The sequence below is a fragment of the Schistocerca cancellata genome, chromosome 8, assembly GCF_023864275.1.
Source record: "Schistocerca cancellata isolate TAMUIC-IGC-003103 chromosome 8, iqSchCanc2.1, whole genome shotgun sequence".
Lineage (NCBI taxonomy): Eukaryota > Metazoa > Arthropoda > Insecta > Orthoptera > Acrididae > Schistocerca > Schistocerca cancellata.
Window position 1 is genome coordinate 496,055,005 of NC_064633.1, and position 144,179 is coordinate 496,199,183.

Sequence of the window (144,179 nt, forward strand, 5' to 3'; positions counted from 1 at the left end):
GCCCAATCTACCTGGTACATCGAAAGATACCATACCCACTATGTCAACCATAGACATACCGGAGGGGAATCTTAGTACTGATACCGTAATTGCACCGCAACGAAGAAGAAAACGGGTCCGGAATGCACACCTGTTGGCATGGAATATTTGAAAAGAAAAGGGTTCAAAAGGGAAAGAATACATTAATGTGAAGGGAAATGTAGTGCTAAAGAAATGTCCCACCCTCAGAGCATGCTTGTGTCGGAAGGAATGTGGTCAATATTTTTCACCTGAACACCAGCAACATCTATTTGACTCGTTCTACGCATTACGTAGTTTCAACTTGCAGTTGTCATACATTTTTGCTATGGTGAAGGTAGTCCCTATGACAAGCGTGTATTCCTCTGGTACAACAGAGTCGCGACGAGTAACAACACGCCTATACCATTTCCAAAATGAAAAGAGAGTGGACATGAAGGTGCGTAAAATGTTCTTTAAGAACATTTTGCAGATTTTAATACAAAGTGCAGCACCCATCAATAAGCGAGGCACACCAATAGCAAAGACGGTTGCGACAGAGAACTTCATTAAATGGTTTCCAGCATATAGGAGCCATTATGCACGAATGAATGAAGTATTTGTCACCAGACCTGAGCATGGGGATGTTATACCATTTGTATAAAGCTGAGCATGATGATCTAGTCTCGTACTACATGTTTGTTCAAATATTTAATACAAGATTTAACCTGTCCTTTCACCCCCCCTGCAAGTGATTCCTGCCATAAATGTGACCTCTATAACATCAAACATGCTGTAACTGACACCGCAGAAGAGAAGGGTAAATGAGAACGTGAAAGAGAGTTACATCAATGAAAGGCCGATAGCGTGCGGATGGGAATGCATCGTGATGCAGCAGAAGATAGGCATCAGGATGATACGTCCGTGATTGCCTTTGATTTGATGAGGACTTTACCGACACTGATACTTACGACAGGTATCTGTTGCTACAAGCAGCAATTGTGGACATACTGCATTGGAATACACGACCTATGTACCAAGAAAGCTACCATGTATGTATGGAGTGAGAGCGAAGCATCCTGAGGACTGCAAGAAATAGGATCATGTCTCGTGCATTACAGTAAGCATAATGTCCAAACAAAGCAACTGATTATGTACTTGGATCAATGCGGCAGGCAAAATCGGAATATAAAAATGGCCTTACTGTGTCAATTCATGGTTCTGTATCCAGACTTCACACCGGCAGTAATCCACCATAAATTCCTAGTCAGTGAGATTTCATACCTACCATGTGGCCAGGACTTCAGTATAATCGTGAAGAATAGGAAATTTCACCTGAACATATACACATCCTCTGACTGGATGAATGTCATCATCACTGCACAAAAAAACAACCCTTCACTTTTATACAGATGACAAGGAATGATTTCACGTCCACAGTACGTTTAGAGAGAAACATACGTAACCATAAAGTGTCGACACAAAATACCAGGGTGCAATGGTTCCATATTCAGTGGCTTCAGTATAAAGCATCCTCCCCTCATATCATGTTTTATAAGAACTCCAATGAGCGAGATGTCCCGTTTGCCGATGTCAGTTTTGCTAAACGAGGGTCGAAAGTAACTGAGACTCTGGACACACTATATCCCAATGAACACACTATTAGCGCACTGAAAAAGAATGATTTAAAGACCTTGCTGCGATTTGTATCCCCAGTGTGCCATGTTTACACTGTAGCTTGAAGACATCTGCACAGCCATGTGGCGACACCATCCCTGTAAATGATGATACAGATGATGAACATTAACGCCTAGTATGTACCTTGTCCAATGTTTAACTACAGTGTGTAAAGCAAAAACAGGCTATCCCACATTTCGTGTATTACGGCCAAGTGCATCGAAACAATAATGGCCTAGCCCATACAAAAAAAAATCGTCTAAAAACACTATTATGGTTAACTCCACATATAGCTAATTACCGGACACCATACTACATTATGTATACCACAATCATTGCTATATGCTGCAATCACTACCTTACACATCAATTCTGCAAACGTCAATATCTTCCGGTGCCCATTCCCACAAACCAGTGTGCTGTGGGTTAGGCCACAATTGCGCCGACAGCCTCATAATAAAGCATGTCACTTCTAAGAAAACTGCTGCACTGTGGTCTTTGCCACCAGTTGAGTGTGTGTATAAAATAAATGTAAGTGACCACTGAACACAGCTTTTGTACTTTTAGTATCTTATTATGGACCTGCAGGATGGCTACTGAGATGTCTGCCTTACGTATGCAACAGCTCGAGAGAAAAAACTGCATTGTAAATTAAGTAGAATTTACTGTAAGGTATATTCTCAGGAAACAGCTGACAGATTGCCATGAAAGATGGAAGTAATGTTTGTGTCTTGATAGGCAAAATTTTACTCTTTCAGGATAGTCCTCGTTGGTCATCATGCTTTTCCAAATTGAATTACTTTTACCTTCACTATTGCTCTAAATGAATGTGTAGCACTACAACAGTTAAGTTTTACAAAGAGTTTTACATGTGCCAGCTGCTGCAATTCCTATTCTGTTGCAAAATGTTCCACAATCCTACATTTCTTGTTGCATATTTGTTATCTTTGGCTTTCTTATCTTCGTGCACAAACATGCTTAAGGATGGCTTTACAAAGGAAATACTGGAATAAGGACGAAGATTAGGGTTCAGTTCCACTTCCATGCTGGTGTCACTATAGACAAAGCACAATATCACATTCGGAGAGGACGGAAAGCGGCTCTTGTCCTTTCAAAGAAACCATCCTGGCATTCACAACTTTCTGGCAGATTAAAACTGTTTGCTTGATGCAGCTTTAAGCTAACGAAGTTTCAAATCAGCACACACTCCACTGTAGAGTCTGAATTCATTCTGGAATCATCCCAGCATTTGTCTTCATAACTTAACGAAACTATGGAAATCTAAATCATGACTGTCAAATAGGGATTTTTCACCATCAACATACTGAATGCAAGACCTGTGCCTTTTAACACCAGCACCACCGCACTTAGTACAAGAGAGAGAAGTAATTCGATAAGCTGCTAACAAAACTATTTTCGGCATCCCATAGTTACAGCACAATTTAATGGGGTTAATGAGCCAATATTAAAACTTCAGAATGCTACTACTATTAGCACTCTGCAGCTGCTTGCCACTTCATTTACGAATGTCCTCCTTTATTTCAAACAAGGCTTTATTTGAAAATGATCTAATCACTCCAGAAAAGACTCTACAATCTACTCCCCCCCCCCACCACCACCACCACCCCTTCCCCTTCCCTGCCATGTTAGGCCAATGAAGACAGGTGAAGGAGCCATCCGGATTGGTATGACACAGCTGAAGAACTTCTGCTACTGCCAGAAATGAATTACTGCAAGATACTCTACTTTATCAACGGGATGTCATTTAATTTTAGTTCCTCCAGTGGAGTGCTATAGTGCTGTGGAGTGGGGATTTCAACATGTGCCAGAAATATAAACAACAAATTAATTACATCACTATTTTTTCAAGGTGGCAATAATTACCTTTATGGCTACCCCTCATATATTTAAATGAACAAAACTTGACAACACATTATTATTATTATTTTGAGAATATATAAAAAGCTCAAGAGTACATTATACTAACTGAGTTTGGTCGAATGCGAATTTACAAATGTGTCAAAAAAGTCTATTCTCTGCTGCACAATGTGGCAATCTGCAATGTTTGATGTCTGCATTTTGGGTTTGCATAACACAAAAACAATGTAATTATTTGTGGATCTGTTATACAGTCAGTATTCACTCATGATGCTGCTCTGCACCTCTTATGGCTTCTCCTGTTTAAGCACTGCATTCTATCAAAATTTAGTGAATAATTCAAATAAAACATACATTGCTGAAGACACTATTTTCAGTGTGACATCTTTTCTTTTCACTAATGATCTAACACCTATGACCCAACATGCCCATGACAGCAGCAAGCTGCAACAGAAATGATTGTGCAGATTGGTGAGAACTATGGGGGGAAATGCCACATATGTAACATATAGCAAGTATCCTTCTTAATGTAGAAGGTTCTAGAATGTACCAATAACATAAAATTTTGTCCCACTAAAGGCCCTCACAACAGCTGTGTACCTCTCATCTTTAAGACTGAGTGACCTGACTTTCCCTTCTAATCTTCCTCGACCTATTCCTCTCTCTCCTTCTCTTCCCCAAGGAAGGAACTACTACTTCCAAACGCTAAGAGTATTTGCACTTTTATACATTTGAAGTACTGGCCAGCAATTACATCTCAAAGTTTTCTCTAAAACATACATCTGCAGACTGTAAACAAAACTTTCGAAACGTAATTAAAAGAAAATGCTAGCTGTGGATGAATTGTGTTAAATTTCAACAATGAAAATTAAGAATTGTAACATCCCTATGAAATACTGAGAACCTTCCGAGTAAAACTGCTGCACCACTGCTTGAAAAAAAAGAGGTAAAGGAATTTATTAAAACTTGACACTAGACTCAATCCACTAATTATCTTTACCAAAGTAAACTATGATCAAATGTGTGGCCTAACGGCTACTGTTACCGACACTCAGGGGAAGGGGAAAACGCAGAAACAGATACACAACCTGCTTAAAGGCTTGCACTAGGCTGTGAGCCACATGCCTTTTTATTTTTTTTAAAAAGAATTGTGGTAGTACACAGATGTTTGATATATCAATAATGTTGTAGTTATAAAACAAAGACAAGAAAAGGGCTCATGAAACCTTATTCATTCAAACTGTCAACTGAAATGGCAGAATGTTTCTGGTATTTAGTGATTCTTAAAGCTCAGCATATGACCTGGTCAAAATTAAAGAATGATCTGTGAAGGAACTCTGCATTCCATGTACATAAGCCTATATTGGAAACAGTAGTAACACCAAACTTCTACACAGAACAGAATACAAAGAAAAACAGAAAAATTACATAAATCAAATTCATACTGGCATAAATATGGAAGTGTAGGTGTTACTACAATAAATAAAATTACATTTTACAAATTGTGATAGCTGTAAAACAGAAAAAAATTAAATATGTCAAACACAAATAGATTCTGTTCCACCTTAAATGTCTCTTCAAAATGTCTGTTTTTCACAGATTTAATATCATGACACAGAAATCCATTATAAACACGACCAAAATAAATCAATAATTCTACATAATGTGACACTAAAAACTAAGAAATTACAATCAATGGTAACATTCTTTACTTTTGACAAAAAAGAAAGAAAAACTAAAAAGAGCCAATACAAGTTTGAAACAGAATGCATTTTGTACATATTTGTGAAAAGATTAACATCATGATACAGTTAATTGTCTCATGGATACTGTACACTAGTACTTTGAAGAATGAATGTTTGATAGCTAAGCCACAATAAAAAGCATTCTTTAAGGAAAAGTCATTTACTTTAAAAATAAAAATGAAGGGTGGGATGTTGAAATGATTGCTTGAATCCCCTTCTTGTTTCAAATTTTGTTTTCTGCAAAAATATGCTTGCATACTCCTTTCTATTACAGTGACAAAATAAATTACTCATTGTAAATACTGGAATCAAAGAAACATATAAAAAACACTGTTGTTAGAAGACTGGCAAATATAACACCTGTAAAAACAACAGAGGGATCAATCTGAGATGAGTAAAATTAACACTGCGCACTTAGAAATCAATATGAGAAAAAAAGAACGACATAATAAAATAATGCGCAATTATCAAACTGTCACACAACAAAGTACTACTGTACATCTCCTTTCACGACTTATCCATACATTAATCATTACAGTTCACAAAAATTGTTCAAAAAAAGAATATCAAAACTGAAGAGATTGATAGTTTTATAACTTTTTCATTTTTTTTACAGTTGTCAATTATTTTTAATTGTACAGAGTATATCATCTGGCTCGCCTTCCATAAGAAAAGAAAACTATAAAAAGAGAGTAATATTAAGATGGTGAAGAAAAACACACAGCCTTTTTTAAAATCCATTACTGGATATTCAAAACATTTAATTATTAAAGCAACATCACATTCATGGCAGTGATGGAATATTTGGCACAATTCATATACTGAAATTACAAAATAAATAAATGCATTTTATCAAACTTATGTTTGCATATTACATAGGTAATATATTCTCTTAAGAGATAAGATAACTTCACATATAACACATACTAAGTTATTTTCATGTTTTTAAAGAACTCTGTGACTGACAGTTCGGAGTCACTGTGATTGGTGAGGCTACTGTCATTCTAAAAAGAAACACGTAAGATCTGAAAGAATGCAGTAAGAAATTGCATGTGATTAAGTTAACAACAGTTTGTGTGTTCCAGTCTTACCATGTACACTGAACAATGCTGTCATCTGACTATGTACCTGTATGTATTTGTATTTGTCGAAATTTGCCTGATCTACTGACACAGTGTCAGCAGACACATCTGTCAATCACACTGACTCCAACGCCACTGTGTAAATACATAATCAGCAATGCAATGTAAACACTGCAAAGAATTTTAGACAGGTAACATTAAAAACTCAGAAGATTTCACTAATTGTTAACTAATTACAAGCAAAACAGTTACACTGGTGGTGTGGAATGTCTCATCCGAAATTGTCTGACCAACTAACACTCTCAATATTTAGTACATCCTTTAGGATGAAAAAACAGTTGAAAACTCAATATTCTGTTTGCAAGCACAGTCATCGCATATACTTTTAGAACTTAAAAAGTAATGCTGAAATCCGGCGCACGCGCGCCCACACACACACACACACACACACACACACACACACACACACACACACCAAAATATGCAAAATCAAAGAAAACCTGAGTAACGTACAAATGTTCAACAAACAACAGCTGGAAGGGAGAGGATACCACACAGATAGAGAATATGTCTCCTGAAAATAGAGGAAACTCAACAGATACAGAAAAACTTAATGTACAGGATAAGATCATCATCAACCCAGAACAATGATCTATGAACAGTAGAGCTACACACATTGCAGCACAGATGGTGAGACAGGACAAATACAAAAAACTCAGGGATAAATGTGGATTTGACAGTAAAGTGGGTTACATTGTTAATGACAAAACTACAAGCAAACATGCATGTAACTAATAAAAATTCATTACACGAATTTTGAACAGGATGTCTACATAGGAACAAGAGGGGACACTAAATAATTGCTTTACATAAATATTCAACATGAAAAAAGAAATAAAGATCTAACAAAGCAAGACTGACATAATTCCATAACAAGTTTCTGAAAGAGACAAAAAAAGGGGAGGGGGGGGGGGGGTGGGAGCAGTGCACAAGTTTAGAAAGCAGTGAGATGAAGCAAAAAAACTTCTGCTAAGATGAGGAAATAATGAAAGAAATGGGACAGCAAAAGTAAAGAAGAAGTATTTTTAATCTAAATAAAAAGTAAGTTATATGCAATGGAACAAAACATGTTGAGGCAAGCTACAACTTTTTTTTTACACACCTTTGAAACCTATAAAACCAATACATTCTAGGGTTGAGAAGAAGGTACAAACTGCCAATAACGATTTCACTCAACACAGATGTGTCAAGGATGCTATTTTTTTATACAAAGAGACTGGACAGAAAATTCAGGAAGAAACAAAAAAAAAAATTCAGGTGTGGAAGAATAAAGTATTCAAAAAGTACACAATATTTATAAAAGAGATGTACAGGAAAACAAGAAACTCTACATAAATGTCCTACAACCATATTTGTTTCACATATTACTGTTGAGGCACCTGAATAGGTCAGACTACAGGTAGCAGAATAATTGCCCTATTCAGTTCAGACTGTTCATTCGAAGTATAGAACAAAATAAAATGAGGAGTGGAAAAATGTTAAGTGTTATGCTACAGAAAGATAAATATGTACATAACCAGAACTGAATGGCTGCATGTGAACAGTGTTTACATGGTGATGTCTACCTGCATATCTACTGAGATATTACCATGTAAGTTAACCATTTCAAATATACCTGGTTTTTAAGAAAGATGCACAGGAGAAGCAGCTGAATAACCTACATTTAACACTGAAAGAGAAATTGCAGAAATGACATGAGTGAAAAGTGAATATTTGTACAGAGCAAGAAAGGAACAACCAAAGTAATAATGAAGGAAGTTCATACTGTCACAGTAATACTCATGCCTGGCCAACAATTGGATGTGAAAGGCTTAAGGTCTGGTATAACTAATTAAACACAAATGTTGTGAAAAGAAAGTGGATGCATAGGTGGAAAAAATAACTGTACAATGAAATCATGAAAGAAGGAAACAGATCCCCTTCTCTTTTTTAATTTTCTATACATGTGTAATGTTTTCTTATCAACTTTGTCACATTCTTCATCGTCACCCAAAATGACAAACTTGGGTTGCAAAACTTTTACTGGTACATACATATTTTTAGTCTATTTGTTTCGGCAATCTTCTCTCGCTTGTGAAACATCAAAACTATTCAAGAAGCTAAAATCAGACACACAGCAAACAGTCAAATCAAAATATGAAATTTAATTAAGCATTCGAAAAGATGGAAGACTGATTTAATAATGTACATCAAGACACAGAAGACAAATAGTACTAGAAGGAACTTTTTTGGCACAGGTTCCATATAAATTTTATGAATATATATGAAACAGTTATGATGTAACATGATAGGGTACAACAACATGGAATATTTCTAATATGAAACACAGGATCATGTACAAATTTTATGATTATATGAATACAGATCATAAAAAGTATGACGTAACATGAATAGGGCACAACGATACGGAATATTTCTAATGTGAAACCCATGTCACAAGGCCTTGAGAGGGGCACGGAGAGGGAAGTTGGAGGGGTGGGGTGGGGTGTGGTATGGTGGGGTGGTGTGGGGTGGGGAGGGGATGGGATGAGAGGGAAAGGGAAAGGGAAAGGGGAGGGGGAGGGGAGGGGAGGGGAGGGGAATTAAAGTAAAAAATTATTATTCATCTTGAGGTTGAAGCTCTTCTACCTGTGTTTGCTTACAAGTAAATTTGTTTTTTGATGGGATCTGCCTTGAGCAAACACATTTTGTCTTCTTTTATAAAATTGTGTTTGCTCAAGATGGATCCCATCCAAAAACAAATTCAAAAATTCTTATTTTCAGTCTGGCAGAAAATAAGGGAAAAAATAACAACTTTCTTGTAACATTCACAACATTCCCAGCAAAATGTTCCTTCTTAAGATATGTCAGTCATCATACTAAAATACTGATTACTAGTAAGCATAAACCAATGCACTGTGGCAATTTCAAGAGCTTGCCCATGATAATACATACAATCCTCTCTGGATTAACTCCTACGGACCAAGATGACAGTCATTTTCACATCCTAAGTCAATTCTGGAACGGCCTACCAGTTACTCATGATAACAAAAGAACAGCTCTTGACAACACTTGCATGTATTTTCTTTAAAATTAGTAGGACACGTACTCTGTTTAATCTTAGTTCTTCCTTTTATTGCTGAGCCCTGATTCTGTCTTCATGAACAAGGAGCGAGATAACCACATTAGCTTAAAGTAATTTCAATAATGTGAGGATGCCACTCTAGATCATACTATAGGGGAAGTGTAGGTATGTAGTGAGCAACAGAGGGTCAGACAGGAAGTGTGGGATGAAGGGAATGTTAGGAAAAGAACATGCCAAATAGAGATTCACTGGAAGACTCTTAAGGAAATATAATTCAACCGCAAAATGAAGTGACTTACAAAACAACTGCTTGACCCATTCTTGAGTACTGCTTGTCAGTTTGGGATCGCTACCAGGTTGGATTAATGGAAGAGATACCGAAAATCCAACAAAGTTTGACTAGTTTTGTTACAAGTTCATTTACCAAGTATAAGTGTGTTCAGGAGATCTCATTAAACTCCATCACTGGATGTTAGAAGAGAGACATTGTAAATCACAGACAGGTTTTTCTTAAAATTCTGAGAGCAGCCAGAAGAGTTGAACAATATACTACCTCCTCTCACATACAGTTCACAAAATGACCATGATGAGAAGTATGGGATATCAGAGGTCACACAAAGAATTGCCAAAAGTCATTCTTCCCTCGCAACATTTGCGAAGGGGTAAAGGAAGGAAGACTAGTGCTTAATGTCTCGTCAACAACTGGGTCATTAGAGATGGAGCACAAACTCAGATTAGGTAAGAATGGGAAAGGAAATCAGCAGTGACCTTTCAAAGGAAGTACTTAGAAAAATAACCGAAAACCTAAGTCTGGATAGCCAGACAGAGATTTGGACTGTCATTCTCCCGAAAGCAAATCCAGCATGGTAGCCACTGTGTTCCCTTCCTCAAAGTGAATGGAAAAGATAAAGGTGGAAATGAGATTGGCATCAGAAGTACCTTTCACTGAAGACCATTAGTAGGCTTCTAGACTACAGATGTAGTAGATTGATGGATGCAGAAAGAAATGGAGAGAGGGAGGGAGGAGGCACAAGAGAGAAGAGAGAAGAATTTAGAAATGGATAGTAGGTAGCTCTTCAAAGAATAGAGGGAGGGACAAAAGCAAGTATTGCAGGAAATAAAGCTTGGCTCTAACAGGCTATACAAGTTTCTCTAAGTGTCTTCATATCTGTTTGCTCATCAACTGGAGATAACTGCCCATGTTACTTTGTTTTTACATTCCAGAATTTTACAAAACATGTGTCATGAATTACTTGTCCTATTAAGTGGGCAGGCAGTGCTTGCAGTGGTGAAACAGACTGGCAAATTAAACACACATCTACCAGAATAAATTTCATATTGTTGAGATTTAACAGTAACTGATGCTGGAAGTTTTAACCCAGGAATGGATCCTTTTCTCTCTTCAAAATCTGTGAATTTATAAAGTAAGGATCATAGACTATTTCAGTTTGCCACAATGTGAGTGATAAGATTAGCTCTTGAAGACTGACACTCACTCCCACATTTGAAATATCAGAAATCAGTCACACAAGATAACTGCTAGCAAATCACAGAAACTGAGAATGCTGTGATGTACGAAAATGACACCTCCAGACAGAGGCTTTCCAGCAACTATGTGTAAATCACTATAACTTACACATTAACGATAAGCTTTCACAAAAAGTAATTCACAAATATATCAATATAAAATTGAACATTGAAGTCTTCACATCTTTCTTCTGTTCTAAGGGGAATGAAACATTAGCTCAACATTGTACCAGAGCAATAGAAGTAATACTGAAGATTTAATAACAGAAATTACCTTTCTTCTGAATTTTCAACAACATGCAGTTATACATTAAAAATATAAAGTTCATATAAAAGCAGCTGTTCTATATTTAAAATACCAGTGTGATGGGCAAAAAATTCCTGGAATGTGAAAGGAATCAAGATACAATGAACTGAGGGGGCACAGCAAATGACACAAATGTGTCACACATATATCATACGTGATATTAAATTATTTCACATACAATCATTACTGTCTGCAAGAGATAAAACACCAAATACTGTGTAACAGTGTAGCACAAATGTGCTCTCCCTATACAGAGATATATTAGTTAAACTCTTCAAATGTTTGTACAGAATACATATCACACACATTCATTCATTAAATGCACTGTAAAATCTTCACAGTTAAGTTTTCACATAGTAACAAAGAAAAGATAGCACCACAAATAATGCTGTGCTGACACAACCATATGTTTGAGTCATACAAGTAAAGATTCTCAAAACAATTTTGAAATGTAAAAAAAGGGTATGGACGTATAACAAGAAAATGCAGCAATAAGTCTATTCCAATACATACACATAAAGACTCTCGATAAAGAAATAATAGTAACTAATTTTTACTTTGAAAAATAAAAGTATCAAAAAGCAATAAAATGAGGTTGGTATATGTGAGGGCACAAAGAATCATGTGTAAATTTAAATGGTCCTCCAAAGTGACAGAACAATTTTGTAGCTTTTGTACATAGGGTAATGGACAAATAGACCGTTTTGATGAGCTATAAGGTAGAAATCATCCGCTCTTATAATAGGCAGTACACTGTCACAGGTGTTGTCAGAGTACAAAGTTCCAAATGAATGCAGACCAGCATTCTTATTCAGTAGATTATACTTTGGGTGGGGGGGGAGGATTTATCCTTTTCATATAAATAAACTCATTTACTCCATGATTACTATTGGAACTTCTGCATTTATTTTTTAAAAATGCATGAAGACTGGTGACCTGCTTTACATATTAATAAAAACATCTATTCTGACAACACTAGACAAACTGTCACTTTTTAAACTATCCTGGATGTAGAAATTTTCCTATGTTTCTTTATGAAATGTTAAAAATGCATTAGAAGTTGCAGACAGCTTTGCGTCATACATAAATGAGAGCAACTGTTACCAAAACGTCCATGCTACAAAGACGTACATTAATTTTCTGGATGATTAACAGCAACGATCGCTACTGCCATCACTGCAATGTAACAAACAACCAATGATACCAGTATCCTGGCACCAATGTTGAGTGACAAGCTGTTCAAGAACCATCAATGCTTTATTTTAGGAACCTCGTCATCAGGTTCCAATTACAAAGTAGTTCCTGAAATCGAAGTTTTTATTTGCAGGTCAGATAATGCAACAATTTAGTCTGTCATACATCAACAACTGGCATTTGACTGCAAATTACGAATGGACCACAGTAAAACACTGAGCAAGGTGAGCCTCAAATTTGAAGAAAATTCTGTTGATGAACTGTGCCCATACCTTAAAAATCATTTCATTTTTTCTTTAGAGGGTCACATTCAAATCTAAAACTCTGAGTTAAGTGAAGTTTCTGCCAAATTCATCATTATTGGGTATTGAGCATGTCTATCACTATTATCCGTTTCCAATTAACAGCTCTTTTAGCTGTCTTTAAATACACTTCACAATGTTTACAATTGTTTCTGTCAGTCTGGATGACCCAAATCATTCAAGTAGATAAAAGAATAGTAAAAAACTCTTCTTTTGAGCAATGTTCAGTATCAGAAAATACCTGTCTAAAATGCATTAAAACAGCTGTCTGCTCTGAGCAATAACTAAATTTCTTTAAAGAAAGGAAAAAATCACATATAGACAGAGGAAAACTTCATTCTTCCTCTGATGAAGTAGATGATGTAGATGAAGCTGGCATGCTGCTGAACCAATTCTCCCTTGTGCCATGGAGAGGTGCACCACTGGATCCAGTTCTGTGAAAGAAGTTCAATATTACTGGCACATACAATTATCTCATGGTCATTACCTCTGAATTATGAATACAACATTCTCTCTTGTTTCAAACATTTTTCTGACCACTGTTATAACTACGAGTTAATACACTAACAAAACAAAAAAAAGTTTTTCATCACCCAAGTTCCCAGAACTCCTGAAGATAGACGTTTACTGTGGATATTGTATCACAGACACAGTCGCTCTGACTGTCCAGGGACGTCACTAAACCCACCCAAAGATGTAAGCAACCATGCATGAACAGCACCTATTAGACAGAGAGGGTCTGACAGCTGATCCATTCCAGTCATTCCACCATGAAGGAGGTACGCGGCTCATGTTGTCTGTAGTTCAACCATGCCTAGACACTCAATACCACAGTTCGATCGTGTCCACATTGTTACTTTGTGCCAGGAAGGGCTCTCAACAAGGGAAGTGTACAGACATCTCGGAGCGAACAAAATCGATTTTGTTCGGACACGGAGGAGATACAGAGAGACATCTTTGGATCATGACATGTCTCGCTCAGGCTGCCCAAGGGCTACTACTGCAGTGGATGACCACTACCTACGAATTATGGCTTGGAGGAACCCTGACAGCAACACCACCACGTTGATAATGTGTTACGGCTCAAACTGTGTGCCACAAATAGGCTGCATTATGCGCAACTTCACTCCCGACATCCAGGGTGAGGTCCGTCTTTGGATCATGACAACATGCAGCACGGTACAGATGGGCCCAACAACATGCCGAACAGACCATTCAGAATTGGCATCACATTCTCTTCACAGTCGCGTGTCGCATAAGCCTTCAACCAGACAATCATCGGAGACGTGTTTGGAGGCAACCGGTCAGGCTGAATGTCTTAGACACACTGTCCAGCGAGTGCAGCAAGGTGGAGGTTCCCTGGTCTTTTGGGGTGGCATTATGTACGCCGACCGACGGTGGTCATAGAAGGTGCCATAATGGCTGTACAATACGTAAATGCCATTCTCCGACCGATAGTGCAGCCATATCAGCAGCATATTGCTGAGGCATTCGTCTTCACGGACGATAATTCACACCTCTATCGTGCACATCTTGTGAATGACTTCCTTCAGGATAATGACATCGCTTGACTAGAGTGGCCAGCATGTTCTCCAGACCTGAACCCTATAGAACATGCCTGGGATGGATTGAAAAGGGCTGTTTATGGACGATGTGACCCACCAACCACTCTGAGGGATCTACACCAAATCATCGTGGATAGTATGCCACGACAAATACAGGAATGCATCAATGCAAGAGGACATGCTACTGGGTATTAGAAGTACCAGTGTGTACAGCAATATGGACCCCTACCTCTGAAGGTATGATGGTACAACATGCAATGTGTGGTTTTCATGAGCAATTAAAAGGGCGGAAATGATGTTTACTTTGATCTCTATTCCAATTTTCTGTGCAGGTTCCAGAACTCTCAGAACCGAGGTAATGCAAAACTTTTTTTGATGTGTGTAATATGCTTGTTTTTCTTGAGCACAAGTTACCGATGGGTAATACCTTATCTACAGAGGACTACTTTTTTGTATCTTTTATTTCAAACAGGAGCTGGGAGTTAGTTCTTTTTGCTGAAGTATATAAATAATGTAATCAATGGGACAAGTATGAATGGCTGGAAAAAAAAATGGAAATGAAGTCCCATGCTTCTTTACAGAGCGTAGGGGAACGATGCGGGAGACCCGCACCGCCTTACTAGGCAAGGTCCTAATGGAGGTGGTTTGCCGTTGCCTTCCTCCGACCGTAATGGGGATGAATGATGATGATGAAGACGACACAACAACACCCAGTCATCTCGAGGCAGGAAAAATCCCTGACCCCGCCGGGAATCGAACCCGGGAACCCGTGCTCGGGAAGCGAGAACGCTACCGCGAGACCACGAGGGCTGCTGTTTTTCCGCAAATCAGCTAACTGCAATTTAAAAAATATATAAAATAGAATGGAAAATCCAGGATGAAACAGCAACAATAATATTACAAAAAGGACACATTACTACTCACCACACAGAGGTGAGAGAAAATGTCACACACACACACACACACACACACACACACACACACACACACACACACACCTACTATCTCTGGCTGCTGGGACACAACTGCAGATCATGCTGGCATCTGATGTGCATCAATCTGGGATGGTTGGTGGAAGTAAGGAGGCATGGAGCATGGAGAGGGGCGATGTTGTGCTGCTTGTGGGAGCTTGCAGGGGCATGGTGAGGATAGGCTGGGCTGCTACGTGCAGAATTGGGAGGCTGAGCTACCCTGCTATCAATCCCGCCTCCCCTATCCCCCACTACACCCCACGCCACCTTACCTCCACTATCCATCCCAGATTGCTGCAAATGTAAGATGCAGACATGGTCTGCAGAAGGGCCCCAGCAGCCACAGACAGCAGCCATGTGTACATGTGTGGGTATTGAGGGGGGGGGGGGGGGGCACAAGCACAATATTTCGGATGAAGGACTTTTGTTTGAAAGCTTACATATTTAGGAGTCCTTTCACAGTGCTTGTCTGCAACTGAATGCCTCCTGTTTAGTGATTAGCAATCTACCCTTTTCATAATATTACTAAACATAAATTACTGTTAAAAATTACATTATAATTACACCAACTGCAATATATCTTGATGCTCCCTCACATTACAAACATGTATACACGTAAGCAACGACATCTTACAAACAAGACAAAAAACAACAAAAAATTATTGTGGGTCAAGCCTGTAAACGGTAATGAGATTTTACATGAAGTGACTTACCCATACACAAGAGGTCATGAATAAAATGGAAAATGCAGTGGACTTTACCAATTAATTATGCCAACAATATGCTACAGGATCTTTCCTGAATCTTGTGGTGAACACCCTGTTCTCTCCAGAGCAGTGGGCATCACAAAAGGAGACTGTAAATGCTGTTGCAGTATTATGCGGGTCATTCATTGTGCCAGTAAGAGTAAAAGATGCACACTGTTTGATAAAGTAAACAGTTGTATGCAGCTGCCAGTAGACAGTTTGCTACGGAATACATTACCTTGAAGCTCCTGCTGACATATATGTCAGTTACTTGGCACTTCTCCATAGATTATATCATATATTTATGACAGATAATGGGTCATCGACCATTGGTCAACCTATTTTATTGGTAAAAGTCTGATGTCTCCTCAAATTCTAGGCACTGCCACAGCCAATAGTGGTCACTTTGTGGGAGGTGCTGCATGTGCTGCAACTAGGTAACTTCTGTGTACTACAAACTTTTAAGTTCTCCAGTTACCCACACTCTGTTTTGGAGTCCAAACTACATTCTCTTGACATTCCCAGTAACAGCACTCCTCAACATCAAGTATAAAACCTTCTTTCTAATGCATACAAGATGACAAATTATACGCAGTATGCTGCTTCAGGTTGCAAGCAAAATGGAAAATGATATGCAGTGTGCTTCTTCAGGTTCTTGTACATCATTTGAAGATATAAAGTTTGTTAAGAACATATGGCTGTATCAAAGCTGTTATATATCACATGGTTACAATGACAGCAGTTGCCACAATTTTCATGCCACTTAATATTGTCTTGTTTTCCTCATTATGTTGCATTTTTGGACACTAACGTGGTACACAAGTAGCAATATTAAACAGAACCGGACAGGGCAGAATGTTCCAATCTTCAAAATGCATATTGATCAACATAAAGAGAAAACTCATTGTGGGTATCCTTATTAAGAAAAAAACTGTAGTGTATTTACACTCATTGATGTCATCAAGAGTACTATGTGTTAAGCTGTTGTTTCATATAGTATATACATGAGAAACATATTGCGAACTGTTTCCTAGGAATACACAAATAATTAATTTCTTTTACAGACAAAAGCCTTGAACAAGAATTTTATAAAAATTCTAGAAACATGTAGCTGGTTGCTCCTATTTAGTAGTTTTACATCATAGACACATCCCCATTCATGGTTTCACTTTTTGCCAATTCAATTACTTCACAAAACTGACCAATATTTGGTATCCATGAGAGTCTCATCTATTCACAAATGAGAGAAAATACCTGTCGTAAAAGGGTATGGTGTCACAATGCTTACTAACTAACCAAGAGAAGTGTGGCACATGTCGAGGACAGCAACAGCTCTCTTTCCTCAAGAGAGACATAATGTTCAGTTCACATGAAGGAGAAAGACACAGCATCAAACAATGAAATATTGTTACCTGTGCCTGACATGAAGTAGATTCTTAATCAATTAAGAGAAACATAGGCAATGATGATGGTGATGCTGTTTGTTGGTTTTGGGAAACATAAAGAAAGATATACAGCAGGAGGGGGTGAAGTGGGGTGGGGGGTGGGAGGAGGGGGGGACCTCTACTAGGAAAGAAGTGAGAGAACCCTGATTGTTACATGGAATGCTATTGCACTACTTCACTCTGAATATCCCCCTCTACATTTAATATGTATCTGTAGCACTTTTACCGCAATTGCAACAATCCTTGGAAGGAGGTTTTGCTTACATGTATCTGCAAGATGATGAACGAAATACGAAAACATTATGTTCAAACATCTAGAAACATCTGTGACATAAAAGAGGAGACAAAAGACACCAGCAAGGGGAGACAGACGATAAAAATCTTTTCCAAGACTTTCATAATGATAGGTAAATAACTACTCAGACACAGGTACATCATTTCAAGACTAAGAACGAACTAACTTCCACGAAGTCTTACAATATTTACTTCAAGAAAAATGAAAAGAAGTCACATAGTCTAAAACTTCCTATTTCTTCAGTAAAACAAATTTTAATTAGACACTTCTTACCTTAATAACAACATTGTACACCTGATGTTTAAATATGAATTTGAGTTTTAAATGATTTATTTCCTATTAGTCTGGAACTGAACCTCCCTCGATTTCTATGCTACTACAGGGTGTTTCAAAAATGACCGGTATATTTGAAACGGCAATAAAAACTAAACGAGCAGCGATAGAAATACACCGTTTGTTGCAATATGCTTGGAACAACAGTACATTTTCAGGCGGACAAACTTTCGAAATTACAGTAGTTACAATTTTCAACAACAGATGGTGCTGCAAGTGATGTGAAAGATATAGAAGAGAACGCAGTCTGTGGGTGTGCCATTCTGTACGTCGTCTTTCTGCTGTAAGCGTGTGCTGTTCACAACGTGCAAGTGTGCTGTAGACAACATGGTTTATTCCTTAGAACAGAGGATTTTTCTGGTGTTGGAATTCCACCGCCTAGAACACAGTGTTGTTGCAACAAGACAAGTTTTCAACAGAGGTTTAATGTAACCAAAGGACCGAAAAGCGATACAATAAAGGATCTGTTTGAAAAATTTCAACGGACTGGGAACGTGATGGATGAACGTGCTGGAAAGGTAGGGCGACCGCGTACGGCAACCACAGAGGGCAACGCGCAGCTAGTAAGCAGGTGATCCAACAGCGGCCTCGGGTTTCCGTTCGCCGTGTTGCAGCTGCGGTCCAAATGACGCCAACGTCCACGTATCGCCAGAGTTTACACCTCTATCCATACAAAAATCAAACGTGGCAACCCCTCAGCGCCGCTACCATTGCTGCATGAGAGACATTCGCTAACGATATAGTGCACAGGATTGATGATGGCGATATGCATGTGGGCAGCATTTGGTTTACTGACAAAGCTTATTTTTACCTGGACGGCTTCGTCAATAAAGAGAACTGGCGCATATGGGGAACCGAAAAGCCCCATGTTGCAGTCCCATCGTCCCTGCATCCTCAAAAAGTACTGGTCTGGGCCGCCATTTCTTCCAAAGGAATCATTGGCCCATTTTTCAGATCCGAAACGATTACTGCATCATGCTATCTGGACATTCTTCGTGAATTTGTGGCGGTACAAACTGCCTTAGACGACACTGCGAACACCTCGTGGTTTATGCAAGATGGTGCCCGGCCACATCGCACGGCCGACGTCTTTAATTTCCTGAATGAATATTTCGATGATCGTGTGATTGCTTTGGGCTATCCGAAACACACAGGAGGCGGCGTGGATTGGCCTCCCTATTCGCCAGACATGAAGCCCTGTGACTTCTTTCTGTGGGGACACTTGAAAGACCAGGTGTACCGCCAGAATCCAGAAACAATTGAACAGCTGAAGCAGTACATCTCATCTGCATGTGAAGCCATTCCGCCAGACACGTTGTCAAAGGTTTCGGGTAATTTCATTCAGAGACTACGCCATATTATTGCTACGCATGGTGGATATGTGGAAAATATCGTACTATAGAGTTTCCCAGACCGCAGCGCCATCTGTTGTTGAAAATTGTAACTACTGTAATTTCGAAAGTTTGTCTGCCTGAAAATGTACTGTTGTCCCAAGCATATTGCAACAAACTGTGTATTTCTATCGCTGCTCGTTTAGTTTTTATTGCCGTTTCAAATATACCGGTCATTTTTGAAACACCCTGTAGATGCCCAGTTTTCAAAAATCCCACACTCCCAACAGATAGCTGAATCATACTTCATGAATATCAGTATACTTGTAACTCTCTCATTCTCATATTCAACATCAAAAAGATGTACTGAAAACTAAGTTTTTATGTTTTCTATTTGAGAGTGTCTCATACTGTGATGACTACCAGAAATAAACGTTAGCTTGTTATACATGTTTTACACACATCAGTGTTGCCATCTACTGCACAGGCACAGAATGACAAACAGAATCATCAGAAATTTGTTGGAAATAAGTTAAAACTTAAGCAATTCTCCATTAGAAAATCTTTTTGTAAAAAGATCAAACCTCTTGCTCAATAAATTCTTGCTATGGAAATGCAACTGCAAAAAGGTGGGAATTTAAGTAGATGGGACCTGGATAAACTGACTAAACCCGAGGTTGTACAGAGTTTCAGGGGGAGCATAAGGGAACAATTGACAGGAATGGGCGAAAGAAATACAGTAGAAGAAGAATGGGTAGCTGTGAGGGATGAAGTAGTGAAGGCAGCAGAGGATCAAGTAGGTAAAAAGACGAGGGCTACTAGAAATCCTTGGGTAACAGAAGAAATATTGAATTTAATTGATGAAAGGAGAAAATATAAAAATGCAGTAAATGAAGCAGGCAAAAAGGAATACAAACGTCTCAAAAACGAGATCAACAGGAAGTGCAAAATGGCTAAGCAGGGATGGCTAGAGGACAAATGTAAGGATGGAGAGGGGTAAGATAGATACTGCCTGCAGGAAAATTAAAGAGACCTCATGAGAAAAGAGAACCACTTGCATGAATGTTAAAAGCTCAGATGGAAACCCATTTCTACGCAAAGACGGGAAAGCAGAAAGGTGGAAGGAGTATATAGAGTGTCTATACAAGGGTGTTGTACTTGAGGACAATATTATGGAAACGGAAGAGGATGTAGATGAAGATCAAATGGGAGATATGATACTGTGTGAAGAGTTTGACAGAGCACTGAAAGACCTAAGTCCAATCAAGGCCCCAGGAGTAGACAACATTCCATTAGAACTACTGGCAGCCTTGGGAGAGCCAGTCTTGACAAAACTCTACCATGTGGTGAGCAAGATGTACGAGACAGGCAAAATACCCTAAGACTTCAAGAAGAATATAGTAAATCCAATCCCAAAGAAAGCAGGTGTTGATAGATGTGAAAATTACTGAACTACCAGTTTAATAAGCCATGGCTGCAAAATACTAATATGAATTCTTTACAGGCGAATGGAAAAACTCGTAGAAGCCAGCCTCAGGGAAGATCAGTTTGATTCCGTAGAAATATCGGGACACGTGAGGCGATACTGACCCTACGACTTATCTTAGAAAACAGATTAAGGAAAGGCAAACCAACGTTTCTAGCATTTGTAGACTTAGAGAAAGCTTTTAACAATGTTGACTGGAATACTCTTTTTCAAATTCTAAAGGTGGCAGGGGTAAAATACAGAGAGCAAAAGGCTATTTACAATTTGTACGGAAACCGGATGGCAGTTATTAGAGTCTAGGGGCATCAATGGGAAGCAGTGGTTGGGAAGGGAGTGAGACAGGGTTGTAGCCTCTCCCCGATGTTATTCAATCTGTATATTGACAAAGAAGTAAAGGAAACAAAAGAAAAATTCGGAGAAGGTATTAAAATCCACGGAGAAGAAGTAAAAACTTTGAGGTTTGCTGATGACATTGTAATTCTGTCAGAGACAGCAAAGGACTTGGAAGAGCAGCTGAATGGAAAGGACAGAGTCTTGAAAGGAGGATATAAGATGAACATCAACAAAAGCAAAACGAGAATAATGGACTGTAGTAGAGTTAAATCGGGTGATGCTGCGGGAATTAGATTAGGAAATGAGACACTTAAAGTAGTAAATGAGTTTCGCTATTTGGGGAGCAAAATAACTGATGATGGTCGAAGTAGAGAGGATATAAAATGTAGACTGGCAATGGCTAGGAAAGCGTTTCTGAAGAAGATAAATTTTTTTACATCGAGTAAAGATTTAAGCGTCAGGAAGTCGTTTCTGAAAGTATTTGTATGGAGTGTAGCCATGTATGGAAGTGAAACATGGACGATAAATATTTTGGACAAGAAGAGAACTGAATCTTTCGAAATGTGGTGCTACAGAAGAATACTGAAGACTAGATGGGTAGGGGAGGTGTTGAATAGAATTGGGGAGAAGAGGAGTTTGTGGCACAACTTGACCAGAAGAAGGGATCGGTTGGTAGAACATGTTCTGAGGCATCAATGGATTACCAATTTAGTATTGGAGGGCAGTGTGGAGGGTATAAATCGTAGAGGGAGACCAAGAGATGAATACACTAAGCAGATTCAGAAGGATGTAGGTTGCAGTAGGTACTGGGAGATGAAGAAGCTTGCATAGGATAGAGTAGCATGGAGAGCTGCATCAAACCAGTCTCAGGACTGAAGACCACAACAACAACATGGAAATACAGCAGTTCCATTTCTTTTCCTCTCAACAAAGAACACAAAATTCAATAAAAAATTCAAACATCCTACAATATTTGGGCTCTTTACAGAATAAGCTTAAGCATTTACAAAAATGACTGTTATAATAGAAAGTCTACTATTTCTATTTTTACAAAAAGCAGAATATTACGCTCATTACAACTTTTATTTGATCAAAGTACAATACATTTTTGAAAATTATTTCCATCTTGCTCGTTTTCAAATGTGTGTATCTATGTGGCTTGTTTTTATAACTGAAAGTCATAACCATCCAAATCTAACATTAGTGACTTCTCTTGGGTCACATTATAGTCCATCCAGAAGTAGCACGTAACTGACATTAGTGTGCCAAAAGCAAATGCTTCTGTTAAACAGTTCAGCTCGTTGCTTGAAAACAGGCTCTCTCTCTCTCTCTCTCTCTCTCTCTCTCTCTCTCTCTCTCTCTCTCTCTCTCGCTCCCCGCACCCCTCCGCCCTCTCCCCCATAGAACACTAGTAAACTCTTTGGATTTAGTATTGCAACAGCAACATTGAAAATATGATCTTTAATTTTGCATTTGTTGAACATACTGGTATCTACCTGTCCTCTATTAACTAGGAGGGGCATTCAGTAAGTAATGAAACACTTTTTTTTTTTCCTCAGACAATTTTGGTTGAAAAAAAAATGACAACTTTATTGTGGGACATTATGGATTATCCTGCTTCTATCCTTATAGCTTCCAATAGGTGGTGCCACTATACATACTATTCAAAATGGCATCTGTAACAGAGGTGCATTCCAAGCAAAGAGCTGTCATGGAGTTTCTTTTGGTGGAAAAGCAGAGCACTGCAGACATTTGTAAGTGCTTGCAGAATATCTACGGAGACCTGGCAGTGAACATAAGCATGGTGAGTCATTGGGTGAGGTCGCACAAGGTCACACAAATCTGTCTGATCTCCTGTGTGCCGGCCAGCTGCACACAGCTGTCTCTCTTGCAATGTTGGAACATGCAGACACTCGTTCAAGGTGATCAACAAATCACAATCGAGCATCTAACTGCACAACTGGATATCGCTGTTGGTACTGCTGACACACTCGTCCACCAGTTGGGGTACTCAAAGGTGTGTGACACCAAATGGGTTCGTCACTGCCTAACAGAAGATCATAAAGAGCAACGAAAAACCATCAGTGTGAAATTGCTTGTGTGTTATGAGGCCTATCATGAAAATTTTTTGTCAAACATCATCACAGGTGATGAAACATGGGTACATCACTTCGAACCTGAAACTAAAACTGCATCTATCTCTCCTCTTAAGAAAAAGTTCAGAGCCACACCTTCAGGCAGTAAAGGCAAGGCTGTCAATCTTCTGAAGGGGTTATTCTGTTCGATGTCCTCCCTCGGCATTCAATTGTCAACTCTGAAGTATATTGTGTTACCCTCAATAAATTGAAAAAACAACTTCAGCATGTGCACTGCCACAAAAATGCAAACAAACTTCTCCTTCTCCACAACAATGCAAGCCCTCACACAAGTCTGCGCATAAAACTTCACTAGATTATTCTTACTCATCCACCATAAAGCCCGGATTTTGCACCTTCCAAATTCCATCTGTTTGGCCTTTTGATGAATGCACTATGTGGGAAGAAGTACACGGACGATGGGGAGGTTATCGATGTGGCAAAATGTTGGCTTTGACAACACCCAGTAGAGAGGTACCACGCGAGCATAGACAAAAGAGTGGGGAATAACATGGTGCTCTGAAATCCTGAATAAAACCAACCTGCTTTCACAAAAACAAAAAACAAAAAAGTGTTGCATTACTTAATGAATGCCACTCATACATTGACATAATTCAACACCCTAATTGTAGCCTATTTCCTGTTTACTTATTAATACATACATATTCTTACCTTGTCCTGCGGGTATTTGTGGGGAGTGTGAGTGATGTACGGTAATAACCTCTTTGCTCAGCTGTTTCATCATGTTCCGGCCGCCGATGAAGTGTCATAGTCTCTTGCTGTGGAGCATCACCTTCCCCTTCCTCATCCAGGTAATAACTGGACCCGTGGGGAGTACTCTTACAGTTCTCACACTCACTGCGATAATCGTCATTATCGTCTGTTGGTAGTACTGGAGGGGGTGGCAGGCACTGTAATGTCAATTAATGTCCAATTATACCTGATCTATTATATTCCCACTGGATAACTGAAGTTAACTATTGTATATTTGGTAATACTTCATAATGTTTACAACCCACATCACAAGAGTAAAGTCCACAAATCCACATGAAAATGTCATATATAATTCAACAAAAAATAAAAATTAAAAAAAAAGATTATACTGTACATTCTGACAAAGTCCAACAGCAGCACATCAAATTGCCCACAAATTGCTACGAAGGGCTTTTAAGTTAACAGATCTATTGTTGAGTAAATTGAATAAAATGTGGAAATATTTGTCCTATGCTATGCTACACTTACAAAACTGACCCTGGAAAGATATTGGTATAATGGAAACCCTGGTTTATTGCTATAGCTTTGAAACTGAACTAAACATTCAGTTCAAAGAATACGAAAAATGTGTATGAAGGTGGGTGGCCAGTAAGGCTGGAGGATTCGAGAAAGACAGAGGGAAGGAGATAGCCATCACAAAAGAACATAGGTAGCGACAAAGGTGGTATATAGTAAATACAGGTCACACAGGAAGGCATTTAGAGGGCGTAAGAATGAGGCATGGAACAGGAAAATGATGAGGGGACACTGGGTGGCAGAGACTTAGGAAAACACTCGGCAGAGCAGCAAGTTGGGAGAGGATGTCAAGTAGTTTCTTCTAACTTTTGATGAAGGTTGAGGCATTGGTGTGCATGTCGCCACCAATAGCACATGTAGTCATTAAAGAATGTCTTGGTTTCAAACCTTTACCCTGCAACATTTTTTTTCCATGAGATATTACATATTACCAATACAGACATCTCTTTGTAGACACCCACCTTTTTCTAATGGCTGTATGACCACCACACTGGAACTTGGTTACAGTCTTTGCCAACTTTAAGAAACACAGATTCTCTGGGCAAACAAAGAATATCAAACATTTTGTAAGAACATTTTATCATAGTGAGGGATGAGAACAAACAAAAACAAGGAAAGGCAATCATTCACTTATTTCTTTTTTCCTTTCTCTTCCCTAGCATTTATCCTGTATAGTATGGGGGTCTGCTTTGATACACACTAGACAGACAGATGGACAAGAAAGTGATCCTACAAGGGTTCTGTTTTTACCAACTGAGGTTCAGAACCCTAAAAACTACCACAAATCAAATTCCAGACACCATCACAATACCTACGGATGACAAGTACAGAAACCTACAAAGATAGAGTTACCCTACGCTAATGCTGAAAAGTAGTAACAAGGAAAATAATTTTATTGAACTATGAGGAACCCAGGCAACTTTTAAAAACTAACACAAACAACCCCAACATTACCAACAATGAATACACAAATACCCCAGCAGCTCAAGAGATGGCAGCAGCTCTCAAAGAATTCAGAAACTTCAACGCATTTTGCAGAAATTTGCAAATATGCTAATGACCCTCTGCACAAGGCATTATCAAATATTTGCAAAAAATTTGATGGATATAATCCACCCACTCTGCAAAATGGAGATAAGATCAATCTTGATAAGTCTCTTTGACTGTACATATAACATTTTCTCCAGTGTTTAATATGGTAGGATTAAACAACAAATAGAGCATGAAGTAGGTGAATACCAGTAGTTCTTGACACACTTTATTCTGTGCTAAGCAGCAAAAGGATTGTGATCTTATGGTCTAAGATTTGGGCAGAGACAGTAACAATGTAAAGAGGCTACCTATAACCTACCTCACTACTCCGAGTCAATTCTCACGATTAAACCTTTCTGGTTCACAGCACAACTGATAGTAAAGAGAAATATTTACAATAAAGTCAACAATGCCTGCTAGTTTATCACAATGATAACATATAGAAGCTACATGGTGAGATTTTGGACAACTGCTGTGAATATCAAAATCTCTCCAAGACAGAAGTGCTGATTATTAATAGATACATGAAATGTGACGGTACAACAAAACTAATTGTCTAGCGACCATTTTGTTGTTTCAAGAGCTCTCTGTAGTCTTATACATTTCAGTAAATACTTGTGAAGGAGAATATTTCAGTATTACATGTTCACTTTATAGTCCTCCACATTAAGAAGGGGTTCTCTTCATAGTGTCAAATATAAGAAAGTTATCCAACTCCAAAAACTGAAAATGAATAAGAAAGTTTTCATGTTGCACTGCCTTTGTTCGATCAGTGAATCTGTGATAGTCCATTCAAGTTTTCAAACTGGTTCACCTGTGGATGTGTGGTCAGAAACAGTCTGAAACAATGTGGGACTTTTGCACTGCTTGAATGCTGTGTTTACTTCTTGTATTGGGAAAAGTGTCGTGAAATATCTGAGCTCTTCATTTGTTCTTCATACACAGCAGCTGTCACAGAAAATATCATTCAGTGTTTCAAGCAGTTTTCCATTAGAATTGATGAAGGGAATAAAGATTGGTGGCTTTTGGGGGAGGAGACCAAACAGCGAAGTCATCGTTCCCATCCGATTAGGGAAAGATGGGGAAGAAAGTCAGCTGTGCCCTTTCAAAGGAACTATCTCGGCATTTGCCTGAAGCGATTTAGGGAAATCACGGAAAACCTAAATTAGAATGGCTGGACACGGGTTTTGAACCGTCATCCTCTCGAATGCGAGTCAAGTGTGCTAACCATTGCGATGAATAACGAAAGATAGATCCAATTTATTATATCCTTAATTAGACCATGGTGGTGGTGGTGGTTAGTGGTTAACGTCCCGTCGACAACGAGGTCATTAGAGACGGAGCGCAAGCTCGGGTTAGGGAAGGATTGGGAAGGAAATCGGCCGTGCCCTTTCAAAGGAACCATCCCGGCATTTGCCTGAAACGATTTAGGGAAATCACGGAAAACCTAAATCAGGATGGCCGGAGACGGGATTGAACCGTCGTCCTCCCGAATGCGAGTCCAGTGTGCTAACCACTGCGCCACCTCGCTCGGTTAATTAGACCATGTAACAAAACAAATTCACATCAATAATTAGTCATAAATGATTTTACTAGCACTGTACAATGTGATTCAAAGTTTGTATAGGTTTACATTTGACCTACTGTATTTTTCAAGTCTGTAATCTTTGATAAGTTAACTCTCAAGTTAACTTCATGAAATTAAGAAAGCTTCAAATTTTTCTTCTTGCTGGCTAACAAATATTAACTGTGGTACACTGTTATACCTGAGGGTGATTTTCAGTTTACTTTTTGAGATATTGTGCTTTCACAAATATAAAATTTACACATGAAATACAAAGGTTACAGGAACTCTGGGAAAACCTATCCTGTACAACAATTTCAACTATTATTTGTGTGGAGGTAGAAAATAAAATACAATAAAAGTTATACTTGTTCTGGAGTGAGATTAATTATATCATTTGTGGCATGTAAGCAGAGTCTAAGTCACCAGAATTGATGTCTCATATTTCTTGGAGTTTTGTTCCTGTCAAATCAGTTGGGCATGCAGGATAATGTACTCAATATTTATATTTTACTTAATTGTCAAGACATTTTTGCTTTTAATTATCAGCAATAATATTCATTTTTACACCCCAGTACAGAAACGTAATACATATTTGAATAAAATACATACGAATAAAGAAAGGGCATTCATTCATAAGCATATATTTACAGTTTTAATACTTTTGTTTTTCATTAATTATTATTACTACTGCCCAGATGCCACTTGTGTGCCATTTACATAATGTATCTGTTGTCATTGAGACTGATTTGAATAAAATCTGCAAACATTGTGCACACAAACTAAAAGAAGTCAGTACTTTAACATGTGAGATAATAATAAGTACATTTGCACAGAGTAGTACGTGCGATGCACTACACCCACAGTGAAGCTCATTGCACGACATGCATATAAAGTGTTCAAGTTAATATTACCTCAGTCTCTTACAACTAAGACAAAGCCATAGAAAGCAGCAAACAGTTACTCTAAGAGAAAAAAGGAAATGATGCAGCCCAAAGGAATTGTCTAAATGGGACAGAAATCAATAGATGTGATGTACATCTACAGAGAAACAAATTATTACAATTTCAGAGAAACTGGATGATTTATTCAATAGAAAGAGCTTCACAAATCGAGCATGTCAATAACACGTTGCTCTACCTCTGACTCTGATGCAAGCAGTTATTCAGCTTGGAAATGATTGACCTTGTTGGATAACCTCCTGAGGATCACTGTCCCAAATTCTATCCAACTTGCACATTAGATCCTCAAAATCCCGAGCTGGTTGGAGGGTCCTCCCCATATCACTCCTAATGTTTTCAGTTGGGGAGAGATCCAGCAAGGTAGAGTTTGGCAAGCATGAAGATAAGCATTAGAAACTCTCACTATGTGCAGACAGGCATTATCTTGCTGAAATGTAAGCCCAGGATGGCTTGCATGAAGGGCAACAAAATGGGGCATGGAATATCATCGACTTACTGCTATGCTGTAAGTGTGCCATGGATGCCAACCAAAAGAGGACTGTTATGAAAAGAAATGACGCCCCAGACCACCACTCCTGGTTGTTGGGCAGTATGGTGGCCAACAGTCAAATTGGCTGTCCAGAGCATCTTCGGACACATCATCAACCTAGAATCTCATTGACTGGTGTAGCTTTCTCTCCAATGATGCATACCCTTCAAATGAGCTCTGATGATCAGCAATGACATGTCTGGAGACATCCCAGACATTGATAGACTACTAACCTGGCTTTCACCGGTCACACAGCCTGACAAACAGGAGTGGTGGTCTGGGGTGGCGTTTCTTTTCATAGAAAGACCCCTCTGGTTGTCAACCGAGGCACCATTACAGCACAGCAGTACATAAACGATATTCTATGCCCCATTTTGTTACTCTTCATCAAAAGCCATACTAGGCTTACACTTGCTCGCACATGACAAATTACTACTGCTTATCTTCATGCTTGCCAGACCCCACCTTGGCCGGCAAAATCACCAGATCTCTCCCAAACTGAGCTTTTATGAAGCATTATGGGCAGCGTCCTTCAAACAGCTTGAGATTTTGGCAATGTAACATGCCACTTAGACAGAATTTGGCATGATATGCCTTAGGAGGACATCTAACAAATCTACCAATCAATCCCAAGCCAAGTAACACTTGCGTAGAGGCCAGAGATGGACCAACTTGTTATTGACTTGCTCAATTTGTGAAGCCCTTTCTCTTCAATAAATAATGAAAATTTTTTTTCAAAAGTTGTACTCATTTGTTTGCCTGTAAATGTATATCACATCTACTGATTTCCATCCCATTCGGATCATTCCTTTGTGACGCATCATTTTATATGTCTTAGAGTGTAATATGTTAAGATTCAATGACTGCTATATCAGAAATAAAAAATCGAATAAACTGTTTATAAGGACTTCTTAAAAGCAAAAGCAACTAAAAAATCAAACACATGGGTTTACGACAGTGTATTTGGGTACACTGTGTGCATACCGGAAGGAGTCATACCATATGTGGAACGAGTGCTTCCAGATGCCATGAAGAGCACAGGGCATTAAGAACTGCAGCTGGTGGCTGATGTCAGCACTAATGATGTGTGTCACTTTGCATCAGAAGTGATTCTCTCCGGTTTTGGGTGGCTAGCTGAAGTGGGAAAGACTGCCAGTCCTGGCAAGATGAAGGCAGAGCTCACCATTTGTAGCATCAATGACAAGACTGATTGCATACCTTCAGTACAGAGCCAATTGGCTGGCCTGAATCAGAGGCTCAGACAGTTCTGTGACAATGTAGGTTGCAGATTTCTCTACCTGCACCACAGGGTGATGGGATTTCAGATTCTGCTTAATAGGTCAGGTGTCCACTACACTCAAGAAGTGGTTATACAGGTAGAGGGGGATATGTGGAATGAACTGGGTGTTTTTTTGAATTAGAGTGTCTAGGGAAAGTACAAAAAGGGTTTCACATTCAAAGGGTGCAGAAAAAATACAGAAAACAAGTAGACATAACAATAATCAATATTGTAGTTTTAAGCTGTTTTAGCTGTGTTAAGGAAGAGTCAGAGCTCCAAGCACTAACAGAAAGCACTGAACCTCAAACTGTTATAAGGTCAGAGATAAGTTCAGCCACAATTTTCACAAAGAGCCAAACAGAGTTTAGAAATGGATGGATTAAATACAGTTCGTGGTAGCATCTTTGTTGCTGTTAGATACAGTTTATCTTGTAAGCAACATTAAAGTAGATAACTCCTGTGAGTTAGTATGGGTAGAGGTTACACTTGACAACAGGAATAAATTAATAATTGGATCCTTTTATCAACCCCCTACTCATATATTACAGTTGCTGAAAAGTTAAGAAAACTTGGTTCTCGTCACAAATAGGTACCTATACAATTATAGCTGGTGGTGACTGCAATCTACTTTCAATTTGTTGGCAAAAATATGTATTCAAAGCAGTGGTAGGAATAAAACATCATCAATAATTGTATTAAATGGTTTTCCCAAAAATCATTTTGAGCAATTACTTCAGGAGCCCACTTGATATGTAAATGGTTGTGGAAACATGCTTGATGTCTTGTTGTTGTTGTTACTGTGGTCTTCAGTCCTGAGACTGGTTTGATGCAGCTCTCCATGTTACTCTATACTGTGCAAGCTTCTTCATTTCCCAATACCTAATGCAACCTACATCTTTCTGAATCTGTTTGGAGTATTCATATCTTGGTCTCCCTCTATGATTTATACCCTCCACACTGCCCTCCAACACTAAATTAGTGATTCCTTGATGCCTCAGAATATGTCCAACCAACCGATCCCTTCCTCTGGTCAAGTTGTGCCACAAATTTCTCTTCTCCCCAATTCTATTCAATACCTTGACATTAGCTAACCTTCAGCATTCTTCTGTAGCACCACATTTCGAAAGCTTCTATTCTCTTCTTGTCCAAACTATTTATCGTCCATGTTTCACTTCCACACATGGCTACACTCCATACAAATACTTTCAGAAACAACTTAGAGACACTTAAATCTATACTCGATATTAACAAATTTCTCTTCTTCAGAAGCGCTTTCCTTGCCATTGCCAGTCTACATTTTATATTCTCTCCACTTCGACCATCATTAGTTATTCTGCTCTCCCCAAATAGCAAAACTCCTTTACTACTTTAAGTGTCTCTTTTCCTAATCTAATTCCCTCAGCATCACCCAATTTAATTCGACTACATTCCATTACCCTCGTTTTGCTTTTGTTGATTTTCATCTTATATCCTCCTTTCAAGACTTTGTCTATTCCGTTCAGGTGCTCTTCCAGGTCCTTTGCTGTTTCTGACAGAATTACAATGTCATCGGAGAATCTCAAAGATTTTATTTCTTCTTCATGGATTTTAATACCTACTCTGAATTTTTCTTTCGTTTCCTTTACTGCTTGCTCAATATACAGATTGAATAACATCGGGGAGAGGCTACAACCCTGTCTCACTCCCTTCCCAACCACTGCTTCCCTTTCATGTCCCTCGACTCTAATAATTGCCATCTGGTTTTGGTACAAATTGTAAATAGCCTTTCGCTCCCTGTATTTTACCCCTGCCAACTTAAAAATTTGAAAAAGAGTATTCCAGTCAACATTGTCAATAGCTTTCTCTAAGTCTACAAATGCTAGAAACGTAGGTTTGCCTTTCCTTAATCTATTTTCTAAGATAAGTAGTAGGCTCAGTATTGCCTCCCGTGTTCCAATATTTCTACGGAATCCAAACTGATCTTCCCCGAGGTAGGCTTCTACCAGTTTTTCCATTCATCTGTAAAGAATTCATATTAGTATTTTGCAGCCATGGCTTATTAAACTGGTAGTTCAGTAATTGTCACATCTATCAACACCTGCTTTCTTTGGGATTGGATTTACTATATTCTTCTTTAAGTCTAAAGGTATTTCGCCTGTCTCATATATCTTGCTCACCAGATGGTAGAGTTTTGTCAGGGCTGGCTCTCCCAAGGCGATCAGTAGTTCTAATGGAATGTTGTCTACTCCTGGGGCCTTGTTTGGATTTAGGTCTTTCAGTGCTCTATCAAACTCTTCACGCTGTATTATATCTCCCATTTCATCTTCTACATCCTCTTCCATTTCCATAATATTGTCCTCAAGTACATCACCCTTGTATAGACCCTCTATATACACTCCTTCCACCTTTCTGCTTTCCCTTCTTTGCTTAGAACTGGGTTTCCATCTGAGCTCTTGATATTCATACAAGTGGTTCTCTTTTCTCCAAAGGTCTCTTTAATTTTCCTGTAGGCAGTATCTATCTTACCCCTAGTGATCTATGCCTCTACATCCTTACATTTGTCCTCTAGCCATCCCTGCTTAGCCATTTTGCACTTCCTGTCGATCTCATTTTTGAGACGTCTGTATTCCCTTTTGCCTGCTTCATTTACTGCGTTTTTGTATTTTATCCTTTCATCAATTAAATTCAATATCTCTTCTGTTATCCAAGGATTTCTACTAGCCCTCGTCTTTTTACCTACTTGATCCTCTGCTGCCTTCACTATTTCATCTCTCAAAGCCACCCATTCTTCTTCTACTGTATTTCTTTCCCCCATTCTTGTCAATCTTTCCCTAATGCTCTCCCTGAAACTCTCTACAACCTCTGGTTCTGCCAGTTTATCTAGGTTCCATCTCCTTAAATTCCCACCACTTTGCAGTTTCTTCAGTTTTAATCTACAGTTCATAACCAACAGATTGTGGTCAGAGTCCACATCTGCCCCTGGAAATGTCTTACAATTTAAAACCTGGTTCGTAAATCTCTGTCTTGTGATTATATAATCTATCTGAAACTTTCCAGTATCTCCAAGCTTCTTCCATGTATATAACCTTCTTTCGTGATTCTTGAACCAAGTATTAGCCATGATCAAGTTGTGCTCTGTGCAAAATTCTACCAGGCGTCTTCGTCTTTCATTTCTTACCCCCATTCCTTATTCACCTACTACGTTTCCTTCTATTCCTTTTCTTACTGTCGAATTCCAGTCACGCATGACTATTAAATTTTCATCTCCCTTCACCACCACCATCATCATCATTTAAGACTGATTATGCCTTTCAGCGTTCAGTCTGGAGCATAGCCCTCCTTATACAGTTCCTCCATGATCCCCTATTCAGTGCTAATATTGGTGCCTCTTCTGATGTTAAACCTATTACTTCAAAATCATTCTTAACTGAATCCAGGTACCTTCTCCTCAGTCTGCCCTGACTCCTCCTACCCTCTACTGCTGAATCTATGAGTCTCTTGGGTAACCTTGCTTCTCCCATGTATGTAACATGACCCCACCATCTAAGCCTGTTCGCCCTGACTGCTACATCTATAGAGTTCATTCCCAGTATTTCTTTGATTTCCTCATTGTGGACACCCTCCTGCCATTGTTCCCATCTACTAATATCTGCAATCATCCTAGCTACTTTCATATTCGTAACCTCAACCTTGTTGATAAGGTAACCTGAATCCACCCAGCTTTCGCTCCCATACAACAACGTTGGTCGAAAGATTGAACGGTGCACAGATAACTTAGTCTTGGTACTGACTTCCTTCTTGCAGAAGAGAGCAGATCGTAGCTGAGCGCTCACGGCATTAGCTTTGCTACACCTCGCTTCCAGTTCTTTCACTATGTTGCCATCCTGTGAGAATATGCATCCTAAGTACTTGAAACCGTCCACCTGTTCTAACTTTGTTCCTCCTATTTGGCACTCAATCCATTTATATTTCTTTCTCACTGACATTACTTTCGTTTTGGAGATGCTAATCTTCATACTATAGTCCTTACATTTCTGATCTAGCTCTGAAATATTACTTTGCAAACTTTCAATCGAATCTGCCATCACAACTAAGTCATCCGCATATGCAAGACTGCTTATTTTGTGCTCACTTATCTTAATCTCACCCAGCCAGTCTATTGTTTTCCACATATGATCCATAAATAATATGAACAACAGTGGAGACAGGTTGCAGCCTTGTCTTACCCCTGAAACTACTCTGAACCATGAACTCAATTTACCGTCAACTCTAACTGCTGCCTGACTATCCATGTAAAGACCTTTAATTGCTTGCAAAAGTTTGCCTCCTATTCCATAATCTTGTAGAACAGACAATAACTTCCTCCTAGGAACCCAGTCATATGCCTTTTCTAGATCTATAAAGCATAGATACAATTCCCTGTTCCACTCATAACACTTCTCCATTATTTGCCGTAAGCTAAAGATCTGGTCCTGACAACCTCTAAGAGGCCTAAACCCACACTGATTTTCATCCAATTGGTCCTCAACTAATACTTGCACTTTCCTTTCAACAATACCTGAGAAGATTTTACCCACAACGCTGATTAAAGACATACCTCTGTAGTTGTTACAATCTTTTCTGTTTCCATGTTTAAAGATTGGTGTGATTACTGTTTTTGTCCAGTCTGGTGGAACCTGTCCCAACTCCCAGGCCATTTCAATTATCCTGTGTAGCCATTTAAGACCTGACATTCCACTGTATTTGATGAGTTCCGACTTAATTTCATCCACCCCAGCCGCTTTATTGCAGTGCAGTCTATTGACCATTTTTTCCACTTCCTCAAATGTGATCCTATTTCCATCATCATTCCAATCCCATTCTACCTCGAAATCTGAAACATTACTGATCGCATTTTCACCTACATTGAGCAACTCTTCAAAATATTCCCTCCTTCTGCCCAAGGCATCCACAGAATTCACCAGCAGTTTTCCTGACCTGTCCAAAATACTTGTCATTTCCTTCTTACCTCCCTTTCGAAGACTGCTAATTACACTCCAGAATGGTTTTCCAGCAGCTTGACCCATAGTCTCCAACCTGTTGCCAAAGTCTTCCCTCGATTTCTTCTTGGATTCTGCAATTATCTGTTTGGCTTTGTTTCTTTCTTCAACATAACTTTCTCTGTCTACCTGGGTTCTGGTATGTAGCCATTTTTGATACGCCTCCTTTTTCCTTTTACAGGCTGCCTTGACTGTATCATTCCACCAAGCTGTTTGCTTCATCCTACTTTTACACACTACTGTTCCAAGACATTCTTTAGCCACTTCTAGTACTGTGTCCCTGTACCTTGTTCATTCCTTTTCCAATGACTGTAATTGACTACATTCAACTAACTGGTACCTTTCTGAGATCGCTGTTATGTACTTGTGCCTGATTTCCTTATCCTGAAGTTTCTCCACTCTTATCCTCCTACATATGGACCTGACCTCCTGCATTTTCGGCCTCACAATCCCAATTTCACTGCAGATTAAATAATGATCAGTGTCATCAAAGAATCCCCTGAATACACGTGTGTCCCTCACAACCTTCCTGAATTCCTGATCTGTTGTTATATAGTCAATGACAGATCTGGTTCTCCTGCCTTCCCAAGTATACCGGTGAATGTTCTTATGTTTAAAAAAGGAGTTTGTGATTACTAAGCCCATACTGGCACAGAAATCCAAGAGTTGTTTCCCGTTCCTGTTGGCCTCCATATCCTCTCCAAATTTACCCATAACCTTTTCATACCCTTCTGTTCGATTTCCAATCCTGGCGTTAAAATCACCCATGAGCAGAACACAGTCCTTGTACTTTACTCTAACAACTACATCACTGAGTGCCTCATAAAAACTATCCACCTTATCTTGATCTGTCCCTTCACAATGCGACTATACTGACACAATCCTAATTTTCTTGCTAGACACTGTCAAATCTATCCACATCAGTCGTTCGTTTACATACCTTATTGCAACTACGTCTGACATCTCCCTTCACTATCTGAATAATTTCTTTTATCTCATCATACATTTCATCAATCTCTTCATCATCTGCAGAGCTAGTCAGCATATAAACTTGTACTACTGTAGTAGGCGTGGGCTTTGTATCTATCTTGGCCACAATAATGTGTTCACTATGCTGTTTGTAGTAGCTTACCCGCATTCACATTTTTTTATTCATTATTAAACCTACACCTGCATTATCCCTATTTAATTTTGTATTGATAACCCTGTATTCACCTGACCAGAAGTCTTGCTCCTCCTGCCACCGAACTTCGCTAATTCCCACTATATCTAACTGTAACCTATCCATTTCCCTTTTTATATTTTCTAACCTACCTGGCCGATTAAGGGATCTGACATTCCACGCTCCAACCCGTAGGACGCCAGTTTTCTTTCTCCTGATAACAACGTCGTCCTGACTAGTCCCCGCCCGGAGGTCCGAATGGGGGACTATTTTACCTCTGGAATATTTTACCCAAGAGGACGCCATCATCATATAACCATACAGTAAAGCTGCATGCCCTCAGGAAAAATTACAGCCGTAGTTTCCCCTTGCTTTGAGCCATTTGCAGTACCAGCACAGCAAGGCTGTTTTGGTTAGTGTTACAAGGCCAGATCAGTCAATCATCCAGACTGTTGCCACTGCAACTACTGAAAAGGCTGCTGCCACTCTTCAGGAACCACACGTTTGTCTGGCCACTCAACAAATACCCCTCCGTAGTGGTTGCACCAACGGTACGGCTATCTGTATCGCTGAGGCACGCAAGCCTCCCCACCAACGGCAAGGTCCATGGTTCAAATTTTATTGATTATGAAATACAAGTTCTTGAAGTCTATTGAGAATTGGAAATGTTGATGTCTCAGCAGCAACTAATCCTGAGCAGGAAGGGAGCATCATGACAGATACAGGGATTAATGACCACTAGATCATTGTAATGAGACTGACCACTGCACAATCCAAATCCATCAAAGTAAGTGTAAAAGACATCTATTTTAAAAACAGCACATAAAAATTCTCATGGTGCCTTCCTAGGAGACAGCCTCCACTCCTTTCCAACTAACTATTTAAGCGTCAACGAGATGTGGCTTAAATTCAAAGAAATAGTATACTAGGCAATTGAGAGATTTAACCAAATAAATACTGGATGGTGCTGATCCTCCATGGTACACAAAACATGCCAGAACACTGTTGCAAAAGCAACGAGCAAAGCATATCAAATTTAAAAAGAACAAAAAATCTCCAAGAGTGGCGATGTTTTAATGAAGCTTGAAACTTAGCATGAACTTCAACGTGAGATGCTTTTAGTAGCTTCCACAGTGAAACTGTGTCACAAAATTTGGAGAAGAAAAAAAAACCGAAAAGATTCTGGTCTTATGTAAAGGGCACAAGTGGCAAGACCAATCAATACCCTCACTGTACAATACAAATGGTAATATAACCAATGACAGTGGCACTAAAGTGGAGTTATTAAACAAAGTTTTCTAAAATTCCTTCACCACAGAAGACAAATGGAGAACAACTGCCAACATGACTAACTCACAAGGTTCATTCAATAATTAAAAGAGATAAATTGGTCTGGGCGAAAAAAGTGTTAGTAGAGCAAGTTTGGTACTTTTATGGCATTAAGTTGGCATCATTGGGATGAGGCCTAGTTAGCTGATGTATCAACATTGTTTTGTTTATAACCTCAAAAATACCTTTCAAGAGGGTGAGTCCACTTGAAACGTCCACATTAGTTGAACAACGTTCTGTTATTGGTTTTTTACTTTCTGAAGGCGAGAAACCAGTTGATTTATACTGTAGAATGTCTAAAGTTTATGATGAAGGTCGTATGACTCATGCAAATTTTTGCAAGTGGGTAGAGCAGTTCAAAAATGGTTGCAATTCAGTGACTGACAAACACCGTTCTGGCCAATCAGTTGCAGTTTCAACTACCTCACTTGGAAGTCGAATTGATGACATTATTCGTGCCGACCACCTTGTAACTGTGGAAATGATGGTTGATAAGGTTCAAGTTAGTACTGGTACAGTTCATAACATTATCTGTAACAAGCTGAAGTACCACAAAACATGTGCAAGATGGGTTCCAAAGGAGTTGATGCAGCTACACACGGAAACAAGGTTGAGAGTGTGCACAGAGCTAAAGGAACATTATGAAAGAGAAGAAGAAAATTTTAGTTTGTAAGGAAACTTGGATTCACTATTATGAGCCAGAATCAAAATAACAAAGCATTGAGTGGAAACACACCAACTCACCTGTCAAGAAAAAATTCAAAACGCAAGCATCAGCAAGAAAAGTCGTGTTGACAATGTTTTGGGATGCTTAAGGTACAGTTTTTTTTGTGATTATTTCAAAGAGCAGTGTACAATGAACAGCCAATACTACTCGGATTTGCTTTTAAACACGATAAAGCCAACCATGAGGGAGAGACGACATGGATCTCAGAGGAGAGGTCTGATTCTCCAGCAAGACAATGCATGTCCTCATACTGCTCAACTGGTGAAACCATCGACAAAATGGACTGTGAAGTACTGTCTCATCCCCTTACAGTCCTGATTTAGTACCTAGTGATTTCCATTTGTTTGGTGCACTGAAGAAGGCATTCATTCATGGGAAGTGGTTCCAGGACGAGGACATGAAAAAGTTTGTGAAAAAATTGGTTCAAACATCAAGATAAAGAGTTCTTTGCAGCCGGAATAAAAAAGCTTGTAGCCTGTTGGAACAAGTGCATAAATGTTCAAGGGAATTATGTTGAAATGTAGAAAAAGTATTGTTTTGTAAAAATAAACACTTTTTCCTCCAGACCAATTTGTCTCTTTAATTGATGAATGACCCTCGTAGAAGTAGATACCCTCGGTTTGGCAAAGCAGCTTGAATTAAATAATAAAGGCAAGTCTTACAGCCCAGATAGCATACCAATAAGGTTCCTGTCAGAGTATGCTGATACAATGGCTCCAAAATTAGCAACCACCCCATGTTTAGCAATCTTATACAACCGCTCGCTTGACGAAATATACATACAAAAAGACTGGAAAATTCCACAGGTCACACCAATACTCAAGTAAGGAAATAGGAGTAATCTGCTGAATTGGAGACCAACATCTCGAACATCTGTCTGCAACAGAATTTTGAAACATGTACTGTGTTTGAACATTATGAATTACCTCAAAGGTTATGGCCTACTGACACATTTAGCATGGATTCAGAAAATATTGTTTTTGTGAAGCATAACTAGCTCTTTATTTACATGAAGTAATAAATGCTATCAAGAGGAGATGTTTAATTGATTACATATTTCTAGATTTCCAAAAGGCTTTGGACGCCATTTCTCACATGCAACTTCTGATCAAATCATGTGCCTACGGAATATCGCTTCAGTTGTGTGACTGGATCCAAGATTTCCTCTCAGAAAAATCACAGTACACAGTAATCAAAGGAAAAATAACTGAGTAAAACAGAAGTGATAACCAGCATTCCCCAATGAAGTGTTATAGGCCCTCTGCTGTTCCTAATCTACATAAACAATTTAGGAGACAATCTGAGCTGCACTCTTACATTATTTGCAGATGAATCTGTCATTTACCATCTATTAAAGTCATCTGAAGATCAAAACCGATTGCAAAATGACTTAGATATGATATCTGAATGCGGTGAGAAATGGAAATTGTCTCTCAATTTAAAAAAGTGTGATGTAATCCATTTTAGCACAAAAATAAATCTGCTAAATTTCAGTTACACAATAAATCGCACAAATTTAAAGGCTATCAGTTTGACTAAATGTCTAGGAAATATAATTACAAATAAGTTAATTTGGAATAACCATACAGATCATGTTTTGGGGAAGCCAATTATTGGAACAACACTTAGAAGAAGCCACAGATCTATTAAAGAGAGACTATGCTTGTCCATCCTCTGCTACAGCAGATGCTGCGCTGTATAGGATCCTCACCAGATAGGATTGATGGTGGACATCGAAGAAATTCAAAGAACGGCAGCTCATTTTGTCTTATCGTAAAACGGGGGAGAAAAAGCCACGGATATGATGAATAAGTTGGGATGGGGAGCAAGTTGGGATGGCAATCATTAAAACAAAGGCATTTTTCGTTGCGGCGAGATCCTTTCACTCACCAACTTTCTCCTCTGTGTGTGAAAATATTTTATTATCACCAATCTCTACAGAAGAAATGATTATCATAATGAAATGAGAGAAATCAGAGTTCATACAGAAAGATTTAAGTGTTCATTTTTCCCACACACTGTTATGAAGGTAGCTCGAAGAACACCCTGCCAGCCAGACATTTAAGTGTGTACTGCAGACTGCAGAAATATTCCAGAATGAGATTTTCACTCTGCAGTGGAGTGTGCCCTGATATGGCTGGGCACACAGTTTTAACCTGCCAGGAAGTTGCAGAAATATTGATTATATGAGGGTCTGTCAAATGAAAACCAAATATGCACCACAACGGGACCATGGAATGGTTCCATTCAAAAGTTATCACCACATACATTAAGACATTTTTCCCACTGGGAGAAAAGACAATCACTTCCTGTTACGTGAACACAGTCAGCCACTGACAGATCCACAACTGTGCCCTCTCTTGCACTTACTTATCTGACTGAAACCAGAGTCCCTTCTTCCAGGGTAACAAATATGTGAAAACATGTGGTGGAAGATCCAGGCTATGTGGAAGATGTTGCAATTTCCCAATCAAATCACTGAAGAGTAGACTGACTGATTGGCAGTGAGAGGGCAGGCATTATTGTGCGACAGGACGATTCCATCCGACAGAATTCCGACAACCAAGGGCAAACAGCCCACATCTCCCCTGCCAAATAAATCCAACGCTGTTCACATAAGTTCCAGTAAGTTCATGTTGACCTCCTCCTTCAACTACAAGGGCCCTCTGCTCATCAAATTCCCTGAGTGTGGAAACACAATCGACACACAGCACTATGAAGACACTTTGCAGAAACTATGATGCACTGGAAAGTCAAAACACCCAGGAATGCTGTCGGACAGATCATCCTATTGCAAACAATGCCTGCCCCCCACACTGCCAATCGGACAAAGGCTACGCTTCAGCAATTTGGTTGGGAAACACTGCAACACCCTCCATACAGCCCAAATCAGTCACCATGTGTTTTCATGTGGTGTGGATCTGTCAGGAGTCGACTGCTTTCTACAAAACAGGACCTGATCATCTCTTCTCCCACTGGGACAAATGTCTTCAAGCATTTTTAATGGAACCATTCCATTCCTGCTGTGACAGGTGTTTGGTTTTCATTTGACTACCCCTTGCGGGTTCAGCAGAAATATATACAGGATGACAATTATTGAACTATAAGAAATAAAATCGGCACAACTACTGAACAGTTTGCATTACAACGTTCAAACTGCATGGCTGCCCATGAGGCATGAAAGGAATTATTATGTGCATGCACATGCGCCTTGTTGTTGTCGGTCATTTGCATGTGAAAATATCTTGAAACAGCGTGCCTGAGTGTATAGCGCTTGTGAAAGCCTACCGTGTGAGCATTAACAGCCCAACTGCAGCTCAGAGGACATTTGCAACTGAGTTCAAACTGAAGACAACTGGGCCAAGTGTGCTATCAATTAATAAGTAAGTTTAAGAGAATGGATAGTGTTCGTGATGACAGTGTTGGCAATGTCAGTAATCCAAAAGGGTGAAAACTCCTGAAAGCATTGAGAAGACATATGCTGTGTTTCAAAGCAGCCCCAAGAAAATGATCAGATGAGCTGCATAACAGATGGGAATCAACCGAGAGACATTGCGATAAACTTTTATTGAAGACCTGCATCTCTTCCCATACAAAATTCAAACTCATAGCTCCAGGGCTATCAAACTGCAGTTGTGTTTTGCCAACTCTATTGTCCACAGAACTGAAAAACATGACTTTGACAGGAATACAGTTGGGTTTCACAAAGAGGCCCACTTTCATTTGGATGGGTTCAACAATAACCAAAATTAACGCATTTGGGGGACTGATAATCCACATTTCGCGATCGAGAAGTCTCTTCACCTTCAATGGGTGACTGGGTGGTGTGCAATGTCCAGTCACAGAATAATCAGTGCGATATTCCTTGACGGCACGGTGACTACTGAATGGTATGTGAATGTCATGGAAGAAGACTTCATCCCCATTATCCAAAGTGACCCTGATTTCGACACAATGCGGTTCATGTAAGATGGGACTCAATCCCATTGAAGCAAGAGAATGTTTGATGTCCTAAACGAGGACTTTGGGGACCCCATTCTGGTTCTGACACATGCACAAGCCACTAGCATGGGCCTCGATTGGCCACCATATTTTCCGCATCTGAACACACACAACTTCTTTTTGTGGGCCTATATTAAAGAAATGGTGTACAGCAATAGCCCCAAAATCATTGCTGACCTGAAAACAGCCATTCAGGAGGTCACTGATAGCATTGATTTTCCGACACTTCAGCAGGTCACGCAGAATTTCGGTATTCTTCTGTGCCACATCACAACCAATGATGGCAGGCATATCGAACATGTCATAATCTAAATCCAAATATCTGTAGTGATGTCTACATGTTGAATAAATAAGTAGTTTGTAACTAATTTATGTTTTTTTTTATATAGTTCAATAATTGTCACCCTGTAGGAGGTGTGATAAAAAATAATGGGAATTTTTGTTTTCCTCAAAGAATCTTTATTAATTCATTAACATCAAATTCAAAGTAATCCCCCTCTGATGGAATACACTTGGACCAGCACTTTTTCCAAACTTGAAAGCCCTTCTCAAACTCGTTTTTCATTATGGTTTTCAGCTCCTTCAGTGATTCTGTTTTGTTAATCTCATCAACAGTGGCAAAACAATGTTCTTTTGTGATTTTCTTCAGCCTCTGGAATAAAAACAAGTCACAAGGGGACCATGTCTGTCTGTCAAATATGATGGCTGAGCAGCATAATGCTTTTTCCCAAAAAATCATGAACAAGCATCGAGGTGTGTGCAAGGGCATTATCATGATGCAATTTCCACAACTGGTTTCACCAGAATTTGGTCATTTTCTTTGGACTGATACATGCAAATGTTGCATAACTTCCAAGTAGTGTTGCTTATTGACCATATGACCAGGCAGGAACTCACAATGCACTACCCCAGTGTAATCGAAGAAAACAGTGAGAAGAACATTCACATGTGATCAAACTTGTCAAATTTTTTTAGGTCTTGGTGCTTCAGGCAGTTTCTATTGGGAAGAATGGGCCCGGGTTTCAACGTCATACCTGTATGCCCATGTTTCGTCACCTGTTATAACCTCCTTTACTTCTGGATTGTTGTTGACTTCATTCAGAAATTCCTGTGTGATGTCTATGTGATGTCAGTTTTGGTTGAAATTAAATAATTACGGAATGAACTTTGCTGCCACACATTTCATGCTCAAAACATCCAAAAAATTTCTTGGTATGAGCCAAAGGATATGATGACATCTTTGACAACCTCCCTGATTGTGATTTGGCAATTTTGCAGAACCATTTTCTATACTTCTTCCACACTTTGTCAGTCATTGATGTGCTACGACATCCAGGGCAGATGTCTCCAAGATCACCTTGGCCTTCTTTGAAACATTCATACCACTCATAAAATCTTGTCTTGCTCATAGCAGATTTGCCAAAAGCTAGTCAAAATTTCGAATGTGATGCTGCACTTTATTCCACGTCTCAAGCAAAATTTAATATAAAATCTTTGATCCACCTTTTCCAAAAGTATAAATTCCCCGACCATTCAAAAATATGTATCACCTTCTTGACTGTCAATAACAACAAAAAAATTTGGAACAGCTGAAATGCAAAGATACATCATCAGCATGTGTACCAATAAGATAAAAAAACTTTCAAAATTGAATGAATAAAGCCTGTGAAATTAAAAAATTCCCATTACTTCTTGATCACACCTCGTATCATCAGTTTAAAAAGAACAATATTTTTTAGCTTTCTGATGAGGATCTTTACCTTGCAACAAAAGTAAATTATCCCACCAACTGTTCTTCACTTTACTACTGTGATCCTTTGCAAGCTACTTCCCTGTCTAGTGAGTGTCGCTTCCTCACCGTGCAAGCCGTTATCTGTTTCAGACTGCTGCTCAAATGGACCCATTGTCTTTTCAGTTTCAGCTATATCACTACCCGGAAACTAAAGTCAATTAGGTGCATCATGTTAGCCTAATTACTCTCAGAATTTGGTAGGATCATCAGCTTTGGCTCAATATCCCATTGTGGATATAGTTAACAGTGTAATAAAATGGTCTTCTACCAAACATCTGAATATTCTTACTCAACTTTGTACTATATTCTGACACTTTATCGCCACAAATAAGTGGCATTCATGAGAGAGTGCTGAAACAGCAGTTCAAGACCCCCCATCCAAACTACTAAGTGTGGCATATAACAATGAGCAACAAAAACTATGACAACTGCTAAACAATGCGTGGACTGAAAGTTTGAATGCAATTCAGAAGACAACATGCTCATCCAGTAAAATCAATCTGCCACAAAATAACAAAGATATGCACAATAACAAATACCCTAAGAAGTGTGTGTGTGTGTGTGTGTGTGTGTGTGTTTGTTTTGAGGAGGGGGTATGGGGGGGGCGGCACGAGCACACTTGCATTAGTGCCCAACTCCAGTAGTTCCTACCTGAGAAGCCATTAACTTGAAACACGACACGCACATGCTCACGCGCACGTACCCCCCCCCCCCCCCCCCACACACACACACACACACACACACACACACACACACATATCTACATCTACATCTATACTCTGCAAACCACCATGAAGTACATAGCAGAGTGTATTTTCCATTGTACCTGTTATTAGGGTTTCTTACTGTTCCATTTACATATGGAGCGTGGGAAGAATGATTGCTTGAATGCCTCTGAGGTTGCAATAATTATTCCTATCTTAATGTAACAATTCCTACGTGGGTGATACATAGGGTGCTGTATTTAGTATATTCCTAGACCCATCATTTAAAGCCAGTTCCTGAAGTTTTGTTAACAGACTTTCTCGACATAGTTTACACCTATCTTCAAGAGTTCAGTACCTTCAGTACCTCTGTGACACTCTCCCATAAATTAAACAAATCTGTGACAATCTGTGCTGCCCTTCTCAGTCTATGTTCAATATGCCTTGTTAGTCCCATTTGGTACAGGTCCAACACACATGAGCAATATTCTAGATCTGGTCACATGAGTGATTTGTGAGCAGTCTCCTTTGTAGACTGATTGCACTTCCCCAGTATTCTGCCAATAAACTGAAGTCTACCATTGGCTTTACCCATGACAGCCTATGTGATCATTCCATTCCATTCCATTCCATATCCCTACAAAGTGTTACACCTAGGTATTTGTATGAGCTGGGTGATTCCAACAGTGATTCACTGATATAGTCATACAATACTTTTTTTGTTTTGTTTTGTGAAGTAAACAATTTTATATTTCTGAACATTTAGCCAAGCTGCCAATCTTTGCACCACTGTGAAATCTTATAAAATTATGACTGAATATTTATGCATCATCTTTCAGACAGTACTTTATTATAGATAACTGCATCAGCAGCAAAAAAATTTGAGGTTACTATTAATATTGTCTGGTCATAAGCAAACAACATGAACAGCAAGGGTCTGAGGCACACCTACAATTACTTCTACATCTGATGATGACTTTCCATCCAAGATAATATGCTGCACTCTCCCTACTTTTCATCCTTACCAAAAAGTCCTCAATCCAGTCACAAATTTCACTCTTGGCCCATACGATCATACTTTTGACAATAAGAGTAGCTGTGTGACTGAGTCTAATGCTATTCAGAAATCAAGAAATATTAAATCTACCTGACTGTCTTGATCCAAAGCTTTCATTATGTCATGTGAGAAAAGTGCAAGTTGGGTTTCACTTGATCGATGTTTTCGAAATCCATGCTGGTTGTCATTGAGGAGGTCATTCTGTTCAAAATAACTCATTATGCTTGAGCTCAGAAAATGTTCTAAGATTCTACAACAAATTGATGTCAAGGATACTGGACAGTAGTTTTGTGGATCACTTCTACTCCTCTTCTTGTAGATGGCTGTAGCCTGTGCTCTTTTTACGAATTGGGCATGGGCTTTTCTTCAACAGATCTACGACAGATTGTAGTTAGAAGAGGGGCTAATTCAACAGCAAATTCAGTAAAGAATCTGACAGGGATTCCATTGGGCCCTTGAGCCTTGTTCAACTTTAACCATTTCAGCTGTTTCTCATCAGCCGTGACACTAGTATTTATTTCATTCATCTTTTCAGTTGTACACGGATTAAATTGGGGAAATTCGCCTGGTGTTCCCTTTGTAAAGGAACATTTGAAAATGGATTTCAGCATTTCCGTTTTTGCTTTGCTACCCACAATTTCAGTTATATCTCATTCGCTAGGAATTGGATGCACAAACTTTGGTGCCCCTAACAGTCTTTGCGTACAACCACAATTTCTTCGGATTTTTGACAATATTTTGCTATGGTAGTCATGGAAGGCATCATGCATTGCTCTCTTGAATTTCGCTCAGCATCTCTCTATCTATAGCCTATGCTTTGTTTCATGCCTTTTCTGCTGTAGTCTATGTTCCCTTGGGGTTCCCCCCCCCCCCCCCCCCGCTCCCCCTCTCCCCCCAGTGACTGTATACAATGAGGTTCCTTCCCATTAGGAACTGCTCTACTGGGTACATATCTATCCAGTTCATGGTCAACTATTCTTTTAAACTCGATCCAAAGTTATTCTACATGCTCCAGACTTGTGCCAAAAGTTTCAAGTTCCTCACTGAGATACAACAATACTGATTTTTTATCTACTTTACTGAATATATACAACTTCCTGTTTGTTTTACTTGTCCTTTGTACTTTTGTAATCATTGTTGTCATAACTGCTTCTTAGTCACTGATACTAGTTTCAATGTGGACATCCTCAAAGGGGTCAGGCCTATTACCATCTGTTCTAGGTAGTTTTCAGAGAACGCATTTAGTAATGTTTCACAGGATGTCTTATCACACCCACCATTAAAAAAACTGTAATTTTCCCAATTAACTGTTAAATGATTAAAGTCTCCACTGATGATTACAGTATCTTGGGGAAATCATATACAAGCGAACTGAGGTTTTCTCTAAAGTCTTCAGTTGTACTGGTTTAGTCTGGTGGGTGATAGCAGGATCTAATTATCATTTTATGCCCACCCCTGATACTGAGTCTTGCCCAAACAATCTCACATGAAGCTTCAATTTCTACCTCAATGGATTTGAGTTTCTTGTCTATTGCAACAAATGCATCACCTCCATTTCCCCATTTGCCTTTCCTTTAAATACACACTTAAATTTTCCTCAAAAATGTCATTGCCATCAATTTTAGATTACAACCAGCTTCCTGTACCTAGTATTATGTGAGCTTCACTCGTAAACACACTCATCAAAACCTGTAAGATATTTCCCACACACCCAGAATCATTAAATTTAGCATGACACAAGGTTTCACAGTACAAGCAAAGGAAAATAATCGGTAAATTGTTAATTTGTAATTATATCACATGACAAAAATTATTTATTTTTTTCATTTGTTATCGGACTGACTGACTGTCCATCTTTTAAGACCCCTTTTTCTTAGGAGCAAGGAGATTTATACCCTGCCAGTATTGAAATAAGTAAGACACAAAAATCGAGAGGATGAGCTATTTACATACATAATTAAGTTGATACAGAACCCTCGGTGTGCGAGTCTTACTTGGATTTATCCAGATTTTTCTATCTATTTTCACTTTCTGTGACCTCTGAAACTGTATTTATTATGTCCTTTCTTTTTCTATCCTGTGCACCCTCCCTCCTCCCCTCCCCCCCCCCTCCCCTCCCCCAAGCTACATATCTGACTTCTTGATTAGTTGCAGCTTGCAGCTAAATGGCAGCATGTCAAAATTTTTAACCTTACCAGTTACAATGGATTATTACCTCACATACTTTACTTGCTTTGCTATAACAATAGCAACATTTTTGGCCTTGACTGCTGCTCATCATTTGGGGGAGGTGTTTAAAATGGTTCCTGTCGCCTCCGGGAACTGCGACCCCACTGGGGCGAGTAGCGATCCTGTTTGGTTGGTTGGTCGGTCAGGGATAACAGACTAACAGCAAGTTCACCAGCCCTTGGTCAAGGTGGTGTTCATCCGCAAGTACAGACATCCACCGGGAATCTGCTCAGATGGGGAAGTACACAGGAGTGGTAAAAGTGAGGCACCAATATCAAGACTTGTGCCAGAGCAGGAAAACAATTGATGGAGAATTAAAAATATATGGACTGGATTGGTATGAGTGTTAGATGAGACAAATAGTCTTCCAGATCTTCCTGTACCGCGAGAAACCCCACTCGCATCCAACCTCCGCCAACCCAATGAAGGGCAAAGATAGCTACAGAGGAAAGAATGCCTTCTAGTCAAGATATGCAGAACAGTAGAAGGGAACAGGCTAAAAATGTAATGGACATCAGTTGGACAGTAAATAATACAGCAAGATTATAGATATATTTAAGACCGCACATGGGATGTCCCGGGGTTCTGCATGCAAAGGGGAAAGCCCTCCCACAGAAGCCCCACCCCCAATTCGTCATAGGCAAAGCATTACAGAAGAGGACAGCACCCACTCATCGGCAAAGCGTTGCTCCTAAAATGAGAAACAGAATGTGGAAATAAAAGAGACAAACAGCCTAAGAGCAATACAAACAGAGGAAAGGAGGGATGGCAGAGGTAGCAGGCAGAAGAGGCACAGTCAAGGGTCCTCATAAACCCAGTTTGGGGCAGGAGATATTTCCAAGTCAAGCTGCCCCATCCCAAAGATAGTTTAAATAATTATATCTCAGAATAAAAACCAGTGTCATCGAGAAAACAGAGAACCAGTTCAGTAGTCCATAAGCTGTCCACAAACATGAGAGGCAAAGAATTCAAAATACCATGCTCAGCATGAAGAACCAGAAGGAGGGGGAATTCCACCAGGATACGAGCAACAGTCAGTCAGGCTCTACAACCAGAATGTGGGGGGCTGGCTCGTTACGTAAAATAAAACTGTCAGTCAGTCTGGTATGACAAGATGTATATGTGAACAAGAAAAAAAATTGCTGAATTTTTCCCAAAATTCCCAATTAAAAATACAGTATATTTTCCCTTAGGGCTGTAAAACTTTTCAATCCTTTGAATGGTAAAGATTTTATACACTTGCAATGCACTCCATAGTTTATGTCACATGACATCACGAGCCATGACAGCAGATATTCAGAGCACAGGACACAAGATGTAGTCAGCCAATAGCAACATCACTGTTAAGTAGCTTGAACACACAAATAGGAAAAGTTCATTGTTTATATTAATACACATATAGTATAGATACAAGAAAAGCTAAGCTTTCATGTATAATATTGGTCTTCTTTTGTACATGTTACCCTTTAACATACATCAAACGTAAATGAGTCAGTAAAGCTTTAAATAATGACATGGCTGGTCTTCTGTGCCCAAAATTTTCTCACGTGGCTGGTCCTCAAATTACTAAATTTTGAATGACAGTCAAATGCTCTGCATTTAAGCAATTCATCACACATTCTCACATTTATCATAATTAACCTTTTGTAAAAGGAAATTTACTTTGAAAGTAACACTTCCCAAACCACCATTAGCAACACTTTCCCGTGACCTGTTACATATAGGTTCAGTTGAGCAGCTGCCTGAGAGCAGCAAAAAACAGGCATTACTGAATATGCATAGCTACAAGCTGCTCTTAATGCTTTTCGTTCCGTTTCGGTTTGGAATTTCAGGCATATAGGGGCATCACGTAACCATGTGCAGCATTGTGGCATGTTGTTCGGAGTGGACATCCGCAGTTATTGTACTTAGGGCAATTATATTATCACACCCTATTCAGATAAGAAATGCAAAATAAGAAAGCAGTCCTTGGCATAATATAAATCTCAAAACTAGGCTAATATTTTGCTGTGTGGTGGACCTTTATATATGATTTTTCTTTCGAACTGTATACAAAATTAACAAGGTTATCAGTGAAGCCAAGAATCTGTATAACTGGCAGTTTTTATTCAACTCGAGGAGTAAATATAAAGCCTTGTGGAAAGTTACAATGATAAAATATGGTGTGTTGCCAGCTTACAATTTACCAAAGAAAGGTGTTCCGTAAATTTAACCCCCTGTCCTCAAGGTGGACTTGAAGAATGTTAACAAGGTTGGATGTAATCCCACCCGAGTAGTACGTACGGCTGGTTTTCCACCCCACCTTGTGGTCACAGGCTTAAGGAGTAAACAACAGAAATTAAAAAATAACATCAAACCTACAAGGGGTACCAGAGAAGTGGTGAAACATGTCTTGTGGTTAAAAAACATTGTATTTCACAGAAGGCAGATTTGTAAAACTCAAAATATTTTATTCAATACTACTGACAAAATTTGTCTATATAGCATTAAGAGATCTTACATTATGACATAAAAGAAATGGGACATTCCAAGAGCATCAGAATTTCATAAACCATACTGAAATGGCACAATCCAGCTTCAAGCACACATTCATATGTCCGAATTCACACTGAAGTACAACCTACTTGGTATTAAGCTTTTCAGCATAGTTTTCAGGATGCCAATTTTCTTGGAGTATCAGTACTGTATTACCTCACGCCTCGTTCTTTATTATGGCATAATGCCAAATGTGCTAGAAGATGAAAACATGCATTGGAAATTCAGCGAACAGCTGAACCTAGCCAATAGTGTGGATTGAAACAATTTGTTTCAAATAAACTGACTGCCTCAGCAGAAAAGATTAATAAAAGCCAAATTTCTTCAGTGAACTGACAAAAATAACTTCATTGTCCTGCAAGATGATTAAAATTTGATTGCCAATAACATGGAAATAAAACAAAAACAGGAAACTGAAACTAGTACCATGATTTAGCCTTCTGTAAGTATGTGAATGTATTTTAATCCACTTGATAGCTCCCAGCCCCAGAAATCAGTTTTGTTTTCATTTGACGAGACAGCTGTAAACAAAGAGGAAACAGCAAAATCATGAACCGTTAACACGGGTCACTTGGAGACTCCCACCCACTACAATTCCGACTGCTCTGCTCATTTGTGAACATAGCAGCTTCGGTATGTTAGAAAAATTTTTTCAGGTGGCATTTGCCTGCTTGCTGCTACAACTTGTACAGCTAACAGCCACACATCAAGTAGCTAAAGGCAAGAGAAGGCACCGCTCGTAGGTAACTTCAGCTCTCTGCGCGTGCGTGAGCCCACTGGCAACCACTCCAATGAACCTAATGTAAACAGTTGCGACATCAAGCTCACCGAAAGTAGTTCATAGTTACAAAGTATTACATAGTCTTTGTCTTAAAGTCTTTGACACATTTTGCTGTCAGCAGACACTTCCATGCGCACTGTGTTTTGTTGTTGTAAATGGCGCATTTTCTTGTCACTTAAATTTTTATTTTATTATTATTCTCTCATTTACGTCTTATTGCTGCAGTATTATTCTTCAGTAGTGGATTAGTAAAATTATTTGTTAGTGTATCAGTCCTTACCAGACAAAATTACAAAAATTTAATTGAAAACTTAAAAAATGAAAACTTTCTGGAATTCGAAAAAATTACAGGGTTTTTCCTGATGTTCTCCCAGATGAAAATAATGTTGGGTTTTTCCCAGATTTCTCAGTCATTCTGGAATGTATACACTCTGTACGATCAATGAGGAGGTGACATACTAACGGATTCTTTCCAGGAGGAATGGATGAAGGAGTGTCATATAGCAGTAGTCTCCTTGATAGTTTAAGAGTGAGCAGATATCTTATTTGCAACCATAAATCCGCATCTGGGATCAGGAAAGGAAATGGGGGTGAATAATCGTTCCTCTAACAAACGGTCAGCCAGTTCATTCTCTTATATACAAACATGACTTGGGATCCAAAAGCAAGCGAGGAGGCAGTATTATGTAAGTACAGAGAGGTCATGAATAGCAGTTATATCAAAGAATGACAAAAGAAACATCAGTCAGTGGTCTGGTGACTGATCATTGAGACGCTACACATCAAAATGTGCTCGAGAGTGGCTCATTTAATAAAATGGATGGAGCTGTTAATGGCCACCAGCTCCACCATAAGACAGCAGCATGCTGAAACTCCTGAAGGCCTGAATGTAACCGATGCTGAAAGTTTATGGGGACGAAAGACTTTACGTCCTGGGAACTGATTGGTCTTAATTTGTGACCTGTGTAACACATGGAGCACATTCTAAGGAAGATGGGTGAGGTCCTGGCAGAGGGCTGCGAGGTGAATCCCAACTGGTAATCCCACCCAAGGGCAAGTGTCAGGGGTCGAAGTCCCTCGTATGCAAAAAGAATAGTGTACGTTGGATGATCAGGAAATTGTTGAATGGTGATTACATAGCCAGATTTGCTACCATCAGGACTATAGAGTGATGGTTTCCACTTTGGCAAGAAGACTGGCTACAGTTGTGTGTGCAAGGCACCAGTGGCCAGTCGAACTCCACGGTGAACAGCTGGGTCAAACAGTTTCAATGCCAAAGGCACCACCAAGCCACAAACCTGGTAACCACAGTCCAAGCAGGACTGGACCAGAGCCCGATAGATACGACAGTAAGCAGTGCAGTCCACACCCTACGAGGCATGGGTAAGGAAGCAGAGAGCATTAAGGTTTTGCACGCAGCTGGTCTTTAGTTGGCAAATACAGGGCAGCCAAGTCAGGTTCTCGTCAAGGAAGAGTCCCAAAAATTGGGGCTGTGCCCCAACGTTCTAGCACTGGATATCCAAGTAAAGTTCTGGCTCAGGATTTACTGTGGTAGGACGACAAAAATACATGACCCCCACGATTACAGGAGAGAAATGGAAACCAGGGGAAAGGGTCCAAGCAAAGGCCCGCCAGACAGCGCCTTGGAGGTGATGTTCAGCCAAGGCTACAGAGTGGGAGCTGTACCAAATGCAGAAGTCGTCGACACACATCGCAGGTGTGACCAGTGGCCCAACTGAGGTCCTTGCCCATTAATGATGACAAAACAAGAGCACAACATTCCACAAACAATCCGGCAAAATGCCATTCTCTTGGACTCGTGTGGAGCTGAGTTAATCATCAACTTTAACCCAGAACAACCAACACAAAAAAACTGAAACATTGTTATGGAGCTCCACAAGACCCAATCATAGACATAAGTAGAAATGAACTGAGCCAGGCAGTGTCATATGCTTTATGGAGGTCAAAAATGACTGTAATGGTGTGTTGCTGTTTTAGACAAGGCCTGCTGCATTGGTGTTTCCAACCTATCCACATGGTTGGTTGTGTATTCTCTCTCCTGGAAACCACACTGATAGGGGGTAAAGGCCCAAAGATTCAAGAACCCAGCAAAATTGGCAGGTAACTATCTTCCTATATCTACATATGCAATCTGCAAACCAGACTGTAGCGTCTAGAACCGCAGAGGGTACATCCCAATGTACCAGTTATTAGGGTTTCTTTCCGTTCCATTCGTGCAAGGAGTGCAGGAAGAATGTTTAAACTCTGTGCATGCTGTAATTATTCTTAGCTTGTCCTCACAATCACTATGTGAGTAATATGAAGGGGATTGTAATATATTCGTAGAATCATCACTTAAAGCTGGTTCTTGAAACTTTGTTAATGGACTTTCTTAGGATAGTTTACATCTATTTCAAGAGTCTGCCAGTTGAATTTCTTCAGCGTCTCTGTAATGCTTTCCCATGGTTCAAACAAACCTGTGACCATTTGTGCTGCCCTTCTCTGTCTGTGCAGTCAAAGCTGCTGCCTTTCACTGAACATATGCAGTATCCCCCATTAGTCCTATTTGATATGGGTCCCACACACTTTATTCTAGAAATGGTCACCTGAGTGATTTGTTAGCAGTCTCCTTTGTAGTCTGATTGCACTTTCCTAGTATTTTGCCAAAACTGAAGTCTACTGCCTGCTTTACCTACAACTGAGACAGTATCCCCCATTAGTCCTATTTGATATGGGCCCCACACACTTTATTCTAGAAATGGTCACCTGAGTGATTTGTTAGCAGTCTCCTTTGTAGTCTGATTGCACTTTCCTAGTATTCTGCCAAAACTGAAGTCTACTGCCTGCTTTACTTACAACTGAGACTATGTGATCATTCCATTTTTTATCCCTACTAAGTGGACACCCAAGTACTTGTACGGGTTGGTCGATTCGAACTGTGATTCGGTGTTGTTACAGTCACTGGATACTAAAACTTTTTTTAAATTTTTTTATTTTTTATTTTGTGAAGTGCACAATTTTAGATTTCTGAAAATTTAATGCAAGTTGGCAATCTTTGCATCACTTTGAAATCTTATCAAAATCTGACTGAATATTTATGCAGCTTCTTTCAGAGAGTCTTCACAACAGATATCTGTATCCTCTGCAAAAAGTCTAACGTGACTGTTAGTACTGTCCACAAGGTTATTAATATACAACATGAACAGCAGGGGTCCCAACACACTTCCCTGGGGCACAGCCTTAGTTATTTCTCTATCTGACAATGATTTTCCATCCGAGATAAGATGTTGCACCCTTCCTATCAAGAAATTCTCAATCCAGTCACATATCTCAACTGATACCCCCATATGATTGTACTTTTGATAATAAGCATAGGTGTGGTACTGAGTCAAATACTGAATGCTTTAATCCAAAGCTTTCAGTATGTCATGTGAGAAAAGTTCAAGTTGAGTTTCATATGATCGATGTTTTCTGAATCCAAGCTGGTCCACGTGGAGAAGATCATTGTGTTCAAGATACTTCAATTATAATTGAGCTCATAATATGTTCTACAATTCTACAAAAAAACTTTGTCAAGGATACTGGATGGTACTTTTGTGGATCACTTCACTCTTCTTTTGAGCTAATCAGATGCTTCCTGTCAATGGATACTGGGATTTGGCCTGCCTTAAGGACTGGAATGATGATACTATCTCACTATTGTGAAGGGAAGACACTGTCAAGCCAAATATACCTGAAGACACTGAGGAGATTGAGCCACTGAGTAATGCTCAGATATCGTATCATCTGATTGTGAATGTAATCAGGGCCCGGGGCCATATCATGAGACAAGACAAGAGTCTGAAGCAATTCCCAGCCAGTGGAAAGTTCATACATAATTCAGCAGGCCGAGGGATGAAGGAGAGGTAGTCATCTTCAATCTGTTTCTTATGCATTCAGAAGGTGGCTATGAAAGAAGAGAACGTCAATGCCATTGCAAAGTTTCATAAAAGGCTTCATACTAAATTTAACATGGCTATTACATTTGTATCACAAAGCGAAGACAAATGACCCTCAGACAGTGGTTCCTTCAGCCACTGATCTGTGGATTTCCAGAGGGAGTGGTCCCAAACGGCAGACCTGTCATTGGCAGTCATATGAGCAGGAAGTTGCCACTCTGGCTGGGTGCAGGAATGGTTCCTGAAGATGATGACACTGGAACCACAAGAGAGTAGCGCAGTGTGAGAACTAGTAACGAAAAACTGTGGTAGTGGGACTGGTAGCTATAACTTCTGCATGACTTATCATATCAACAGGACACAGGCACATTCCACGCTTTTTGTTTGGTAGTTACAGCATCTTTGTCTTTATATATACATGCAGTTAATAGATTTATATAACTGTATTTTCTTTTCTTCTTTTGAAGCCTTGAAAAATTGGTGAATGTGAGGGATGGTGTTCCATGCAACTATTGACACACCAGGTGGTTTTCACAAGGACTACCTTCGTGGAGTGATTGTCCGCAGTTGCTGCATTTTCGGTAAGCCGTGCAGCAGGATGACACGACTTTCATGCCACACCTGCACATACCATGACTTAACTTTTTCCAGGAGGACATTCCCTTCAAAGGCTATGATAAAAGCTCCTACATATCATCAGTTCTGCGTGGAAGGTGATTTCTTGGACCATATTCAAAGTGTTATGTGAGTAATGGTCACTGGTATGTAACTAAGACATTCAAATGCCTGAGGGACTGTAGGTTGTGCATTGGAGGAGGCTGTAATCAACAGTGATTGACTGCACATTTTTCCCAATGACTCAACTTCTCCAAATTCATCTTCAATATGTTCTGCAAAAAGGAATGGTTTTATCACACTAAGCATCCCCATCAGTTCAGTTCAAGTACACGCTTAGAATTGAATAAATTGTTTTTCTTCTGGAAATCTGGCTTGTCCCTCTTCCCATTGTGCATCCACTGTAGGGAAAGCAGTAGAATTCTAACTGTCTGCAATCAAATTTCTATACCTGTCTGATGAGACAGTCTGATCAGACCAACCATTGTTTTGATGTAATATGATATGTTTCATGTGTGAAATGTCTGCCCTGAAACCACCTACTCCTATCATGGAGTCACCCCACGAGTCGCACCCAGCCACAGCAAAGGCTATCTTTCTAGCAGCACAGGAATCAGCAGTGGGATCCCTGTGTTGTCAAAGGTCTCAACCAAAAGGTTTCATAATGCCATATGATAGATTGAACGTAAGAGCCTACGCAAGTATCATGCACAGATGATCTGTAACACTGCATGTAGTAGAAGCTATTTAATATGTTCTTTCCCAGCTGGTCCACACTACTGCAAAATATGGAAAACTAAGGTCAAGCCCAGAAAGGGATCAAAAATTACTTCGGCCAAAAGGTGACGTAAATGAATGAATATCCCAGGAAAGGACAGTGAAACATATGTAACAGCTGGGTCATCATCCAAGACCGCCATCATGAGAAAGAAGGTAAAAGAAATAAGTGTATTCAGAAATGAGAAATTACAGCACAGGAAACTAAGTAGGTGCTGCAATACCTTGGGGCCCTGTGCTCAAGTTGTACATACTCTCAAAAGAGTCACAAACCCCGAGGGGTAGCAATCTTGCTTGAAGTAAGGAGAGCTATCCTGTGAAGACGAGAGTGGAGGAGAGGTGAGGGAGAGAAGTTGAGAGCAGAGAAAGGGAAAGGACTAAGGAAAGATTCAGGAAATTTTTTTTCTCTTTATTTCGAGTCTCATTTTTCAGGTGCGGCTTAGATTCGAGTGCGGCTTAGATTCGAGTAAATACGGTACCGCAGGGAGACTTTCCACCTATACAGTTCAGAAAGGCTGGTGTTGATGGGATGGATCCAGATGCCTGACCCCTCTCCTATTAAATGCACTGTCTCCTGTTCTACACCTTCTCTATAATGAGTAGCTATCTGTCCTAATATTCATATTGTTGTTTCACCCTGGACTTTCCATTAGATGCATTTATTGTGTTTCCTGAAAATTTATAACATCCATTGTCATTCATTACCACCTTTATTCATTTCTTGTAATTTCTTCTGAAATGAAGCAAATCAGTAATCTTGGAACATTTAGACAGAAAAAAAGAGCAGCCAAGGATCTAACCAACTTCCAGTTACATGCCTGTTATATTACTGCAACACAGATTGCTACTCTTCTGTACTGCTACAGAGGTGTGCTGAGGTGACAACTACCACATTATAATTAACTTACCTGGAAAGAGCAGCTACAAGCCGTGTTACTGCTGTCTAGTGACGGACCCTTGCCAACATCATCAAGTCGTGGACGTGTTTCAGGAGAAGTGGGTCTCTCCTCGGGAGGTGGAGGGAGGACTTGTAATGATGAGACCGGAACTGCTGCAGCAACACTGTTCCTCGGATTGAAACTCTCAACTGACGCAAGAGCTGATGGTGGTCCCACTAACACATCCTCATAGAAGACATCTGAGCGTATTATGTCTTCTGAGCGGCTGGATGGCATCGGCTGGCTAGAACCTTGTTCGACCAAACGTGCATGAACAGACTGGGCACCAGTCATTTCTGTATTTCCCGCTACAGAGGATGAAGGACGCTGACGCCGTGGTGCTGCTGTTGGAGCAGCAGGTGGTGCCTCAGCTGCAGGTCTGGATATACCAGCCTCAGTCACAGGAACTGCCGGCACAGGTGCTGTTTCGATGCGGAAGCTGCCACTGGTGGCCAAGTTGATGGGTATTGTTCGATGGCCTGTACCGAGTCCACTCGTAACAGCTCCTGAATTTGCAAAGAATATTTTGTAAGAAAGTTTTATAATTATGACCCAAAAAGGAAATAAACAGTTAATACGAACACAATTACAGCAAGAGCAAATGATCCACTTTGCTGTATATAAAATTCCTGCAGAGAAACTGCTGGGAAAAAAGAATGCAATAGCTGTGCTAAAGTTAGTATGAACGCTTTTATCATCACATCAAAATTTCTATACATTCTCCCCATTACATGGCAATGCCAACAATATTTAATCACGTGTTTGGTGATCACACAATTTGATACTCCCAATACGATCTTTGATTAATTTTTACATTCACCATTTCAAACTGCAGTAATTACTATTCTTGTAAATGTCTAAAAAAGTGGTGAACCTTGACTTTCAAAAACTCTGTTCAGTTCTTGTTTCTACTAACATCTCTTTTCAAAGCAGAGACTTTCCAACTATTTTACCCATGTCTATTCCAGCCCATCTAATCAAAACTAAATACATTTATTGCACAACACTAATTCCCAAAGGAAAGATGCTTCTGTGCTTGGAAAAAATGCAGCTGAATCAACCCCTCAGGTTCTCTCAGTTACAATGTCACACAATTTTGTTTTTTAGTATGAAAGAGTACAAAATCTGTTTCTGACAGCAACTTCTCTATGTTAACGAATAACTTCATTCATTCCACATCACAGATGTGGAATCCTTCAACCTGTAATCTAAATTAAAACTCTCTTCAACACAAAGGTTGCTTTGAACACAACAATGTGCCGTAAAACATTCTCAGTTTTCTTGCCATGTCAATTTGGGATAAAATCTCAAGCTGACTGTCCTCACTGCTGCTGTGGTGCCATTTTATAGCCCGTGGGCAGCTTCTGATTGGTCGGCTTGTGACTGGTCAGCGATTACGTTCTGCTGTCGCAGACAGCGTCAATGTGTGCACTGGTGGTGCCACTGCTTCTGCTGGAATCTAAACCTTTGAAGGAATGTCTCTACCGCTTCTCTGCATTGAGCGCTTGTTTCCATGCACTACTCAGATAGTATCCGCTATCACAGTCTGCCCCAATAGCTGACTGGTCAGCGTGACAGACTGCCCTCCTAAGGGGCCCAGGTTCAATTCCCGGCTGGGTCGGGGATTTTCTCTGCTCGGGGACTGGGTGTTGTGTTGTCTTCATCATCATTTCATTCCCATCCGGTGCACAGGTCACACAATGTGGCGTCAAATGTAATGAGACCAGCACCAAGGCGGCCGGACCTGCCCCGTAAGGGGCCTCCCGGCCAATGACGCCAAACGTTCATTTCACTTCCATCCGCTACCACAGTTGAAGTTGTTCTCGCTCATTCTTATTTCCACAGCCTCCTTCATAACAGAGTCCCAGTATGTGGAGGCATGGGACAGAATTTTTGTTTCATCGAACAGTATTTTATGTTTATATTTGAGGCTGTGCTCCATAATTGCCGATTTCTCCAGTTCTCTATTTTTAGTATGGCATTGGTGTTGCATACAGCAGTCGGAAATGGTACAAATGGTCTGACCTATATAATTGCTTCCACACTCACAGGGGATATTATAAATTCCAAGGACCCCAAGGCCGAGACGGTCCTTAACAGAGCTCATCATCTCCTTAATTTTCTTAGAAGGACAAAAAATCGGCCTTTACCCCATCTACCCAGGACTCTTCCTATTTTGATGGATATAGTGCCACAAAAAGGAAGAACCGCAATGGTGTGAGAGTGCAGTATTTTCACTTTTCCTTTTTGAGAATGCTGCCCTTATATTCTGTGCACCATAGCCATTCTTTTGGTAGACATACGTCAGATGGTTAATTTCGGACTTCAAGCAGTCCTCATCAGGAACAGTTTTTGCTCTATATACCAACATGTTCAAAATGGATCTCTTCTGAGCAGGATGATGGAAACTCTGTGCATTAAGGTATAAATCAGTATGCGTCAGCTTACAATATACAAAGTGGCTGAGACGCCCGTCTGCCTGTCGTTGTACTAAAACGTCTAAGAATGGCAGCCTTTCTTCCTTCCCCATGTAGACAGTGAACCAGATGTTTGGATGCATGATGTTCCATGAATTGTTTGAGAGCTTCTGCACCATGTGGCCAGACCATAAATGTATTGTCAAAAAAACGATAAAATAAGGATGGATGGAGGGGAGCCAAATTTAATGCATGTTCCTCAAAATTCTCCATAAAGAAGTTAGCCAGTGATGGAGACAACGGAAAGCCTATCGCCATACCGTCAGACATTTAATAAAATTTATTACAATACAAGAGACAGGTGGTCATCATCACATGCCGGAACAACTTTATAGTTTCAGGAGGAAAAAGATCCGCCAGCATTTTCAAAGTGTCCTCCACAGGAACTTTTGTGAACAGTGATACCATGTCCAGGCTGACTAAAATGTCATTTGGACCATCTCTTATCTGTTTGATTTTCTCAATGAACACCTGGGAGTTTTTGATGTGATGTTCACAACCAGCCGACTATAGGAGTCATCAACTTTGTAAGGTATCTGGCCAGCTTGTAGGTAGAAGAATCAACTGCACTGACAATAGGTCTCAAGGGAACATTATCCTTGTTGATCTTCGGTAGTCCGTACAACCTGGGAGGTCTAGGAGCTCGGACTCAGAGATTTTTCGTAACATCATCTGGCAGACCGGAATTCTTCAGTAGCTCCATGGTTTTTCTGCTGTATGTCGAAGTTTGGTCCCTTTTAAGACATTTGTACGTACTGTCCTCCAACAGTAATGTCATTTTTCTATGATATTAGGTAGTATTAAGAACATCAGGGAGGCAATTCTTTTGTCAGCTGGTAATACGACAAGAGCTTCATCTTTCCAAAGTAAGCAGAGCTGCTACCTCTCCTCTCTACTGATATCAGATCTGGGAGGCTTAGCAGAGGCCAAAGAGTGACTGGTAATAAGACTCACTTCATCGGGATCGTCCTAGGCAAGGTGCCGCACCACTTGTTCTACTCCACTGATAAGATCCAAGATGGGTACAGAATGCGTTGTACGAGCAAAATTCAAACCTTTATGAAGGGCCAAGATGGCTCCTTTGTCCAGGTTCTTGTCCAATAGGTTGACGACAGTGCATGCTGTTTCATATGATGACTTCGATCTCTGCAGAGCTTCAAGACACTCAAATTTCTTTGCTTGTTTAGCCGATGATGATGTGATAATGATTAAGGAGATGACGCACTCTGTTAAGGACAGTCTTGGCCTCAGGGTCCCTGGTGTTTATAATATCCCCTGTGAGTGTGCAAGCAATTACATAGGTCAGACAATTTGTACCATTTCCGACCGCTGTGCAGAACACTAACGCCATATTAAAAATTGGCACAAAAACCGAGAAAGTTTTACACATAAGTGCCGTTGTGAAAGACTTCCTTCTCACAACAATGTTCTACTAGGTATGGCACTGTTAGAGGTGGTATGCCCTTCCCTTCCTCTGACCTTTAAACTGCCTTATTCATCCAGTTATAATGGAATTAACAGTCTAATTTGAACTCAGTATTTTTTGCTTATACAAAATATAGGTAAGTATTACAGAAGCAGTAAGTGACAGGAAAAATCCTCTGACCAACTGAGAATTTATCGCCAAAGCCTTTGGGTTCACAGTGTGATACTCACCCACTCTGTCAAGCCACAGTGACAGAATTTATGAAAGATAAAGAATGAGTGGCTTTTAGAAACGTGGTTACAGCAACTGACTAAAGACAGAAAAATAGTGGAGGCATAAAATGAGATTTTTTGAGAATTGGGTAAGAAAAAGTAAAGAAGATTAGAGTACACTGTTCTATTAGGCTCCAAGACAATAGAGAGGAAGGCACAAAGTTCAGTGAAAATAATAACAGGAACTGGTGAAACTCTCTCCAAGGGAACAGTCATCAGATTTCCTTTAAAATGGGTTTGGGAAACCAGGAACCAGGTTAGTCTAAATCAAAAGTTCTGGACGAGAGTTTGAATCCAATTCCTTTGAATGAACATATTTATATATTTTAAATGTTTTAACATGTCATCTGACAACCAAGCACACAAGTTATCCAGAACTTTTGACTGTTTCCATTCTTGTCCAGCCCTACTTCATGTACAACTCTCTAACTAAACACAAAATTTCACACATGAAATAAAAACAGTTCTGTCTAAAATAAAAAGGGACATGGGCGGAGGAGGGGTTACTGAAGAACTTCCAACCAAGCCATAATAACTGTTAGCTGCAATACACTAGAATATTTCCAACATTCCTTAATGCTGCATACTACACAGAGTTGTTATAATTAAAGTGCGGCTATTCACAGAAGTCCAGTGTGGGCTGTAATTATCGTATGGCAGCAAAACTTAGTAGACATGCTGGTGTGTTAATGTGGAACTAATTTACAGTGGAACAAATTATCTCCAGTTTTGGCCACCAGATGCCACGCTGATGTCTCCAGTGCTCATACTGAACAAATTGTGTACGCATCTGTTAATAATAAAATCAACTTTATGCCTTTCTCACTTGTTTGACCTTTTCTGCCCATATCACACTCCTAATCCATTACATATAAAAACATTTCTATACATCTTTCTTACATTCACACTACCAGATATGCACCTGGAGCCCACAATTTGAACTAATTTTTTTCCAGCGCTAATTGGTTCCGCATTAATGCTTTGGAATATCTATCACGTTTCGCTGCCATATGATAATTACAGCCCGAACTACACCTCTGTGAGTAGTGCACTTTAATAATAATCACCCAGTACTTGCTATCTGAGTACTGACATTTGTGAATAACAATCAGATAGTATACCAGTCTCTGAAATACTATAACAGGAATACTGTGATTGAAATGAGAAATCAAAGCAATGGCAGCTCTTCCTCTTTTCATAAATACATGCTTTGCTCTGAGTAAACAGTAAGTACGAAACATTTCAGAAATTGCTGAAAAGTTAGTGGTCAATAAACAAGACAGTAATTCTTAATTAAAAAAAACTAATTACAGAAAGTTCTATATACATAAAAAACCTAATGTCACAAGAATTAAAGTACATATTGGGACAACAGAAAGTATGTAAGGCACAAAATTTTGAGGTATTAGGCGGATCAGCAATTAAGTCTCCCCCGCACGCGCATACATGTGACTCGCGTGCAATTCACACCTGCGCCCCCCTCCCCCCTCCCTGGGGTGAAAATGCGCAGAATATGAAAAACATATTCAAATTTCGAAAAAAAAAAGGTCATCAGAATAATGACCAAAAGTGGCAAACAAGCCAAATGCATTGAACTTTTTAAGAAGTGAGGTATTTTGACAGTTCTAAGTGAATACATGTTCCAAACTACAATTTTTATAAAGAAAACCAGATACAATGGTTGATTATACCTGGCTAGAAAGAATAAAATTAAACCACTAACTGTTGTATTTTACTAAAGAATCAATCTCTATGATAAACTGCGAAGAAAATAAAAGATGCAAAGAACAGCGCAGATGTAAAGGAAGTCTTAAAATACATCTTAACAAAGCAGCCAAAGAGGATGGTGAAAACATGTAAGCAAACAAATATGCCTTGTTTGCTAATACCACCTTGTAACACAAAACCCAAGGTACATTACTAAAGCAATTTTGTATTTCATTTGTGTTGTGTTAATCAGGTTAATTCTGTTTCTTTTACCTTAGATTTGTAATTCAAAATTTATAAAAAGTATTCCACCTGGTGTACAAGATATATGAGACAGGCTTCATGGTGACCCTGCAATTTATCTTAGATGAGAGGTTAAAGAAAGGCAAATCTATGTTTATAGCATTTGTAAGTTTACAGAAAGATTTGGACAATGTTGACAAGAACACACTGAAATTCTGAGGGTAGGAGGGATACAATACATGGAGCAAAATTATATTTACAGTTTGTACAGAAAGCAGACTGTAAAGGGAGACCAAGAAATGAATACTGTGAGCAGGTTCAAATGGATGTAAGCTGTAGCATTATTCGGAGCTGAAGAGGCTTGCACAGGATGGAGTAGCATGAAGAGGTGCATCAAACTAATCTTCGCACTGAAAACTACAGCACAAACAGTGTATATGTCTGTATAATGAAGGTCTTATGTTTAGCCTGTTTCTCTTTTTCTCCCCAATACTGTAATGTACCTCAGCTACGAATAGTGAAGTTATGTATGTATAATGATAACAGTCATACAAGGAAATTTGTCTAGAAATGAATGAATGAGATAAGTCTTAGAAAGAACAAGGGCAGGTCAAAATACATAGCAAATCGGCTACACAAGAGTGAATGTTCAGTACCGGCTCCGACAGTAGTGGTCCCCAAGCTTCCAGCTGCAACAGCAACTGCAAGGGCAGCCTCTGCCCTAGCTGCAGCAACTGCCTCTTCATAAGGTGGCGGTGCTTCACCACGAGGAAAATAACCAGCACCATTACTTGAGGAAGACCCAGGTGGTTTCCACAGTGGATAATGAGCACCATTTTCTTCATTTCCATATCGAAATTCCAAATGGTGGTGGTGGTGATGATGGGGATCTGCTGCTGCCGCTGATCCAAGGTAACTGCCTACACTGCCTGGCAAATAAGCAAGGCTTCCTGCAATATATCCAATACTGCCTAAGCTGCGTTCATCTTCACTCAGCTGTCTATTCTGTCGTCCTGAAACAGCAAAAATCCCTGAATCAAATCAGTGCAAATACAAAAAATAAATACCGTAATTAAGTAAACTGTAAAGTGGTAACAAGGGCAAATGTTTCATATATTTTAACAATTAACATTTCACTTCATGGAAAGTTATTCATTTCTGGAAAGTGTACTGTTAAATCCTGAATCAGAGAGAAACATGTAGCTTTCCTTTTCCACTGTGCAGACCACATGCACTTCTTATTAAATTGACAGTTAACTGCCACATGTAACTCTAAAATTAATGTATAAAGTAAACAATCAAATAGTCAACTATCACAAAATTATGTAAATGTGAGGAAATAACTCTGCAGGGCAAGACTGGAATGAAAGCGAAGGAACTAGAGCAACATTTACCGTGATGCACATCTACAAAAGACAAGGAGTGTTTATGCATGGATTCAAATAAATGAAACACACACACACACACACACACACACACACACACAAACGCGCGCGCGCGCGCGCGTCGGTGAACGTGAAAGCAGAATCCAAAGCTGATTTCCTGTGACATAAATGGAGGACAGTTGAGAAACTCATAACCGGCTTATCTTGTAGGTCCACCCATTAATATATGAATGAAAGAATGAAGAAAGATTAGTGTTTAACGTCCTGTTGACAACAAGGTCATTAGAAATGGAGCAAAAGCTCGGAATGCTTTTTAAGAATGGAGAAAGATACCATCTATGCCCTATCAAAGAAGCCATCCCAGGATTTGCATGGAGTGATTTAGAGAAATTAAGAAAAACCTAAATCTGGATGGCTGGAGACAAATTTGAACTGTCCTCCTCCCAAACATGAGTCCAATGTGCTAATCAGTGTGACACCTCACTCGGTTACATATACAAAAGGTTATTAAATTTTTGGTGGATAACATGACCTCTTATAAAAGCATTAGTATCCCACAAATATTGAAGGCTGTCAGTGGGAAACTGAACTGCAGGCTCTCAAAGCCAAGTTGTACAATTTTCTCATTTCAGTCTACTACTCCCTACAGGAGTGCTTCATAACCTTCTAATTAGTTCTGGAAATGCTATTCTCTGAAACAAATGGATAAGCATACACTACTGCTTTGCATGAAATGAATTTCTGTGTGTGTTATGGTAATTACGCCACTGAAATAATTGAAAATTATTCACGTGAAGAGAAGACAAGGTTTTTTACCTAATCCAACAACCCTCATTTTGGGTCCTCCATGGTTTTCCCACATTATTCCAGGTGAAAGCTTGGAAGGATCCTACTTATAGGCCATGGCAATATCTGCCACTTTCCTTAGCCTTTATTAATCTATCTATCTTCTTCTACACATATATAAATTAAAGTCCCATCCCCCATGACAATTTTTGTATGTTCGGGCCAATCTCAGACACTACAGTAGTGATTTTGATTTGATTTTCTTATATAGATAGACTGATTCACACAAAAAAAAAAAAAAAAATGTACACAGCCTGACAGCACTGCCAGGTCAGCCCAAGCCACTGCTTCTGGGAGCCCAGTGTGAGCTTCCACATTGACCCCCTAAATGACCTGCAATGCAGGATGTATCAGAGATTAAGCTGCTATGAGCAGAACTTTTGGTATAGAGTTAACATTTGATGGGTGTGAAGGGAAATGCAGAAATAGTACGAAGTACACAGGTAACGCAGTGCATGCCAGCCGTCGCCTGAGTCAGGCAGTGAGCAAGTGATCAGCTTGCACCAAACTCTGTTGTGGTCAAAGAGACCATGCCTTACTGGCGTGTAGTCAGGCAGCCAGCAAGCAGCCATCGCTTGTGCCAAAATGGTGTTGCAGTCAGGCAGACTGAGTGGCATGGTAGTTTGCAGCTCCTGTCATTGTCACAAGATGTGTCTCCAAACACCAATCAAATAAGGAACAGATAGCATTTGTACCCACTGAGAACTTTGCTAGACTACACTGCATAAATTGTTTAAGTTGAAAGAGTTACCCAACATCATTCTCTGAACTTTAATCGTAACACTATCACTACGCAGGGACCCGTAAACAAAATTACCGCTATGCCAGACAAGTAGGCTGGCCGTACTTAGTGCTAACCACGCAAAGTGGGAACAGGTCACTAATATTTACTAAATGGACTACATTCTTACACTACATGTTTATTATGCTGTTATCATCATCATCATCATCATCATCATCATCATCATCAATTTCTCTGTTAATACGTTCTGGACATATTAATAAGTATTCTATGACCTCTCAGCTGATAACTGTGCAACTGAATTAGAATGAAATAGATATCACACAAAGCAGTTGTTTGTTCTCTACTGGGTGCCAAACATCTAGAAGCAATGGAAATGTAGCTGTGGTAGACGAGAGGTAGAAAAACTGGAAGTAAAGAAAGACCACTGAAAGAGTACAAACGGATACAAAATTGTTGAGGCTTTCGTGGCCACTTGTTGACAAACTGCCTATTGGCTTCTGTCTCGGGTTCTTCGGCCGACGTTCATCTAATGATTTTTCTGACGTTTCGCCAGCACGAGTGGCTGGCATTGTCAAAGCTTCACCCTCCATTGCCGATGGTGAACTGGAGCCGAGCTCGCGGGCGCAGACTATATGTACCTGGCGCGCCAATGTCCAAGGGCTTCTCAGAGGTCATTTCCGGTGCGGTTCTCCTCTTGCTACCTGCGACGGTCGTTCGCTGCAGTAAAGGAAGCCAGGATCCGTTTACCTTAAGGCTTCCCTCTTTCTTGTTCAAACTGTTCGCGTGTTTTTGGATTTCTACAGCTTCTCTGAACAAGCGCGTGTTATAGAACTTCCGTGTCGGCGAATTTTATTACGTGGTCGGTCTCATTCAGTGCGTGCTTTGCCACGGCCGATTTCTCCACCTGCCCTAACCTGCAAAGTCACTGATGCTCTTTGATCCTGGTGTTAATGGATCGTCCAGTCATTCCAACATAAACTTCTCCGCATGTGCATGGTATGCGGTATATTCCCGACATTGCAAGTGGGTCTCTTTTCTCCTTCGCCGATCTAAGACACTCTTTGATCCTCCTTGTCGGTTTGAAAATAGTCTTTACGCCATGTTTGCGCAATATACGGCCAATTCTGTCCGTCACTCTGGGAATGTATGGCAGAAAGGCCGTACCCGATATTTCTTTTTCTGGTTCCTTACTTCGCCGAGTGTTTGGCTCTGTTACACTTCTAATGTAATTTGTGGAGTACCCCAATGCTCCTCAGAACAGTTTCCAGGTGTTTCATTTCTCATTTGAGGTGTTGTGGCTCACATATTCGTCCTGCTCTCGTTACGAGCGTACTACTCATGCCTCTTTTCTGGCTCGGGTGGTGGTTTGACAGTTTGTGCAGATATCGGTCCGTGTGAGTCGGTTTTTGATACACGCTGTGTCCCAGGTTTTCGCCGTCCCTTGTGACCAGCACATCTAGAAATGGCAGTTTCTTGTCCTTTTCTACTTCCATGGTAAATGTTATGTTGGCATGGAGGCTGTTCAAGTGTCTTAGGAAGTCACCGATCTGTTCTTCACCGTGGCTCCACACCACGAAAGTATCATCGACGTACCTGTACCACACCTTAGGTTTGCAAGTCGCCGAGTCCAGTGCCTGTGCTTCGAATTGTTCCATGAAGAAGTTGGCCACCACTGGACTGAGAGGACTACCCATGGCAACACCTTCCAGCTCACGGAACAATTCGAAGCACAGGCGCTGGACTCGGCGACTTGCAAACCTAAGGTGTGGTACAGGTACGTCGATGATACTTTCGTGGTGTGGAGTCATGGTGAAGAACAGATCGGTGACTTCCTAAGACACTTGAACAACCTCCATGCCAAGCTAACATTTACCATGGAAGTAGAAAAGGACAAGAAACTGCCATTTCTGGATGTGCTGGTCACAAGGGACGGCGAAAACCTGGGACACAGCGTGTATCAAAAACCGACTCACACGGACCGATATCTGCACAAACTGTCAAACCACCACCCGAGCCAGAAAAGAGGCACGATTAGTACGGTCGTAACGAGAGCAGGACGAATATATGAGCCGCAACACCTCAAACGAGAAATGCAACACCTGAAAACTGTCCTGAGGAGCAATGCGTACTCCACAAATTATATTAGAAGTGTAACAGAGCCAAACACTCGGCAAAGTAAGGAACCAGAAAAAGAAATGTCGGATACGGCCTTTCTGCCATACATTCCCAGAGTGACAGACAGAATCGGCCGTATATTGCACAAACATGGCGTAAAGACGATTTTCAAACCGACAAGGAAGATCAAAGAGTGTCTTAGATTGGCGAAGGAAAAAAGAGACCCACTTGCAATGTCAGGAATATACCACATACCATGCACATGCGGAAAAGTTTATGTCGGAATGACTGGACGATCCATTAACACCAAATATTGTAGAACAAAAGCAAACTGGTGCTTTTCATTTATCATTAACACCAGGATCAAAGAGCATCAGCGACATTGCAGGTTGGGGCAGGTGGAGAAATCGGCCGTGGCAAAGCACGCACTGAATGAGACCGACCACGTAATAAAATTCGCCGACACGGAAGTTCTGGCTGTAGAGAACCACTATCACACGCGCTTGTTCAGAGAAGCTGTAGAAATACAAAAACACGCGAACAGTTTGAACAAGAAAGAGGGAAGCCTTAAGGTAAACAGATCCTGGCTTCCCGTACTGCAGCGAATGACCGTCGCAGGTAGAAAGAGGAAAACCGCACCGGAAATGACCGCGGAGAAGCCCTCGGACGTTGGCGTGCCAGGTACATATAGTCTGCGCCCGCGAGCTCGGCTCCAGTTCACCGCCGGCAATGGAGGGTAAGCTTTGACAATGCCAGCCACTCGTGCTGGCGAAACGTCAGAAAAATCATTAGATGAACGTCGGCCGAAGAACCCGAGACAGAAGCCAATAGGCAGTTTGTCAGTACAAACGGAATAGGTACACAAATTTCCATCAAACGATCTAATTTGAAAAATCATCTACCTTCCTGGTTTGTAATACTTTTGTTTAAAAAATTTTTTAAGAAGCAAAATACTCTTGATATGAATGGAAAAAAGAACCAAGAACGAATACTAGGGTAAGTGCTGATGTAGTACTCAGATTACTGTAACTTTGAGGAAACAAGGTGCACAAAACAAGACTCAATTGTTGCAGTAAAGAGACTCTGCCACGATCCTGGTATCATCAAACACAAATATACGAAAACTCTTCACATTCTACACAAGGAAGTACAGCAAGGAACAGAGAGATGAATAAATACTGTAATACTATATCTTTAACCACATCACATAACCTATGTTCACTGTGGTGTTTAAGCATAGTAAGATTATAGATTGTCTTTCAGTGCAATCTTTAGGGTCACTACAAATTATATTATTAAGATTATACAGATGGTAGACAATCCTAAATTCATTATTTTGAGATATGGAATGAACAGCCAGATACTAAATTTCATGTGGTATGAGATCTTTAACGAGCAATGCAACACTGGTTATGTTAGATAATGAACAACTTCTTCCAGACATCAATGTCTACTACCTTGAAAGGCACTACCTTGAAAAATGATAGAAAACTGACTGTCACTTTTCTTCAGAAATTACCACTGTTTACAGTTCATGCTGGTTGTCAAAGATGGAGTATTTAGCCATATTATATGAATTTAAAAACATGTTTCCAGTCACAACATTGTTTCCACCCATGTCTGCAGCATTTTTTCCAATCACATAACACTGCTTCTGACCAAAGTTGCAACACATTTCATGTTCATTGTTTGTATCCCCGGCCACACTAGCAACACACATCCCTGCATGTTATCCCATCCTTCGCAACAATGACATAGGCAGCAAAATTTTATGTTGGGTTGTTTGGGGGGGGGGGGGGGGGGGAGGAGGAGGAGACTAAACAGCAAGGTCATCAGTCTCATCGGATTAAGGAAGGACGGGGAAGGAAGTTGGCCATGCCCTTTCAAAGGAACCATCCCGGCACTGCCTGGAGCGATTTAGGGAAATCACGGAAAACCTAACTCAGGATGGCCGGATGCGGGATTGAACCGCCGGCCTGCCGAATGCAAGTCCAGTGTGCTAACCGCTGCGCCACCTCACTTGGTAAAATTTTATGTTGTCCATTCACATTAACTACTATGTTGTGTCCAGTGAAGAGGATGAATTAATGATATGTGGTGCTGCATTACTAATACTTGACAACACAAGCAGATGATTACAACCGCACAGTCGTCATGCTCAGCATAAACATACTGCAGCAAACTTGGTGTGAATGGTGTGCTGCACACGTTGAATGTGGAAGAAGTGATGCTTTTTGTAGCTGCACTTGGATGTCACCATCCAATTTTAAAATTGTAATGAATTGGTTAGAGAAATTTATTTCAAAGAAAGATAAGTTTCAGAAAATAATATTCTGTGAAGCATGGATTTGCTGTTAGTCTTAAGTTTTCACAATAAGAGATTTATTTCAGAGCTTACATATTTATTCCACATTTCAAAGCCGGCTATATATCAAACAGTTCCAGCAATTTGTGAAGCTCTGGTTTAAGAATTACACATCAGCAATTCAACTGTGTGAATAACATGGAATTATATGTTTCACTATATAAGTATATGTATTATAAGTGTAATACATCAATAAATTCAATCAAATCCTCTTAATTATCAATGCCTACCACCTCTTCTACAGTAATGCCACAACTGGTGTTAAGATACGACAGGAGAACCTGTAGTAGTAGTTGATTCCCCTGCCATGTCCACACTCATTGATGATTATTTCATTCTCTTATATTAATTCAGTTCTGCATCAAAGAGTATCTGATACAGTTAATCTGTATTGGGTTGGCAGCAGCACAAATTTCTTTCCTACATCTGAACTTATCACTCTCTAAGAGGCAACACAATACCACATTGTACTACAAGAATTCATAAAGTCTTAATATAAACAAACACTTAGGTCATACAGTGGCATTTAGTAGTAGGAGGCTAGAAACAATGTTTCCTTCGATCTGTATGGACATGGCCACAGACGGCTATTTTCATGTTCGCAACATGCTGCAAACACTGAGAGGCCCGCAGTAGCTGCAAACACCATTGCAAAACATTTTTCAAACTCAGTGCAAACATCGCATTACTCATTACAGGAACTTCCAGGATGTAGTTACCCATAAGATTTAATTGCCAGCATCTCTCAATTTGACCATGAATTATACACTTCAGTTGTTTCACAGCAGTTTTTCCACACACACACACACACACACACACACACACACACACACACAAAACCTATTATAAAAATTATGCACACAGTTAAGGACGCATAATTCTGAATGCAGAGTTCAGTTCTGTCAAGCAGCCAACACTGCCATCACTTTCCACAGTTGCGCGCTCTCTCTCTCTCTCTCTATCTCTTTCTGTGTGTGTGTGTGTGTGTGTGTGTGTGTGTGTGTGTGTGTGTGTGTGTGTGTCCGACACACTTACCTCTGAGTTTGCGCTGCCTAAATCGGTGCACAAGGAAGAAAAAAAGGGACAAGAACAGCACCACAGTGATGGCATATGCTATCAGCCGGAGGCCCAAGTCAGTCGTGCTCTCATGGTTTGAATCTCCTGAAGGCTTCTGGAGTGTTTCAAGTGTATCAAGGCAGATAAACTCGCAGCACGAATTGCCCAGCCGAAAGGATTTGCAATCCTGAAATGAAATATTGCATGACAAATTTTAAAACTTGATTATGGCAGCAAGCATTTTTTTTCTTGATGTTGACCTGAGTCTTCAGTGAGTAGTTAATTTGTACTGTTCAGATCAACAGATTCTGCATCCTGGTCGTTGCCCAAGTTATGGGGAAAGATCCAATTACCCAGGTAGCTTTTCCAAGCACTTAAGTTAAGAAGTGTAAACAGACTTGTCAACAAAACATAATTTTCAGTCTTTATTGCTCATAAATCTACCATCTTTTCTTCTCATATACTTTTCATTACAATCTCTACCTTTGCAGCGACTACAATTTCTGACACATGCTATTTTGAATGGCAGGACACAAATTGTTGGAACAATGTTGAGAACTTATTTCTGCATATGAGGCTTTCAATGTTTGTGCGGGTTATAGCAAATAAGCAATCATTACAATTGAAGGGCAGGGGAGGGGGAAGGGAATGAAAATTTAATACTGTAACATGCAAATAGTACTTTACAACCAGAAACTGATTCTTAAATGTATTATTTCTTATTTTAACTGACAACAAATGGTCTTGTACTGAAATCAGTATGACTATTATTTAACAATCAGATAAATTATAAGGTATAGCACAAAAACCAGGGAGATAAATTTCACTGTTCAAAAAACTTTTTTTCTATTTCTGAAAAAATAGATTGTGATCCTAGTTGTACTTTAAGTGCTGAATTCAAAACTGTTTTCAGTTTTTTTTTGTCAGGGATCGTTCATGAGTAATCACAATTTTATTTCTCTTTCCTGTATCTGATATAGTGCAGCAAACATGAGGTGAAATTCGATAAACAAATTCACATTTCTATGATGTCATAAGTTCATCACATTAATGGAGGGTGAGATCTAACATACATAACACAGTAATCTTTGTGTATACGCTTTGTAGCATTTATTTGACACAAGAAATTACAGAAAATTGACAATAAAATGAGCCCCTGTATTGTAATGTACATTACTTTTTTTTTCTTGTATTGTGAATCTCTCTTCTCTCAAATGATATTCCAGCAATAATCTGCTAACATAGGAAGTACCCACTTCCCTTCATAATGCCTTTCTATGGCAGAAATGTCTTTATGGAATCTTTTGCCATGTTCATCCAATACGTCACTAAAAGTCTCTGTGAAGTAGCCCACATGAGAGTCCATCATATGTACCTTCAGAGACATATTGTACCCCAGATCTTGATATGCTTTGATCATGTCATTCACCATTGCTTTGTAGTTAGCAGCTCTTCTTCTTCCGAGGAAGTTTTCCGACACCATCCTGAAACAGTCCCACGCTGTCTTTTCTTAGTCAGTTAAACGTGCTACAAAATTTGCATCTTTCTTCAGCTCCTTGATTTGTGGGCCCATAAATACACCTTATTTATTTTTTCAGCTGAAAGACTGGGGAATCCGGTAGCCAGATATGCAAACCCACTGCCTATTGGATTCATGGCCTTTACGAATTGTTTCATTAGGCCAAGTTAGATGTGAAGCAGTGGAAGTAGTATATCTTCAGGAGCTACCAGACTTTCGAATTGTATATTCTTTTTGCCCACTTTCCATCTCCGCCTAGGCCATTTCTTTCTCAAGTAGTGAGAATTTCTGTCTCGACTATCCCACTTGCAAAGAAAACAGGCACACTTCTTGTAGCTTTGTTGCATTCCCAGTACCAGAGCAATTACTTTGAAATCTACACATATTTTCAATCTGTATTCATTGTATTGTAATAAATTTAGAATCCTTTGTACGAATTTGTAATTCTCTTTGGTCAAGCTGGCATAAGCTACAGGAACACAGGGTATTTTATTTCCGTTGTGGAGCAAAACACCCTTGAGACTTGTTTTCAACGGATCTATGAAAAGTCTCCCCACTCCTTTGAAATATTGGTGAAGTTTAGCACCTCCATTAGGCCAGCAACGTCACTGCAAAATGTCAGAGCTCCATCAATTGCAAAATAGGAAATAAAGGCATGATTTATGTGCCTGCACACAGTGAATTTAGTACTTTGGTGGAGTAGATTATACTCTTGTAATCTTGAACCAAGTAGCTAGGCGTTTTGTTTACTTAGTCCTAGGTCACATACTAAATCATTTAAATCTGCTTGTGTTAATAAATGTGGCAATGACTCACTTGTGCAGTGATATAAAGGATCATCATCTGTGACTTCTTCAGTACTACTTACTTCACTGTCACTTCACATTTGACCTGGAGCTCTTGAAGGTACTGGAAGGCTGTCAGAATGCTGCGCTGGCATTCTCGCTGAAAGGAGAGCTGGCTAAACAATCTGCCTCTTCGATTTTTTGTTTGTAAAACACTGAATTTTTGTAAGACAGAAATAGAAATCAGTAACGTGGTCCTTGTAGTCTCTCCACACCATCGGCATGGTGATCAACGCCACATTCTCTTTACTTTTTCCACCACTGTATTAGTTTGCACTAACATGTAGCACAACAGAAATGTGGTGTCCATTCTTTATCTTTGTCTCCTACCTCTACTCTAAAGTAATGTTTATATGCTTTCTTTATTACTGTTAAAATTTTCTTCCTATTTCTGACAAAGGTGAACTTCCCACAGATATAGCAGAGGTTGTTTGACTTATATTGACATCCACAATGATGTGGCATTTCCGAAAATTTAAAAATTCCTCTCCAGTAATACACCTGTACTACATTAATACTAGAGAAACGCAGATATGTAAAAACAAGCAGTCAGTTTACCTTCAGCACCAGGCTACATCCATTTAAATACACGAACTTACAAGTTCAACTGTGCTCGGAAATATGACAGAGACTGTTACTTGTCAGCCAAAACACCCACTCGTTAAGACTGACACAATTTAAGGTTAACACCACTGTTGTAAACTCAATGCACCTGCCTCTGGGAAGAGTGAAGGTTTACTGCCGAGGCAGCGACCAGCTGAAACCGTTTGAGTTAATGAACTATTGTAGGTGGTATTAATGACATAGGTATGGTGGGGGATAACCCAATGACAATGTCCCTGTGTTTGCCATGAATTGTGGATATACATGTATGTATGTATACATATTACATAGCAAGTATCCCTGACAATGATATTTTGTTTACATATTTGAATTTCCCATGGTAAACTGGTTTAGAAGCACACACTTTAACATCATAAATAGAACCCTTGTCGAACAGTGTTTTTCATGCCTGAAAGATAAACTATCATGCAGAATCTCTTGGCATAACAACTGGTGGTGGACAATAGAAAAAGACCTCACATTGGCCATTTGCTCCTTAGCCTTAGTACATTATGGAGCATTTGGGCACTACGCAGCTGCAAGTTTTGTGCCATGTTTCAAATAAGATGAGTTGTCAACTAGCGATATCCAATAAAATTTTGTGTTATGCTAAAAAAAAAATAAAAAAAAAAAAAAAAAAAAAAAAATGCAGCCAATAGGCCTACACTTCCTATAGAATACAAAGCCTAATAGATAGTACTTTACTGAATGTTGAATGATTAAGACAGCACAATGTAATCAAAGAAGCAAGAACAGTCGTCATGGAAGAAGGACACGAGTTATTCTCTATCTTTAGTCCAGAAGTCACCAAACTGGTACAAGGAATATACGATGATTACACAATGGGTGACTATATATCAAAACTTATTTGTGAATCTAGCAACTCATACTCTTAAAAATTATAGTTTTTAGCTTTCTCTGCAGAGTTTTTGTTGAAACAAACCAATATTTTGGTTTGAATAAAAACTCTTTTGGTCTTCCTACGAACTTAAAAATAAATGCTCTTATGATAAAACTTATTTTGCTTGTTGCCTACAAAATATTTGTATCGATGCCATAAAGCCACCATTTTCTCCTCCCAGAAGCTGAATGTTTGATGTTTGCTGAAGAAACCGGAATCAGCTTTCCCAATGCACTAGTTGGGTGGCAAGCACCAACCAGGAGTAAGCGAAACTAGAGTAGTAAGTTACTAAGGGAGAAGGAAATCGGCTACTTCCAGTCAATAGTACTGAACTAAAGGAGTAAATTACTCCTGAAGTAAATTTTTCATTTACTTGTGCACTAAAGTTATTTACTCCATTACCGGTGGAGAGCACCACTGAAGAGTACACTACTACATTAGTAACTTAAGGAGGAAATAAAGGCCAAAATTTATGCCTAGGCAGTAGTAGGAGTAAAGTAAGAGAGTACGAAGTGATCTTTGAGTTCTATGTTTTAAGTGTCGAATTATATAGATTACCTGGACTATGAAGAATATATGGAAATGGAGGAAGAGGTGAACATCCTAAGAATGAGGGGTGTAATGGAGAGAAGACACACATTTGTGATGTACAGCGACAATGATTTCAAAGAGCGGTTTGGGTTTTGTAAGGAATCTTTTGAGTTGCTGCTTGGTATGCTGGAGCACTACAGCATAATTCTGACACGAACTGTGCTTTGTCTCCTAAGCTGCAACTTCTTTGTGGACTGCAAATCTTTCGCGCAGGTACTTATCAAATCGTAGCAGGGGATCTCATTAATATTCATTGTATTACTGCTGAAAGAGCTTTTAACAGTGTGACAAACAATTTAACTGCCTTAAAACCACTGTTTGTGTCCATGCCACAGAGCCAAGAAAATACATCAAAAAACAAAAGGGAATTCTAGCGAACTGGCGGATTCCCTAATGTCATGGGGACCATAGACTGTGTACATATTCCCATGCTTTGTCCTTCTGGAGCACAAGCAAAACTATACAGAAATCGCAAAAATTTCTTTTCCGTCGATACACAAATCATCTGTGATGCCAATATGAAGATTTTGAATGTGGTAACCAGTTGGCCGGGTTCCACGCATGGTGCACACATTTGGGACAATAATAGAGTTGCTGCAGAATTTGAAAATGGACAATATGATGGGTTGCTTGTTGGAAATGGTGGATATGCTCTCTACGAACATCCTATGACGCCTGTGTTCCAAGCCTACACGGAAGCCTAACAATGCTACAACAGAGTCCATATTGCTACCAGAAGTGTAGTAGAGTGAGATTTCAGTGTTTGGAGGAAACATTTCCAAATTCTCACTAAAACAATGTGATTTAAACCAAACAAGTGTGAGAATGTTATTGTGGCTGCTGCAGTTCTGCACAACTTTGGAATAGAAGTTAGTGATGTATTTCACCCTGATGCTGTGGAGGTGAATGACGTCGAACAATATGCATTTCAGACAAAAGCAGATGCTGCAGACCAAACTGTCAGAAGACCCATTATACTTAATTACTTTAATTAAAATTACACAACCACATGTTCTCTCCCTCTTTTGCTGGGAGCATCTTCTGATTAGCTCCCACCAGAGAACGCATGCCAAGGTTCATGACTATGGGATAAAGTTTCACCTTCACCAGTTTCATTGCTACATTCAGAGCAGTTATCATCAAATTTACTTCAAAGTATCACATAATCTTCAGCTATCCCCTTGAAAATCTGTGGGATCATATGAATAACCATTTGGCTTATATCATCGATCTTCGTCTCATCTACTCCATCGCCACTTTGAAATTATACTCTATTTACATTTAGCTTTCATTTTCAATTGCTTTCACTTCCTTGTCCTTCCAAATCACTTTAAGCTGCTATTGTGATCTTTGTGTTAGAGCTCCTATGTTATATTCAACGAGTGTTTTTTTCCCAAGCATTCTTTTTCTTTTTTAGTATGTTGACATCGTGCATTTTAGATTCAATAGTAGTTATGTACTTTTTCATTATTGAAGCAAACTGCTCTTTTTCATTTTACGGTATGTTTTATGAACGTTTGTTGGTTACCTCCATGTTGCTGCTAGGTTGTATTTCAAACTGGAGCTTAAATTAATATGTATCACCAACCAACAATGGACACTGCTAGCTGTAGATGGCAGGGTTAACAATCGATTCATCCACTAATAGCATATTTCTTCTTCATAATACACATATCTTATCATTAATTAGTACATACTGTCTAGCTTCTAAAATTATAGCAATGACCATATATTACGCAAAAGGTGTTGCAATAATGTCTTCCGACAATCAACATTTTCCATGAGGGAACATAATGCACGTGCCAGCAGTGTGCAGAAATGGTTTACTTATTTAGCAATAATGCATTACTACTTAAGCTATAACTACTGAAGTAAATAGAAATTGAGCTCTCCAGTAGTTACTAAAATGGTATATTACAACCGAAGTAATTTACTGAAGTAGTCCAGGTGACAGACGAAAGAGTTACTATAAGAGTAATTAAGAGTAATTTATACTAGTTTGGTGCTCACCACCCGTTATGTAGAAATACCTTCATTTTTTCTTAAGATCATGCAGGCTTCAGAACAGCTGCAGCAGCTGATTCCTGTATCTAACAGTACAATTTTCTCTCTCTCTCACTCACTCACTCACTCACACACACACACACACACACACACACACACACGTATGAGTAAATTGTGCCAGCTGAATTCAAGGCTGCAGTTCTGCAGCTTGGTTGGGACGAGAGGATGTGTCAGGTGGGATGGTGATGGGAGAGAGAAGGCGGGGAGTGGGGGAGAGGGTTGGGAAAGGGCAGTTGATGGCAGGGAGGGAGGCAACTGTTGCATAGGATACAAATATCGTACAGAGAGGCATCAAATTTAAAAGCTCCTTAACTTGAAGTGGCTCAAGTTAGCAAATCAATTATGATATTAATGGTCGGTCTCTCTCTTTCGTTTTTAGGCAGCATCCCATAGGACGACACATATACAATACTTACTTTCGTGGCTTAAGGAGCTGAAAAATAAGTATCCGAAATTAGCACAAAACCTGGAACTTTTAAAAACGATAGCACACCCAACTGGGTGTTGCAGTAAGGAAGCACATTTTCTGTGATGTAGGTATTGCTGCTACACTCTCACTACATATTGCATCATCAGGGCTGAAGAATTCTCAGCTCAAACATTTCACAGGAAATAAATTTTACTGCAGAAATAATACAAATGGTTTGTCACTTCTAAATGATATGCTGAAGTAGAAATTTTGAATAATTAGTATCATTGACTTCCCCATATATTTCACATATGAGATTCCTACATAGCTACACAAAGTAAAAAACAGATGACTATTTTAGTTTATTCCTCCTTTTTTAAATTTCTTTAGGCAATAAGAAACTATTCCTATGAATTAATAGCTACGTCATATGACAGAAAAACACTGTTCCACAAATCTCTGCCCCAACATTCAATCTGTATCTTTAGGACGAATATTTGCAGTATAATTTAAGCAGTGCTACCAGATGGTCATCTAATGTGTGCTTCTACATGACAAGGGACAATAAACTATTTATTGAGCACATATTTTCAAAATTATGCCAGCCAAATCTTGTCCATTGGGAGACTTGTTTCTAAGATGTACTAAAAAATGTTTGGCAATAACAGATTAGATCATGTGACAAATACAGTGGGTTTCTCTGTTAAATAGATGCAGAAGGTGGACGACATACGTTAACTTTCTATTAAGCACCATCAAATCACAGGCAGACCAATTTTCCTGAACAGTCTTATGAAAGACATTCTATTTACATCTTCATGTATGATCCAGAAGCTACACAGTTAACATTTCATAGTAGTGAAAACACAGAACTGTCCAACCCAAGAGGTAGAAGAGCAATGTACTATCACACCAAGCTCCTGAATGGCAAGCCTGAACAGCACATCAAAGTGACTTATTATGTTGTGACATATTGGCAGTTTTTGGTCCCCATGTTGCCTAGTGTGATTAAGTAAATCTGGCCAAATGGAAAGCAGATTCACCCAAGTGCATTATGGGTGGTAATACTCAAACACTGACTCACGGTGAAATGCTGTTGGAAGCACTGTTGTATACACAAATTTTCAAATACACTATGTACATGATACACACCCAACACCCAGTACCTAAGTTGCCATTACCAATGAGAGTCATCCTTCTCCTCTCATCCACATCTGACCATTGTAGCTGCAGGAAACCCAACAGATATATTTCAGACACATAGCAAAAACTCTGGAAAATTTTCAGGTAAAAATCATCCATTCTTCCCCCACTCCCCTCTTCACTATTCACTATTCCTTTCTACAAATTTATCAGTCTTTCCACTACTAAACTTTCCATTCAGCTTAACTGACTACATCAACAGATAAATGCCAAATACAACTTGCTCATTATATAATCCATGTCATATATATATTACACCTTTGAAGTTTGCAGAATGGAATTTGCCTTTAAACATTGGTTTTTCTTGCAACAATTGTATAACACACTATCTCTCTCTCTCTCTCTCTCTCTCTCTCTCTCTCTCTCTCTCTCTCTCTCTCTCTCTCTCTCTCTCTCTCTCTCTCTCTCACACACACACACACACACACACACACACACACACACACACACACACACCATTAAAACCATGTTTGTGTTTGCAATGATACCAGATAAAACTGCTAACACCTTGTGACTTTAACCAAAATTTAACACTTTCATAACTCAAACAGTTTTCCTTTGATGAAGTAGACCTGAGGTATGTGAACAGCTGTTGAAGTGTGTAATATATTAAGAGAGAACCTGGAGCTTCAGAAATGTCTGAGAAATGTGATGTACTCTTGATAACACATTGATTTCTTACTATTCAATGACTGACTGATAAACCCAAGTGACAACTCCAAGTATGGGCACCTCCCCCTCACACCAAACTCTCAGAAAAACGAAAAATATAGTGTAGTCAGGTATTGTTCTTCCGAGAAAATTATTTTAAAGTCAGTATTACATAGGTTTTTAATGAGGACAGAACTGGAACTTTTTTTATGGCTACTTACAAGTCACTATTCATCTTCCAAAATATTAAAAGTACTTCACACCCCAGGTCTAGCCCCCTCCCTTACAAACTGTTGTACGAGTGCCCTTGGACTGCTCTACCAGATAGCTACACAAGTGTGAAAAACTATATTCGCAATTTTGATAGCACAACATTACAGAACACAACAAACCTCCTAATTGTCCATGAATTTGGTTTGATGGTAAACTGAACCTCCTGATACCGTATGTATGCTTCATCCCATAACATGACGATATGGCATATGAGCTAATATGTGCACAAACAGAACCAAGTAGAACAGTGACAATCTTTTGTGTGTATATTAGGTACTGGAAAGTAAGCTGGTAACAGAGTGATCTGTAGCCTACCATGAGGTCTATGTTTTGCAGTGAGGTGACAGCCTGGGGGAAGCTGTATCTCACTTTACTTCATTCACTTTTGTTCCACAGATCCATACTGAGGATTGAAGAATGTCATTCGTAGAATCTTCATAATACCGGAAAACTGGCCAAAACTGATACAAATTAAACCTAACAATAAAATCCCTCCCTTCCACTGTGTGTGTGTGTGTGTGTGTGCTTGGGGGGGGGGGGGGGGGGGGGGGGGGGGGGAAGGTGGACAGAGGCTAACACAATACAACTTGTGGGTAGGATCAATCGCTCACCTTGGGATTGTGAGGATAAGATTATTCTAATCACTGCAAGCACAGATGCATTCAAACAATCATTCTTCCCATGCTCCATATGTGAATGGAACAGGAAGAAACCCTGATAACTTGTACATTAGGGCATATCCTCGCCATGGTTTGCAAACTATACTAGCAGTCTCCATCATTGGTATGGGAAAGTGTCACACTGAAATTGATGGAACACAAACAAACATTACAACTACGTAAACATTATGTACACTATATAGAAAACAAAAGAAAAAATTGTTATCATTGGGATGGGCTTATCTCCATTGCCTCCAATTGTTCCACCATTCTCACTTAAAACCTTTATTGTACCTGAGATATTCTTGCTCATGTATTACTCAATCTGTTCAAACAGCCCTTTCATGAGTCGCAACCCCCTTCATAACAATTTTACTACATTTTCCATTGCATCTGCAATACTTGCATCAGTCTTGTTATGACTGTAAACATGACGTGCAATCAAATTAATATTGGGAAAGTGAACAATCGACCTAATTTCATGAAAAGTGTTTATGTTAAGCATTTGTGTTTGTTCATGGTTATTTTGTACTTCGTACTATCAACTGAAATGTGTGTGTAAAAAAACCTTAACTGGCATGGAATTAGGGCAGACTCATTTGTGTGTCTCACTGTATTAGGAGGTAATTAGGAATGTACACACCGAATTTCATTCTAAGATCAAAAAGCCACTTGCTCAGGTAGTCCAAATACACGAACCTGTGGCGGCGAACAAAGAACTGCCTTACACCACTTTGGGCTTCCACTGTCGCAAATGCATAATGTGCACGAATCTGGACCGGGAACGTAATGAAGGCCTGGAGCAATAATTCTTCCGTGTAGGTCAGTGCATTCACCAGTTGAGGCACCAGAAACTAAACAGCCTGAAATGGGTCACATTGATGTTTGATAAGCACAATATAACAGCAACGTACCTTCGATTTCAAATTAGCGGTGAAATATGATAGGTCTCAATAGATTAACAACTTACCCCTTAAGGAATATACGAATCCAAACAAAAAAGCTTTATTATGCATATTTACATTTTGTATCGAGTCATTGTTTCACAAGCACACGAGAAGCAACAGTGCACTGTATTCTTGGTAAACAAAAATTCGCAGAGGAAGTGCAGCATTAGTTTCACATCACTGTCAACACGACTTTGAATGAATATCAGTGGAGTGCGCCTCCTCCCTTCGGCTCACATGCAAATTTTCACCTCCAGGATAAGGTACGGTTTGCAAATCTGTATGGCGTTAGAACGGTATTACAATTTGGGTTCCACTTTAAGGAGAACATAGCGATTATACAAAAACGTTTCCATCGGTTTTAAATTCCCTGCATGCTTGTCGGACTTCACTAGTCGCTTCACATTATCGTTGTTTTAAACACTAATGATATACATCAATATACGCTCGGTTAACGGTGCTACGGAAAGTAGTCCATATACCTAACAGTAAATGTCAAAATAAGCTACAAACACCACATTTACTTCCGCTGACCACAGAGGTTGCTACTGTTGTCACAGCTAAGTGATCACTGGCCATAGCTTTTATTATTGTTAACTCCGATGGTTATTCACTGGGCGCAGACTAGGCATCAAGAATAAAGACCGATCACACTAAACGACTAGACGTCAACGAAACGGCGGTCGATGTCACCTACGGATCATACCAGAAGAAACGCTAACAAAGCGTCTCTTCGTTTAGTCCACTAGCGTACGGTGACTGTGAGGTTGTAAGATATTATCCGTGAATCAATCAGTCGGAACATAGTATTGGAATTAAGGTTGGTTGGTTTGGGGAAGGAGACCAGACAGCGTGGTCATCGGTCTCATCGGACTAGGGAAGGATGGGGAAGGAAGTCGGCCGTGCCCTGTCAGAGGAACCATCCCGGTATTGGCCTGGAGTGATTTAGGTAAATCACGGAAAACCTAAATCAGGATGGCCGGACGCGGGATTGAACCGTCGTCCTCCCGAATGCGAGTCCAGTGTCTAACCACTGAGCCACCTCGCTCGGTCTGGAATTAAGGAACTAGCAGCAAAGAAGTTTATTAATGACTAAACCAAACTTCATAACGGAATCTCCTGATAAAGTTCGATGGTAAACTTCCGAGAAGTGAAATAACTGGAAAAGTATCATACAAACAATTTAAACCATCGCCATTTATTTGATTCGAAAATATATACATCCAGGGGTAAATCAGATAACTAATGAAGAGGTATTGAATAGAATTAGAGAGAAGAGAAATTTGTGGCACAACTTGACTAGAAGAAGGGATTGATTAGTAGGGCATTTTCTGAGGTATCAATGGATCACCAATTTAGTATTGGAGTGCAACGTGGAGGGTAAAAGTCACAGAGGGAGACCAAGAGATGAATACACCAAACAGATTCAGAAGGATGTAGGTTGCAGTAGGTAGTGGGAGATGAAGAACCTTGCACAGAATAGAATAGCATGGAGAGCTGCATCAAACCAGTCTCTGGACTGAAGACCACAACAACATACATCCAAATAAACGATATTACAAGGCATCTGAGAGAATATTATACCTTAAACATTGTGTTTTCTTCCTTAATAGATATCAAATAACGCCAAAAACAACTGTATTTCTCTCTTTTAATGGAGCTGTCTTTCTGTCAAGAATAGGTTTTATGCTCAACATATCTCATCCAGATATTTCGGCTCTCTTGTAGAATAACACTAATGAGGAAAAAATCCAAATTGTCATGGAACATTAGTGGGACAATATTAAAAAACTCAGCATTCGCCTGCCACCCAAGATTAGTACGCTTTTTGGTTCTGTAAGGATGGTCTAGGCATAAGGAAACCCTGAATTTATTATATTCTGCACCAGTGCGATAATATATACTTTGGTCAAACTGCCTTTACTATTAAGAACAGATTTCTGGTATATCACCATTATAAAAGATACAAAAACACAAACAAAATCTGTGGGGGCAGAGCACTGCTTCACTGAGAGATGTGCAGTGAAATATAATAGGACAGAGCAGGTTGCTGTAGCTTTTCATAACTAGGTTTCTTTTCTGATGGAATTTATTACAAGTAAGCTATTTGATAATCCTATTAATACGGTCAGGGACTATTCTCAGAGCCAGTCACAGGATACTGTGCAGGCCACACCTGTGGGCATCTGTAGCTTGTGACATCTTTGTGTTGCTATCACTTCATGTCAGCATAGTCATAGATGGTAACTTTAATGCTAAAAATATCCTGTAGAACTCCAGGTTTACAAACATTGATGACTGGCAACTAATGAGTGCTGCAGAGACTGATAACCCAATCATATCTTGACCATATGACCCAACAATCTTTTCAAACCGAGAACAAGCTGATGTTCCTGATGCTGCAGTTATTAAGAGTCTATGACAGGCCACTGTCAGTGCCTAGAACACAAATGTTCGATATGTGCCCCTTTAGTGATTCGGCAGACATCAAGCCGATAATCAAGTTCCTCCCACACTCGGCGCAGCATGTCCCCATCAATGAGTTCGAAAGCATCGTTGATGCGAGCTCGCAGTTCTGGCATTTTTCTTGGTAGAAGAGGTTTAAACACTGAATCTTTCACATAACCCCACAGAAAGAAATCGCATGGGGTTAAGTCGGGAGAGCGTGGAGGCCATGACATGAATTGCTGATCATGATCTCCACCACGACCGATCCATCGGTTTTCCAATCTCCTGTTTAAGAAATGCCGAACATCATGATGGAAGTGCGGTGGATAACCATCCTGTTGAAAGATGAAGTCGGCGCTGTCGGTCTCCAGTTGTGGCATGAGCCAATTTTCCAGCATGTCCAGATACACGTGTCCTGTAACGTTTTTTTTTTTTTTTTTTTTTTGCGGAAGAAAAAGGGGCTGTAAACTTTAAACCGTGAGATTGCACAAAACACGTTAACTTTTGATGAATTGCGAATTTGCTGCACGAATGCGTGAGGATTCTCTACCGCCCAGATTCGCGCATTGTGTCTGTTCACTTCACCATTAAGAAAAAAATGTTGCTTCATCACTGAAAACAGGTTTCGCACTGAACGCATCCTCTTCCATGAGCTGTTGCAACCGCACCGAAAATTCAAAGCGTTTAACTTTGTCATCGGGTGTCAGGGCTTGTAGCAATTGTAAACGGTAAGGCTTCTGCTTTAGCCTTTTCCGTAAGATTTTCCAAACCGTCGGCTGTGGTACGTTTAGCTCCCTGCTTGCTTTATTCGTCGACTTCCGCGGTCTACGCGTGAAACTTGCCCGCACGCGTTCAACCGTTTCTTCGCTCACTGCAGGCCGACCCGTTGATTTCCCCTTAAAGAGGCATACAGAAGCTTTAAACTGCGCATACCATCGCCGAATGGAGTTAGCAGTTGGTGAATCTTTGTTGAACTTCATCCTGAAGTGGCGTTGCACTGTTATGACTGACTGATGTGAGTGCATTTCAAGCACGACATACTCTTTCTCGGCTCCTGTCGCCATTTTGTCTCACTGCGCTCTCGAGCGCTCTGGCGGCAGAAACCTGAAGTGCGGCTTCAGCCGAACAAAACTTTATGAGTTTTTCTACGTATCTGTAGTGTGTCGTGACCATATGTCAATGAATGGAGCTACAGTGAATTTATGAAATCGCTTCAATCATTTGTAATAGCCCTGTAAGTGGTATCATCTCCAAAGATTACTGCTCGGTGTTGACTGGGGGTCTGGAGATTACTCCTCAGCAGCTGCAGTGGCCACACCACACCACAACTGCAATGACAACCAGCAACACCTCATCAAACAACTCCCAGCTCACCTCCTATACACGAAGTTTACACAGGAGACAAACCTATAATTCACAGTACTGAGATTCTTGGGGAAAATTTAAGCATGTACCGAAATGATAGGAAATGGGAAATGGAGGTAGTGTGTTTGTCACAGTAGACAGGAAACTATGATCTACTGAAGTAGACATTTGAAATTCCATCAAAATTGTCTGAGCAAGATTCAATATCAAGGGCGGACATAAAATTATAATGGGATCCTTCTACCAGCCACATGATTTATTTCCTGATGTAACTGAAAACCTTAAGATAAAACCTCAGTTCACTGGTATGCAAGTTTCCTAATCATATTGTAATCAGTGGAGAAGACGTTAATCCTCCAACAATCGATTGGATTAATTATAGTTTTGTGAGTGGTGGTATATCAAGATATCCTGTGAATCATTAGAAAATGCCTTCTCAGGAAACTATCTAGAACGGTTAGCTCAGAATCCCATTTATCATGGTAATGTTTTAGACCTAATGGTAACGAATACAACTGACTTCTTTGAGGATGCTCACATCAGAGCTAGTATCAGTGGATATGAGGCAGTTGTAATACAATGAATACCGAAGTACAAAGGACAACTAATACAATTACAATGATTTATAAGATGATCATTTTTAAAGAACCGATTTGTAATGGAGTGAGAGAAACTTTATTTATGAACATAAACTGTACCACAAAATACAATATGCATATTTTTTCAGTTTTCAATATAGTCACCATGAACATTTAAGTATTTGTCAAGTCGTGGGATCAGCTTTGGATCCCAGCATCAAAGAACTCTGCTGCCAGACAATTAGTAACAATTTATTGCAAAATGTCATTAATTTCCAAGCGCTTTCTAGAAAGAAATTCCCTTAGCTCTGGAAACAGATGAAAGTCTGATGACACTAAGTCAGGCTGTGTGGTGGATGATCCAGTAATTCCCAATGAAACTTGTCCAGTTGCGTCCTTGTTCTTGCCGCAACATGAGGCCAAGAATTGTCTTGAAGCAGAACGACGCTGCTAGAGAGCAGTCCTCCCTGGCAATTTCGAATCACGAGCCTAAGCTTTAATAATGTTTCACAGTACCTTTCATTATTTATTGTCATTCCTCTTGGCAAAAAGTCTAACAGATCAATGCCTTCCCGGTCCCAAAAAACCGTGGGCATGATTTTCTGTCTAGAAGGTTCTTGTTTGAATTTTCGTGGTTTCGTCAGGAAGTTTGAATGATGGCACTCACTGGATTGACGTTTATTATCTATGGTGTAGCGCGCAATTCACGTTTTATCACCAGCCACAATGTAACCCAAGAAGGCGTCACCATCCTTGTCATAGTGCTCCAAAATGGACAAAAAAGTGACATTCGCTTTGTCTTGTGTTTTTCTGTTAACTTTTCCGGAACCCATCTCGCACACATTTTTTGTAGTGAAGTTTGCCAGCAACAGTGTAAAAAAACCACTGATATTGAAACTTGTGGAAATTCCTGATGCAATTCGTCAATTGCAAAGCTCCTGTTTCGGCGAATTGCCTCATCAACTTTTTGTGTCAAGCCTTCATTCATAACAACAGGCCGTCCCAGACCGTTCTTCATCGTGAATAACACATGCTAAGGGAAATTTTTTAAAAAATTAGTTTGTTAACTGATCTTTATATACTTTTATGAGCTGAATCCAAATCTAGCCTTAGTTTTTTGTATCACCCATAGTTCTCGAACAATATTCTTTTCATTATATAGTATCAAAATTCTATACTACATGCTAAATGGGAAAATTAATGAAATGCTTTGTTACAATGTAAGCATGGTTTGTATTTACAGTAAGCTACTTAAAACAATGATATGTGTTAATAGAGGTTTCACTTGTCAGCTGGAATTGGTTTGTATTTTCTTTCTCGTTTTTCATTGAAGCTTCTTGTGTAGCTTTTTCTATGATGAGTCGCTTGTTGAACTTCTCGGCGAACTGACCAACAATAGCTCCCCATCATGTTGGTGTTCCAGCGGCCTTGGTAGCGTGAAAACGCTCTCCTTGCTCCTCACTAACATCTCCCATATTGTCCAGGAAGTAATCAAGATGACTGTTCAAAAAGTGAACTTTCCGGCTCATTAAACATCCTAAAGTTTTAAGCTTGTAGCTATAATAGAAACATATTCTGGGGCTTTTTCATGTCCTAAGAACGTTGTAACGACTTGCTTGAATGATACCCATGTTTCTTTCTCATTTAAGTTCATTGTAGATTTAAAGTTAACATCAGACATCAATTTTATAATGTCATGTCCGACAAAGACGCCTTCTTTTAGTTTAGTAATGCTTCTATGGTGTTTTTTAATTTAAATTCACCACAAATATAACAAAAGTTATCAGCAGAGTTCTTACAACCACGATTAGACATTGTACTGAGCACATGAACAGGAAATGGGAAAGTGAGATTAGGTTGACAGTAAACAAAACACCATCTGTTAACACAAAAATAGAATCGACCTTTTTTGCCAGCAAATATTTTTCAGCAGTGCTACCAACCTCATCTACATTCATTACACCTCCTTTTTAAATTATTTTAACTATATAAAAGCTCTTAAATTCTTTAATAAATCCCTTAATTTAATAAATTTAACTGTAAAATGTGAAGAAAAGGTGGGTGATACAGTTTTTAAGTATCATGTTTGGGTTTCCCACCCTGAAACTGGAATGACTGGATCGATGGGTCATACCCTCTTGTATGCACTTCACAGTGGTTCGCAAAGTACAGATTAAAATGTAGATCTATGATCCAACAGATGCACCCTACATCCAGCTGCTTGCAGACCAGCCATCATGGCAGGTGGCTGAACCTGCAGAGGACGACTAGATAGCCCACACCACTGCAGATGAGGTGACTTGACAACTCAGCTACCTTCACGTCATAAAGATTGGAGGCGCAGACCAATTAATAAATTGGATTCTGGAACAGCTGCCATCTGTCACCTTCAAGCTGCTGCAGACGTCTTCAACATCCAGTGTATTAGGCAGTTCCCAGCTGCCTGAAATCTTGGAGAGGTTGTGTCTGTCACAAAAAGTGAAAAGGGTTCACACTTCCTAGTCACCTATTGCACCATCAGCTTCTTGTCATCGCTCTCGAAGGTGTCAAAGAGAACCTATCAACGTTGTCTAAAGTGGCACATGGGGATAGAATGAAGTTTGGCGTCTGCAGAGGTCACACCACAACTTTCTAGTTCCTACACCTCATCAAGAAAGCAATGGGTGCTATCGAATGCCAGGAGTTCTTTTCTGTTATGACCTCCTGTATCAAATTCTTGTACATGGGATGCTAGTGTCATATATATGGCTCCTCCTGTCCTACCTTGGGGAGTGCACTTCTACATGAAAGTACAAGGTAGCATATCCTCAGTGCCAGATACTGGCCAGCATTCCACAGTGTAGTGCAATCAGCGCTCTGCTGTATACACTGTACACAGCCTCTCCCTGGAACATAGCTGAAGTACAAACATCCCCTGCACAGACGAGACTGCTCTAAACGAGTAGTGTGAACTCTGCACATGTACAACGTCACCTCCATGGGGCGAAGTACTATGTGAGTGGGCAACTAAGTGGTGCTTATCGTTCAATGGGACAAACAAGCAAGCCATTGCCATATCCAGATGGCCTTACTACCTGACTTTACACCAGTGACTATCCAAGGCATGCTGTACCATGGGAGAAGACAGTGCTCTACCTCAGAGTCACTCCCAACAGAAGACCAATGTGGTATACTCATAACAAAGCCACCACACTAATGGCAATAGGTAACCTTACAGTTCTCTATTTCCTACTGAACCCCCATCCACGCTCCCACAACAGCTAGGGTGCCATTTTAACTGAAATAGCCTGACCGGTCCTCGAGCCCCCCAAAGCAGTGTGGGAGTTCTCACATAGGATGTCCCCATAGGTACAGAAAAGGGAGTTGAAGATTGGCCTGCACCTGCCATGGGAGCTTCACAAGCTGGCAGGAGACCAGCCACTCTGGGAACACTTTTATCATATGCCTAGGACTTTTTATGAGCAGGCCAGACACTTAACAAACGCCTGCATTCAATCCCTAGGCCTAGTGTCCACAGAGGCCCAACCACCAGATGGCCGGACCTACTAACATTAATAGCCACTTCGTGCAGTGTATAGCCCGTACATTTACCAGAAATACTATGTTTATATTTTCATTCTCTAAGTGTCACCTTGTATTTTTTGCACCCTTATCCCATCCACCAAGGCAGTGAACATGATGACTGGTACTCAGATATTTGTAAAATGCAAGGACACTCATACTTATTAGTGTACATTTGAGTCACTCATATTTATCTGTAGTATATTTATTGTGTTTAGTGGTAAAGTAATCAGAATTGTATGTTTTTAATATTTAGAAGATGAGTCGCACACCACCATATCACCCAGAAAGGAAGCGAGAACGTTTATAGACAATGCAGAATGTTGTAAAATCAAAACTACAGTCATATCTATCAATGTCTAAAATTAGTTAAAATGTATAAGGTAAAGGTGAAGGTCTACGTTCTGGCGATAGATGGGCCACATGGGCTCGACCAACCACTGTGGCATACTCTGCCAACGCCATAATTGGATGTGGTATGGAGGGACATGTGGTCAGCACACCACTCTCCGGGTCGTCAGCTTTCTTGACTCTGGAACACCTGTTAATTTGTCGAGTAACTCTTCAGATTGCCTCCTGAGGCTAGGTGCACCCCTTACCAGTCCTCCCACCAAGGAAAAAACCCTGGCAGTACCAGGAATAGCGCCCGAGTTCCCCGCATAGTATTCACTCATGCTGATCACTATGGACAGTACTTCATTAAATGTGTTCATTGCACCACACTGCCAGCCGGGGTGGCCGAGTGGTTCTAGGTGCTACAGTCTGGAGCAGCGCGAGCGCTATGGTCGCAGGTTCGAATCCTGCCTCGGGCATGGATGTGTGTGATGTCCTTAGGTTAGTTAGGTTTAAGTAGTTCTAAGTTGTAGGGGACTGATGACCTCAGCAGTTGAGTCCCATAGTTCTCAGAGCCATTTGCACCACACTGTACATCTCCGTCAATCAATAAGGTACCAGTAAAAATCAGTGCTGCTGAAGATTGTACACAGTCACCATTCATCATGTTCATAAGCATAAACCCATAGGACATTCAGTACAACTAGTGTTTTTATATTGTATTCTTGTATGTACCTTTGGAAGAAAAATCTGACTCTCTTGTATGGGACAAAGGTCCCCATATTTATGCTTGCACACAGGTGTACCACCTTTTGATGACATTCAGCAACAGCAACGTCTCATCTGAAGATGACAGCCCGCTAAACCATCGAAATATTGTTTCAACTTGACGATGGGAGTATTAACATATAGCTAGGAAAATTACATGATTAAATTTTTAATGGATTTGAAAATACACCGAGTATGAAATGCAATAGCCGGAGCTGCCTCCTCTGGTATTAATAATTGCTTTAATCCAGCCGAACGTCAAGTTGAACGGAGCATGGAGGACAGATCTGGAAACATCACTCGAGTCTTCTTCAACCTTTTGTCAGTTCATAAATAGGAGTTACTTTTTGATTGGTGGTATACCAGTCTCTTGCCATCAATGACCAGATGCTTTTCAGTGGTTGAGAGACCTGGAGAACGGAACTCACTATGTATCAAGGTAGGACAGAACAGCACAGGCAATATGCGGCTTTGTGTTATCACATTGAAACAGAGCCACGACAGAAATCTAACTTTTATTACAGCACTACATCTGCATGAAGACTGAAGTGAGCAGCATTTGTTCCCCATTACTTGCTTTGCACGTTACATAGCCAGCAGTTTCCTCACTCGCCATGAAGTTGTTGAAGTGTTGAGTGCAGTGCAACAGACAAGTAGCCCTTTTGTTCGTGGACTCTATACAGCTTCATCACAAGGTAAAGGCAGTAACAATTGTGGGAAGCGTTGGAATGCATTTAGAATTAGAAAATCTTTTTAGATGTTGGTTGCCTATGTTAAATTGTATGCTTTATATCTGAGATACAACAAATATTACCACAGCGACTGAGGATGACTATGTATAACGAAAATTAAAGCTATAATCGAACTTGAGTGTTATTGAAAGTCACCAAATTAGCAGTGGAACTGTTAAGTTATGTGAATGAATAGATGATGAAGTAAGGCTTTCATTCAGTTTGCAGCTAAAATTGTATTACATTGAGGCATATTTTGGATAGAACAGATGAAAAATATTTACGTTGAGGAGTGTGACAACTGATTATAATTGCCACTTTTTATATCATCATCATTTAAGACTGATTATGCCTTTCAGCGTTCAGTCTGGAGCATAGTCCCCCTTATAAAATTCCTCCATGACCCCCTATTCAGTGCTAACATTGGCGCCTCTTCTGATGTTAAGCCTATTACTTCAAAATCGTTCTTAACCGAATCTAGGTACCTTCTCCTTGGTCTGCCCCGACTCCTCCTACCCTCTACTGCTGAACCCATGAGTCTCTTGGGTAACCTTGCTTCTCCCACGTGTGTAACATGACCCCACCATTTAAGCCTGTTCATCCAGACTGCTACATCTATAGAGTTCATTTCCAGTTTTTCTTTGATTTCCTCATTGTGGACACCCTCCTGCCATTGTTCCCACCTGCTAGTACCTGCAATCATCCTAGCTACTTTCATATCCGTAACCTCAACCTTGTTGATAAGGTAACCTGAATCCACCCAGCTTTCACTCCCATACAACAAAGTAGGTCGAAAGATTGAACAGTGCACAGATAACTTAGTCTCGGTACTGGTACTGACTTCCTTCTTGCAGAAGAGAGTAGATCGTAGCTGAGCGCTCACTGCATTAGCTATGCTACACCTCGCTTCCAGTTCTTTCACTATGTTGCCATCCTGTGAGACTATGCATCCTAAGTACTTGAAACCGTCCATCTGTTCTAACTTTGTACCTCCTATTTGGCACTCAATCCGTTTATATATCTTTCCCACTGACATTACTTTCGTTTTGGAGATGCTAATCTTCATACCATAGTCCTTACATTTCTGATCTAGCTCTGAAATATTACTTTGTAAACTTTCAGTCGAATCTGCCATCACAACTAAGTCATCCGCATATGCAAGACTGCTTATTTTGTGCTCACTTATCTTAATCTCACCCAGCCAGTCTATTGTTTTCAACATATGATCCATAAATACACTCCTGGAAATTGAAATAAGAACACCGTGAATTCATTGTCCCTGGAAGGGGAAACTTTATTGACACATTCCTGGGGTCAGATACATCACATGATCACACTGACAGAACCACAGGCACATAGACACAGGCAACAGAGCATGCACAATGTCGGCACTAGTACAGTGCACATCCACCTTTCGCAGCAATGCAGGCTGCTATTCTCCCATGGAGACGATCGTAGAGATGCTGGATGTAGTCCTGTGGAACGGCTTGCCATGCCATTTCCACCTGGCGCCTCAGTTGGACCAGCGTTCGTGCTGGACGTGCAGACCGCGTGAGACGGCGCTTCATCCAGTCCCAAACATGCTCAATGGGGGACAGATCCGGAGATCTTGCTGGCCAGGGTAGTTGACTTACACCTTCTAGAGCACGTTGGGTGGCACGGGATACATGCGGACGTGCATTGTCCTGTTGGAACAGCAAGTTCCCTTGCAGGTCTAGGAATGGTAGAACGATGGGTTCGATGACGGTTTGGATGTACCGTGCACTATTCAGTGTCCCCTCGACGATCACCAGTGGTGTACGGCCAGTGTAGGAGATCGCTCCCCACACCATGATGCCGGGTGTTGGCCCTGTGTGCCTCGGTCGTATGCAGTCCTGATTGTGGCGCTCACCTGCACGGCGCCAAACACGCATACGACCATCATTGGCACCAAGGCAGAAGCGACTCTCATCGCTGAAGACGACACGTCTCCATTCGTTCCTCCATTCACGCCTGTCGCGACACCACTGGAGGCGGGCTGCACGATGTTGGGGCGTGAGCGGAAGACGGCCTAACGGTGTGCGGGACCGTAGCCCAGCTTCATGGAGACGGTTGCGAATGGTCCTCGCCGATATCCCAGGAGCAACAGTGTCCCTAATTTGCTGGGAAGTGGCGGTGCGGTCCCCTACGGCACTGCGTAGGATCCTACAGTCTTGGTGTGCATCCGTGCGTCACTGCGGTCCGGTCCCAGGTCGACGGGCACGTGCACCTTCCGCCGACCACTGGCGACAACATCGATGTACTGTGGAGACCTCACGCCCCACGTGTTGAGCAATTCGGCGGTACGTCCACCCGGCCTCCCGCATGCCCACTATACGCCCTCGCTCAAAGTCCGTCAACTGCTCATACGGTTCACGTCCACGCTGTCGCGGCATGCTACCAGTGTTAAAGACTGCGATGGAGCTCCGTATGCCACGGCAAACTGGCTGACACTGACGGCGGCGGTGCACAAATGCTGCGCAGCTAGCGCCATTCGACGGCCAACACCGCGGTTCCTGGTGTGTCCGCTGTGCCGTGCGTGTGATCATTGCTTGTACAGCCCTCTCGCAGTGTCCGGAGCAAGTATGGTAGGTCTGACACACCGGTGTCAATGTGTTCTTTTTTCCATTTCCAGGAGTGTAATATGAACAACAGTGGAGACAGGTTGCAGCCTTGTCTTACCCCTGAAACTACTCTGAATCATGAACTCAATTTACCGTTAACTCTAACTGCTGCCTGACTATCCATGTAAAGACCTTTAATTGCTTGCAAAAGTTTGCCTCCTATTCCATAATCTAGTAGAACAGACAATAACTTCCTCCTAGGAACCCGGTAATATGCCTTTTCTAGATTTATAAAGCATCGATACAATTCCCTGTTCCACTCATAACACTTCTCCATTATTTGTGGTAAGCTAAAGATCTGGTCCTGACAACCTCTAAGAGGCCTAAATCCGCACTGATTTTCATCCAATTGGTCCTCAACTAATACTCGCACTTTCCTTTCAACAATACCTGAGGAGATTTTACCCACAACGCTGATTAAAGAGATACCTCTGTAGTTGTTACAATCTTTTCTGTTTCCATGTTTAAAGATTGGTGTTATTACTGCTTTTGTCCAGTCTGATGGAACCTGTCCCGACTCCCAGGCCATTTCAATTATCCTGTTTAGCCATCTAAGACCTGACATTCCACTGTATTTGATGAGTTCCGACTTAATTTCATCCACCCCAGCTGCTTTATTGCACTGCAATCTATTGACAATTTTCTCCACTTCCTCAAATGTGATCCTATTTCCATCATCATTCCTATCTCATTGTACATCGAAATCTGAAACATTACTGATCGTATTTTCACCTACATTGAGCAACTGTTCAAAATATTCCCTCCATCTGCCCTAGGAACCCACAGGATTCACCAGCAGTTTTCCTGGCCTGTCCAACATACTTGTCATTTACTTCTTACCTTCCTTTCGAAGACTGCTAATTACACTCCAGAATGGTTTTCCTGTAGCTTGACCCAAAGTCTCCAACCTGTTTCCAAAGTCTTCCCAAGATCTCTTCTTGCATGCTGCAATTATCTGTTTGGCTTTGTTTCTTTCTTCAACATAACTTTCTCTGTCTACCTGAGTTCTAGTATGTAGCCATTTTTGATACGCCTTCTTTTTCCTTTTACAGGCTGCCTTGACGGTGTCATTCCACCAAGCTGTTTGCTTCATCCTACCTTTACACACTACTGTTCCAAGACATTCTTTAGCCACTTCTAGTACTGTGTCCCTGTACCTTGTCCATTCCTTTTCCGAAGTCTGTAATTGACTACATTCAACTAACTGGTACCTTTCTGAGATCACTGTTATGTACTTGTGCCTGATTTCCTTATCCTGAAGTTTCTCCACTCTTATCCTCCTACATATGGCCCTGACCTCCTGCACTTTTGGCCTCACAATACCAATTTCACTGCTGATTAAATAATGATCAGTGTCATCAAAGAATCCCCTGAATACACGTGTGTCCCTCACAGCCTTCCTGAATTCCTGATCTGTTATTATATAGTCAATGACAGATCTGTTTCCCCTTGCCTTCCCAAGTATACCGGTGAATGCTCTTATGTTTAAAAAAGGAGTTCGTGATTACTAAGCTCATACTGGCACAGAACTCCAAGAGTTGTTTCGCGTTCCTGTTGGCCTCCATATCCTCTCCAAATTTACCCATAACCTTTTCATACCCTTCTGTTCGATTTCCAATCCTGGCATTAAAATCACCCATGAGCAGAACACTGTCCTTGTCCTTTACTCTAACAACTACATCACTGAGTGCCTCATAAAAACTATCCATCTTATCTTGATCTGTCCCTTCACAATGCGAATATACTGACACAATCCTAATTTTCTTGCTAGACACTGTCTAATCTATCCACATCAGTCGTTCGTTTACATACCATATTGCAACTACACTGGGTTCCATTTCTTTCCTGATGTAAAGCCCTACACCCCATTGGGCTATTCCTGCTTTGGCTTCTGACAGGTAGACCTTGTATTCTCCCACTTCCTCTTCTTTCTCACCCCTTACCCGAATGTCACTAACAGCTAAAACGTCCAGCCCCATCTTACTTGCAGCCTCTGCCAGCTCTACCTTCTTCCCAGAGTAGCCCCCATTGATATTAATAGCTCCCCATCTCATTACCATTTGTTTGCCAAGTCGTATCTTAGGAGTCCCTGGTTTGTCAGTTAGAGGTGGGACTCCATCACCTCCAAAGGTCCGAGGCATTTTGCTTTGATTGTTGCCAGCATCATATTTAAAGTACCAGGGAAGCAGGTTGCTAGCCTTACTTGCCCCGAGTCCCATTGAGTTTTACCCCTAACGGTTGAGGGACTAACCGGTGGATTTGGTAGTCTTTGCCGTATGAGCACAAAGGTGACCACGACTCAGAATATGTCCGAGATGCCCAGCCTTATTCCAAAGTAACTGGTATCCCGACTGTCGGGACCACTTACTTGGCCACTCATACGTTGCCCATGGTTCATGAACTAGGACATGACAACAGGAACTCACACCATGAACTACTTTTTATAATTAACAAAAAACTTCAGTCTAGTTACACTGTAGGCTCTCATGAGAAAATTGAGAAAATGAAGTAATAAGACTCATTACAGTTGGCAATGTTAAGTGCACTGACTGGAAAGAGGGAGGAAGCAAGGTTGTAGTGGTGAACAGAGATGTGCATTATTCAAATAATTTTCTGTCTATATAATTATTCATGTAAGTACATCATTCAAGAAAATTTATTCATGAATTCGTAACTTAAATAGCGAATATCATAAAACGCCATTATATTTTGTTGTTTACTTTTTGTACAAATTCTATCAGTAATTTTTGTTCCCATGCTGCAGTGCAGTTTTATGTTTTACAAAGTTATTAAAGGCTTGTAAATTCTGTGCTTCAATGGACCAGTGGATTAAGTTACTGGTTATAAAGCTGAAAGTTTGTGGTTCGATCCCCCAATGGTCTTACTATTTTCTTTTTTGTGTTACATAACATGTAACAATGGGAAAATTACCAAGTAAAGTTGCATCGTGTTTGGGAGCACATGTTGAGCTGTAGATATCCCTCTAACTGGCTGTACAAGTTGGTTAAGAAATGAGAAAAAGGCGAGGGCACACCACTAAGTGTAGTAAAGCATTATAGTGTTCAAGGCAACCTTCGATTGAGCACAGAAACATAAAGATGCTTCGTAGGTGGACACCCTTGGCAGTTACACTGTTGACGTGACCCAGTTCAAGGGAGTCTGCACTTGCCAGTACTTCCCACCTAGCCCTGCTGTGTGAAAGTTCTCTACGTAAGTAGCGAAAGATGAGATTGCAGCCAACAGATCTGCAACATCTTCCTCTACTGTACCACAATTGCGAAAACCGTCGGACATGGATATCTCGTTGATATTATTACACAGTTCGTTCGTGTTTTTAGTGCTACAAAATAAGTGAAAAAAAGTAAGGTCTCAGTGTTTGTTGATGGCTAAAGTTAACAGACCTCAAATCTAAAGTCTCCTAAAACATTTATGGAGTACTGAAGTCCAAAATCATCCAAAAGTCTTTAGGAATAAGTCTGCGTAATCTTTTCAATAGAAGATGGGATAGTTTTTGGATCTGACATACATATTGACATTTAAATATAGATTTGAAAGAGAAACATTTCGAAAGACACAAAGGAGTTAATAATATTACAACACTCCAGCAACTTTTTTCTAGATAAAGTGTCAAGAGACGATTGTAAGATTTTTTCATCTTTCTACACCAACTGCAGTTACCCACAATTAAAAAACAAATACTTCGCCTATATTGCTGCCCATGACCAAGGAAGGTTTGCAGCAAACTGCAGAAATATAATAGCCAAAGAAATGTTAAAGAAATCGGGCCATGAGTTTCAAATGATGTTACAACATAAAAAAAATACTTTGTACGTGATTTCAGAGGTGAGGCTAACGTGGAATTACAATGAAATTACTTGCCAAAAACTGCAGTGGAATTAATGATTTCTCATTTGTTGCAAGTGGCAAGTGATTTTGCAAAGTTGACAATGCTGCTAAGTTCTCGTCCACTCACAGCGGTCTCTTTCTATCCTTGCCTACACGAATCGCTGAAATAGTAACTTGAAAGTCGACCAGGCTCCAGAATTACATTATGTAAGGCGTTAAATATCAGCATGCGAAATGCAATGGGGATGAAAGGGCATGATCCGCTATGTGACACCCCACAATACTATTTGATGTTCTCGCTGGGCATGTCGACTAGCCACAACTTAAGTACCACAGTGCCATCATGCAATATGACGTGCAGCTCGGCATCTTCTTGTTGCGCCTTGGCAATAGCCATCATGTTCACAGGGCATGAGATGGTGGTCACTCTAGAGAGACAATCAGCAACCACATTAGTGATGGCTGATACATGGCGAATGTCTTTACTAAACTGGCTAACAAATTCCAGTTGGCTGTTCTGCCATTGGGAGCATGTGTTGCTGTTTTTCTTGAAAGTGTATGTTAAGGGCTTATGGCTAATGTATATCACAAACTCTCTCATCTCACCGCGCAGTCAAAAGTACTTGATTGCTTGATATACAGCTAACAGCTCCCAATTGTCTGTACTCCATCTTTGCTGGGAAGGCGAAAGACAGCTTGTGCAAAAAACAAGCCATCAGCTGCTACACACTCTCCACCCATTGTTGGAGAGCTGCAGTGATAACTAACTGACTGGCATCCAGCACTGCCAGTGGTGCTTCGAGCTTGAGGTGAGCTAGCACTTCTGCTTGTGATAGTTAAATCGACGCCCTAGCTGCAAACAGGCGTTTATATACACTCCTGGAAATTGAAATAAGAACACCGTGAATTCATTGTCCCAGGAAGGGGAAACTTTATTGACACATTCCTGGGGTCAGATACATCACATGATCACACTGACAGAACCACAGGCACATAGACACAGGCAACAGAGCATGCACAATGTCGGCACTAGTACAGTGTATATCCACCTTTCGCAGCAATGCAGGCTGCTATTCTCCCATGGAGACGATCGTAGAGATGCTGGATGTAGTCCTGTGGAACGGCTTGCCATGCCATTTCCACCTGGCGCCTCAGTTGGACCAGCGTTCGTGCTGGACGTGCAGACCGCGTGAGACGACGCTTCATCCAGTCCCAAACATGCTCAATGGGGGACAGATCCGGAGATCTTGCTGGCCAGGGTAGTTGACTTACACCTTCTAGAGCACGTTGGGTGGCACGGGATACATGCGGACGTGCATTGTCCTGTTGCAACAGCAAGTTCCCTTGCCGGCCTAGGAATGGTAGAACGATGGGTTCGATGACGGTTTGGATGTACCGTGCACTATTCAGTGTCCCCTCGACGATCACCAGTGGTGCACGGCCAGTGTAGGAGATCGCTCCCCACACCATGATGCCGGGTGTTGGCCCTGTGTGCCTCGGTCGTATGCAGTCCTGATTGTGGCGCTCACCTGCACGGCGCCAAACACGCATACGACCATCATTGGCACCAAGGCAGAAGCGACTCTCATCGCTGAAGACGACACGTCTCCATTCGTCCCTCCATTCACGCCTGTCGCGACACCACTGGAGGCGGGCTGCACGATGTTGGGGCGTGAGCGGAAGACGGCCTAACGGTGTGCGGAACCGTAGCCCAGCTTCACGGAGACGGTTGCGAATGGTCCTCGCCGATACCCCAGGAGCAACAGTGTCCCTAATTTGCTGGGAAGTGGCGGTGCGGTCCCCTACGGCACTGCGCAGGATCCTACGGTCTTGGTGTGCATCCGTGCGTCGCTGCGGTCCGGTCCCAGGTCGACGGGCACGTGCACCTTCCGCCGACCACTGGCGACAACATCGATGTACTGTGGAGACCTCACGCCCCACGTGTTGAGCAATTCGGCGGTACGTCTACCCGGCCTCCCGCATGCCCACTATACACCCTCGCTCAAAGTCCGTCAACTGCTCATACGGTTCACGTCCACGCTGTCGCGGCATGCTACCAGTGTTAAAGACTGCGATGGAGCTCCTTATGCCACGGCAAACTGGCTGACACTGACGGCGGCGGTGCACAAATGCTGTGCAGCTAGCGCCATTCGACGGCCAACACCGCGGTTCCTGGTGTGTCCGCTGTGCCGTGCGTGTGATCATTGCTTGTACAGCCCTCTCGCAGTGTCCGGAGCAAGTATGGTGGGTCTGACACACCGGTGTCAATGTGTTCTTTTTTCCATTTCCAGGAGTGTACATCATTGGGGACATGTTGGAAATGTGTGCCCCAACTGGGGCTCGAACCTGGGACCTCCTGCTTACATGGCAGACGCTCTATCCATCTGAGCCACCAAGGGCACAGAGGACAGAGCGCTTGCAGGGAATTACCCCTTGCACGCTCCCCATGAGACCCACATTCCCAACATGTCTACACCACTACGTTGGTAGTGCGCCTAATAGATGTTTGCCCATCACACTCATTACTCATGGCAGGTTAATCTACCAAGTCCCGTATGAGTTGGGGCATAGCATGTGTGTTCGCACAAGAAGGTCAGTGGCCAGGTAGCCATATTGTAACTATATATGAAGGTAGCATCTGTTCCCGAAAAAACAGATACCATTGATGACCGTGCAGCTTCTCTAGAATGAAATGATAATTAAATCGACACCCTAACTGCAAACAGGCGTTTATATACATCACTGGGGACATGTTGAAAATGTGTGCCCCAACTGGCGTTCGAACCTGGGTCTCCTGCATACATGGCAGACACTCCTCTATCCATTTGAGCTACCTAGGGCACAGAGGATAGTGCGCCTGCAGGGACTTATCCCTTGTCGATTTAATTATCGTTTCATTCTAGAGAAGCTGCAAGGTCATCAATGGTATCTGTTCTATTGGGAACAGATACTACCTTCATATATGTTTTTGCTTATGCTAGGCGCTCACACACTGCAAATGGCATCATAACAAGAGCCTCCAGAACGTTCTCTGTTGCTGCGAAAATCTGGGTTTATGTCGTCGCACAGTCTATAACACTGAAGCCAGTATTCTCCCTTTTTGGGTACTAAGCGTAGTGCAGGCACCCATTGGCTGCTGGAAGGTCGAATGACGCCTTCTCGCTTTAGGAGTGACGAGGCGTCTTGGAGCCAATCGTCTTGGCCGGCGAGACACAGGCCAGGACCATGGTTTTTATGTGGTTAGATTAGATTAGATTAGTACTTGTTCCACAGATCATGAATACGACACTTCATAATGATGTGGAACGTGTCAGGTTAATAAAAGGCGTCTATACAAGATATTACATTAGACAAAATATTACATGACACTCAATATTTTTTTTGTGGAGGTTGGGGAATTACCCACTTACTATATCCAAAAATTCATCTAATGAGTAGAGGGAGTTGCCATTAAGAAATTCTTTTAATTTCCTTTTAAATGCTATATGGCTATCTGTCAGACTTTTGATGCTATTAGGTAAGTGACCAAAGACTTTTGTGGCAGCATAATTTACCCCCTTCTGAGCCAAAGTTAGATTTAACCTTGAGTAGTGAAGATCATCCTTTCTCCTAGTGTTGTAGCCATGTACACTGCTATTACTTTTGAATTCGTTTGGATTGTTAATAACAAATTTCATAAGTAAATATATATATTGTGCAGCTACAGTGAAGATTTCTAGCTCTTTAAATAAGTGTCTGCAGGATGATCTTGGATGAGCTCCAGCAATTATTCTGATTACACGCTTTTGTGCAATGAACACTCTTTTACTCAATGATGAGTTACCCCAGAATATGATGCCATACGAAAGCAGAGAATGAAAATAGGCGTGGTAAGCTAATTTACTCAGATGTATATCGCCAAAATTTGCAATGACCCTAATAGCATAAGTAGCTGAACTCAAACTTTTCAGCAGATCCTCAGTGTGTTTTTTCCAGTTCAACCCCTCATCAATGCATACACCTAGAAATTTTGAATATTCTACCTTAGCTACCTATTTCTGATCGAAGTCTATATTTATTAATGGGGTCATTCCATTTATTGTGTGGAACTGTATATACTGTGTTTTGTCAAAGTTTAATGAGAGCCCATTTGCAGAGAACCACTTAATGATTTTCTGAAAAACATCGTTTACAATTTCACCAGTTAATTCTTGTTTGTCGGGTGTGATAGCTACACTTGTATCATCAGCAAAAGTACTACCTTTGCATCTTCGTGAATATAGAATGGCAAGTCAGTAATATATATTAAGAACAGCAGAGGACCCAAGACCAAACCTTGTGGCATCCCATTCTTCATTGTTCCCCAGTTTGAGAAATCACCAGTTTTTTGCATATTATGTGAACTGTTTATTTCAACTTTCTGCACTCTTCCAGTTAGGTATGATTTAAACCATTTGAGCACTGTCCCATTCATACCACTGTACTTGAAGTATTCCATGATTTACACAATCAATAGCCTTTGATAGATCACAAAAAATCCCAACCTGTTACTTCCAGTTACTCAGAGCATTTAATATTTCATTAGTGAAAGTATATATAGCATTTTACGATAAAAAAAACCCTTCTGGAAACCAAACAGACATTTTGTTAAAACTTTATTTTTACAGAGGTGCGAAGCTACTCTACAATACATTACTTTTTCAAGAATTTTGGATAAGGCAGTCAGAAGAGAGATTGGGTGGTAATTGTTGACATCCGACATATTACCTTTTTTATGCAGTGGTATAACAATGGCATACTTCAGTCTATCTGGGAAAATACCCTGCTTCAGGGGGCTGTTACATATGTGGCTAAGAATCCCACTTATTTCTTGGGAACAAGCTTTTATTATCCTGCTGGAAATGCCATCAATCCCATGTGAGCCTTTATTCTTGAGAGGTGGACTGTATCACGCAAAAGTTGCTGTGATGCCTTTGGAGGTCTCGTTAAGGTTGGGAATTCACTTAGCATTGGGAGGTGCTCCTTGTCTCCAACCTGCATGACCTTGATGTCGTATGTTCTAGCGTCACAATGGTACGCAGTGGCTGTAAGTCTGGTAATATTGCGCACTAGATGGGAGTTTGCTATGATAGAGTCCCAAATTCAAATCTTCATACCTAGCACCAGACATCACAATTTCTGAGTCATTTACGGTGGACAAGCTAAATGCAGTGAGTGGTCTGCAACAGCGCAGTGACGCTCTGGGCAGGATACTAAGGTCTATTAAACACTTCTGTCCTGTATTTGTTGCATCTACGTCCTCTGTAGCGACTAGGACCTCCTTGCCACATCAATGTGTCAATCTGTGCACACAGTGCATCAGCTTTGGCAGACAGAGCATCGTAATCTGCGCCTGAGACAGGCAGGGTCATGGACATCTCACTACCAACCATTACCACAGCACTAACCCGTTAGTTCAGGGCGATGACTTCTTGTACAGCAACAGCGACCAGAGGCATCTCTGTCTGCATGGCGATGTCGTCTTTACCCGTGCAGCAGACGGCTGCTCCATAGTGTGCACAAGAGATTGTCAGGCACTGTTCCGATGCCCACCTTGCTGTGGAGGTGACTCAGGTGGTGGGATGATTTTCTGACGCCTATGTTTTCGTGAGTCAGAACTTGTCCGATACGGTCTTCCTGTGACGCTGCAATTCTACGAATAAGCGCTGTCTATAATCTTTCGTAGGCGTTCTCTGCCAGTGGAACCGTGATTATACCGTGAACTTCGATAGCGCAGCGTTGATCGCATTGACTCACTATGAATGCGAATATAGTCGCGTCCACTGTAACTCCGGCACAGCACAGCTGGCCTCGAACTGGGCAAATCAGGGAACTAGATTATGCGTCCAAAATGGCGCGAGGCGAACGACCAGTCGCAATCCTGTACGCAGTTCTATCTTGTAATCCGTATTACTGCAGACCAGTCTTCTCAGCGCTCGTTAATAGGGGTCATCACTGACGGGAATATTAGATCGTGTGCTGTTACCTATTCTTAATAAGTGCTCTATCACACGCTGAGCATAGACTTCAACAGTTTTATTAACTCGAAATAACAGAACGGAAACAATCAGTTACTATAGGCAACCTGACAACATACAGCAAGCAGAGACCAGAATAAACATGAAGTAAGCGATTTACAACTCCAAGGAGTAAGTAGTAAGCATTAACACAGCGCTCCAAGCGGTTGGACACATACATGGTGACTGACGCCATTCACTTGTCACCACATAGTCACTCAACTCGCGCCATAACTGTTTGTCAGAATGGCTCGAACGGAGGTAACGCTTATGACCACAGCAATGGACGTGTGCAGCGGTCGCAACATATTATTTAACATCGAGGCCCTCACGAGACTTTTTACTAGTGCACAATATACATAACGCAACCAAACAAAATCTATATAGACATCAGATTGTGGTAATAGCACTTCGTCCGCAGCTCGTGGTCGTGTGGTAGCGTTCTCGCTCCCCACGCCCGGGTTCGATTCCCGGCGGGGTCAGGGATTTTCTCTACCTCGTGATGACTGGGTGTTGTGTGCTGTCCTTAGGTTAGTTAGGTTTAAGTAGTTCTAAGTTCTAGGGGACTGATTACCATAGATGTTAAGTCCCATAGTGCTCAGAGCCGTTTGAACCATTTTTAATAGCACTTCCACAAGGGGCAAAGCTCTACCTCCTTCATGTATGACATATTTGTGGCCAACTTAGAGGAACACTTTATGCTGACAATTTAAATATTTCAGTATGTAGACGACATACATATTATACATCATCTACAGATCTGCATGAAGCTACAGCAAAAGCGCCATCAGAGTTGATCACTGCAGACTCTGTAAGTGTAGAAACATCCAAATCACCTATCATTATCTTTACCAAAAAAGGCTTAAGCTACAGCTCACAAACTTTTCATTGCAGCACAAAATTCAGTTAAATTATGGGATATTTGTTTGGATAGTTGGATTACTTGCGCATAACAAATAAGGTATTTTTGAGCCCCAAGGTAGGGAAAACAATTAACATATTAATATCAGTTACTCATGTATGTTGTGGCTTATAACCAGGTTCTGGGATCACCCTATACCTTTCATATCGTCTCACCTCATGAATGGGTCTACTGCTTATGTAAACTCCCAAAGATATATGCTAGTAAAACTTTATAGGCTAGAATATAGAGCCATGAAATCATCACCAACAAACAGCCTCTAAGAGGAAGATAGGGAAATGCCACTCTTTAACATTAACTTCTGGTGCAAAAAACCCTACTCCAAAGAACTTCAATAAGCTTACACCAACTTGTTGAGCTGGCCGGAGTGGCTGAGCGGTTCTAGGCGCTACAGTTTGGAAGCGCGAGACCGTTATGGTCGGAAGTTCGAATCCTGCCTTGGGCATGGATGTGTGTGATGTCCTTAGGTTAGTTAGGTTTAAGTAGTTCTAAGTTCTAGGGGACTGATGACCTCAGCAGTTAAGTCCCATAGTGCTCAAAGCCATTTGAACCAACTTGTTGAAAAGCAATATGAACTCTAAGATGAAAACCAGTATTTTAATCATTAAGATAGAAAACGTCCCTCATTAGTGTAAATATTTTTCAGAGTGAGAGTGCTGAATAGTTCATTACTTACGATGCGCAGAACACTGTATGATGTCACTCTTTTTCAGCTTGATGTATTTTTCTATCGGAATATTTTCTCACTTTAGGGCCCTCTGTAAAACACGGCATTAGGGGTTACATAACAACCAACAGGTTACATTTTACACAGATGTAACCAGATGGCTCCAAAATTGCATGCTAAAAGGAATCAGACTTTTCTCAACTTTCAGAAATGATGCCATTCCGAATGTTTTGTGTAAGTCAGTAATGAGAAAAAAGCATGTGAGTGCAGATTAAAATGTAACAGTCATGAGTCGACAGTCAGCTGTACATTGTAGATGTGGGAATTTCTGTAACAGAGTCTTTTCTCTCTGAATTAAGAAACATCAAAAATTACCTCAAAAGATGCTTTGAGGTTCTTAAGGTATGTTTCAAGATTCCACTTTGTTTTCTTGATTTCAATGGGCGTCTATTGTTACACATTTCTGCCACTCAGAATGTCGAGCCACTAATTAAATAGGTCTTTTATGAAGAATTTCACAAAGGACAAAGTCACATTTTATAATTTTCAAAATGGTTCAAATGGCTCTGAGCACTATGAGACTTAACATCTGTGGTCATCAGTCCCCTAGAACTTAGAACTACTTAAACCTAACTAACCTAAGGACATCACACACATCCATGCCCGAGGCAGGATTCGCTCCTGCGACCATAGCCATATAATTTTCATTAATTACAATTGTAACTACTATGTTGCATGTATCGTACACCGCTTGAGAGAGCTGGTGGACGACAGAACAACGAAATATAAGAGTGCAAGGACCAGGTTACGATATGGGAGTAAAAAACAACAGCAGCACTTCTAGTGGCCTGGTAGTGGACTCTGACTACAAGAAAACATAGCCCTAAAACCACAAACAAAAAAAAAAAAAAAGGAAAACATAACGCGAAATCTGTGTATTTAATTCGTATTTTATTCTTTATTGGTGGGCCTTGTTGTCTAGTTGCAAAGCGCATACCTGTAAACTGAGTCGTTTTTGTGACCTTGTAAAGTAATGTATTTGTGGAATCTTTATCAAAAATAACTTTTTGTAGCTGTGGTCATGCTTACTTAAAATTTTGTAAACGACATTGTTGTTGCCTTTTGACTGTCAAATTATTTATTTACAAAACCAGTATTGCAATTTCGACCATGTGACGATTATTGAGCGGAAATAATATAAAAATTGTCTGACATGGCATAACATAGAAGCTGGTTTCCTTGTGCTGTGTTTCTAATTACAACTTCTTAGGTATATTGCACTCTTTGAATTGTATTGTGAATATGGTGCTCATACTCACATTTATTTTTTCACATACCTGTAATATTATCTGTTTTTGTTTCATATTATACAAAAACAGATTTTCTCATATAATGTCCTGTGGCCTCGCGTATATTTGTTCCTACTTATGATTCCATCTGTCAACTGTTAGATTAAAATTCCTTGTAAGTATATTGTTTGTACTCTACCTTATTTTCATTCCCTTCCATTTTTCGTACTTCTTCACATTAAATGGAGAACTCCACATTACCAGCTTTTGATGGAATTGAAATTCAACTTTATTAGATCTTGTCATGGAGTGGGTATATATTTTGATTTGAATGGTGTTGCTTTTTGTGACTGTGTATGCTTTTCAGTCTTAGAAGCTAAGACACTCTTTCTTGTGAATATAAACAATGCAACACAGTCACAAATTATTTACTGGTCCTGCAAACAATACATGTAGCAGAAATCAGAGTACTACAAACATCCTCCCACTCGAATCAAAATTTAAAAGAAAATAATACACACTCTCAGGTTTTCATCATTGAACCCACTCATAAATTATGTGTAACTAGAGGTTACAAAATGCAGTAGTATTCAGTACTGTGGAAGTACATTCACATTATACCACACAATCACATGCACTTCCACGTAGGATATTTTGGCTGCATAATACTAATAAAAAACTTATGGAAACTAAAATAAGGTAAAATACAAACAGTATACCCACATCAACAACGAAAACAGCAGCATCACTAGTACCATCAAAAACAACTCTGACATCAGTACCAAAATAAGCAGCTAAAACATCATAACCACACCCAACAGACACCATAACTTCTACTATGGATGACGGTTATTGCTGAAACAACCAGTTTTCGGTTTTACCAGTATTTTCAGTGCCAGTTCAACTCTCAGTTAAAACTTCTCGAAATAACTGTTTTCTGGAATAATCGATTTCCGGCTTTTTATTTATATTATTTCTTGTAATAAATACAGAAATTTTTTGACACTCTCAGTTTCAGGTTACACAGAATCAAAATATTAAATTAAATAGACAAATAAAAGAGAACTTTCTCCATCCATTGTTGTTGATTTCTCGAAATGTGCTAAGTTATTGAATACTTTAAAAAATCACCAGTATTTTCCAATCTATTCTAATTATTTGAAACTATGTTAAAAAGTCATGTTGTAATCTGGGTTCATAATATCACTATTTGGGCATTACGAATAGTCAGCACTAAGGGAGAAAACGGAACTCTATTTTTCTTGTTAATTTTCTATTCTCAAGGGCAACAAGCAGATAAAGACACAGTATGCAGACACAGACAGTAAAACAGTTATTTTCTATTTTTATCGAAAACTATTAATGAATAGTTAAGTCTTAAGTTTTCTCCTCATATGAAGTCTCCGGTTTTTAACCTTTTAAAGCAAGTAGAGCATTGTACTTCATTGATAATGCATTTCATAAAATACTTTTGGACTAATGATGGTGACATTCTCTAATACAATGGATGTTTGAGCAGGACTGTTACAAACTATCATATAGAATAGATGGGGCAAATCTGCATGTACCTGCATATTATCTAACAGGCCATACCACATGGTAAGAGGTGCATTATTTTCTCAACAACGCTATACCGAATCGAATATCACGTTTGTTGCTCATTTCTGTTTGCATTGTTATTAAAATAGCTCTGATCTCTATTCAAATTTTCTGTTATGACGCAATATTTCAAAGGAGCGGAAATTTTATAAACAAAACTTATTCATTTTTTTAAAAAAAAGGTTCACTTAAAACCGAAAATTTTTGCGCTGCTGCTCTGGCTAACTGATATTTCAGTTTTTTACACGATTGTTAGTAAAATAATGTCACTTAGAAGAAGGTGTAAGTAGATTAATGATGATCGCTAACTTCACATAACAAAGGTTTATTCAGCACTTGCGCATACAAGAGCGCGGAGCGAACTGCCTCCGGCCAGAACACATATTGTATATATACAGCTACAGAACATTCCGGTACAATGATTCTTGACATTTGTGGATACTGCTAGAATGTACTCGAAGTGAATATAGAAATTAAAATTGTACAGTACAGGTGAATTTTGAACTCAGCACCCTCCAGACAACAGATTAGTATCATAACCACTACACTACATTGCTACTAAGCTTCTTCAGTGACATTGCTCTCTCCTTAAGTGAAGAGCGTCTCGGTGTTACGTCTTCCTACTCCGGAAACGAGTCATCGGTCCTGCATACTCCGACTCCCGACGACTGATTCTCGCCCTGCCGGTGATCTTCTTAGAATTTCTTTTGCCGCTACGCTCTTCGTCACATTTCCGCTTGTTGCCTGTCACCGGAGCTTTGAATTTACCCTGAGTTGCAGGATCCTTCATTCGAAGCACGTGGACCGTATCTCTGGTATTTCGTCATCTTGTGTCGGGGTCGAAAACTTCAACTTCATAAGTAACATCAGACAACTGTCTTACAACCTTACAAGGTCCAAAGTAGTGCCTGAGGAGCTTCTCAGAGAGACCAACCTTCCGAACAGGAATGAAGATCCAGACGTGGTCACCAGGCTGTAGACAACATGGCGGTGGCTCGCGTCATACCTTCGGCGATCGTTTTCTTGAGCCTGCAGCGTGCGGAGTCGAGCTAACTGCCGAGATTCCTCAGCTCTGGTTAACACCTGGCCGCTGTAGTCGTCGTCCACGTCATCGGGATGTAACGGAAACACAGTGTTCATCGTCGTCGTCGCCTCACGCCCATGCACCAAGAAAAATGGCGTAAATCCTGTGGTGTCTTGTTTGGCGGTGTTATAGGCAAATGTCACGAAAGGTAGTACCTCATACCAGTTTGCTCTGCTCAACATTGACGAACATTGATAGCATCTAGGTCAAGATCTTATTAAGGCGTTCAGCAAGCCAGTTACTTTGCAGATGGTGGGCAGTCGTCACGTGATGAATAATGTTGCACTGACGATTTATCTCTGTCACAAGATTCATTTGAAAAACATTCCCTCAATCCGTAATTAACGACCTGTTTTAATACAATGTCTTCCACGATGAATTTGGCTACCTCGGATGGTTCGGCTGTTTTCACGGCTTTTGTACTGGCATAGCGTGTCAGATAATCAGTGCAAATAATAATCCATCTGTTGCCACCAGCAGACGTTGGAAATCGTCTGAGGAGGTCAATTCCAACACACTAGAAAGGCGTTTCGGCTGGTGGAATTGATATGAGTCGGCCAGGTGTTTTCTGAGGAACTGCCTTTCACCTCTGACACTCCTAAATAAACCTGGCCAGAAAAATGTCTTGCGGATTCTATCGTATGTCTTAATAAATCCTTGATGTCCGGCCTCAGGTGTGTCATGGAATTTCTGTAGAACATCTAAGCGCATGCATTTAGGAATCGCTGGTAGCTGCCTCTTTCCAAACGGATCAAAGTTTTTCTTGCAAAGTAATCCATTAACTACCTTAAATTGTCCTTTCACACCCTCTGACCGATTCAAGGCAAGCATAATTTGAGATATCTTGGCGTCCTTCTTCTGCTCAGCAGAGAGATCTTGGAGTGCAGCGAGACAGTCACTATCTTCATCAAAGTCTTGATGGTTCCACACTGGGATCCTTAAGACCTGTCAACCAACAAAGTGAATGATGGTCTGTAACAACTGTGAGTGGCCATCCATAGAGATACTCTCAAAATTTGCACATGGCCCAGATCACAGCAAGACATTCTCTTTCTGTAGTTGAGTAGTTTCTCTCGGCTTTTGTAAGTGTCCTAGAAGCATAAGCTATAACCTTCTCTTTTCCATCCGAAATTGGCACCAGAACTGCACCGATCCCATAGCCTCTGGCATCTATGTGTAGTCCTGTAGGTGCTCTCTCATCATACAGACGAAGTACGGGGTCAGTCGTCAGAGCTTTTCGCAGCACATCGAAGGAATCTTGTTGAGCAGAACCCCAGGTAAATTTAGCATCAGCTTTTAACAACTCTTGGAGTAGCCTGGCTTTGATACAAAAGTCTTTGATAAAACGACGGTAGTGAGAACATAATCCGAGGAAGCTTCTCACATCTCTAATACTTTTAGGAATAGGAAAGTACGTTATAGATCTCACCTTGTCTGGGTCTGGCTGCACATCTTCGTTTGACAGAAGGTGTTCCAGTATTTTGATTTTTTTTTTTACTCCAAAGAGACACTTTCTTGGATTAAGTTTCAGTCCGCCTTGTTAGGGACACTTAAGAACGGCCCTCAGTCTTTTTAGATTTTGATCAACTGTCTCTGAGAACACTATAATGTCATCTAAAAAACAAAGATAAATTGTCCACTTCAGGTGCCTTAGAAGATTATCCATCATCCATTCAAAAATTGTTAGTGCATTACACGAACCAAATCGCATTACCTTAAACTGATACAGGGTGACGAGTGCAGTTTTCGCACGGTCAGCCTCATCTACTTCGATTTGCCAGTACCTCGAGTTCATGTCCATGGTTGAGAAAAACTTATCCCCCTTCAGACAGTGTACCGTCAATTCGTGAAAGAGGGTAAACGTCCTTTTTAGTTATCTTATTAAGCTTCCTGTAATCAACGCAAAAGCGCCAACTGCCATTCTTCTTCCTGACGAGGACCACTGGCGACGACCATGGGCTCTGCGAAGGCTGAATGATGCCATTCCTCATCATTTTCTTTACCTCGCAGCAGACCATTCGACGTTCCGATGCTGACACTCTGGCGTATTGGTTGATGACCTCCAGTGCTAATCCGGTGCTTCACCGTCGGTTTGTATAAATTGCTCTTCACCTTTGGATTGAAGCATTAAGAGAACTCTTGGAGAATGGCAAGTTGCTTCTTCTGTTGTTCCTTAGTAAGATCTGGTGATAGTTGAGCTCGAAGATCTTGTCTCATAGTGGTAGCGCTAATTTCTCCCACAGACTCTTCATGGGAGGTTTCTATGACGCTCAGCTGTTTTTCAATTAACAACTCAGCGTTTGCTACGCACATGCGTGTTGGAAGGATCTGCGGTTCTTGGCAACAGTTAACTATCCACAATTCACCGAATCAGTCCTTAAACGATACGACGATGACCAAGTTATTCTTCAGTGGTATGCTTCTCTTACATTCCACTACAAGATCCATGGGTTGATGCATGGAACGACACATGACAGCTACCTTTCTAGCGCTGACTGCAGGAATGATCACTTCATCCAGCACACATAGTCTCCACACACTCAGATGTGCATCTTCCTGTCCACAGTATCTCATCTCGTCTAGCATAATCTTCGAGCGATCACGAAGTCCCATCCGAGAATGAAGTCATGACTACAATCTTGTAAGACGATGAATTCTAAGGGTTGTGTATTGCCACTTATACCCACACGAATTGTACATCTTCCTGTAGGTTTTACATATTTCCCATTAGCCACCTTCAGCAGAGATGTTTTGTTGTCGACGAATACGGTTTTCTGCAACTGGCGACGGTACTTCTCCGAAATGACTGAATATGATGCTCCAGAGTCCACACGAGCTTGGACTGGTCAGCCATCCATGAGGTTATCGACATAGTTTCCTATCATTTTTGTAATGGTCGACGGCGGAGGATTTTTCTCTTCGGCGGCCTCACATTCAAGGAAGGTCGCATCCTTTAGTTTCCCAGGTTGCGTCGGCTAGGTGATCGGCTGGAGCTTCTAAACGGCGATGGAGACCTTGATCAGCGTGTTGGGGAGCGTCCTCTCCAGCGGCTAGCTTGCGGCGATGGTGACGTACGTCGTCCTGCACCCACATCTTCTTGTTCATCTTCGTCGTCCCGGAGTTGGCGTCGGCTAAGATCGGTCTGCTGTCTTCTGACGCGAGCGTCATCAAATATCCGCTGCCTTTCTCGACAATAGCGCACCATATGTACTTGTCGTCCACAGTGGAAACATACTGGTTGGTTAGCGGGGGTCCTCAAACGTCAGTCTCCCTTGGTGCCCAAACAGGTTCCTAATGCGGCATTATAGGAACGCAACTCCCTCTAGGTCTCGACTTTTTCACCATCCACTTCCTCCCTTATCACCTCTTGAAGCGTCTCGGTTTTTTGCTCGCCGTGCAATCCAAGTGCCTTCTGCACTTCCTCTATCACTATCTGATGAATAACACTTGTGAAATTAGTTGCTGCCAGCATCACAGACATCGATAGGACGTTGGAAGCCGTTCAAACTTCTTTCGTGTAATTCGTTTTTGATGCATTGTCTCTATATTCGTCGACAACAAAACATCTCTGCAGAAGGTGGCTAATGGGAAATACGTAAAACATACAAGAAGATGTACCATTCGTGTGGGTATAAGTGGTCATACACAGCCCTTAGAATTCATCGTCTTACAAGATTATGGATACTATACCGTTTTATGAAGTCATCTGCTGTCGGAACCTCCTTCAGGAGGGCCTCAGCAACACCCTTCATGAGATGTGCAACCTTATCTTCCTCCTTCATTGTGGGATCCACTATTTTACACGGCTCCAAGACGTCTTGAACGTAGAATGCTGTAGTTTCTACTGGACGCTGTGCCTTGCAATTTAATTTATCTTCAGCCTTGCACTTCTGTCGTTGTGTGTCCCCGAAATACTTGTGCAGTTCCGCCTGGAATACTTCCTAGCTTGTGAACTTCTCCTCATTGTTCTCATATCATTGCTTGGCAGTGCCCTCCAAGTAGAAAAATACGTTAGCCAAACACACGGTGTCATCCCATTTGTTAAATTTGGCTATACGCTCATATGACTTCAGCCACTTGTTTGGATATTGGCCATCGTCACCAGAGATCCCGGAAGGATGCCTCATGTGGTGGCACACAGTTGCTGTCATCGTAACGTCCTCTTTTTCTTCTGTCTCCGATAGATTACGGTCTGTCGAATATGGCTCGAACTCTGGTTTCTCGTCACGCAGACGGCGGCTCTGTCCTGGCCTGATGGGAGCCACTGTGTCGTCGATAATGTGCGCTATCACAAGGCCCAATACCCGGCGTCTCCACCAGAATAATGTCACATAGAGGAAGGTGTAAGTAGATGAATGGTTCCTACAACAACAGGAAGCCAACGATGATCTTGTGAACACTGTAATATAGTCAGATGAAGCAGCCTTCACTCTTGAGGGTGTCTTAAATATGCACAATGGCCACCATTGGTGTGTGGTTAACCCACACGTCACCCACAACCGTGAATATCAAGTTCGCTTTAGTATCAACGTCTGGGCCAGAATATTGGGCGACAGTTGTTTGGGCCCCTACATGTTGTCAGGTTCGGGAGGGCTACGGTTCAATGCAGCGTCCACCCATCCTGATTTACGTTTCCCGTGACTTCCATAAATCGCTCCAGGCAAATGCTGGGATGGTTCCTTTGAAAGGGGACGGTAGACTTTCTTCCTCTCGCGTCCGTCGGCCGTCGTAGTTTAATATATTATTATTATTTTGATTGTTGCCGACTTACGTGGTGGGCCTTAATAAAAATGATATTTCATTTTATTTTGATTTACAATTAAACACATTTGTGAAGTTCTCCCTTTGTTTAACAATATTAATATTCAGTATAAATTATTTGTTACGTTAATGAACGTAGACTCACTAAATCTTAAAACATGAGCATATAAGTTGAACAATGGAATAAACTTGTCATATTAATTTTCTAGGCTAGGCAGTTCACTTTAAAGCAAAAAATCTTTAGTTATTCATTACAACTGCGCCCCACACACGCGCGAGAGTATTTCTTCTTACCTCTGTTAACCATTGTATTGTAGTCGGAGTCCTGGCTCTGGCTCTCGGCTGTGGCACTGAAAATAAGAATCTTAAAGCTACGTATTTTCTGCAACGTCGGGCAGCTGTGGAGAAAAATGTATATTATGTTAATAGCGGGCGAGTTTTTCGCTTCCGCTAAATAAGTTAATATCGCCACGTAATGGCGTCGTTGGCTGCATCGGCCGCTGCGATTGTAAATTACTCAAATGCAGGTTATTCAAGGAAGGCGGACCTGAAATCGGGATCACCTCTTACAAGTTAAAAGTGCACAGTAATATTAAATGAATATATTATCTGCTTAATTAGTACAAATATACTTACATTTGCCAGCACACGCAAGATGTCCGTCTACACGCAATCAAGACAAGAGAAGAAGTCAAGACGACTAAAAAATTAAGAAGAGAGCGTATCTTGTCGTCTCTTTAGATCATTTTGTTATATTTCTTTGCCCTCGAAACTTACACAGAGAAATTATTATAATATGGAGAAAAATGTATGTTCGCCTGAGTGGCTAGTGTCCAATTATTATTCAAATTTTAAATGTCTCTTCTTTATAAATACTGTTTTTAAGTTTTTCTTATTATTTCAATGGGGACGCTATATTCCCCATCCTTACCTAATCCAATGAGACCAATGACATCGCTGTTTGGTCTCTTCCCCCAAACAACCTACCTTACATGTTGACTGACCGGTTGACTGCACAAAGGTACCATGCATTCCTCTCAAACTATCTGCCTATGTGCGGGAAGATGTTCCGCTACACGTTTGGCAGAGGAAATAGTTCCAACTTGATGGTGTACCTCCACACTCTGGGATTAATGTGCGACAATATTGGGACAGAACATTTCCAGGGAAATGGCTTGGACGTGGAGGTCCAGTTGTATGGCCACCGCTTTCACCTAACCTAAATCCTCTGGTCTTCTTCTGTGGGGACGCCTGAAGAAGCTCATGAACTCTACTCTGCCAACGAATGTGGACGAATTGGTAGCGCGTGTTCATGCTGATCTTATTACTGAGGACGCAGCTTTGCTGTGAAGGGCCCAGAGCTGTATGATCCGGCGGTTTGGGCAATGTTGGGACATGCAGGGATGTCATTTTGATCATCTGTTGATCTGAGGACAACGTATTCTCTTGTGAAGGTCATGTGGTCATTAATATGGAGATTATTATTGTCACTGGTTACTAATATGCGACATCAGATCCCGCATATTACATGTAGTATAAATGAAAAATAGATGTTGTGCTATTGTACTGTGCTATCATCTTTAGCATCTCGAAATTGGTATTGTTTTTGTAGTTATTCTGTCCTGTGACAGGTCATATGCTTCAACCGTCTATTTTGTATCTGTCTAACCACCGATTTGTTGTGTTCAGCATTACAAAATGTAGTAAATTTAGGATACATGTGACCTAAGAAATGGTGTATATTATAGTATGAAATGTCTGAACGAAATTAGCAAATTAAAAAAATATGTCCCAATCCAGGATCGAACCCTCGACCTCCTGCATGCTAACCCAAAAGTGTATCAACTGCATCATCTGCACAGCATAACAAATTCCTCCTACAGAGGTAGATACCATACATGTTTTGTGACAGTGTTGCCAGACTGACACTCTTTAACGTCCTTTTTCTGTCGGATGTACTCGCTAAATGAAATTTTGTGAGAGACATTTTTTTATCGCTGGCATGTGAGGCGCAGCAAAGCCCGAGTGCACAGATTTCGCTTCACCCTGTATAATACACATTTTCGGGCGCTAGCAGAACGTGGTCTAAATCAGGATGAAATAAGATACATTAGATTAGATGGTTAATCCCTACCAGGCAGTTACTGTAGACAGCATCATATAGGGGATTGTATACCTCTTTTGTTAACAAATGATTATTTCTTGAACAGTACTAAAGAGTATGGTCACTTGAATTAGCTGGCATTGTGATATATTACGAAGGTCATGAACAGCACAATGAAACACAAAGTGGTGGGTGCCCATTATCTGCCAAATGGAGAACAGAGCATTTCTTTGAAAGTCACAGTAAGATAATTTGCTAATTTCAGTATTGGTACAAATTCCTATAATATTAGTAATTTAAAATTGTCAAGTATATTGAATTAATACAACATTGCAAATAACTTCAGAAACCAGACTAACTGATTTAATCTACAATAGGATGGCCTATGTAATAATTGGCAAATGCAATGACGATAGTATTAAGTTAAGTAACCTAGAATATCAGCCCGCCTGGTTGGCTGTGCGGTCTAATGCACGGCTTTCCATGCAGGAAGGAGCGCCTGGTCCCTGGCACGAATCCACCTGGCTGATTTGTGTCGAGGTCCGGTGAACCGACCAGTCTTTGGATGGTTTTTAGGCGGTTTTCCATCTGTCTCAGTGAATGCGGGCTGGTACCCCTTATTCCGCCTCAGTTACACTAAGTCGGCGATGCTGAGCAAACATGTTCTCCACATACGCGTACACCACAATTACTCTATCACGCAGACATAGGAGTTACACCTGTCTGGTGTGAGACATTCCATGGGGGATCCACCAGGGGCTGAAATACACAATAACCCTGGGTTCGGTGTGGGGCGGCGGAGGGGTGAAGTGGACTGGGGTAGTCGTCATGGGATTGTGGACCACTGGGGCTGTGATGGTGATGGAGCCTCTCAATCGTTTCTAGGTCCCCGATTAACATACAATACAAACCTAGAATTTCGCTTCCCTGATCATTATTGGCAGCAAATTACTTGAACAGGTCACATCAATATTCAAGAAAGGTAATAGGAGTAATTCACTAAATTACAGGTCCATATAATTAACGTTGATATGCAGAAGGATTTTGGAACATATATTGTGTATGAACATTATGAATTACCTCAAAGAAAGCGGTTTATTGACACACAGTCAACACGAATTTAGAAAACATTGTTCTTGTGAAACACAAGTAGTTCATTACTTTCACAGAGTGTTGAGAGCTATTGACAAGGAATTTCGAATTGATTCCGTATTTCTCGATTTCCAGAAGGCTTTGGACATGTACTACACAAGCAGCTTGCAGTGAAATTGCATACTTATGGAATATATTATGTGACTGTATTCATGATTTCCTGTCAGAGAGGTCACAGTTCTTCGTAACTGACAGAAAGTCGTCTAGTAAAACAGAAGTGATTTCTGGCGTTCCCCAAGGTAGTCTTATAGGCCCTTTGCTGTTTCTTATCTATATAAACGATTTGGGAGACAATCTGAGCAGCCATCTTAGGTTGTTTGTAGATCACACTTTCGTTTATCGACAAGTAAAGTCGTCAGAAGATCAAACTAAATTGAAAACAATTTAGAAAAATATCTGTATGATGTGAAAATTGGCAATTGACCCTAAGTGTGAGGTCATCCACATGAATGCTAAAAGGAATCTGTTAAGCTTCGGCTACACAATAAATCATTCAAATCTAAAGGCTGTAAATTCAAATAAATACCTAGGAATTACAATTACAAATGACCTAAATTGGAAAGAACACATAGAAAATGTTGTTGGGAAGGCTAACAAAAGACTGCATTTTATTGGCAGCACACTTAGAAAATGTAACAGACCTACTAAAGAGACCGCCTAGACTACGTTTGTCTGTCTCCTTTTAGAATACAGCTTCACAGTGTGCAATCCTTACCAGATAGGACTGACAGAGTATATCGAAAAAGTTCATCGAAGGGTAGCATGTTTTGTATTAGCGCCAAATAGGGGAGACAATGTCACTGAAATGATACGGGAGTTGGGGTGGACATCATTAAAAGTATAGGGGTTTTTCGTTGTGGCTGAATGTTCTCACGAAATTTCAGTTACCAACTTTCTCCTTTGAATGCGAAAATATTTTGCTGACGCCAATCTACATAGGGAGAAACGATAAAATAAGGGAAATCAGAGCTCCCATAGAAAGGTACAGGTTTTCGTTTTCTCTGGGCGCTATAATAAACTGGAATTATAGGGAATTGTGAAAATGGTGCGATGAACCCTATGCCAGGCACTTAAATGTGACTTGCAGAGCATCCAGGTAGATGTAGATGTAGATGAATTTGGATCCTCCATAAATGGCAAAACTAATTAATCAGAGATGAAGCCTAACCCCTACATACATAATTACAGTTAGAAACACACTAACTAGAGAGGATTTGGACAGAATCTACCACTTAGAATGACTAAATAATAAATGGGATAAATTCTACTCAATTTTGTTGAGGTGTCTTGTTGTCCAGTTAAAGCAACAACAATGTACTTTGCTCTCAATCAGCAAGAGGAAAGACACATATAAAAACTAACAGCTAGATTATTGAAGCTCAGGCAGAAATATGAATTATCTCTACATATATGCACAAATCATCTGGACTGCACATTTCAAAGAAAAATATACTAATGCCAAGCAAAGTTTCTAATCAGAACTCATAAATCGTAGGAAACAAAGTTATTGTGTATCAGTAGCACAGTCAGCAAATGTAAGTCGCACTTCCTGGAACCTCATTGAAAAATACTGCAAAACATGTACGACCACGAAAGGGGAAGCAATAAATGTCACACTTTAAGACCAGGTGAGACAAGACAAGAAAACTGTTCTTAACATTCTTTACAAGTATGTTAACTCCCTAACTGGCCCTATAATTTTATACCTAAATCCATTCAGAACTCAGTACACTGCCACACAGCAGATAAGGTCTTCATATTTGCGGACTTATTAGTACGAAACATAAGAAAAATAATCCTACAGGTAAAAAACAAACACTCAAGTGGTTGGGGTTCTCTTTGCAGCACAGTACTTAAAAAATCCACTAATGTTGTGGTTAAACAAGTTACATATCTCATGAAGAGTAGCATCAAACAATGTATGTTTTCCAGTTCACTAATGAGGAGTATTGTCAGATGAATACATAAAAAAGGATCAAATGAGGAAGCATCAAACTACAGACTAGTATCAGTGATTCCTAAATTTAGTAAGAATTTTGAGTCAGTGATACCAGAACAGCAAAGTCCCTTTTCACAGAAACAATGTCCTTGCAAAACCCAACATTGATTTTGAAAAGATTGTAACACCACACAGCTGTCACAAACTTTTTGCACAAAGTCTATAGTGATCTAGATGAAGTAAAGAATACAGTGGACATATTTTTAGACCTTACAAATGCATTTGATCTGTTCAGCAATGCACTTGTCTTGGAGAAACTGAGGGCTCGCAATATCACATACGCATATCTGGAGTTCCCATCCATGTACCTAAAAACTGTAAACACTGTACAAATTTAAATTATCAAAATGCGATGCCGAAATCAACATTCAATCTGGGACTGAAACAGTAATGCATAGTGTGCCACAGGAGCAATATTGGTGTCGTTTCTCTTTCTCATATGCGCATATTACATTGTACAACCTTCTGTTTCTCATGTGTTTACTCATGCTAATGATATATCTCTGCAACTTTATGCTGACAATGAGGAGGATATAACATATTTCCAAATACTTGTGACATCAGACATGTCCAAGTATTTTAGTAACTAGGACGTTAATAATACAAAATCGTGGTATGTGGAGTTCAAAGTAGGCAACTCATGCAACAGGAAATATTTGTATACTTTCATGTATAGACAATGAAGTCAGCAAATTTCTTTGTCTGCACTTGGATGGCAAACTTGGATGGAAAAATGGAGTTAACTTTGTATGCAGGAAAACAAGCAGAGCACTGTACATGTTTAGTCAACCGTCCAAAATTGTATACATTAAAACAATAGAAACAGTGTACTATGGGACAACTTTCCCATTTATAAATTACAGGCTAGAACTATGGGGATACGCACTTGAAGAGAATAATGGTGCTACAAACGAGAGTTATTAGGCTGATCCATGTTCTTGTGTATAGCAAGCCTTGTCAGAATACTCTTATAAAAAACAGATATCTCACAGTATACTCATTATATGTATACAGGATGTTTCACAATTCATGTTACACACTTCAAAGGTTGTAGAGGGACTTAGTGGATTAAGTTTTAAATAGGAACCCATGTGCGGAAAGGGTTAGTTTCCATGTTACCGGGAAAACAAGATGTACAGATTTCACTCCTATTAACTATAATATCACAAAAACTGTTCAATATGATGACTACTAATTTCGGTGCACACGATGTATCTGCACAGTAAGTTCACATAAAAATTGTCCAACATGCATGGTGTAAGATTAATCGCTTTTGCTGTAGCCATAATCTGTGCAACCAGATCTTTCTCTGACTGGAGAGAGGTCTCGTAAACAAGACTCTTCATGTGTCCCAATAAGAAAAAGTCCAAAAGTTTTAGATCTGTGGATCTAGGTGGCCGAGCATGTCGTCCGCCTCAACCGATCCACTTGTTCCTGTAGACTACGTTCAGATGGTTTCAGATATGAACTGCAAATTGTATTGTCATACCATCTACACCTGCATCTAATTTACATCTATATGTTTACTCTGCAGTTAACTATTAACTGTCTGGCATACAGTTCACAGAACCAACTTCAAACTATTTCTCTACTGTTCAACTCTCGAACAGTCCGAGGAAAAAATTAACACTTAAATCTTTCCATGTGAGCTCTGATTTCTCTTATTTTATTATGATGATCATTTCTCCCTATATAGGTGGCCACCAACAAAATATTTTCAAACTCTGAGGAGAAGATTGCTGATTGAAATTTCATGAGAAGGTCCTGCTGCAGTGAAAAACTCCTTTGTTTTAGTGGCTGCCACCCCTATTCGTGTGTTGTGTCCATGGCGCTCTCATGTGGATCCCACACTGCACAGCAGTCCTGCAGAAGAGGGAAGACATGCATAGGGTAAACCAGCTGCTAAGTAACCTGTCATTTTTTCTCAGTGTTCTGCTAATAAATCACAGTCTTTGGTTTGCATTCCCACAACATTATTTGTGTAGATGTTCGAATTTAAGCTATTCGTAATTGTAATCCCTAAATATTTTGTTGAGTTTTCAGCCTTTAGATTTTTGTGATTTATCGTGTTTCCAGGTAACTGAAATTTAGTGGAATCTTTTTAGTGCTCATGCTGGACCCACAATTCGTGCTGAATGTCCAATGGCACATCATCCAAAAACTTCGCCAGCACTTGTTCCAGGACTATCAAGTACCTGGCATCCATCAAGTGGGGAGGAAGGATGTATGACTCAATCACACAAACATCACAATTATCTGCTTAGACACTGATACTGGAGGTGTACTGAATTTTTTGTACACAAGTGGCTTTGGTTTTTTTATCCATGATGTGGCTATTTCGAGCGTTTGAAACACATTCTCTGTTCAAATGCGCTTCATTGGTGAACAGAACGGAGCACAATCAACAAAAAAGTGAAAAACCAAGTACAGAAATTGACAAGTGCACAAAATCCGCTTGGGTCATGGCGTGTACCTTTTGTGGATTATATGGGTGGAATTGCTGTTCATGCAGAACATGCCAGACAGACGAGTGAGACACATGCAAGTCAAGTGCAATGGCTCAAGTACTCGCCGACAGGTTCTCTTCAACTTGGTGAAGCACTTCCTCTTCCAATACAACAGTGCACTGCCTTCTTGAAATACCACAATTTGGTCTAATGCTTGTGAAAGCTTTCCACAGCCGTTGTTCTGCTCTGGCAAACATGGTATGAGATGGAGTCACATGATTTGGAAAGTACCTGCCATTACAGGGAGCTTCACCATAAATAAGTAACGTATCAGAGTACACTGCACACATGTACTCAGGTATCCTGTTATTGCAGTACTAGTCACTGTAATGTCAACTGATGCATCACCAGGAGGCATGAAAACCAGACAGATGGAAACTGAGGATGCTGCGTCATTGCACCATTCATGAATGTGGATTGCCTGCCATAAAAGGCGGCCTGCATAAGAAAATGATAAAATGTGATTCGTTTGCAGATATTATACCTTTGTACACAAATACGATATGTGCTAAGCCTTTGTATACACTATGATGCTTGCAGAAATCGTCGTCTGGTAACTAAAGGCAAAAGCAAATGTAAGTAAAAATGAAAATTGTAAGTAAAGTTCTGCAAACTCAAGTCTTGTTAAGATAAACCACAGTTTTATTGATCTCTGTAATCTATGAATGCATAGCCCACAAAAACACAGTCCCCAAGGCGACAATATCCCTTCATTCCATAAGAAAGTTGCATCCTTCATTACACTTCTCGAAATTATAAGAGATGTCTTTTAGAAGGCAATAGACCTAAATCATACCAGTCTCATGGGACCATGAAGTTATCCACTAAATGTATGAAACTATGTGTTTTATTTATTTATTGGTTTCTTTATCCTGGCAAGATATATGATTTTTCAGGAAACTGAGTGACCCTCAGGCTACAGTTATTATTAGTTGGTTGCATACTTCCTATCCAAGAGTGTTTCATGTAGTAGTGTATACTCAAAAGATGTAGATAACTACACATAACCTGAAATAGAAAAACATCACTAAAATTGATTGTATTGTGTGCTAGACTGTGAAGTGACTCATCAAAATTTCATTTTGTTGTAAACACTAATTCGCACTAGGCATCACAGCACAGTCACATCATGGCACCATCATGTCAGCGTGTATTCACACTGTATGTTACGCCAGGTCAATACAAGTTAGATGACCTCAGCTCACATGGCTGTCCTCAAATGTTTTTCGCTGGAATTGCGGTCTTTGCAAGGCGATTTTCAACTGTTTTATACTGTGCAAAAATAGCGTTTATGGACTCAAATGGTTTGCTGCTTGCAGGGATACCTTATATGTTAGAGAAGGAAGACAGAAGTGTGAATCAACACAAAAAGGAAGTGTGGGCCCAGAAAATGTTATTACATTTACAGAAGGGGAAATTCACAGGCTCCAAGGAGCTGGAGGAAGAGGACTTGGTATTTTATAAATATTTTAGAAAATCCATCAATGTTTTTCATTTGTTACTTCAAACAGCAGCCAGAATTACTAAAGGGAACACAGTGGTATGAGCTGTCATCACATCCCCATAAAAATTGATTTGTTTAAGTTTAGTTGTCAGTCCAATGCAAATTTCTGTGCAATAGAAATATCTCCATCAATACCTATCCCTTCAAGATTTATAGGTTTTCTTTACATTTTGTATTTGCTTTTAATAGTTGAAGTGACTTATTTGTGCCTGAGTTAAGACGTGAAACCACATACGTTTGATCAGTAATGCTTGGAAAACTGTTTCACATGCAGTCCAGAGAGCTACTTGACAATAAATAACCCTGCCACAAACACATATTTAAAGAAACAACTGTGATACATTACATGGTATATAATTCAGAAAAAAGCATTCTGCTATTGTTGCAGTGTCTGAAGGATTCGGTCCATTTCTTTATCAAACATCACAAATGCCTGACAACATACGAATGAATTTCACATACTAGTCTGATTCTACACACAGTATTTTTTTATTCCAGTTGCAGCAATCCATTTCGTTCTAAAATATTAAATACAGAACCAGTGTGTATAAAAATCCACTTTATAAATTTAGTAGAGGGAAAGTAACTTACTACACTCATATCACATCATAGACAGACTACTTCAATTAGTTTTTTGTCATTCATTACAAAAATATAAAGTTTAACAAAAGAAATACTGGAATGAAACAATTTATAACAAATATAAACAACGAATAGCAAAGCTTTAAAACAACTAATATGAACCAAGGTATGCACAATAAAATGAAGTATGAAGATGGGTGCATGCTGCATGGTTGTGTATCAGGAGGAAATGAGCTTGGGGTCGCGCAATTAAGAATTGATTAAAAATTAAGTTAGCCATCAAAACTTTCTTCCCAAGAAACCTTGATGTTGCTGTGACTTGACGTAATGTGACATGATTGCCAGTATGAATACCTCCATTTGAAAGTTACTGCGGGGTGTTTTGATGGGATGTGATGTGACTAGGTGCACTAGCCAGCGTGAATTGGCTTAAAGGGTAACTGATAAAGACCAGTTTGGTATTAATACAGTTTGTGGGTTTGTAAACAGGAATAGAACTTTCTATACACATGTGTGCATATATATATTCATTTATGACTTCATTTGTCTGAATATTTTATGTCAAATAATTGTTAAATATTATGGATATAAGTTGTTTTCGGTAGTGACTGAATTGCAAACACAAATGGATTTAAAGGATTGTAAATTTGTGTTAGCTACATGGAAAGTAACACATCTAAGTTTAAATAAACCTTTGAATTTATAATACAATGATGAAAGTTGTTCTATGTTTGACATTAGAATTATCATTTCAATACTAAGCCAGGAGCATGATATAAATGGCATTTATGCTCTATCACTATGAATACATAAAAATTTTCATAATAATGGACTACTAATGCCTGGAGAAAGTTTCAGCAGTTTGTAGCAGATTAAAAACAATTAATTATAGATACAGATTCCAATGTTTCTTCATATTGTAATTATTTATCTTGGTAATTTTAGTATCCCAAAGAATCTTATGATGGAATCAATGTAATGTTATTAACCACTGAGTGAATCATATCATTCAGTCATATAGAACGTTTCCCAAAAATGATACGAGAGTTGGAACATATATAAGTTAAAACTTTGAACATAGCTGCTAAGGTTCAGTGACCGTGTCAGAATTATATTAGAACAAATAAGCCATCGGTCACAAATATTAACTCAAAATTGACCATGAGCGTCGTCTTCAGAATTAAACTAACTGTTCTATAACATAATAGGTATATAAGACATTAATAAACTAAAGTGTGTACTGACTGGAAAGAGAACCAGTACTTACAAGTCACATTTTAAGAAATCTAAGCCGGAAAGGCGACGTCATGAAAAGTTGCAAATAAGATAAGATGGCGAGCCGCTAAGGGTTGCTCGTACCTGAGTGAACACGTGTTTGCAACAAAACTGAGGTGCCCACATTAGAAAGTGTGGGCAAGTAAACATGGTGTTCTTACGAGCGCCATCTAGTAGCTGCAGAAACAACTAGGCTACTGTACATTCAAAATTAGACACACGAAATTGTAATGAAGCTGATTCAGGCATAACGTAAGCACTAATAATAATAAGATGAAGTTTCATATTTATCTGCTTTAAACAGAGATATATTTTGTTACGTAAAAAAAAGTCAGTTATGACATACAAGAAACAAGGAAAGACGTAACAGGAAAATAACATTTCGCCAAACTGCATGAGGAAATATGAATCAAAGATCAAGCAATGGCTTTATACAGTCGAAAAAGTTTTTATTTGCAGCTGCAGCTGTTTGTTGAGAATGAGGCTATCATGATGAGATAGATGTTTGAAAATCTCCAATTCCTCTAAGACATCTAACGTACGCCCCTTCTTTTCGGTATGCAGAATATTGCTATCGCCAATGGCTTTAGGCACGTGTCCAGTAATTAAGAGATGATCTGCAAAGGATGAATTTAGGGGACTGGTGCCGTTTTCTCTCAAAAGATGTTCTTTATATCTGATGGTGAAAGCACGTCCAGTTTGCCCTATATAATAGGAGGACCAGGTATCACAGATGATCTTATAAACGCCAGAACTTTCTGCTCCCCTACAGATGACACAATTGCCAAGGCCTATGTTTTCAACTGGATTGCCAGGTTTGCTTGTCCTACACTGCTGACGACATATCAAGGCTGTCATCTTGAGTCTGCCTTGTCAGTGAACTGTGTCGACTTTGCAGGTACCATCGTTTCCACGCAACTGTTTATTACCGCCTGTCGAACAGTCTAGTGGAACAATGGCACTGTGTGCTCAATGCAGCATTAACCTATGCCCTGCCCTGGGTGCTTCTCGGAATTAGGACTGCTCATAAAGCAGATTTGAGTGCCTCGCTTGCTAAGGTCTTGTATGGTGAGCGCTCTGCCCCCTCCCCCCCCTCCCCCGAAGAATTTGTCATCCAAGGTGTAGCTATACAGGACGATGACCTGACAGAACTAGTGCAGCAAGTTCGTGAGCATATATGTAACATCTGCATGCCACCAACTGCTCATCTCGCAAAGCCTAAGTTCTGCATCCCCCTACAGTGGCCCGTATCACGAAGTCAAGCGGGACACCAACATGTTTGACATTACATCTCAGGACAGAGCACTACAGTGTACTGAAACAGACTGAAGCCTGAATGGACTTGAGCAGACCCCCTGGTGGTATGCCTTGCATCGGCACCTCCATTGCCAACAGACACGCACTTCAAATACACCTAAATATGAGTGACTTTCTGCTTGAAGACACTAATGTCACCTTATGTGACTCACTGTCTCCCTATGTGACTCTGTCAGTTTCGCAAATGACAAACAGGTTCCAGTACAGTCTCCAGGTTTATCAAACATGCCATGCCCCTGCCCTCCTTCGTCGATACAGCAGGTTTAACATCTCACTTCATGACCGATGGAGTGTTCATCATCACTGCTCCTGAATAAGCCACACCCGCCACCGACGCTGGGGATGACGCCGCCTATTCCGCCGCCTCGCCAGCTTCTAATCATTATGCTGGGCACGCTGCCCCCTCCTCCGTCGCTGATGATGACATCAAGTCTCCTGCTGTCTCGCCAGTCGCAGCCCATCATACCGTCTACACCGCAATGCCATTCCCCTTTCCTCAGCCTCCGGCGGCTCGTCCCATTTCGCACTTTGGCCACACACTGCGCCCGCCGGTGCTCCTCGCCGATTACAACATTTCAGACATTAACGCCTCCACGCCAAAGACATCCCGCCGGTGCACACATCTTTCTCTCACGAGCTCCACACTAAGGGGAGGGTGGTCACTGTGGCGTGGGGGGAAGGGACGGAACTCCATGGAGTCGTCCAGAAAAATATCGCAGCCCTGAGATAGCTCAATTAACCTCTCTGGACCTGCAGTTAGTTGGCTCTGATCGATATTTGTGATAACATTCTTTGTAACTTGTATTTGTATGGAATCGTACGACCTGTTAGTTGTTATTATATGTAACTACTAACTCGAATGCCGTGTTCTCTATACAGTATTTCTGCAGAAATGAAGAGGCTTGCGAATGTAGAATAGCGTAGTGAGATGCACAAAACCAGTCTTCTGACTGGAGACCACAACAAGTACAACAGATGACTGTAATAGTAAATACTGTCAGTGTAAGGAATTGTTCTGTAGCCCTTAGGCTCCTCTGGAACTGAACTTTATTAATTTAGCTAAAATCTTTTATGATTGCCTCTAAGTAATGAAACTGTGTCTTCCTGAATAATATACTATTTCTTGGAACAATGACATTGATTTTAAGCCTCTTCTCTATATTATCCTTAACGTTTGTATTGATTGCATATATAGGGCTGTTGTTTTTAAGCAGTGGTATATTATTTTTGACAAATTTCGCTGAGAAATAAATATACCGAAATACAGTAATTACTACTGTTGAGAATTCTTGAATTCAAATTATTGTGGATTCACTTTATTTTTAGACTTGAGAAAATTTCCTTTGGCTTAATGAGCTACTGAATGACATCATTTTGCACAGCAAATAAAGATACATTTTGTTGTTTCATCAGTTCTATGTTATCATCATTCTATCTGAATTTATTATCAACCACAAACTAAAAAAAAAATATTAGCACCATATCTCTTCTTTCTGCATATCCTCCTATTTTATATGTATGTTGGGTAGAAATCTCTTTTTGTTGCTTAGTTATATGTCATGAATTGTTTGAAAGTATACTGACAACGAAATGTTTGAATAGAATTCAATGTAAATGCAGCGACCAACTCTTTCTAAAACAGGACTTGATTTTTTTATTTATTGTAATGTTTTTATTCTGTGCAGACGAAAAATATTTGTCATCTAGCACATTATTAATTAAAATTAATATTCACAAAGAAGTGAAGGTTCTAACATGGAACCATGTGGTACATTATAAGTATCTAGTTCTCTGTCAGAGATATCTGATATTCCAGCTATAGAAGTAATTGATGGCTGCTTTCGATCAGACAGCTCTCCACATTTGAAACTTTATAGTAGAAATGAAACTGAAAAACAGTGCTGCTGACTGCAGTAAATACTTACTGGAGAAGTTACTTCCTTTCGAAAATCTATATCAAAATTTCTGGCAATCATTATTATCAGTTATTATTATAAACCATTTATTATGAAATTTAATTGTGTTCTTGATGCTATTGTCGACATATTTATTAATACGAATATTCTTAAAAGTGTAGCAATTTTTGATGAATCTACTGGAGAGAAGTCTGATGTAAATGGGATAACTATTATATTTTTGGTTGAATATCATTTTGAAAACAGAGTGTGTTTTAAAACATGTTTGTGGCTATGTTACTGTTATCTCATAGCACATTTTCTCATAATATAACATGTTATTACTTATCAAATATTGCACATAATTACGCTGAGGCACTTTACATTCCATACAATACGATTAAAGTAAGGTATAGGACAATACAACACATAAACGAAAGTAAATCCCACATTCAGTAAATAGGCATTAGGTCAGATGTAGGTAATCTGCGTTGTCTTTTTGGCAAAGCTCCTAGTGGGAGTGGTTTACCTTTGACTTCATTCTTCATGTTGTTGATTTGCAAGCATGTATGGGTTCTATGTTGATAACTGTGATGATAAATTAAACAGTGTATTTTTGTGTTTGTATTGATGTGGATCACAGGTCAGCAAACTAAAGACTGTGGGCCAGATATAGCCATGATATAGGTTCAATAAGGCCACTAGTGTTACTTGAATTTACTTAATAAAACAATGGAACATGAGACATTGTGACCCTAATTAAATGTGGATACCTCCTGGCTGCTACATGCCATAAATATACTAAAATGAGTTTTAAATTATTGTGTCTAGATATTGTGCTAGCTATTGAACAGAATTATGATGTGGCCTGAGCTCATCTTTCTGCCAGTTATCCATCCCACTTTGAAAAAAATTGGTGACATATGGTGTGGAAGGAAGGATGGGAGATATTGGAATTAGTGCTGGTAGAGAGTCAACTGCTCTCGAATTCCAACGAACTTCACGTCGCCATTTGAGAGTCAGATCACTATCAACAACATTATTCCTTCACTCCAAGGGCCAGTACCATGTTGTTTGAAATGTAACACCAAGACATCGACACAGAGTCTAAAGACCAGTTGGGCACACAACAGTCTGTGCACACATGTATCTATACAAATTACTGTGCATGCAATTAATCATCACAACACTCTATCTGCACATATATCTGCACGATTTTCTATACCTCCAATAAATCTCCATAAATCTTGTGCATCCACATGACACATCTGGCCCACCATCTGTTAGTCTGGGAAAGAACTTTCAACGACAACTGGCTATCGTCTTGCAAGGAATACTTCAATTCAGGACACAACTCACAATGCAGGAAGTCCTGCATGGTTTTGGTTCACAACTAGCCTTAAAAACGTTAACAAAGTGCTATGAGTGGAAAGAATGATCAAAATATCCAAGACAACTGTTCCTTGAGCGATGGTAGTTTCCAGATACTAATTTACTTTGTGAGTTACATTGTGAACCGAACAATTTACGAAATTATTTACATGTAGTTATGTACTTGGAAACAGATTAACATCTATTTACACTCATAACTCATTTGTAACATGGCAAAATACTTGTGTGAGGAGAGTAATTTCGCCAGTAGTGTTGAAACAAAAATTGAGCAAAATAATATATGACATGTAAAGCTGTATACACTGTTCTGAAGAAGAATTTCATGAAGACAAGTGAAGTATGTCACCTGTGTAAAGTATCAATTGTCACGAGTTACAGAGAACGCTTTTCAGATTTTTAGACATGTTTGAAAGTCCATACATTCTAATAAACTGTAGGTAGAGTCAATCAAGTATCTTTTACTTTGCTTCAGAGTATGTGGGGACTTTGTCACTGACCTGAAGTCTTCCTGCAACCTGGTATAAACTTTTACACTGTAACATAAAACTCGATTCTGAGCTCTAGAAGGGGTTTAGGAATTCATGGTCTATAGAGAAGGTTTGCTTTTAATATTGGTAGTTAGCTACACAGTACATGTTTTGTTATGAACCACATACTCCATTAGAGAGTAAGTGCAGTGACACACAAGTATAAGAATTCTTATGTACCTGACTCAATGCTGCGAGATGTTCCTTCATCAACTCAACACAATATTCTCACTGCTTTCTTCTGTAAAATAAATAGTTTTATTTTATCAATACTGCCACAAAAGATTATGGCATAAGACAGTCTTGACTGAATTATAATTGCATTTAAGCGTGCAAAGATTTATTTTAAATTACAGTTGCCCTAACTGTTGTAGTGCCAACATCTCTTGTTTCTCTATTAAATAATAGTAAGCAGCTGCTTTTTTTATTGCTATCCTTTGTCTTAATTTTCCACAAAAATGTATTTCTTCCATAAGCTTCAATAAATTCAGCAATTAACTTCCTGAAGCACTGATATTTATCAACCATTTTAGATTTTGCTGTGAAATGAATGGAAAGATGAGAAACAATAGACTGAACAAACTAACGCTTAACTGACTCAAAAATGTTTTGTGCGACGGATTTGCTGTGAAATCCTGTGCAAACATATGATTTGTTGTGAAGATGTTATTTGACACCACACATTTAAGCAGTTTTGCTCAAATCTCCAACCACAACTTCTAGGTTTGCACACTTCTCAGATCTGCACAAGTCTTCTGCTCATAGGCAAAAGACCTCTCTGTGTAAATGAATGTGAATATCTGTGCAGTCGTGATGTTTGTAGTTATTTGTGCAGATCTCTGTGTGAGGACCAGCCTTAATGAGCAGGAGCTTCTCTTCCCCTTGCTGGCCAAATAATAAAGGTAAAAATTTCTTCCACAACAGGGCACCTATATCTACATCTACATCTACATCTATATCTACATCTACATCTACATCTACATCTGTACACTGTACGGTGCATGGCAGAGGGTACTTCCCACTTTATCAGTTATCAGTGCTTTACCTCATTCTGTTCATATATAGAGTGGGGGAAGAATGATTGATTAAATGCCTCTGTGCATGCTGTAATTAACCTAATCTCGTCCTCACGACCCTAGTGGGACTGATATGCAGTGTGTACATGAGGTCTGGGAACACTTTTCAATTATTTATTGCACAAGAACCAAACATTGTACAGAAATCATACTTAAATCATTTTGAAGAGAAACCCTGAAAGTTTTTTTTTTCATGTATACCGCCACAGCGTGGTTTGGTAATTTGCGATAGTCAGCGCTAGTCGCAAACATTGCGAGTTTAGATGCAGAGCGACCTTTCTGTGTGTTGGAGTTTGACAAAAAGAAGTGCGCTACAACTGTTCATCGGATGTTTAGAAACAAGGACAGTAAGAACCCACCACCAAGGAAGGCCATTTACCACTGGCACAACAAATTCGTTAAAATGGGTTGCTTGCACCCGGCAAACAGAAGCGGACGTCCCAGTGTGAGTGAAGTGAATGTGCAGCGCGTGTGAGAGACATTCATAAGGAGTCCTGCGACAGAAGCTGCCTATAAAACCATCCAAATTGGAGCTAGTGGTACTGCCGTATCGATGGATTAGCTGTGCTACAGAAGTGGACAAAAGTTTCATGTAATGGCCTCCCCAATCACCAGATCTCACTCTTTGTGACTTTTTCCTGTGGGGGGACATTCAAGATATGGTGTATCTACCGCCTCTACCACGTGATGTAGCAGAGCTCTGGGAGAGAATATGGGAAGCGACTGCCACAGTCGATGATGCCATGCTGGGACGGGTGAGACAAGAATTCGATTACTGTATTGACATCTGCCAGGTCACTCATGGTTCGCATATCGAATGTTTGTAAAAAAACTTCCAGAGTTTCTCTTCAAAAGGCAAAATGTATGACATCTGTACAATGGTTAGTTTTTGTGCAATAAATAATTGAAAGTGTTCCAGGACTTTATGTACCCTCTGTATATGGGGCTGTAGTATATTCCTAGAGTCATTTACACCTGGTTCTTGAAACTCTATTACTATACTTTGGTGGGGTAGTTTCCATCTATCATCAAAGGTCTGCCAGAACAGTTCTTTAAACGTGTCTGTGATACTCTTTCACAGACCAGTCAAGTGAAGACAATTCTTATTGACTTCCTCTGCATACATTCAATGTCCCCTGTTAGTCCTATTTCGTACACGTCCCACACAGTTGTGCAACATTCTTGAAGGAGTCATATGAGTGATCTGTAAGCAATTTCCTCTGTAGACAGATTGCATTTCCCTAGTATTCTACCTATCTGCTACCTACTTTACTTACAACTGAGTCTATGTGATCATTCCATTTCATTTCTCTGCAAAATGTTAAACACAGGTATTTGTATAAGTTCAATGCTTCCAACTGTGACTGATTGATATCATATTCATAGGATACTATGTTTTTTCCTTTTGTAAAGCGTACTATTTTACACCTCTGAACATTTAGAGCAAGGTGCCAATCTTTGCACTGTTTAGAAATCTTATCAAGGTCTTACTGATGTGCAGCTTCTTTCAGACTGTACTTTGTTGGAGATAACCATGTCACCTGCAATAAGTCGGAGATTACTGATAATATTGTCTGTGAGGTCATTAACATACAACATACAAGCAAGGGACCCAATACACTCGCCTTGGGTACGCCTTAAGGTACTTCTACATCTGTCAATGACTCTCCATCCAAGATGTTGCGTCTTACTTATGAAGAAATCAATTCAGTTACAAATTTAGCTTGATACCCCATACGTTTGTACTTTTGATAACAAGTGTTGGTGTTATACTGAGCCAAATTCTTTCTGAAAATCGCGAAATACTTACTACAGCTACCTGACTGCCTTGATCCATGGGTTTAAGGATGTCATGTGAGAAATGTGCAAGTTGGGTTTCACATGATCTATGTTTTCAAAATCCATTTTAATCGGTATGCAGAAGGTCCTTCTGTCTGAGATACTTCATTATGTTTGAGCTCAGAATATGTTTGAGGCTTCTGCAACAAATGGATGTCAAGAATATTGGGTGGTAGTTTCGTGAATTGTTATTTGAGCAACAGAAAACAATTTGTCTTAGACAGAAATGTTAATGCTTCTTTAATTGAAATCACCACACATGTTTGTCAGGTTCTATTCTCAAATGTTTCTTCTTCATTACAGCAATCAAGGATCTGTCTAATAACATAGCTCACTCTGTAGTATGTTATGCCAATGATGCAACACTACCTGCCACACATTAGAGAATTTCAGATCTGAGTAGGGTAATACAAGAAACTCTTGATAAGTCCTTGGACTGATCTGCAGCTAATAAACTTCTGTGTGATCTACTTGACACCCAGCAACTCCTAATGGGAATGTCAGATGCATTAGGAAATAATTAAGTAAGACTTTTAGGTATTTACGTTGACTCTGAACTCTGCTGGGAGGAACATGTATGTGAAAAAATATCTTGGGTGCCATACTCATTTTGGAACTTAAGAATGTAGTGAGCTTGGATTATTTTAGGATGACATACTACGCACTACTCCAGTCATGTATCTCACGTGGTCTAACTGTATGAATACAGTCCCCAGACATCTAGAATATTTAACAAATACAAGAACGTCTTGCGTATTATATGTAAAACAGGTCATCTGGAACACAGTCGTTCTCTTTTTTCCAGGCTGAGAATACCCACAATTATAAATTTGTACAGCTATGTGTCCTCGTTCTACATTTTTAAAAAGTTCATAATTTGCTACTAAGGGGGAAATTCATGAACACAACACCACAGCTAAGGCTAAAATTCTTTGACAAACTTGAGGAAGATATTAGCACTTAACAAAGTTTCCTATAGTTTACTGAACTGTTATATGCTGTGATTTTGTCTGGTATAATTATGTCTTGTATACTCACCCTATCCATTTATTATGCACAAAGTTTATACCATAATGTATTACAGTATAGCTTATTGACACTAGCTCTTAGAATTTTTCCTGTAGTGTATTTTATTATTGCTGTGCTTAATATGTCTACTATAGTTTATTGACATTATTTCATTGTCATGTATGTATTATTACATACTGTACTATACACCAGTCACAAAGCCTATTTCATTGTCAACAGCTTGTGATCTAGTGGCTAGCATTGCTACCTGTAGATCACAGGGACTCGGGTTCAGTTCCTGGCCAGGTCGGGATTTTCTCTGCCTGGTAACTGGGTGTTTGTGTTGTCCCCAACATTTAATCATCATTCAGGAAAGTGGTGAGTCTAGACACTGAAGAGATTGGGAATTTCTACAGGTGCTGATAACCATGAAGTTGAACGCCCCACAAACCATATATCATCATCATCATCATCATCATCACCACCTATTTCGTTGTAAAATGATGAAATGTGAATAAAAATTCTTGATTCTTGTGCTTTCTTCCACCAACTGGACAATTCTTTGTTCCAGGGATTTACATCTACATCTACACTTAAATGTCTGGCAGAGGATTCATCGAACCACCTTCGCAACAAATCTCTGTTATTCCACTCTCAAACAGCACACAGAAAAAACCAACACCTGTGTATTTTACTGCTCGAGCTCTGATTTCCGTTACTTTAATATTATGATCGTTTCTCCCTCTGTAGGTCGGCATCTAAAAAATTATTTCGCATTTGGAGTAGAAAGTTGGCAATTGAAATTTCGTGAGAAGATCTCACTGTTACGAGAGGCTCTGATTTCCCTTACTTTTAATATGATGATCGTTTCTCCCTCTGTAGGTCGGCATCTAAAAAATATTTTCGCATTTGGAGTAGAAAGTTGGCAATTGAAATTTCATAAGAAGATCCCACTGTTACGAGAGACGTCTTTGTTTTAATGACGTCCACCCCAAATCCTGTATCATATCTGTGACATTCTCTTTTCCATTTATCAATAACACAAAACGTTCTGCCCTTCTTTGAACATTCTTGATGTACTCCAAAGGTAATGTGGTAAGGATCTCACACCGCACAGCGATATTCAAAAAGAGGATGGACAAACGTAGTGTAGGCAGTCTCTTTAGTAGATCTGTTGTGTCTACTAAGTGTTCTGTCAATAACCTTCCCCACAACATTTAGGTATTCTTTCCAGTTTAAGTTGTTTGTAACTGTAATTCCTAGGTATTGAGTTGAATTTATGGCCTTTATATTTGATTGATTTATCATGTAACCAAAGTCTGGTGTATTTCTTTCAGCAAACATGTGGATGACCTCACACTTTTAGTTATTTAGGGTCAAGTGCCAATTTTTGCTCTATACAGTTATCTTTTCTAAATCGTTTTGAAATTTATTTTGGTCTTCTGGTGATTTAACTAGACGAAAAATGACAACATCCTCCGCAAACCACCTAAGACTGCCGCTCAGATTCTCTCATAAATCATTTATATAGAGAAGGGACACCAGAGGGCCAATAACACTACTTTGGGGAACACCAGAAACCACTTCTGCTTTACTTGATAACTTGCCACCAATTACTACAAACTGTTACCTTTCTGACAGGAAATCATAAATTCAGTCACACAACTGAGACAATACACTGTAAGCACGCAATTTTATTGCAAGCCACATGTGAGGTAAAGTGTCAAAAGCCTTCTGAAAATCTACGAATACGGAATGAATCTGAAATCCCTTGTCAGTAGCACTCAACACTTAGCGTAAGTAAAGAGCTAGTTATGTTTCACAAGAACGATGTTTCCTAAAACCGTGTTTCAAAAGACCATTCTCTTTGAAGTAATTCGTAATTTGAACACTATATATGTTCCAAAATCCTACTACATATCGACTTTATATGGGCCTGTGATTTAGTACATTACTCCTATTACCTTTTTTTGAACATTTGTGTGACCTGTGCAACTTTTCAGTCTTTGGGTACTGATCTTTTGTCAAGCATGTGATTGCATTTGATTCCTAGGTAGGGAGCTTTCGCATTAGCATATTCTGAAAGCAACCTAATTGGTATACAGACTGGACCAGAAGACTTGCTTTTATTAAGTGATTTAAGTTGCTTCACTCCTATGAGGATACCTACTTCTAAGTTTCTCATGATGACAGCTGTTCTTGATTCGAATTCTGGAATATTTACTTGGTCTTTTTTGGTGACGGAATTTCAGAAGGCTGTGTTTAGCAACTCTGTTTTAGCAGCACTATCATCGATAGTATTTTCATTGCAATCACGCAGAGAAGGCGTTTATTGTGTCTTGCCACTAGCATGCTCTACAGACGAGAGGAACCTCTTTGGATTTTCTGCCGGCTTTCAACACAAAGTTTCGATGTGGAAGCTATTATAAGCATCTCGCGTTGAAGTCTGTGCTAAATTTCAAGATTCTGTAAAAAATCGCCAATTTTAGGGATTTTGCTTTCGTTTAAATTTGGCATGCTTTTTCATTGTCTCTGAAACTGTATTCTGACTGTTTTGTGTACCAAGGGAGAACAGCTCTGTCGTTCGTCAATTCGATATAAATCTCTCAATTGTAATCGACACTATTTCTCTGAATTCAAGGCACTTCTGGTCTACACTTACATAATTAATTTTGAAGAATTGGAGATTGTCTCTCAGGGAGGCGTCAAGTGAATTTTTATCTGCTTTTTTGATAGGTATATTTTTCGTTTCACTTTTGTAGGATTTGGGAGTTACAGTATTCAGTCTCGCTACAACAATCTTGTGTTCAATAATCCTTGTATCTGTTTTGATGGCTGGTATTAGCGCAGGATTACTTGTTGCTAAGAGGTCAAGTGCGTTTTCACAACCGTATACTATTCGAGTGGGCTCATGAAATAAATGCTCGAAATAATTTCCAGAGAGCGCGTTTAGCACAATTTGGGATGATGTTTTATGCATACCTCTCGGTCTAAACATCTGTTTTAGGTAACATATTGAGGGTAAATTTACGACAGATTATAGTTAACTGAGGAACTAACTCAGCCACAAACTCAGTACAGAATCTGGCGAGGATTACATCAGGCCCTGGGGATTTGTTCCATTTTAGCGATTGCATGTGATTCTCAACACCACTGACACTATATCTTTTCAGTCATAACAGTAATAAATTGGTGCAATACTCCTGGTTTTGCCTTTGTAAAAAAAATTTGAAAACAATAGTTAAGCATTTATGTTTTTCCTTTGCTATTCTCATTCCAGGTCCTGTCTTGTTCATGAGTGACTGCACACTAGCTTTGGTGCCATTAACAGCCTTTACATAAATCCTGAATTTCTTCTGGTTTTGTGAAAGATCTTTCAGCAATATTCTGCTATGGTAGCACTCAAGGTTTCACACATTGCTCTCTTGACTGCCAAACGTGTTTCATTCAGCATCTCTCTTTATATAGTTCTATGGTTTATTACCGTCTATGTATGAAATATAGACACATACCATCATTGCACTTTATTATGCACACCCAGAAGACACTCTCGTGTAAATATTAACGAGCTAAAGAGAACAGAAAGCAACAAAGAACATGAGAAGTGAAAGACACTCACCACTTGTCACATATCAGTTAGTCGATTTAGCCACTCCCACACTGACCACTCCACGTAAAGTTCGGAGCACTGGAGATAAAGGGGGATTTGAACTTGATATTACGTCCAGCTCGTGAATAGATGGCTTGGCTTGGTGGGCACATAACTGAAGTAAGTGAGATAGCTGGTTCCATAGACAGGCAGTCAGAAGGAGCACCATCAGTTGAAGCCAGGTCATGGTTTTCCTGCTTTCGTCGTGATGGTAAAACCCAGATGAGCTTAACCCACTCAATGGGGACATTGCTCTCACGCAGTCATTCCAGCATGGTCTGATGGACGCATGGCAAAATTAGCAGACTGGGTGTGGCACTAATATGATGCACCATTGTGTGTGTAGCCAGGTCCCATGGCTTCATGGTCCGCTGTGTTACTGAGGACATCGCTGTGTGAGAAACATGGTTGTACTGTGGGGATGTAACAAGCCTCTGTAATGTTTTGCGAGCTGCTTGTAGTTCGCAGTCTGTTGCTATCACAGTAGCTTCTGACACACCGTTCTTCTCACGTAACTTGGTAGTTTCATACATGCCTGTTTTGTCCTCTTACATGTTATGGAGTTTGTGTATCAAGTGTGGTGGTTAGAGCTCCCAGTAACACAAACCGTTGTTTGAAACAGAAGTTGTCTACTTTGGGAGTGGTGTATGTTGTCGAATGATACTTTACACTTGGAATAGTGCGACCATCAAAGAAATGTACCAGGCAGTCATTTTGTAAATCCACACTCAAAGCAGCCTCTACCAATCCATTGGTCACCGAATCTGTTGTTGAGAAGCGTATGAACACTTCGACTGAAATGTGCAGGAGCTCCATCGTGCATGAACCACATGTTGTGTCGTACTTGTAAAGGCACATGTTCTAGCAGCACAGGTAGAGTATCCCGTATGAAATCATGATAACGTACTCCATTGAGCGTAGGTGGAAGAACATGGGCCCCAATCAAGACATCACTAACAATGCCTGCCCAAACGTTCACAGAAAATCTGTGTTGATGGTGTGATTGCACAATTGCGTGCGGTTTCTCGTCAGCCCACACATGTTGATTGTGAAAATTTACAATTTGATCACGTTGGAATGAAGCCTCGTCCGTAAAGAGAACATTTGCACTGAAATGAGGATTGACACATTGTTGGATGAACCATTCGCAGAAGTGTACCCGTGGAGGCCAATCAGCTGCTGATAGTGCCTGCACACGCTGTACATGATTCGGAAACAACTGGCTCTCCCGTAGCACTCTCCATACAGTGACGTGGTCAACGTTACCGTGTACAGCAGCAACTTCTCTGACGCTGGCATTAGGGTTATCGTCAACTACACGAAGAATTGCCTCGTCCATTGCAGGTGCCCTCGTCGTTCTAGGTCTTCCCCAGTCGCGAGTCATAGGCTGAAATGTTCCGTGCTCCCTAAGACGCTGATCAATTGCTTCGAACGTCCTCCTGTCGGGACACCTCCGTTCTGGAAAAATGTCTCGATACAAACATACCGCGCCACGGCTATTGCCCCGTGTTAATCTATACATCAAATGGGCATCTGCCAACTCCGCATTTGTAAACATTGCACTGACTGCAAAACCACGTTCGTGATGAACACTAACCTGTTGATGCTACGTATTGATGTGCTTGATGCTAGTACTGTAGAGCAATGAGTCGCATGTCAACACAAGCACTGGCGGTGAATCGGTACATACTGACGAAACTAAAATGAGCTCTAACATGGAAATCAAGCGTTTCCGGACACATGTCCACATAATATCTTTTCTTTATTTGTGTGTGAGGAATGTTTCCTGAAAGTTTGGCCGTACCTTTTTGTAACAACCTGTATAGGTGGTATGTGGTTAGCAGCAAGTTGACATCAGACCTGTGTCGATTAAATACACTAAGCCTTACGGATGGTAGTAATGAACACCCTTTGTGAGGTAGTGGAGTGTAGTCACGTTCAAAGCTGTAGTTCTAGAGTTGTACGATGAGTGGCCCTACGAGACTTGTTTAACATAACGCAACGGTGGGACTTCTGCGGTATGTATTGTAGATGGGTGTCACTATCTACTGCACTTAAGCCAGATCATGTTGGTGCTTGTGTACGAAGATGGCTTTGTGTCCTTCATGGCTTGATGATCGAAACTCCTGTGGAACCAGCAAATATCTGCCTGAAGAAGCTTGTAACTATCAGACTGGGGCAGAGGGGTGCGACATGCAATTGCACTCTCGCTGCCACAGTCCATAGTTGCAATGTTTCTATTTGCTTAGCCAGCTTCTCAGTGATGGCAATAAGAGTTCGTAGTTCCGCAGAAATGCTTGGCGCCGTTGGGTGGTGGCGGCGTTGTAGTGAAACAGTGATGCGTCGACCTGGTCCGGAATGGCTTGGCTGCCTTCAGTAGGCGTGAAGATTGTAGTGGCAGCCACTGTGATGTGCAAGTCGAGCAATGAGCATTTCGCTCTCATTTAAGTGTATGACCAAAAGAGTCAGCCTTCAGGAATTGTGAAACGAAACTTGTCGTCCAGGACCGCGTCACACAAAGGGCGCAGATCCACCACGAGATGGGGAAAATCACAGGCGTCTATTGTCTATTGAGGCCTAAGTGCTGTAGTGTGCAAGTGAGACAGACGAGAACTTACGTCATAGGGAAACCCCATAGAAACAGTTTATGGCCAAGGAGACATAGCAGTGTTAAATATGGCGGACCTAAGATAAAGGGAAACATTTATGGGAACTATTTAATTCTGTAGTAAGTAAGGGAACGAAGCCACGTTGGTATTGCAGGACTTAGTCTCTGAGTGGTGAGCAGCCGCGCACCTGGTGTGAACTCCCCTAACATTTCGCATAGTTAATGAGGTGAACTTGTAATTCACGATGAGATTGTGAATGACTGAACTGTGTCAAATGGATATGCGCTCAAGTGTAACAGTTATTCTAAATATGACCACTTTCACTATTAGTTTGCTTTCTGAATAAACATTATTCTAACCAAATCGCAACTGTGTGGCCTACATCATTTATGGGCCATTAAATTATTCCAGATATTATTATTACTATTATTAATTGTTATATTAACTTTGTGTTTCGCAAACTTGCCATCAGCCAGACAATTTAACCGAAGGGCCACAAGTGTCTAATTTAGGGTGTGTAATGCGACACGTGCAGTTCAACCCCTAGACGAGATTGACTCAAAGGAGAAGAGGAACTGCATGTGAGCTCGAACATCTTTGGGATGTTAGCTCGCAATTGGGGGCTCGTCTGGGATAGTAATTTGGAAAGTGTTAGTTGAGGGATAAGAATCTTGCGAAGCGTTGGAACAGGATTGGATTTTGGAAAGTGTTAGCTGCAGAATATGAACTCTGTGAAGTTTAGAATTGGATCTGAATTCTGCAAACTGTTTCCAAAAGTATTATCTCAACTTCGATAGGCAGGATCTCTCGCTAAAGTTAAATTTGTGATCGGTTCAGGACTGAATATTAGGTTTCTTTAATAGTTGTGAAATTGAAATTGTAGTTCTCACAGTTACCGACATTCTTTGACCCAGGTCCCAATTCTGTAGCAGTTGAGGCAGTTTGCGTGGGGGCTATGAACTACAAATATTGCAACAGTTGTGTGCACCGAGTTTTAGCAGTAGTTAAGAGTGATAAAAAAACGTAATGGGGATAAGAGGTGACATTGAAAGCATGTGGTTCCAGCCAGCAGCGGCATTTTCAACGGCGATTCGACGAGCAGCGGCGGTTGCAGTACCGCAGCAGAGGCTACGAGATCTTCAGGGCCGGTTTCAGCTGCAACAGAAACAGCAATACCATGGCAAAAGGATTCAGCACGACAAAGCTAAGTACATCTACATCTACATCTACATCCATACTCCGCAAGTCACCTGACGGTGTGTGGCGGAGGGTACCTTGAGTACCTCTATCGGTTTTCCCTTCTATTCCAGTCTCGTATTGTTCGTGGAAAGAAGGATTGTCGGTATGACTCTGTGTGGGCTCTAATCTCTCTGATTTTATCCTCATGGTCTCTTCGCGAGATATACGTAGGAGGGAGCAATATACTGCTTGACTCTTCGGTGAAGGTATGTTCTCGAAACTTTGACAAAAGCCCGTACCGAGCTACTGAGCGTCTCTCCTGCAGAGTCTTCCACTGGAGTTTATCTATCATCTCCGTAACGCTTTCGCGATTACTAAATGATCCTGTAACGAAGCGCGCTGCTCTCCGTTGGATCTTCCCTATATCTTCTATCAACCCTATCTGGTACGGATCCCACACTGCTGAGCAGTATTCAAGCAGTGGGCGAACAAGCGTACTGTAACCTACTTCCTTTGTTTTCGGATTGCATTTCCTTAGGATTCTTCCAATGAATCTCAGTCTGGCATCTGCTTTACCGACGATCAACATTATATGATCATTCCATTTTAAATCACTCCTAATGCGTACTCCCAGATAATTTGTGGTATTAACTGCTTCCAGTTGCTGACCTGCTATTTTGTAGGTAAATGATAAAGGATCTATCTTTCTGTGTATTCGCAGCACATTACACTTGTCTACATTGAGATTCAATTGCCATTCCCTGCACCATGCGTCAATTCGCTGCAGATCCTCCTGCATTTCAGTACAATTTTCCATTGTTACAACCTCTCGATACACCACAGCATCATCCGCAAAAAGCCTCAGTGAACTTCCGATGTCATCCACAAGGTCATTTATGTA

At 40.3% G+C, this 144,179-nt stretch overlaps 1 protein-coding gene across 1 annotated transcript; it reads right to left on the reverse strand.

The window, feature by feature from the left end:
* Nucleotides 1-13,167: 13,167 nt before the first annotated feature.
* LOC126095185 (uncharacterized) lies at nucleotides 13,168-83,548 on the reverse strand. Its single transcript, XM_049909918.1, has 7 exons — nucleotides 83,059-83,548; nucleotides 82,788-82,951; nucleotides 72,350-72,557; nucleotides 64,515-64,871; nucleotides 57,704-58,239; nucleotides 24,146-24,384; nucleotides 13,168-13,267 (listed from the first exon to the last, which is right to left on the reverse strand). The coding sequence occupies exons 1-7, from the start codon at nucleotides 83,102-83,104 to the stop codon at nucleotides 13,168-13,170; spliced, it is 1,650 nt and encodes a 549-aa protein (XP_049765875.1). The 5' UTR covers nucleotides 83,105-83,548.
* Nucleotides 83,549-144,179: the final 60,631 nt, after the last annotated feature.

Excerpts from the sequence above, each read along its gene's own strand:
- LOC126095185 (XM_049909918.1), bottom strand. The coding sequence starts at position 83,104 with ATGCATAATAAAGCTTTTTTGTTTGGATTCGTATATTCCTTAAGGG. Across the intron at positions 58,240-64,514 it reads GACCACTACTGTCGGAGCCG|GAGCTGTTACGAGTGGACTC; the intron begins GTACTGAACATT and ends TTGCAAATTCAG. Across the intron at positions 24,385-57,703 it reads CTTGTAGCTGCTCTTTCCAG|TGCCTGCCACCCCCTCCAGT; the intron begins GTAAGTTAATTA and ends TTGACATTACAG.